This window comes from Notothenia rossii, assembly GCF_949606895.1.
Source record: "Notothenia rossii genome assembly, chromosome: 1".
NCBI lineage: Eukaryota > Metazoa > Chordata > Actinopteri > Perciformes > Nototheniidae > Notothenia > Notothenia rossii.
The window spans coordinates 17,367,554-17,495,243 of NC_136912.1; the positions used below are offsets into that span (position 1 = coordinate 17,367,554).

Here is a 127,690-nt window from a genome sequence, read left to right on the forward strand (position 1 = left end):
AAAGCTTGTGCAGCAGCTGTACAAACCTGAGCTTAAGTCCTGAGCTTCACTCTGGGAGGGGGGGGCAGGGGGAGGCAGGGGGAGGCTGGGTGTTGAGTGGTGGTGGTGGTGGTGGGGATGTTTAACTGATGGCCGTAGAGAGACGTAAGGGTCAGAGCAGAGGGTGGTCATCCGGCCCGGTCACTTAGTCGTGGCCCAGCGTGCCCCGAACAGCCGCCGCTGATTAACCCGCTGACAGGAGCTCGGACATCCAGGAGCCTCGCCCCACACAGAAAGGTCACGGGGTCAATCAGCCCTCTCTCCGGCCATCAAATCAAGATGGACCCACAAGCAGCGACTTATCCCCCAATCAAAGGGTCAGTGCTGCATTGTCACCACACACACAGGCACACACACGCACAGGCACACACACACACACACACACACACACACACACACACACACACACACACACAAATCAATACAGATTGATATATCAAAGGTGTTAAGGCTTTTTTTAGACTAATCTGCTTTTAGGGTTTTCAGATTATCTAACCGTGCTTTAAGACAAGACGGATGGAGACGTAACATTGGCTAAATGTTTATGACAATAATAAGGTGGTTTTCTATTTTGAATTATTTAAAGACAGAGGGTGAAAATGTGAAGCCCAGTATAATAGAAATGTATTACTAAAGTTTCCACTCACCTTTGAAAGTTAAAATATCTGAAAAACAAAATCACATGTCTCAGTTTAATCAGTATTTTATCAGTGGTGGGGAAATTATACAAACTGTAAATACTAAAAGTTCCTTACCTGATGTCGGAAACACAATCTGGGGCTGCAACTAAACATTAATTGTAGTAATTGGTCAATACTATTTTTGATTCTTCAAATATTACATATATAAAATTCCCTTTACATCTGCCTACTCCAAAAAACAGACATATTTGAATTGCAGTTTAAAACCCAATAACGATTAATAATAAATCATTTTAATAAGCTTTCCTGTTGTAATTTCAGAGAATGCACCTCACCGGGAAACACCACCAAAATCCTTAATATTATTATTAACATTTTTCAAAGAGACGAGGTGCTGCATTGAACAGCAAATGCAACACATATTTAATGAGAGCAGATCGAGTTCAAGCCGTCAGTCACTGCAGTTACCAGCAAGATACGTCAAAATCTGGGGGGCTACATGGGCTAATCTATCTCCCAGGGGAACCGTACCATTTTTGATAATTAACTAATTTAGTAACTGACCAATTGTTTCCAGATCTGCATTATATTGAATCATCCTAGAAGCAAATCATAAGATGGAGGGTTAATATAGTGACATATGTTTTTGCCTGCAACCAAGTGAAGTTTCATCACTAAAACAAGTTATTTTAAGAGTGCACATTTAATTTCCTTTATATCTATCTCATAATATAGCGTCAGGTTTTTCGTTTTTAGTTGAGTAGGTATGCACAAAAATCGTCTCCTGTGTCGCACCCACTTGCATACCATTATGTAGGAGTGAACACAAAACAACTCATTGTAAGCAAAAACAAAAAGGCTGTTTTAAATGTTACTGAAGATATATCCCTGTTTGTTGATTTATCAAATAGTCATTGATTCAAATGTTTAATTTCAAAGCTGTAGTAATTGTTAATTGTTTATATTATGTTGTAGCTACTAGCATCCAATTAGCAACAGTTTTTTCTCTCTGCCTATTTAAATTATATTCAAAGGATTTGTGAAGTACCATTACACCTAAAAGATAACCTACATGAATTATACTTTTGGATTAATAGATGTAAAAAAAAAAACTGCAACAGAGAATTAAGGATTTCTGAAGCCTTCCTGCGTAATTGGGTGAAGTCATCCTTTTTTTCATTTTGTTTGAAAGTTTTACTCTGAATACAAGATGAACATAAAAGATGTTCCCTCCACAAGAACAACCTCTCCAAAACATAATGTGCATGATAAAACCAATACATTTACATACCAGCACTTCTGCACAAGAGAGACACTGCAGGTTCAACTCTTGACAAACTGTGTGACAAAGACTTCCTCATTACACACTCTAATTCCAGATGAGATTATTTCACAGCCAAAATGACCCCTCTAATTTGGGACCAAGGGCCGTTGAGAGGGATTCGAAATCTGTTTTAAATGGACCTGAAATGTGAAGAGGTTGTTGTATTTCTGAGCAGAAGGAAGAATGAATGAATGGAGTTCACACCCTTACGTAAGAGGGACCATCATCTTGAGGGTGCTACAAATATATTACTCCTCTGAATTGATTAGCTTTTCTTGAGCACCCGCCTGTCCAAGTGGAATTCTTTTATTGTGATTGAGAGGTGAGTGCTGCTATTTAAAATGTTCTATACGTTTGTGTAAAGAAAACAAGGTAGAGGAAGGGGACTGAAACACTTCAGCAAAGAAACGAGAGGTTTTGTTCTGTCTTCACATTGGGTTCTGTGGGTTGTTACGAAATCCCAAGGCTGCATTGACATGTGTGCACCTGATGCTTATATTAAGTGTTGGAGCTATACATTGATTTATATAATATTTAATAGTTAAACATGAATGTTCTTGCATTTTTATTATAACTTAGTGTAATTATTTTAGTTTATTAAATTAATTATTTATGCTTCTTTTTTTAAGGCGGCTATGGGCACCAGGTTCTTTTGGTACCTGTTGATCATGTACAGTATATATTGGACACAGGTGATGTTGGGATTGGTGCACAAGAATGAGCAAATGTTTTTTTTAACAGGCAAAGCCACAGGTAGAAACCATTGCTCTTTATGTGTTGGATTAATGGAATTCAAAAAAATAAATGCAATTTTTTTTACATGATATTCTTGCCTGTACATTGAATACTTTCCTTTGTAAGGTCCGCTTACTGGTGTCCCTGCAGCATACTTTTCTGTTTTATTTCCTTATCATTTTTGAAGCTTCATTAAGAATACACAACATTTATTATCATGCAATTATTCTCAAATTATCAAGGCTTAAGGATTCTTAAAGCACTCTACAGTGCAGTGAACAATTTAAGCAAAGATCTTTTCTTCTCAACAGGCTGGATGAATCAAAACTTAAAAAAACAACGGGAAACAACTAACTACAAATATGTTTGCGAACGTTAAAATAACACCATCCATAAGTATTGGAGATTACATGTCTGAATGTATCTTATCACATAAACACACAAAGACTCCTATCCTCTATTTTGACTAATCCTAATCGTACTCATCCTTTAGACTTGTTAAACCCCGAAAATAGACTGTGAGCAAAGTTTACTTTGTCTAATTTATCCAATTTGGGGATGTTAATCTTTAAAGTGGCTGTGTGCACTGCTGCTTCTCAGTCCCAACAACACAGCTGAAGAATAAACAGTGTGAGCCTGGATAGTCCCAAAACTGGATAGTCCCAAAACCAAAAGCAACTGCAACACTTAGAATAGTGTATGTTATATTCAATTGTGTTGATACTGTACACAGTTAAAGTTAGATATTATACTCTGTTGACTCTGCAATTGATAAGTAAAGAATAAACACTTATAATAAGAAAAAACAGCTATAATAAGATGTATACGATACATTAAGACTATATATTTTCTGAGATGTTGGGTGTAGGTGCCTCAAACTGGCTGAAGCAGGAAGTGTCATGTGATCTGTACACAGTGAAGCAACAAGGCGGTAAAAATAGCCGTGCAACATGTTGGACTCTGTAAAAGAGGCCCTGCTTCCTACCGTATGTAGAAGGGCTCATATATTAAAGTGAAACACAAATTCTTAGTTTCACGTGATTTACGCAAAATACTACTATATGGAAGTCTTTGTTATAATATGCTGAACCTTGGCCCCACAATGACCAATGTTGTTGTTAAGAAATAAGTGCAATGATTTCAGAATCCAGTCATATTGGTGAATTACTGGTATGTGTAGGCCAGCAGATTGCACTGTGACAAGTCAACCACGGTTATTATAAGATGTAAAAATATACTTTTAGATGAGGAAAAATATTAAATTACAAGGAAAAGTGTTGGTTCACACGTGTAGTCGCCCCCGACAACCCTAGACCTATCACCTCTCCATCTCTCCTCCCCAGCATCAGAGCTGCTCTCATATTCTCCCAGTGCTCACTTTCACCCCACCCCTCTTTCTCATGAACCTCGCTCCCTCAGCCTCTGTTTCTCTCACCCTCCACCCCCACTCCCGCCATGTCCATCCCTTCGTCCCCCACTGACTGTGTGTCTCCAGGTCTTCCTGATTGGTCATGGGGATTTCCCATCATACTCCATTGCAGTGTGCTTATGTGCAAGTCTGTGTGTGTGACTGTTCACCTTGGCTGCGGGTGAGAAGTGTCAGCTGCATGACACTGTCTGTCTCTGTTTATTGTTTTTACACACAGACTGACACACATGTGCTTTTCACTCATGTTGTCAGTCTGAGCCGTGGAGAGCTCAGTCTCTAAGTCTGCTCAGAGACACTCAGTGTGCATCACAGCCGGTTGGATTTGAGGCAAAAGGATTGAATTAACATTTGACTTCAAACAGGAGAGTCTTGGGATCTAGCATTGTGGGGGAATAAACTGCCAACATGATCCTCTTTTAGGAGGGAACTAACTAAGCTTTTGTTGATGCAGAGCCTTGTTGTTATGTGCTGGATAATACTGCTCACATTATTGTTTATATCAGAAAAACACATTGCAATGTGTTGTTTGTAAAGTCTTGTTTATATGTATATGTTGCTACTAAAAGGCCACATTTATGTTGAGGTTGTTGTCTTTTGAAGGATAGTGCTTGCATTTTTTCAACAAATACAAGTAAAAGTATTGATAAATGTTATATGTGGAGTCTCTGCACCATAAAGATCAACTGTTGGCTAAAAACAATTCTAATTTCAAAAAACACCAATGACACATGTTGGATTGGGAGAGATGTTTTTTTCCAATATGATGGACATTGGCACTGTAGAAGTCCCACATGCAATACATAGTCCCCTTGTTTCCTAAAGACTACAGGGACCAAACGTTTTGGGAGATTAGTCAGACTTTATAAAAAAGTGTAACTATAAAGCTGTGAGCCATTTTTAAACATGAACCTCCTCAGTAGGGACAAACTAATTGTTGTTTTGGGTCTGTATGGTCTTTGTTGACAATTAAGACAAATATAGAATAAAATCAGCCTTATTTAATGAATAAAAAAAAAATCAACAACGAATAAAAAGTTTATATTAAAATAAAATGTAAATACATTACTATGCTCAGTATCCAAAGACAAATCCTAACACACAGGATATAATATTATGTTTTTGCATGGATCAAACTTATATTTTAAATGTATTACAAGATGCTGTGCTGCAAACTTACTATCAAATTGTAGTCTGGATCACATGCTTGAGTCAGAAGCAACCAGTGGTCCCATGCTGTTGAGTTTTTGACCCTAATATCTGTGGTTTTAACCCTTTCTGACACTCATAATCTCCATTATCTTTGAGGCTCTACTGGTCTCAGATCTGAGGTCTAGGACGGCAGGGGTCCAGTGAATAAAGTATGCTCGTCACAGTTGCCTCTTAGCAGATAAAATCAGTGACTGTATTGGTGTTGGAGCTGTGCGTAACGGCTTTGCATATGCGTGTGTGCATGTTTATGTGTGGGGTGTGGGGGGGGGGGTCTAACTGTCTGACACCTGCAGCTCTTCATACTCAAAATGCAAATCCAAGCCTGCACCCCCTCCACGACCCCTCCTTCAATCTCCGAGATCCAAGGTTACTGAGCAACGACTTTTCACAAATCTAGATCAGATTTAAATAAAAGCACACAAAGAGTTTCAACAGCACTAAACAAGGAGTTAAGTTGTTGTTTTTGTTTTAAGATATAATATTAGAGGTACATTTTCTGATGTGTAGACCAACTTACTGTTGATATTCACCTCAATGCATACAAATGACTATAAGATATTCTTTGATGATAGATAAGCAGCTGTTTTTGAGTTTACATTTTTTTGGGGAAAATAATACAAGAGGCACATTTGCTGATTCAAAACTTGTATGTAACTTGTAACTCCCTCAGTCTAATATTACAAACCTTAAGCAACTTTCTAGTTGGTCAAAGTTTGTTTTGTTTGTGGAAAGGAACTTAATAGTTGTTTAATTATATGTAGCCAACAAAAGAAAAGTTTAAATAATACATTTAAATTGAACTCATTTATGCCCGCGCCTGCACATTTAAAAATTGCTCAAAACAGCTAGAAAGTTATTTTTGTTATTCTTTAGTTTTGTTTGGCATATGGGACTTTTTTTTCTTTATATTTTGTTATATTCTCAAGTTTCCATTTGAGAAAGAGTAAATATTGTATGATAAAAAAACAAATGTATTGGAGAAACTACAAAGAGCACAGACAAGTATTTTATCAAATTAACTCATTTCAAGTTGAATACTTACATTAATTCACACATGTGCAGTATAAAGAGATATTTCATAAGGAAGACATTTTATAAAACAAGTCATCAGAAAATCCTGATAAATGTGTTATGTCTAATGTGACTTTAAAAAGTCAAAGATTTACTGTTAGATACTTGCCTACTGAAAGTATGTACAAGATTCTGAGAAAGCTTAGAATTAAAAAGAGATGTGATAATGATAAGTCCGTGTGCCTCGCAACTTCAAAACAAACTACAAGTTTTTGCTATCCAAAAGCAGGTGCAAGCCCCTGTGTCAGCAAGCATCTGCCTGACTGAAGTGCTGACGTGAACAAGATGCTAAATCCCTAACCAGCTCCAAGGGTGCAGCTGACTGTGACCTCTGACCTGGGTGGTGGGAGCTTAATAGGAATACTTCCCCGTGGGGAACAAGTAAAGTGGTGCATTATTTGTATTGTTGAGAATGGAGTGTGGAGTAAATGAGGAAAAGTGCCTGTTTCACTGGGTACCACATTTCGCTGTGGGGATGTGAGAGATGCTCTAGGGACCCAGCCCCCCCCCCCCCCCCCCCCCCCTCTGACTAAAAAGCACAACACAGCAGCACAGGGATGAGAGAGAAGAACTGCAGGGAAAGAAGGCGCCAGATAAGAAATCAGCCCAATTTTCTTTTAGTTTATCCAGTTTATGCTATTTTACATCCATGCAAAACATTAACATTAAATGTGTAAGAATCCGTGTCTACGTATCTTCTTCTCCAACATGTTAGCAACAGGGTCACCACCTAATTCCATCCCCCTCCCTTGGCAAAATAATAAAAAGTATAATCTTTGCGAAATAATTAATGAGATTATGCTTGTTAGTGACTGATACCAACACCAGGTGTCTACATCATTTAAATATATCGATAGATGTTTGTAACCTATCATTTTTTACAATTCAACATTATTTGTTTGATTATTTTCATTGTTATTAAGGTTTCATCTATCTTGCTACTAGTTCAATATTATGCTGTTAAGAAACATTTTGAAACTCAGTTTGCCTATGAATCAACACAGTCAGGCAGCGCCCCCAAGTGGTCATTAAGTGGCAGTTAGAGTATTATACTGTATTTTCATTTTAGTTTAATTTAATAAGTATTTGAGACTTTCTTGAGTTAAATATTTATTTTCCTTTTTGTCAGGTAGCCTACTATTCTAGCCCATGGCTCATTGAAAGCCATACGTTTTGTGATTAATGAAGAAGTTTTGGAGACGACCCCCTGTAGGAAGGTGTTATTTCGAATGTGTCTCCAGTCAACTTGGCTTCGTTTTGGATCCTATGACCTTGGATCATATTGCATTTTCGTGTCCGATGTGCGTGCACGGGGCGGGGCACTGATGAACTCCCTCATGTCAAGTCACTGAGAGTTAGATTTCCGCTACGATATTTCAAATCAAAACGGGCTAAAGGCTTGTGTTGCTTTTGGGGAGTACTGGTGGCAGTGGCATCTTATTTTGAAAGTAGTCTTTTCTGCTCTTGACTCCTGCTTTACATCATGCTGAGTTCACGCCTGTTTTCAATAGGTGCACAAAATGAATGTGCAGCAAAACTGTCGAGTCGAGTTGAGGGAAACATTTTTTTAATTTAAAATAAATGTCAGGGTGGAGATTTAATTGAATGCTTTCTTTCCTTATTTTTCTCTGGGGAACTACCCCATACATCCGAACTGTGAAACATAATCAAAAGCGTGTTTTTGAAGTTACATTCCCATTATTTTAATAAAATTGGAATTTATTTTTGCATTGTCTGTAGTAAACATTACGCATGTTTTGGTGTGGAAATAATTACAAAGGAAATCACTGTGCATATGTCTCTGTATTTGTCAGGGTTTATCCCACCTAAATGAATGGAATTAATGTCAAGAAATGGTCTGTATTTTGTAGGATGACTGTAAACAGTTCACCATATTTATTTCCATTCAAGAACACTATAAATATAGATCATTTCTTTATTTTTGACCCACAAGTAAACGATTGGATAGATTAAAAAGATGTTGCCAGCAGAAATTACATTATAATACTTTACTTTAATTAGCATTCGATTAGATAACTAATACATTTATGTTTTAAAAATAATCAAATTCCACATATTGTGTCCTTTAAACGTCCCCAGATTTTCCATCTCTTGATTTCGGCAACATGGCGCACGTCTTGAACTTTAACATCGGAAATGTATTCAGCCTCGTCCAACTATTTGACTTAATGCATATCCATCACTCAAAATTCTCGCGATAAATGGCCCCCATATATAAGGGAAGATGAGGAGGCCTCGTCCACTTTGAGGGGCGTTGGGTTTCCTTGAGGACCTCGAGGAAGTTTCAGTCTAATATCTGCCCAGTAAAGATCCAACCATGTCGGACGCTGTGATAAGTTTCATGAAGGACTTTTTGGCCGGTGGCGTGGCCGCTGCCATCTCCAAAACAGCCGTTGCTCCCATTGAGAGAGTCAAGTTGTTGCTGCAGGTAAAATCATTTAACCAACAGATGCCCAAAGCATGCCCGCATCCTCAATCTTGTGTGCGTAAAGTGTGCGTAAATATGACATTACTGATAAACCAAACGCGAAAAAATATACATTTAGAAAAGTTTGAATGGAAAAAAAGCACAACTATGCACTTTGTAATTTAATCTGGTCTGGTGCGTAAAGTTAAGGGGCACGTGAGAGCCTCTGGCTCAGTGTGAATACGCACAATACTTCGCAACGTTGCTGTGCCATGATTCCAATGACAACTTCTAAAATGTGTAAATAAAATGGCCATAATAGTAGTTAATGAGCTATTGGTGCGTTTATTAGGGTAATTATCACTTTAATGTAAAAGATGAGCTCAGTAATATTTATTTAAATTGTATTGCTAAATTTAACTTGAACTATGTAATGTAATACACAGCTGATTCTCAAATGACAGGGGCATGCATTCATGTAGGCTTCTACAACTACACACATTAAAGCCTGGCCGACTAAGATTATGTTAATACAATAAAGTATTTTAATTGGAATACAATACTATTTATTCTGTTGTTAAAGTGGAGTGCGACAACGTTCCTTTAGGCACATTTGAACAGGAGATATGAATCAGATTTTCAATGGGATTTTTTTTAATGTGCTTTCATTGTCTTTCCTTTAGGTCCAGCATGCCAGCAAACAGATTACCGCAGATATGCAGTACAAGGGGATCATGGACTGTATCAGAAGGATCCCACAGGAACAAGGTTTCATTTCCTTCTGGAGAGGCAACCTGGCCAACGTCATCCGTTACTTCCCCACCCAAGCCCTGAACTTCGCCTTCAAAGACAAGTACAAGAAGGTCTTCCTTGGTGGTGTGGATCAAAAAACACAGTTCTGGCGCTACTTCGCGGGGAATCTGGCATCTGGCGGTGCCGCCGGCGCGACTTCGCTCTGCTTCGTCTACCCTCTCGACTTCGCCAGAACAAGACTCGCAGCCGACATCGGCAAGGGCGCGGCTGGGAGAGAGTTCACCGGTCTTGGAAACTGCCTCACCAAGGTCTTCAAAAGCGATGGCTTCAAAGGACTTTACCTCGGATTCAACGTGTCAGTTCAGGGCATTATCATCTACAGAGCCGCATACTTCGGATGCTTTGACACAGCTAAAGGTGCGGAAGTCGTACATAAATAAGGTTTTTAACGAGTGTACATTCTGTATTTCGGGACAAGTTTGTAACTTTAATCTCCCCTCATACAGGTATGCTGCCAGATCCCAAGAACACGCACATCGTCGTCACCTGGGCGATCGCCCAGACCGTCACCGCTGTAGCTGGCATCATCTCATACCCCCTCGACACCGTCAGACGTCGTATGATGATGCAGTCTGGACGCAAAGGAGGTGAGGTGTCACTCGTGCATGTAGAACAATGTTCTCAGAGAGATGGATATGGTTAGTGTGGCGCAATTTACGCATGCACCCACATTATGTTTCACTACCATGTCTCCATTTCCACAGCTGACATCATGTACACGGGCACAATGGACTGCTGGAGGAAGATCCTGAAGGATGAGGGAGGCAAAGCCTTCTTCAAGGGAGCCTGGTCCAACGTGATCAGAGGCATGGGTGGTGCCTTTGTGTTGGTGCTGTACGATGAGATCAAGAAGTACACATAAGAGACTTCTCCCAGTCCCCAAGGAAACCCTTCACTTTGTTAAGGTTTTATTTCTTGTAATCGAGTGACAACATCTTGTGGTGAATTACAATGTATAGGCATGTACAGGTAAACAGTTGACCTGGGTTAACATGCCTCCTCAGAAATCTGTATATATCCCATCTACAAGGCACAGACGGCCTTTCAGTGTGACAGAAGCCAGTGTTTCAGTTGCTGAGGTCCATGTGTTGTTATGTTGTGACCCCTCTGACCCATGAATTCAACATCACCTAATATTTTATTAATAATAAAGATTTATTAGTCTAATATTCCAGTATTTGTGATGCTTGTTCCGTTTCTGCAGCAACCCACCATCAGTTAAATAGGAACCTTTCAGAGCAGGCCATTTGACATATAGCAGAACAAGTACAGCCTTAATTAATGACAATAACAATGGCCCTGTGACTCAATAAGCCATGACAGTATGCCATCATGTATAATAACAGATCCCTGAGAATAAAACAGCTAAATACAATTTAGCCATCATCAAAACAAAATCCACAAACATATGCTCATACATCACCAGAAGAAAACAATATTAACCACCTGAAAGGTTTGTACCACAGCATTATTTTTTTTATAACTTTTTTATAACATCAATAGTACCCCAGACATATTTGGAGTAGTTTCATCAACAACCAATCTATAAATCTATTGTTTGTTTCAATGTTGCCACATGGGATCAGTTTGTACAGGTAAGTTTTAGGAAACAAGAGAATATCATTGTTTTGGTCCATCATTCCCCAATTTAAAGTTGAAAACGAATTGCTCGATCAACCAGCTTAGATTTTGAAGGCACACAATATACATAACACCAAATGATATTTAAAATAAATATTTAATTATTCTTATGTGCATCATAAACTGTACAAATATGAACAAAAGGGGGAAAGGAAGAAATACAGATGAAATGGCATCATCACTCACTGGAAAACAAGTTTATTTTTCATCATGGCTGTGTTCTGGTTTGGCTGCACTCGTTCTCTTTGTCCGGGGTACGGGAGTATCACCAGGGTCAGGTGAGGGGGAAGCTGCACTGGAGCTGTGGGGGACCGAACTGCCCGGCCTGGGTCCAGCTGCTGTGAAATACAGAACAATATTTTCAGATTTTAGATTTACCGATTCATAACGAAATCAGAAGACATTAAGAGTCCACATTTCTGTAGAGAAAAACAGATATTTGATCATTTCATCCAAAAAGGGCCAAAACAATCGGTTGCAGTACAGGTAAACACGCACAAGCACAAACATGTTTATCAGAGTCTGTAAAGAAAGCAAGCTGATGATGATTTAAAGTTGGACACATGAACCCAACAAGGATTTAATGTTAACACAATTTGAAGAAACAGGAAAAAGTATTAGCAAATACTCAAATACGTTGTCTATGAAAATAGCATTATCAATTCATCTGTTATTAGATAATGTATAAATGGGTGATTCTTACCGGTGTCACTCATCGGCTGCTTTTTAATGTCTGAAATTCTTCTTCTGTTAATTAAATCTCTGCAGCTATCTGAAGGCAGCAGCACGGACATGCGCCATACATCTGCAGCTTTCATTCTAGGAGAAGCCTCGCAGCGCAGTGCCACATGCTGATCCTCTTTGTTTACCTTGATTAGATCATCACATGCAAACGCCAGCAGGCTGCTACAAAACCACTCCTGCTGGTGTCAAACTGCTCTTGTGGGATTAAAACACTCAGTGGCAGCAAAGGTGTGCTTATGGTGTGCAGCTTCCAGACGAGTGTGTCTGTCTTTAAGTGATAAAAACATCTCCTAGCCCTCGTGTTTTAGTCCTAGATACTGTGAGATGGATAGTCCTAATATGGCCAATAAGGCACATCCTTGTTATTTAAACTGTTTCATATCAGTTTGCGGACCTTGTATGAGCAGGTACTCAATCACCATGTTCTTATCCTGTTTAAGGTATCTAACATATCATTTTTAAAAGCAGTAAAAGGCAGATCTGGACCAACATTACCTACCTGAGGGCGTCTTGCTGGGAGACTTCTCTTTCTTGTGTGTGGACGTACACATTGGGTACGATGAAGCTCCCAAGTATGCGGCTTGTCGCTGGAAGTCCTGCAGTTGTTCCGAACGTTTCAGGCCAGGCGTCGGCTTGGCGGTCTGCAGCCTCTTCAGGAAAGCCTGAACCAAAACACAATGACATTAGTTACCTGGTGATTCATACATGCAGTACATTGTCATTATCTTGGCAAGCTGGTAAAACAATTAGGTTTAACGTGGGTACTTCAGGGTATCAGACAGGTTGACTTTGGAAAGATTTCAGCATGTGTAAATGTGGTTTCGTTTTTGTAAGGAATCAGAATCAGAAACGGGTTTATTGCCAGTTAGGGTCACACGTACGAGGAATTTGACTAGGTGTCGTGGTGCATTCATACAAATTAAAAAACTAAAATGTAAACAAATATACACAAATATAGTAAGATAGCAATAAAATAAAGCAGTAATTTATATTGAAATAGAATGCAACAAGTTATAGAATATAAAATATGTGCAGTAAGCAATATTGTCAACATTGTGTGAATGTATTAATTACTGTGAAGTGCTTTATTATACATAATTAAACACAATTACATTTTGTATAATTAAAAAAGGATGAAGAGACCCTCTAAGTATTTTGTTCGAACAAATGCATAAAACGCAGCAGGAGTTTTATGTGAATGATAAAACATTTTGTAGCATTTGATATATTTGCCCAAATGTACTCACATTTGTTTTGTCTTTTAACAAACAGGACTTCAAACACATTTATGAAGGGTTTATTTATTTTGCATATCCCAAGCATGATATGATCATAGAAAAAGATCAGGTACTTCACAGCAAACACAATCAAACAGCATGATGCAGAACAGTGTAGGCAAATGGCTGAATGTCATACGTGCAGTCACCCTCCCACGTGCATGCTGTGCAGAAATCTCTCAGTCAGCAAAAATTCCCCATGAAGCAACAAAGCTAACAAAGTTTACAAAGTCCACCTGAGGTGATACAAATGCAAAAGTGAAGACAGACTGGTCACTAAATCAATCACTTGTTTAAGGATATATTTTGAATTTGAACAAACTTGAACCACTTACTTCTCTTACTTGATGTGTGGGGTAGGGTGGATACACTTAATACAGTGCAGATTTAGTTACTTCGCTCTAAGAATAGAGAAGGCAAAAAGCACTTCTGACAACATTGAGACATAGACGCAAGGGAAAGAACAGTCTGTCCTGAAGATGACAGGAGCACATTCCCTGATAAAACATCACTCAGCAATATGGGAGATCTCAAACTAATAATAATAATAATAATAATAATAATAATAATAATAATAATAATAATAATAGCATGAGCCACAAGTGGAGAACATAATGCTAGTGTTCTGCCTACACTTGTCAGAGCAGACAATAACGCCGTGCTTGATGTCAATTATAATTCTCAGAATGATCTGAACACTGCAGCTGGTTTGCTTCTATCACAATGTGGTTAAGCAGGTCATTTATGGGGTGAGAGCGCACTGTGTAGTGAAAGGCCAAAGCTACAGAGGCTGAACCGTCTTTTAATGTCAGTGTGAGGCGCTGCCGGCCGGCCTGCCACCTGCTGCCATCTGTCCCAGTCCATCAGTGTCTTCTTTCAGGGGGGTGGCACTCTTACTCCGGCACTAACTCACCCTAACTAACTAGAATCTTTAAGATAATATAAACTTCAGGAGAAGAGTATGCATTAAAATAATGATGTAACAGTCATCCACTTAGGCTAAAGGTACAACAATATGGTACTCAATGTTATGCTTGTGAATAATGACTTGAACTTTAACCTGCAGATTCTAAAGGTTTTCCTTTCTGCTTTTCAATTAGTGCATCATGTACAGTACTGTCAAAGAATTCATTCAAAATAAAATGTACTGAGTTGAGTCTTACAAAATGTGTAAAGATGCTGTAATAGATTAATTGTGGGGTGTTATGGAAATTAACAATAGATCATTTAAGAAATGAACCGCAGTATGTTCTTATTGACAGCAATGAATGAACAGTTGAGAACAGAGCCAACAGCAGCTTTGCGCATTTCAGCCACTTTGGACGGACGGTATGTTTTAAATGAGAAATCTGGATTTTTGCCAATGTAACCTACCAACAGATACTAAAAGCATTTTACATTTTTATTTCAGAATTGTTTTAATTCACCACAATGATTTGTTTTCACTTTTTGTATTCACACTGCTCAAGGCAAAAGCAAGATTGTATACAGCGAATGAGGTTGTAATGAACTTTAAAACATTTCGTGCTACTTACCCGGAACAGGAGAATCTGATAAACCAAATGATGATGTATATCTCATTACATAGATGTTGTAACATTATGAGCATGAGGTAAACGTCAACAACACTGATCTACAGATAATAAAACCACCGACCTAAAGAGAACCTTCTTTCAAAACTTTACTTTAAAGAGCACTGAATAATTTATCTTGAAAAGCAAAAAAGAAGAAGCTTGCCTTGCCATTTAAATTAATGTTTAGGGTTTAGTGTTATTGTAAATACTGAAATGAGTATTGACCCCCAGAAGCAGAACTCACCAGGTTGTCCCTCTCGATGCGCTGCTGTTCCCGCTGCCTGTTCAGTGCGCTGTGAGAGAGTCGGATAAACGGCGACTTGCTGGCCGGATGGGCTTTCTTCCTCGCGCTGCTTCCTGGTCTTGGTGCTGGAGAATGGCGCGAGATCTCCCGAAGAAGACGATGGTTCTCCCGTTCTATGCGTTGAGCCTCATCATTGCTGAATGAGTAGTTCTTCCTGTTTCTCCGTCCAGGATGGTGGAAGACCAGTTCACCTTCAAGATGGCTCTCTGTCCTGAGGGAGCCTGATCAGTGAAAAGAACAACCGTTACAGTTTCTTAATCTGCATTTTAAAACGTTTTATTCAATGTTTTGCTTTATGTAATATTTTAATAGATGTTTATCAAAGGTGAACCAGGTGCGATGGGTTACAAATAAACTACACTGAAAAACGGAATCTACAAACTTAAAAAGAAAAGCCACATTTCTATAGCATAATTCAAAGGGTTGTATAATAATAATAATAATAATAATAATAATAATAATAATAATAATAATAATAATAATAATAATACATTTATTTTGGGGGGCGCCTTTCATAACACCCAAGGACACCTTACAGGGCATAGGGGCAATATAGGGAACAATTAAAACAGTGGATTTAGTGAAGTATCAGCCGGGGTAAGACAAGACAAACAACAGGAAATGGACTATAGAAGGACACAAAAGGACACAAAAGGACACAAAAGGACACAGGGTACAGATTATAAAGAAAATGCCAGTTTGAACACGTGGGTTTTGAGTTGGGTTTTGAATGTTGTTATGGAATCAGACTGTCGGATGTGTAGTGGTAGGGAGTTCCAGAGTCTGGGAGCCGAGCAGCTGAAAGCTCGAGCACCCATGGTTTTGAGGCGAGAGCTTGGGACGGTGAGAAGTCCTATGGACGAAGAGCGGAGGGTGCGGGAGGGGGTGTACTCCTGAAGGAGGTCGGTGATGTAGATGGGGGCAAGGTTATGGAGAGCTTTATAAGTGAGTAGAAGGTTTTTGTAGTCAATACGGTAGCGTACAGGAAGCCAGTGTAGCTGAGTGAGAATGGGGGTGATGTGGTCGGATGAGTTGGTGCGGGTGATGATCCGGGCAGCAGAGTTCTGGATTATTTGCAGTCCATTGAGGAGTTTGATAGGAAGGCCAGTCAGAAGTGCACTGCAGTAATCAATCCGGGATGTGACGAATGAGTGGACCAGGATTTCAGTGCTGGGTTGGGACAGAGATGAGCGGAGTCTGGAGATGTTCCGAAGATGAAAGAAGGCGGTACGGGTGATGTTTTTTATGTGTGGTGCGAATGAGAGGGAGCCAGAATGACACCGAGGCTTTTCACTTGGGCAGCGAATGGTATGGGGAAGCCGTCGATGATGATGTATACTTGTATAGACATTTTAAATAACTGAAACAACATTTCAAAATGTCTAATGATTAAAGTATTATAACGGGTAATACAGTATAATACTAAACATGCTTAGTGTAAATTATTCCAGATGTTAAGTGTGGGGAAATATAGTCTGTTGATGTTAAGTATAAAACTATTTCTGTTATGTTATAAATAAGAAGTAAAGTTACCAAATCTGAGAGTAGCAACAATGTTATACATAGTCTGACATAGTTCACCTCTTTGGTCTTTTACACTTATTTGAATCAAACTACTTGAGAAACATTATTCACTTATTTTATGATATTTTATCAAAATCCTGTCCACACTAAGGCGCTTACTAGCAATAAGGTGTCACTAGAAGTGTTATTTAAGTACTTTGTCATTTGTCACTTGTCATTAAAGTAATTTTAATAGCTTTTTTTCTTGCAAAAATGTCAGATAATGTGGTTTTAAGCCCCTCAAATGAACGCTTTCCTGAGTTTCTCTGTTTTAAAGCATATTAAACTGAGAATCTTTCGATCTTGCAATGCCAAACAAGATATTTAAAGATAACACATTGGACTCTTTGAAACTGGGATGAACATTTCTTTCTATTTTCTTAAATGTTATGGGCCAAACAACTAATTGTTAGTTTTTGCCCTTGAGGTAGGTAGATATTGCTTAATTTAAAAAAGGGAAATACAAACAAAAAAAGCCTGAGCAGTGTTAAAGAGCACAGCAAACATGTTTACTCACACTCGTCCACATCCTGGTCTGAGTCCTCCTCCTGATGCATGTCGCTCAGGCCACTGGAGGGCACCCTCTTCTCCTTCCGCCGCTCTTTAAGGCTTCCCTCTGTGTGATTCAGGTCCAGCGACTGGAGAGGGCTGGTGTCAGGAGAGGAGAGGCGGCTAACATTTGTCACTGTACCCTCTGACTCCTCTGTACGGCCAATAGGAACACGCCGAGATCCTGCTGAGCCCCCTCTGGTCTTACCTACTGCAGGTGTTTTGTTGGGCCTGGAAAGGGTGCGTGAATCAGGACTGCTTCTCCTACTGCTACTTCTAGAGGAGCTCTCTGAGTCTGCACCTGCACTGCTTTCACTGAAAGTAGGGGATGTACGCCTTTTTGAGGGCGTACTGCCATCATTGAGTACTTTATCCAATGGTATGCTGGGTTCCATGCTTTTATCTTCTCCCTTTAAATGAGAGCTGCCTTTTGTATTTTCAATTGGTTTTGGTTGTAGCCTCTCGTGTGCTGGTGGGCCCTCCTTTTCAGCCTTCCCGCCTTTCTCCAACTTTTCCCCTCCATCTTTGCTGGCACTAGTATCTTCACCATCACTGTCGAAAAACGAATGGTCCACTTCACCTTCTAGTTCACCGGGGCTCAACATGGCAGTCCTCCCCAACAAACTGAACCTGTAAGGTAGTGCATGATGTTAGTATTTAATGTATTGCATTGTATTTGTTGTCTACGTTTCAAGCTGCTAAGGGACTGGCAAGGAGCTAGTTGCTAAATCTGGTACAATGCATCTCCCCTCCTTATGCTGTTGTATGTAGCCCTTGACCAATAAATACAATAATAAATTAAACTAACATTAGAAAAAAGGCAATTCAGACTTGATGCTATTTGTTGTATTGGATTATACAATATATCTATCTATATAGCAGGTTTCAAAACATTTCATATTGACAAACCATAAATGCAAAACAATGGATGTAGGATTAATACATCTCTGAACAAACAACTCTAAAAGATGCATTAAAGATTCAGCAAACATTTAAAAAAGAATACTACTCACGACTAGTAGTTAAGGTTGTAGCTAAAACTAAAACATGTGCATGTTACTTGCATGGTGTAGCATTTTTGGAGAAAGACTGAGGTTAAGGTACTGTAACAAACTACACTTTACACCGTAAATCTATTATGCACCATGGAAACGCATGTTTTAAACCTGCAACACGTTCCAAGTGTGATGCTAATTTATGTAGCTATAGTCAAACTATGGATAGTATACGTGTTAGCTACCTTTAGCTGTATGACAAACCGCATCTTACCTGATAAAGTGTCGCCCGTTAAAAAGTGGTTCGTGTTACAGTTGCATTGACCTCGTTAGAGAGGGTGCACAAAGATTAGGAGACAAACGAATTAAACGCAAAACCGCATTAAAAACAAATCTTCGTTAGCGTGCTTCAGCTGGCTGCTGTCAGCGGGACATGGTGCCTAGTAACCAGGTAACGTCACTTCCTGGCAACGACTGCTCTCTCGTGCAGCGGTCTCCAGTAGGGTTTTAAAAAGGTTTCTTTCTTTCTTTTATGTAATTTGTATTACTTTATAGGTCTGTCCCTGGTTTGAATTGTTCGTATACAATATATATCATGTTCATATATCCTCTTGAATAAATAAAGGAGAAAAAAACAAAAAAAAGGTAGTCTATTTTAAAGAGATTTCTCACACAGAGAGATTTGAGTTCCTTTATTTTTTTTTAAATATAAAAAAGTATGATGGAATGAATCACGCTGGGCATAATTATTAAACTTGCTTCTGTATTTGGTTGGAATAATGTTTTTATTGGTATAAAGACTAGGAATCGCATTAAATGTATTTTGTACTCCTTTCACCACAGATGAGAAGACAACTCTTTTTTTGGGAGTTTACCTTTAAATACTTTTCTTTGTTTGTTTTTACTGGTGAAACGCCTGAAAATGTATGTTTCAAACTTGTTTTCTTTTTAGCAAATTCTATATACACTCTATATAAACCAGTACAGTTTTCTTTGTAATGATATCCAAACACTAATTTATATATACCTTTTCTTTCATATTTTTACTGTACAATGTTCTAGACTATATTTATGTTTCTTTAATTTAGCTGATTATTTTTTATTTACCAAACCACCAAGACAAAACATTTGTTTAAGTCTACTTGGCAATACAAAGTGTAAAGGTATAAATTCAAAAGTATCTGGTAAACTAAGCAACTCGAAAGCACAGTATACAGAGGACACTATATTAAGGAGTAACCACATTAAGAAAGAAAAAAACACAGCAGTGATTTCTCTGTCATCTAAAGGTTTAAACTATTTAAACATATCTAGAATCAGAACAAGTAGTGGAACAGACAAGAGGTCATCTAGTTTTTCCTTGGAAATCTATTATGCCAAAGTAACTGCTCCCCCTAGTGCATACCCATTAACAAGAAAGGGGATTATCTGAAGGCGCGTCCCCTGACATTATAATTTGTCACGGGTTTTCTCTTAATAACATTGTTAGAGCTATAAGTGACACACACTAATGAAATTCCAATATCCTAGCACAATAGGACTTGGGTGAATCTATCGTATAAACCTGTGTCTGGTCACTGTCATAGAATTTACATGCCTATGCAGGATGGGTAGAGATGGGAATTGAATGGGGGTTCATTCTGTGGCGTCCCGTACTACAATCAGCCAATGGAGAAGAGATCACAAAGAGTGACAATACGTCTCTGAAAAATGAACTGTCTGGTCTACGCTCAACAGATTTGAAAGAAAATTCAACATTTTATTATGTACTGTTGAGAAGAGGAAAGCATCCATTTGACTCTGACAACTGGCTGGTTATGAAAACTCAATTACAGGGACTGATTGTTTTCTAATAATGGGCTGTGTCAGACATGCTGCATTCAGGCACAGCTTCTTCTCTACTCAAGTTGTTCTTAGAATAAGACCAAGGGCGCCCGGGGGTCCCTTAATGTTTCCAGAAGGTCCCGGGCTAAATGAGGATTAGTGTAATTTCACTGCAATACAGGACTGTCTCAGAAAATTAGAATATTGTGATAAAGTTCTTTATTTTCTGTAATGCAATTAAAAAAACAAAAATGTCATACATTCTGGATTCATTACAAATCAACTGAAATATTGCAAGCCTTTTATTATTTTAATATTGCTGATTATGGCATACAGCTTAAGAAAACTCAAAAATCCTATCTCAAAAAATTAGAATAGTTCCTCAGACCAAGTAAAAAAAAAAGATTTATAACAGCAAAACACAATCAAACATTTGAAAATGTCCATTAATGCACTCAGTACTTGGTTGGGAATCCTTTTGCACGGATTACTGCATCAATGCGGCGTGGCATGGAGGCAATCAGCCTGTGGCATTGCTGAGGTGTTATGGATGCCCAGGATGCTTCAATAGCGGCCTTTAGCTCATTAGCATTGTTGGGTCTGGTGTCTTTCAGCTTCTTCTTCACAATACCCCACATATTCTCTATGGGGTTCAGGTCAGGGGAATTTGCAGGCCAATCGAGGACAGTAATGCCATGGTCAGTACACCAGTTACTGGTGGTTTTGGCACTGTGGGCAGGTGCCAGATCATGCTGGAAAATGAATTCCTCATCTCCATAGAGCTTTTCAGCAGACGGAAGCATGTAGTGCTCTAAAATCTCTTGGTACAGAGCTGCATTTACTCTGGGCTTGATGAAACACAGTGGACCAACACCAGCAGCTGACATGGCTCCCCAAACCATCGCTGACTGTGGGAACTTCACACTGGATTTCAAGCAACTTGGATTTTGCTCCTCTCCAGCCTTTCTCCAGACTCTGGCGCCTTGAATTCCAAATGAAATACAAAACTTGCTTTCGTCTGAAAAGAGGACTTTGGACCAATGTGCAACTGTCCAGTGCTTCTTTTCCTTAGCCCAAGTCAGACGCCTCTTCCGTTGTCTTGAGTTCAGAAGTGGCTTGACCATGGGAATACGGCTATTGTAGCCCATTTCCCGGACACGTCTGTGAACAGTGACTTTTGATACCTGGACTCCAGCTTCAGTCCACTGTCTTTGAAGCTCCCCCAAATTCTGGAAGCGACTCTTCTTCACAATGCTGTTAAGGCTGCGGTCATCTCTCTTGGTTGTGCAGCGTTTCCTGCCACATTTCCCCCTTCCAACAGACTTTTTGTGGATGTGCTTTGAAACTGCACTCTGTGAACAGCTTGCTCTTTGAGAAATTTCTTTTTGTGTCTTACCCTCCTGATGGAGGGTGTCAATGACGGTCCTCTGGACAGCAGTCAGATCAGCAGTCTTCCCCATACTTGTGATTTAGTTTACTGAACCAAGCTGAGTGTTTTTCAAGGCTCAGGAAACCCTTGCAGGTGTTTCGAGTTAATTAGACGATTCAAGTGATTCGTTGAACACCCTACTAGTATACTTTTTCATGATATTCTAATATTTAGAGATAGGATATTTGAGTTTTCTTAAGCTGTATGCCATAATCAGCAATATTAAAATAATAAAAGGCTTGCAATATTTCAGTTGATTTGTAATGAATCCAGAATGTATGACATTTTTGTTTTTTTTAAATTGCATTACAGAAAATAAAGAACTTTATCACAATATTCTAATTTTCTGAGACAGTCCTGTATATTCACTAGCAAAGATATTTTATTTATTTCACTAAATAATACAAAACAATAATCCTTCAATTTAGGTGTCAATAGAAAAATAGATATTTGTTTTAGGCATGCATTATTTGGTTGTCTGTAATAGGGCTGACAAATAACTATTATCTTATGTCTATACAATTCAAAAGTAAAATAGAGAATCTTCAAGGTATCAAATGTGAAGCTAGAATCATATTTTGATCATCTCTTGTTTTACTTAGAAACAAATAAATAAGGAATTAAGAACAACTGATGACAAAATGTTATGTACATTTAAATAATTTATAAAATCAGTCATTTCTCTACTGTTTTATGCACTGGTAAGAAATGATCAAACTTTGTTGATTTTGATGAATTGTATACCGGATTTAATGACCCTATCTGGTATTCATATTTGATTAGCCTTTTTCCTATAATGGCAAGTACAGAAAGTAGATTACATTAAATAAATCAATTTGTTGTTTCAATACGAAATTACATCCATCTTTAGTTCTTCCATTCGTGTTAAGACAATACTTTATGTAGGACTTGACCAAAGCTATTCAAATGAATTACATTACAATTTAACATCATTACAGAAGTGACTTGCAAAGCTGGAAACATTTCTGTAAAAGTAGCAGACAATAGTGTCACTCTAAAGTTTCACAGATGCTTTACCAATGTTAGATGATGCCCGTATGAAAGGCTATGACAGCTCAGATGACCTTTGGCCTCTGAGGCAGACACAGATTATAATAAGCAGTTTGGTCCCAAAAATCTGGTCCTTTCCAGCCACACCAGCCCTGAGAAAAATAAGATACCAAAAATCAATACAGCACATTATGTGAAAATGTGTACTTGAAAGAGGAATGCAGCCAGTGCAGATGCTTGTAACAGTTACCTTGTCTGTGATAACCTGTAAGTCCTCCGCTCCTGTGTAATGGGGATCAAGGATAAGATAGCGGATCTGTCCAGTGGTCTCACTCCATGCCACACCTAGAATAGTGTGAGCTAACACTCCCCCTCCTGCAAGACAGGAACAATAATGTGAAAAAATACATTGCAATGATCTCATGAACAACAAGATCAGACAATAAAATGTTGCTTAAATTTCCCATGTCATGGCCATTTCTACTGATCATAATTTCATTGTTGAGGTCAGGGCTCGAGCTTAAGGACGTCCCGTCGTCGAAAGAAATAGTGTCGGGGAGGATAAAAAAGAATTTTGGGACGAATTTGGGACGTAGCTACAGCTGTGCCGCTGGCTGTGCCCGCAAATTCCTGGCCCGCAAATTCGCGTGTCTAGCTACAGAATATACTGAGTATGTGTATTTCGCAGGTTGAGTGATGTACAATGACAATGGTATCCCGTGGAGGAATTCTGAAATGTTTTACCGTTACATCACAAAATCGACAGCAGAACCAGACCCTGGAGCGCCGGCCTCTTTATTTACTTACTCCTCTTTATCCCCTATGGGTAATAAGGCTGAGATGAGAACCCTCCATCGTATTTAGTCCTTAGCAATATGCTGCGCCTCTCCCTATGTAGGGATGGGTACCGAGCCCCGGTATTAAACGGGCTCCGCCCGGGCCGGAATTATTTAAGACAGTGGTAACGTTAAGCTCCGATGTTATCTGACTTTTTATCGGTACTGGACACATTTAAAAAATATATGTCATATGTAGTATTGCTACATAAACATTATATCGCAGTTTTAGTTTATCCAACTCCGTTTCTAATATGCAATAAGACTACAACATGCGTCTATGATGTATTTTCAAGCTTTCCAATCCAGACGAGATCTCTCTCTCCGGTCTGTGTGCGAGGGGGCGGGGCGGTTTGTAAAGGTCTCCTGACTGTGTTACAGACTGTCATCCTGGTTAGTGGTTACTCTGGGTTCTGTCTTCAGGACAGAGTGTTGTGTTGAGTAATTTTCTCGTTTGTGTGTTTGTTTAAATATATTTGGCCTTTGTTCATGTGATTGACTGATTTACTCAAGTAAAAATTGGATGAATTATCATCTAATGATTTGTATGATGTTTTATTTATGTTAAAGGTCACTTTGAATGATTTTAACTAATGATAATGTAGAAAAACTAATATTTTAAATTCGGGACGGTCCACATTAATTTCGGGACGGCTTAGATTGTATTTCGGGACGGTTCCGGGAGGATGGTGAAAAAAGTTAGTCGAGAGCCCTGGTTGAGGTCTACTAGAATATATTTATATTGTGCAATTTTCCAAACTCACATTGGTTTCTCATACAGCATCTCTGTATAGTATGTGTATTCACTCATAAGAATGCTGCGTGGGGTCAGGGTGCCGTGTTGGCGGGACGTTGCATGGCTCGCTGCTGCGAGGAGCGGACAGTTTGAGCTGGGTTCATTTCCTGCTTGCTGCGTGGGGTCTGCGAGACAGCGAGACATCACGAATGGATGCGGGAAGGAAGGGGGTGCTGAGGGGGCTGCAGCACCCCCATCTGCGAGGCTCCACTAGCACCCACAATTTTAGGGTCAATTATTACTTTTTTGACCAGCTATAAACTCTATGTTGCTAAAGAGTCAGTGTTAATATTGCTAAAGATGAAATTATCTGCCTGGATATGGAAATATATAGATATCCAGCTTACCGATCATGATGGGAGTCCCTTCAGTCAGGAAGTGGTTGGCCAGTTCTCTGCCCTTGGATGCCAACTCAGAGCCTTGACTAAAGAGTACAAACATTTATCATCAGATCAGTCCAAGTCGTGTTGAATAAGGTACATCCTCATAAAATGGGTTATCCATAGGATTCACACAACACACCTCACAAACATGATCTTTGAGGTGACCTCCAGCAGCTGGTTCAGAACAAGCTGAACCTCAATGGAGCCGATCCACTGCCGTGATCCAACGAAGGAGCCCTGTTTGTCTCCAACATCCACTAAAGTCTGGAAAGTTGAAAGCCAATCAAGAGCAGCCATTTCCGACATTTCTAATATTTTGTGTGATATGTAAAAGCCCCACTACTGTACCTGTTGGATTTCCCTGTGGGTGGGCACGGCTCGCTCTACGTAGCCTTGCTGCGTGAACCAGGAGCAGATAGTCTGCAGCGAGCGATAAGCGCAGCCCCAGCCGTTGTCATCCATATGATCCTGCATGTAGTGGTGATAGCTGTAGATCCCCTGCACCAAGTACACCTTGAGGAAACACACACACAAAATAAAAAGTATGTTTCAATATCTTCTAATGGGGAATTAGAATATAACAGATTTTAATTTGTAATGTGCCTCACCTTTCCGTTGTCCAGCGTGGGATGTGTGAGGACCATATGAGGATTTCGGAGGTAGCCATCTTTGTAGTGCTCATTGGAAAAGTGGAAGGCATTCACTCTCCTAAAATAAGGCCGGTCATCTGGTAGCTCAAACTGCCGATGCAGTTCCTATTATGACAGAGATAGTGTCCAATGAAAAACACTCTAAATTGCAGCCCTATGCTAGAGGGGTTAAGATTATAACAAGTCAGAGAAACAACATGTAGCCTGTTTGTTATGATTTGAGAGAATCTCAGTCTTACCTTACGATGTGTCTCTAGTTGGCTGTCAGGCACTCCTGCAGGGTAAACCACGGTCACCAGTCCTTTGGGTTCTGGAAGGAGGAAGTGGAGCGGCTCAGGTACCAGCAGTGTGGCCCCCTTCATGTGTTGCAGGGTCACTTTCTCCATCTCACACAGCTGATGAGTCAGCGCCTCCAACAGGCGCTCAAAGGCACTGCAACACAGAAAGAAACGTTCACAGTGGGCAAAACTATTCATGGGGTGTCAAGTGTCTGACTGTTTTAGAATGTTTTAACTGATATCAAATCAAATGCTTTTGAAATAATGCATACTCTTTGATTGTGTCGCTGCAGGTGGTACGGACCACACAGTCCATGGGAAGAGTTGTAGACAGGAAGTGGGATTTCTGCAGTGTTCTCCTGAGGATTGGTGCTGAAAGAGGGCCTGTCTTTGTCGCCTCCATCATCAAGCGAAGGTTAATGACACTCTGAATGATAAGGTTGAAGTTACATTCAAGCACACACAGACACCATACAAGTAAGGCATAGTTGAATTACCTACAAAAAATGTATCAGCAAATATCTTCATTATCAATTATTTGTATGCAAGTATTTCTGCAAACTGTGACAAGGCACTTTTCCAGGCATTTAACAAACCTTCCAATAGTCAAATTAATTGGGAGAAAAACAAAATATATTCATATCTACAAAATATTGCTAATATGGTGGTTAGCATGGGGAGAATAATCAAGAGGGAGTCACGGTTTCCCCCCCATTAGCAAAGTTTACAGCATGCTGCAAAATACAACTCCTAACTAGCTTCATAAACTAAACAGTTACAATACATACCGCTGCTGAACTTTTTTTGTTTTTGTTTTTAGAGGATCTCTTCCCAGCGCTCTCTTGTTCATCAGTCCTGAAATAAATAAAAACATTAAACCACAATTCAGCCAAATAAAAAAACATTTTCAGATAAGAACGAATTATTATTATTTTATTTTTTTAATTAACTTACTGAATCCATTGATGTATATCTTCACATAGTGTGTTCGGAGTTATTTCTTCAGGTGTGACATATACCCCTTTGTTTGGCCAAATAATAAGAGAACTGTCGCAGACTGTCAGGACACAGGATTCAGATTTCACCTGAGAGTGAAGCATCGCAAATGTTCTCGAGATGACTTTCTGAATGAGCAGTGCTGAAAGAAGAATTACACACAGAAAATATTAGCCTTTTCCAAATACTACACGGTTTATACATTCCACTTTGCTGGTAATTTTATATTCTTCTTGCCATATGTATTTTTATATATGGGTTATATCCTTTTGTTTATTTTAAAACAAATGTAAAGGTTTGTGTGAGATCACATTTTTTGAAAGTTTATTAATCTTTATCTTATAAGCACCATTAGAATCTTACCCTCAACATTTTTACTTGGTATAATATCAGTTCAAGTGAATTGCCTCCACCATATTACAAAAAATACAACCTGTATGTAACAGGGCCATAGAAACCACTGAGGACAGGAAAGTTTGTGGTTTTGTTTCAGGTATATTTAACATCTTCTACATTTACATATTTATTATTTAAAGGCATGGTTGTGGTCCTGCTTGTTGTGCTCTGAAAGTTACATATCGGGTTGTGGAGACTTGGAGACAAATGATACAGCAGTGGGGAAGGACACAGCAACAGCAAGTTGTGATTAAGACAGAGACTGAATGGATGCTATTCAAACTTTGCTTAGGATCACATTAACCCTTATGATATCCAAATTTGAGATCCACTACGTTCAAAAAAAGTGCAGTAAAATCTCCATGAACATACCATCTGTGCTGTCCAGCTGACATTTAAACTCCAGCGGCCCTCTGACACGAAGGATAGTGTCTGAGTCGGAGGAATCTGTAACAACCTGAGGTTAAACCAAGAGAAGTAAATAACCTGAGAGAACTAGCTGACACAGTTAACAACATGTTAGTGTTTGACTTCCAACCACGAAGCGAGGGGCCACTGCCAGCTGACAGTAATATATTACAGAATAAAAAAGCAGAAGAACAGATGAACAGAAGGGAATATGAACGATTAGTTGTCAGCTTAAATTTGTAAACTGACCATTTTGTTCGAGTTGAATCCAGCTCTGTAAAATCAAGAAGATATCTCTCTCTACGCTCTGGGGGCAGACATGTCTGTTTGTTGGAAGTGTTCAACGTGTCTCCTTCTTCTTCTTCTTCTTCTTCTTCTCTTGCTTTTGGCGGATTGCAAACAACTTAAAAGGTGCATACCGCCACCTACTGTACATGAGTATGCATCATCACATCATTCCAACTCATTAACCTATGTTCTAATCAAAATTAAATTAAAATAAATCAATAAATCAATAAAACCATTAAATAAACAAAACAAAACAAATCTATGTTCTTTCCTGACCTATACAACGTGTCTCTAACTGCTGCATTCTATTGGTCAACATTGACCCCGCCCACTTGTGGTGCATTCACGGCAACTCGTAATTGGAAGATTTTGCCGGATAACAGTGGTTCCAAACCTTTTATAAGTGATTTATTTCCTTCTCAGATTATTACAGAATAATGATTTGTAGTGTCTTGAAGAGGTGAAAGTATGTGAAAAATTACATTATATCTGAAATAAACAAAAAACATAACTAAACATAATTGTGTGTAATGGGCTGGAAACAATGAAGTATAAAAGTAAACTCATTATGAAGAAATAATAGGCTCTGTCTTTGTAACATAATAATACAAATAATAAAAATACAAATTAATAATAATAATAATAATAATAGTAATACATTCAATTTATGTAGCGCTTTTCTAGATACCCAAAGTTGCTTTATAGAGCAATAAACAAACAAATAGGAGATGTAGTGAATTGGAGACGTTACAATCTAAATTTTAATGTTGTAGCTGGCTGCAGTTGAGGTTATTACAGTCATTTTATAGTCAGCTGATGTAATTTACTGTCTAACAATGAAATACATATCACTGGTAACATTATTCATTTAAAGGAGTACAAATATTTCCTGAAATGTATATATCTTGTTGAATTTTAAATATTTCAAATTGAGAATTGGTTGAGTTTTCATTCTGGACAAATTCATAATAAACATATAACTTTAAAAAAAACTCCTACTGGCACTACAACTGTAATAATGCTCCAATGTATTGTACTGGTCACTGCTAATGAGTGCACTATAAAGCACTGATGCTGTTTTACATTAGTATATGCGTCTCTGATGCTGGTTCTGCTTTACTAGGCTTGAGTCAGGCATACTATATCTGATTATCCCAGCATCAGTGCCCATGTCACCCGTCTTATGCAACATTTAGAAAACATGCGTCACATTTTTTATATTTTTTTAGTCTTTGTTACGCTTTTTGCATAGTATTTAAAACTTCATTTTTTTGTTCAAGGATAAAGACTGCAATGAGGGTGCAAAGAGTCACAAGTAATACATTAAACCCTATTTGTATGTATATTGCTTGTTTGCCTCAGGATATTACATGGCAGCCATGCGTGCTAGGCCAGGCGGACACAGGGTCAGAGATGCTTTATGCATGTCAAAGTGGGAGCTTTTCTATTATGTATTGCAGCAAATATGACCCCAAACAAATCTTTAAACATAACAACAACAACACAAAATAAACTAACTCCTTTCTCCCAAAAGACCATTTTCTGAGTATATTAATTATTGGTAATCTATGTGAATATATGTAAACAAAAGGACCTGCAGACTCACATTATAGCGCCCTTACACTTAATGTGTCTATTAAGTGTTATTCATCAATATTACCGAGGCAAATAAAGCACATGCCTGGAAGCAGAGTTGAAAAAGGGGTTAGGTTTAGGTCAGTCGTGTTTTGTTCTAACATTGCCTCTGGATAAAATCATCAAGGGTTTGTTAGGAGTACTGGGAGCTGAAATGGCCCATCTCATACACACATTCAGACATCAAATGTCTAAATGCAGCAAATTGTAAGTAAAATGTGAATAAACACACTTAACAGGCCTAGTGCACAGGGCTGGTTTGCAGTGTTAGCACTTATGAGCATGCAGACAAAGTGGATGCTTTGTAGAGCACCTCTTTGAAAAGTAAAATGTAGGGAAACAACACTTATTTTTAAATTGTGGAAAAGAAAACACAATGTGTTCATGAGATTGATGGACCAGTCTTTGAGTGCTCAAAAATGTCAGCTGTTAAATCCACCACATAAATGCAACATTACAAAATATTAACTGCAAGTATCTTTTAAAGATCTTTATGTGCCTAGACAGTTGCATTGTGACTGAAACTAAGTTTATTCTTCTTGTTATACTGAGTACATCCAAAGTATATACATTGTAACCATCTGAAGTCATGACGGTTGAGTTCCTGTGGACTTACTGGGCTTGATTTGTGATAAGATTAGCTATCTCTCTCTGCATATCATAAACACTGTTAGGATCTGTGGACGAGTGTGTGCAGAGACTAAATATATGGCAGGCACTATGGAAACTCACATAACAAACGAAGATTCATCATATGGAAGTAAGCAACGTTTTTTGTATTCATTTGGTTATGTAATAGGAGTAATTATGTAATGGGAGGTGTGTGGCGCAGCGGACTAGTGCGTTGGTGTTCGGATCAGGGCAGCACAGGTTCAAAACTCACTGCAGTCAGCATGTCGTTGTGTCCCTGAGACACTTCACCCCAAATTACTCCTGTGGGGATTGCCCACAGTATTGAGTATGTAAGTTGCTTTGGATGAAAGTGTCTAACAAGTAGCATGTAATGTAAAATCCAAGATGGAAATGTTTGCTTTATAATAACAATGTGTTTTGTATTTCATACAGTTTACAGTTTGGGAATAATTATTTACATTTAAAATAAAAAAAAGTAAAGTTTTCTCGACAAACTGCAGGATAATTTACTGAAAAAAGAGGAACAGGCTTGATCAAAATGGAAATATCTTGATAAAACATACTGTACACTTCTTTTGCCTCTGGATATCGAATGACTTCAGCTCCACGTCATTGCTCTCCAACTGAGGCATGAGCTCTGGGTGGTGGTCCGCAGTCATCCCTCATCGCTAACCAATTCACCCCAGGCCAACATCTGAGAGAAAAATAAATGGAAAAATTAGAAAAGAAAATTGAAAAAAAAACAGTCCAACACTCGGCCCGATTCCTTTGGTCTAACTAAAATAAATACATGTTTTAAAATGACATAAACTAGCTGATATCAATATTTATGAATTCAGCTGAAAACACTTTTCTACCTTAAGACATTGATTTTGAATGCATTGCGTTTAGTTTTAATTTTAATTTTAGTATTGCATATTTTAATTACATACCTTAGATCTATACTTCTCTTATTTACTAATTATTTTTAAAATGGCTTCCAAGTATTGAAAGCCCGGTTAAAATGCCTCCTAATTCCCCACATATCAACGTTTAAATTGCAATATCACAGGCAAGCTAAACAAACATCAACATTTCAAGGAAACCGTGTGCATGACTTTAGCTCATGCCTCAGAATCAATTGTCTTCTCCTTTACCTCTCCTCTACACCTCTGAGAAAACACAACAATGAGACACATAGCAAAACAAAGCCAACATATTTTGTTTATTATTGTTTATTTGCCATGAAAACTTAATTCACTGTCCCATCTTGGTATAAAGCAGAAGGTCCATGTTGCAGATGATCATCACAAAGAGGTTTTATCATCCCAGTGCAGCTGGTGCCATCTCCTCTGGGTCCTGATGAGAGGCGGCAGCAGCAGCTGCACTCTGAGGAACAGATGTGTCGCTCAGACCTGAGGATTGCCTGCAAGATCTTCTTCAAGACGTCACTGAAGATTCATTTGCATTAGCCTCTAGAATGGAAAAGCACTGTCAGAGGAATCTCAAGTCCATACGTCACGCAGAATCATTTGTTTGACATGTTGTTATCATTATTTAATTTTCCAATTCATTTTTTTTAACTCAAACATACAATTGATCTTGTCATGACTAGGAACATAGAAACCAACCGCTGACTCATCTAATTTACTTTCGTCTCCATTATCTATTACTTTCAAAAGAATGTGACGTCTTTAATTTGGCTTAAGAAATAGGAGCATGTGATTATTTTTAACAACCTCAATACTGTCAGACCTTAAAGCTACAGCTCAGTCATGATGATTTCCCCCTAAATCCCTCCTTTAAAGTCTAATAAGAATGAACAGTACATGCATTTGTATTATATTATCATCATAAAATAAATGTTGACAGACTCTTTTGTCACGCCTCTCTTCAAGGGGCATTCATTATTACGAGATGGGACACAAGTCATATTTACATAATTGTGATTCATATGACCCTTTGCACTGATGTATAACAGACTTTTAAAAACTATGTTAAAGAAATAGAGTGTAAAACTTCATCAAGGTACCAAATATTTCTGTTTAATGGACAGATTTTGCTATTTGCTTACCAATAAACCAACCTTTTTCGGACTTCAATGTAATGACCACATATTATGCACCATAAAAGCTTTCCTGATAAAATAAGGTGCATATTTCAACATGGTCGTTTAATGAATTGCATTGAGGTCGGTCCCTCTGTAGCCGAATTAAAACATTCCCCCTTTAATCTCCAACCTATAAAACGTTTTTCATGTGGTAGAAACATCCCGGCCTTGTTGTTGAAAGAGTGCCAATATAAGCAGTATGCTTGTCCAGAGTTATCCTGTGAGAAATGAGAAGGCTCCTGAATGACAAAGTTGTTCATTATTTAAGCTCTAAAATTGATTTATTATGTTAGAAGAAAATGCTTTTTTTCCGACCAAACAAGGCCAAGAAGCGGTGCTGCAGCCTCATCGTGGCCAATGATATCTATTTTCGACATGTAATGTATTAATGATCATCAAACATGTATAATCAGCACTGGAAGATTCCTTAAAAAACAAATGGGATTCACTGTTGCACACACAGATAACACCACACTGACACTAACAGCTGTTGCTGTAGATTTGGATATGTTGTGTTAGTAGAAGCTGATGTAGCCTCCAGCCCAAAAATTTTTTAACGCTTCAACCCCAGACTTTTTTCCTCTTTCAAAATGTGTCTTCAGACTCAACCGAAGTGACTTCATTTAAGACAACTTATCAGACTTTGCACAGATCCCTCTGGAGCCACAAAGGCGTCATACTACTTTATCCACACATGCGGTAGTACTCCCCAAGTCCTTCAAACAGATGTGTCAATTGGTTAAATTTACCTAACTCAATTTAAAGGAAATGTACCCAAGCAATTGCTGATACTTATACTTCTTGAATGTGAAGATGTGTCGCTTTTCATGCATGCTCAATATGTCGTCTTCATAAGAATGGGAGCATTTATTGACCATTCTGCATATGAATAAAATAGGTTGTTAGTTCCAGACCTATACAATAACAACAACATTGGCATTGATGACCTGGTCCAGGGGATTAAACAAAGAGTTAGGGGCCTTTTTTATTGAGCTTTAATAAAAGCACAAATCGGCGGAGGAACCTTGCTATTTATAATCTGACACATCAGACAGGCGTTCATTCACAGGTATTTCACAGGGGAAATACAGCAGGGGAGTTCCAATACAGGGATCTGTGTGTATTGTGTGTATGTCTGTGTGCAGGAAACACATTCACAAATTAAGTATTTTGGTTAGAGTATTAAATAAAATGGTAGCAAATAGGTACAACTATTAGTATTCTGCAAGATTATTATAGTGGCAATATCACCATAAAGACCACCATTTGTGGATACCATAGAAATATGATTATTCGTTTATGCTATGTTACGATGGATGCCACTCTATAAACTGATCCAAATAAAAAAGTGCACTGCATGAGAGTAAGTCGCCTGGAAATAATGTCTCATTGCTGATAGGTTGTTCAGCTACAGTACACCAGCCCCACTTGCGCATGGATTGGCCTAGTGCTCTTTTTTCTCCAGTTTCTCATTGGCTTTTGGTAATGATAGTTCCCTGCCATCATTTGCTCGTGCAGTTCTCAATTAATATTGTATGTGGTCTCTGGCTTTGGTGCTGATCATTTGAATGAGTGCGTCGCGATGTGGAAGGTATCTTGGATGAGCACGCACACCAGATGATGGAATTTCTCTCAGAGACCGCAGCTGCTCGACCAGCACTGTCTCCCTCCGATATGAGATAAGAAGAGCAGAGACAGCAGACCATACAGCGGGAAAGATGTTCTGCACGAAGCTGAAAGAGCTGAAGATATCAGGAGAATGTCCGTTCTCCAGCAGCAGCAGCGGCGCCCAAAATAATGAGCTCGGAGACTTTGAGGAGCGCTCAACTGACGCCGCGGATTTAATGCCTATTTCTAAAGACGTGCACGGAAAGATAGGTGAGGACCTACCTAAACAGAAGACAAGCAGAGCCAAAGTTAACCTGCAAACACTTGGGCAGAGCATACGAAAATTGGCATGTCCCGAGGTGAGTTATCAAAAATAATGTATTCATATTCACATCATGCAACTTCTACTGTAGGCTATATGTTACATTTGTGAAGGAGAAAAAAAAGCATCTTGACTCCTGTTGTGTGTTTTCGCATTTCTGCCTTAACGCACAGACATCATGAATACTTAGTTAAAGATGTGTTTTTTATATGGCTTCAGAAAATACATTAATATATATTTTGTTGGCGTTCCTGCAATTAAAGCTGCTGTTTAGCCTTGCCAGACGATGACCTTTAACTCGCTTAACACTTTGTCATACAGTTTCAAAGGCTGCACACTGCCCTCCAACGAATGATGAGACTATCAGATCAAACCAGGGACTCTCAAAGGTAACACATGTGTTTTTAAATACAGCTGCCATCAATAACAACACACTGATCCTCCAACAATTAACACAACTAGTTCTGTAAATTACAGGCATTTACTAACAGATTAAAATGACAACCATGGTAAGGTTTCTCAGCGTTCAGCCCTCTCTTTACCAAACACAATCCATTACTAATATTCCTTGATGCTCTCACTAGTCTGATATTTATGATGATAACAACAATAAGGTGTGGTGCAGGCTGCTATGGATACCAGGAGGTAGATAGACATCCCTTACAAATCTGCTGAAAGACACATTATTATCCAAAATGGCAAGGAGATAATGACTCATTCTCCAAAAATGTCAAGCATTAGTTGGTTGCAGCTTTTCAAATGTGAGAATGTGCAGCTTGTTTGGGGGGCATACATGATAGTAAACAGAATATCTTTGTGTTCTGGTCTGTTAGTCAGACAAGCAAGATAAGACATTTAAAGCTTTAGGAAAATGTAACTGCCCTCTTTCACTTTTTTTTCTAGCCAAAGCAATGAGTGGATTAGTTAAAGAAATGTTAAGCACTGTATCTGATAATGAAAAACAATTGGTAGTTGTAACTCTATTATAGCGTATTGATTAAAAAATGAATGGTCAAGTGATTAGTTTGTGTACGTCTGAGTTTAATCATTTTCACCTCGCAGTCCCATAATTTGCTGCACAGACTATCAGAGCTGCAGTGATGAACCAGAGCACTTAGTGGAAATGATGAACATGTACTCAACCAAAACAGGTAATTAAAGATCAAACTCTCAGCCTGTAAAAAATATATAAATGAAATGTTTTAATTCTGTGTATTCAGGGCATCACAACTTCACCTATTTCCCTTCATCTGTCCTGACAGCAATCCAGATGGAAGCTTTAAAAGTTGCTCTTGGCGAGGAGCTCTTCAACATGTGTTATGAGGAGGACGGACACATTTTGGGGGTGGTGGGGGGGGCTCTCCACGACTTCCTCAACAGCTTCAATGTCTTGTTGAAACAGAGCAGCTCGACGCCCAACCCGGACAGAAAGGATTGTGTAAACGAACCTTCGGTGCTGTGCTTAGACAAGGATGCAGGTCTGCTTACTGTCTATTTCTTCAACCCCCGCCCAACTACTGAGCTCTTCTTCCCTGGAGTCATCAAAGCTGCTGCCCGCCTGCTGTATCACACCACTGTGGAAGTGTTGATGGACCCCCCCGGTGTTAAAGACAGCATATTGCAGTCAAGCCCGCAGCCTAGTCTTCTGTACACAGTTGTGGTTAAGGATGCTAAAGATCTGAGCCCCAGTCCGCTGCGGGCTACCTCAGCTGGGACCCTTCCTACCTCTCTGTTCTCCACCATCTTCCCTTTCCATCTGATCCTGGACCAAGACCTTGTTTTGATACAAATAGGACACGGGCTCAGGAAGAGACTGTTCAGGAAAGATTGTCCGAGACGGTCGTCTACCTTCCAAGAACACTTATCTATTGTCTCTCCCCAAATCAAATGTACCTTTCAAGGAATTCTGACCATGCTAAACACACAGTTCCTCATTCGGATCACACATGGATACTCCATCGCAGATAACACAGGGAAGGTATGTTGACATGTCTGGGAGATATAGCTTGAAAAGTTACGTCACTGACTAATGAGGCAAAAAAGGTCTTCGGGTCATTGTCTTCTTGGTAAGATAGGGAGAACAATCATGCTATTTATAAGCAGTCAGGCTTATTAGTGTTGTGTACTCTGGTGCGCCCGAGGTAGAGATCAACATTAGACCCCAACGGAGATCAGAAGCAAATGTCAAACCATTTTATCCATCAAAGGCACAGCCATGCTTGTGCTATTTATGTGAGGCATTGGTCGCCATGACAAGAATTTTATATCAGTGAGTAAACATAGCAGTGGTTTAAAGACATTCAGCCAGAGATGATTACTACAGTATAACTACTGTATAACACTACTCGTCTCATGGTCATTTTACTGTTAGTGGCTAGGTAAAAAATTGTTCTGTTACCAAAAAATATATATCTATCTATATATATATCTATATATAGATAGATATATATATATACCTATATTGATAGATATATTGTTGTGACAACATTCAAGAAGACATGTCTAAACTTAGAAAGAACAGTTGAGGTCCAGAGATATTGTTTGATCTTTGGTCATGATAAAGTAAATGTACACAGAGGCAAAAGTACTGTTGATGCTGCTATTAGTAATAAACCAAAGTTCTAGATACATTAAAACGTTGACCTCATGATGGCAGTAGATAAAGGGTCAGGAGATCAGTTCACAAAGATGTATTCTATATCGGTGAAAAGGGAAACACATCAAGATCAGATGACGAGGCCTGTAACTTTGATCCAAAAACGTCAACCTCATTGTGACTCCAGAGGAAAAGGCAGGGAATGATGAAAACAAGTTTTTTTCTCCTGGAACATAAACAAACCATTTGGAGTTGTTTACTGTTGTGGGTGAAGGACTGCAGCACCTTCGTGAATATCAGACAGACATGTTTGCTTTTATTTACTTCAAATGTTTAAATGTCTATATATGTTTACATAGGGGGTTTATGTATGTGTATATTGTATATTTTCAAGGGCACCGATGTCACATAGAGAAGCAACATTATTGTTCCTTGTTTGGCTGTGGGGATTGTGAACTCTAATAAGAAATACTTTTACTTATAATAAGAGTCTGTTGCTGCAGTATGTACTGTAGCCTTCACAGTTATCATTATCGATCTTTTTTCAAAATGAATTCATTCAGCTATACATAAACAGGTACAGTTATACATAGCAAATGTCACAAAAGTATTACCTTTCTGATCATCTGATTTTTCTTTCAGCCTATGGACCTCAAAGGTCAGATGATCTACGTTTCAGAGTCAAATGTCATCTTGTTCTTGGGCTCACCATGTGTGGACAAGCTGGAGGAGCTCACTGGCCGCGGCCTCTACCTGTCAGACATCCCAATACATAACGCACTGCGTGATGTGGTGCTGGTTGGTGAACAAGCCAAAGCTCAGGACGGTTTGAAGAAGCGTCTGGGGAAGGCCAAGGCCGCCCTGGAGCACGCTCACCAGGCTCTGGAGGAGGAGAAGAAGAAGACCGTGGACCTCCTCTTCTCCATCTTCCCTGGCACTGTGGCACAACAGCTGTGGCAGGGCCAGACGGTGCAGGCCAAGAAGTTTGACCGCGTGACGATGCTCTTCTCTGACATCGTGGGCTTCACGGCTGTTTGCTCACGCTGTACCCCGATGCAAGTGATAACCATGCTCAGCGAGCTGTACACCAGGTTTGACCACGAGTGTGGGGAGCTTGACATTTACAAGGTGGGTAAATGTAATATAAGCATGTACTGTTGAGCATTGTTTTGAGATGATGACAAGGCTAACACTTTAGACCACACCTGTTTCTGATCAATTAGAAACAGGTATCTGCAACGGCTCAGCCCCAAATATATGATTATTAAGAGAGAGCTCATCTAGATGTCTTTCCTGTAATGCTTAAAAGTTATTTTCTGTGCTTCTGAAACCCCATTAATGTTACAACTCTGCTTCCAAATGTCTACACTGCCAGACAAACTTTGTTTGCGTTACTCTATTGCAGTCAAATGCTATGACAGATTTTTTATATTTAGCTAACAAAATACTCCAAAATGCATTAATAAGGACATAGCACACAGATTGAAAAAGTCATGCACTTTTCTGTATCTAATAATAATAATGAAAATAATGAATAATAATACCACTACTATTACTACTACTACTACTACTACTACTACTACTACTACTACTACTACTACTACTACTACTACTACTACCAATAATAATGACAATAATCATAATAATACAAATAATAATAATGATAATAATTAGAATAATAGGTACTTAATACATCAGAAACTGGCATAGGGTTTATGAAGTTAAATATTTGCCTACGTTTCCTAGAAATTGTGTTTTCCATTAAACAAGATAACACACTATTCCTGAACAGGTTGAAAAGACAGACTGAGAGTATAGCTCAACAAACTACCCAGTGTCTGCCAAGGGCTGCTAATCTCCAGGGAGGTTGGATAATGTAATCAAAGTGTCATGAAAGCATAACACAGAGAGCAGCATGTTTGACAAATATCTCGTAAAACGCAAGGAAGTCAGAGGTTCCTTCAGGACCCTGTTTCCACTCCACATGTATGGGCCTAAAAATAGTTTCATTTTGTCTCTGCCACATAGCCGTTGAGTGCTCTCCAGTCCAGAATTACTCGTTCCAAGAAGGAGAAAAAAAAACCTTGTGGACTTGTTAATATGCTCAGGGATCAAGTACTATTAAAATGTAAGTTTTATTATGGCTGAGTCTTCTGCCCTTTGTCTTCTGCCGCAAGATGGAGAGCAAGTCAGATTGTGAAGAGACTTTTATGAATATCCACTTCACATTGTCATCTCGCTAAAGTTTTATAGTTTTCTCTGTGTCAGTTGCCGGGTTAGAAATTATTATAATGATCATCGGCTGTTTCCAGGTGGAGACCATTGGTGATGCGTACTGTGTAGCTGGTGGCTTACACAAAGAGAGCGAGACTCACAGCGTCCAAATTGCACTAATGGCCTTAAGGATGATGGGGCTCTCAGACGAAGTGATGACGCCAACTGGAGAAAAAATACAGGTGAGGGTCAAGTATTGATTGGTGTCATACTCATTAATCAACTTGATGATGTAACTTTAAACTATGCAAATGAGAACTCATACAAACACTCTATTGAATCTTTAATTAATTAATTTCATTTTTTTTTTTAAATCTTATATTTTGAAAAGAAGAGAAACACCTTCTATAACAAAAAGCTGCTGACATTAAAATGATGATTTTAATGTCTTATATTTGCCATAATAAAGCAGTGAGTAAATTAAGAAAGCAACTACCTACCTACATGATTTAGGGTGTGACTGTTATATTATAACTACAAAACATTTATTAGATGGGAAGTATTAAGATATGTTGACTATATAAAAGTAAAAAGTAAAAATCGCAAATTCTATTTCATCTAAATATCCAGCCGTACTAAGTATGGTGTCTTGGATTGAGTTGTTTGATTCAAATATTTCAAAGTCAAATAGATGATACGTGGCATTTTTCTGTCCAAAAACAGTCACATATTAAGATGTTTCTCCTTTTCATGTCAGTACGCCCCTAATTCACAGAAGTATTACACACTACAGTTGCTCCCGTAAATTGGTCTGTAGGGCCTTACAAATATTGCAATTTAATCTATTTCCTAATTAAACATTTGCAAAGCTTTTTTGTAAATGTGTGTGCATTGCTTGGAGTAGCTTATTGTTTGCCTTTGTTCACACATTGCTTAGCTTCTTTGCACCTGACAGCCATCTAATTGAAGATGATATAAGCTAAAGGCTATCCCACAAATAATACCACGACATACATAGTGCTGCTAGTCTTCCAAAAAAAGGAGTATGTTAGGGACCATTTTCAGCCTCAGAATTTGGCACTAGCGAGACAGCAGCAGGATGATGTGTATGTGGGATTGCTTGAAGAATCCATATTTTAACTTTTCAGACTATACTGTACCAGAAGAAATATAGGATCTGTATTCATTTTATGACCAAAACTACGAGTATGTATGGTTAAAAAGTGGAGCAAATTTGATGAACAAAAGCCTGAATCGTGTTGAATGTTGTATTTTCCTTCAGATGCGCATTGGTGTGCACACTGGTTCAGTACTGGCTGGGGTCGTTGGAGTGAGGATGCCACGCTACTGTCTTTTCGGGAACAATGTCACACTGGCTAACAAGTTTGAATCCGGTAGCCTGCCTAGCAAAATCAACATCAGCCCTACAACCCACAGGTGAGGTAACACAGGTTGCAAATCACTCTTGCATTTACCATTAGAATTACAATGCTTACTTATAACTCCCCTCTTAGATTACATTTGACTGAAAGTATTGTAAATTAAAGTACTGTTTGAAGTGGTTAGTTACCAGAACCGTTTTTTTCAGAGGGAAAAAAACATAGTGCTCTGAACAGGAAACTACATTTTAAAAGAGCACTGTGTTTCCTCTTGTGTCAAATAATTTGCCATATTGTCTTTAGATTCATGTTTTATTTGTGTTCTCTTTGTCTCAGATTGCTGAAGCACCGGCCAGAGTTTGTCTTTGTTCCCAGGAGCAGACAGGAGCTTCCTGCCGACTTCCCAGAAGACATCCCTGGTGTTTGTTACTTTCTGGAGCCGTCCTTCAAAACTTCATAACTGACTATGAAATAAAGTCAAGATGCTGCAGAGCCCAAAAATGTTAGATTTGACTAAATATAAATGTATCCAGTGAACACAGTGCGAACAACTTGTATGTTTTGTTTAGGTTTGTTTAGATATTGATGATGTTGTCTATCAGTCAAACTCTTGCAGCTGTTAATAACTGACATGTCAGTTTGCTGTCAAACATGAGTCTTGTCTCTGTAAAATGATCCATATGTAGAGTGTAGCGCAGAGAAAAACTCACTTCCTTCATTTTTCTTCCAGAAGGAGTAATGTCTGCAAATTTGACTTATAAACGTGGCTTTCTTTGACTGTTCTTCATTTCAGAATTTTGGCGTACAATTGTTTAAGTCAGTAGCTGCTTCTGGACTGCTGTATAGAACTAAACATATCGTCTTGCATAATATGATATTACATTTTGGATGTTTATTCTCAATGTGATGTTACTAAACATGTTTCTTTTTTAACGAGATGGTTTTTTGTAAATATCGGACCTACTACATTCAGATTTGTCCATTAGGCACCTGCAAAAAGTACATTGGCCTTTTGATATGGCAGAAAAAAATGTAATTGGTGTTGTGAGTTTAATGGGAGAATTTATTAACCAATAATTTGGAAAAAATGACGAAATTATAATGTTAGGGACCCCCTTGACTTTTTAAACTTAGATTCAGAGCAGATTCAGGTGCCTTATGGGAAATATACAGGCAGGATATTATATTTTTCATTTTATTTAAGCTGTTTTTCTTTATTTAGATATGGCTAAATATTTTTTCCAGAGGTTTATTATTTAAACTCAGATTATATTTGTTATAACATGTAACATAGACTTCCATTTATTACACACAAAGCATTCTAAGATTGTGTTTCCTGATATAATTAATGTAACATGTATTTTTTACTTTTTCCTCCATGCACACATGTTTATACTATATTTATTACGTTGGGTTCACAGTAGTCCTTTCCTTAACAGCGGGAATACAAGACAACACAAATACAATGAATGTTCTACTGTATCCCTCATAATTATGTGCTTTAATCATTCATGTAATGTAATGTTATCAAAGCGCAATAAATATTGACATTCAAATACGTGACTCTACAGTGTGTAAAACCTAGAATTCTTAGAAATGTGCGATGCTTAATGAGCATTACGATATGATATACAATGGTGTGAAGTAGCAAATTACATTTTCTAAAGTAATGAAGGCCTTTCTATATCTGTAATTACACGTTTCAGGTGGAACATTACTGTACTAATGAACTTCTATTTTACATTATACTTCTGCTTCACATACCCTGCAATTAAATGTAACATATTGTACAATAAATCCACTACAAATCATGATATTAGAGCTGTAGTTACTTGTTAATTTGGAGATTAAGATGTAATGAAAAACAGCTCAATATATTGACAATGTATTATAGTGACAGAACAATCCACAAAGCACATCAAGTTGTTAGATATAGCTTCCTTTTGACATTTTACAACATTGAATTGTTCTTTAGATGTTCAATCATCAACAATGGTGAATTAATAATGAAGTTTTCTAATATATATTAATGTTCCCCTCTGAAAGGAGTCATTTTAAAATGACATGCGTAAATACAGTAGCTATGTGTGGAATTTACTTTTGTTACTTCAGCTGTAATACATCTTTTTGCAACTAGTATTATTATTATCACTTAGAAGTACATTTTAGTGATGACCATACATATATGTTTGCATTTTTCACTACATTTTCAATAAAGGACTCTTTTATTGTAGAAAAACAAAAGGAGCAGCATTTGTTATATAAAGTAAAGTACTTTTTTCAAATGTTGATTTCATACATGTTTTTAAAGATATCTATCTATGTTTTTTTTTGCTACAGTTGGCAGATATGATTAGTTGTAAAGTTCATAGTGTAACACATGATGTTCAATATCAGAAACGATGTAGCTGCCTGCGGTGAATTCAGGTTCACTAGCATCAGTTGGACAACGCAGCTGCATTCTCATTGGTCAGGGGGTTTACGTAATCCCGGCTCTGATCTGCTATTGGAAAGATTCGCTGTCTGTTACCAGCTGAGGGAAAAAAGGGGGAATGGGCGCAGAGACACTCAGCATCTGTACCAAACGATGAATGTTGAGTCACATTCAACGGATTTTGCTTAAAAATAAGGGAGAAGAACAGCTACTGTCATCATGGTATGTTTACTAGGATTTTGTATTATGTATTATTGCTGGTAATATAATGTGTTCGTCGCTCGACGTGGTGTATTTGCGTTAGACATTTCCTGATAGAGACCGTAGCAGTCATAGCCTACAATAATTGTCTTGATATACTGAACTGTATTAGGATTATAATTGAACAGAATATGCATGCACATGTATTTTTGTTCAAGTATAGATTTAGGATGTAATATATTGTGTAAACACATGCATATATTTCTAGTAAAGTTACCATTAAATAATATCCACGTTGCTCGTAGATTTTCCATAATTGATTGTATTTATACATTTACAGTATGGTTTTGTGAATCACGCCTTGGAGCTCCTCGTTTTGAGGAATTACGGCCCGGAAGTATGGGAAGACATCAAGTGAGTCTCTGGAGTGTGTGTTTACTATTCGACCCTGTTGGTATCATAGGTTACACTGTGGCCAAGCAGACCAACAGGGACACACAGGGCTACTGTACAGCACTCTGACTCACTGTAATGATTAACATCCATCCTGCAGGCTCACAGACACTCAGATAAAGTTAGCAAACATCACATTTATATTCTGACCCATAAAAACTCAAATTTTAGTCAGGAGCTTCAAAAAAAAAGAAAACAGTATAGAAATGTAATTATGACTACAACCGAAATGTTTGATAGTGAATAAAAGTGTTACCAAAAAAATGCCTGGATTCTTACTTATGTAAAAAAATATGCAAAAATACGGACAAGTAGGCTATTCAATTGAAAGTACACACAATGCCTGCCATTATTCCTTGTGGGTGCTATATTATATTACAAGATATCATTTAAAAATATATTGATTTTTTTATACAATTTTATATGTCTAGCTGGTTGATGTTAAAACTCATCTTTTGGGCTTTATTTACTTATTTTTGCGTCGGTACACTGAAAAACAATGTATCATATTTAAAAAATGTGTGAAAAAACCCGCTAAATTGTAACTCAATCTGTCAAATAAATGCAGTGGAGTACCGTTTGAAGTACAAAGCAAAATAGAAGCACTCCAGTAAAGTACAAGTACCTCGTAGCAGGACCGTAGACAGGGTTTTATAAATATTGAGGTCATCAGAAACCTGCCATTCCCCCAAAAAAGGTAACCAGGGACCTCAAATAAAGTTCTCACAGTTTGTTTAAAGGTATAGTATTTCTTTATACATTTGAAAAGTTTTGATAAAATAACTTTTATTCCCCAAAATGACCCTCCAAAAAGATTAACTTTAAACTTTGAATAAAAACTTCACAGATTTTGAAGAGCTTTATCAACATGTTTAATAGGTTAAATCTTAAGTATATATGAACATTTTAAAACCACTATATTAGGAGACACAGGACAGGGATTGCCAGGAATACGATTCTGGTGGGAAAAAGATGGATCCTATATTTATTTATTTATTTGTCAGACAAGTATATAAACAATATCCCCAGATGCAGAATGTGAACTTTTGCAACTCCAAGTTGCAAAAAAAAAAAATTCCCAGAAGAAATAGGGTATGACCTCTGTTCCTACTTCAAAGGCTTCAGGTCAATATTTTACTGAATCTAACAATATACTGAACTTTCCAACATTCATAGGCTATTAACTGCATTCTGCAAACCTTGTGTATAATATAGGAAGCATATGGTACACCCCATTACAACATTTAGACGTACCGTAGGATGAATGTCTTCCACTCGAGTAACATGTCATTTTTCTGCTTGTTGAAATGTTTGGTTATAAGTGCCCCAGATGTGACCCTGCCTTAAAAAAAAGAAGAATTAGAAAAAACATTACAAAAAACAGCAGCAGCTGTCCTGTGTAAATGTTTTTAAAGTGGTCCTTCTTTAGCCATCCAAAAAACACTTGATCTGTGCTGCATCTTGTGTTATCTTTGCAAATGGTACTCATAGTTTTTTTACGCACAATTTATCATTGTTGGTCTGTTTTCAGACCTTTGATGAGCTGGATCATTTAAAAATAAAATCTTATTTTCTTTTGAAAAGCTTTCAAGGCTTGGTATGTGTGTTCAGCTGTTACACATCCTGATAACATGGTGGCGGCTGCTCAGGCCTGTAAATCACTTTTGTTTTTTCAGTTAAACAGTACTAATCAGAACATCATTAAGTGTTCGGACAATATTGTAGAAAGTGGGTTGTAAGATGTATAAATAGCAGATGCTCTCTGCGCTCTGATCAGCTTTATATCAAAACCTGAAAATCTGCACTTGTTTAAAAGTGTAGCTTTAGGACCACACAAACACTTCAAAGCTATATGGAAACTTTTTTTATTACTGTAATACAAATCAAGAATACTCCTACTGTCGGCCACACACAAGACTAATACGTCCCGTAAAAATACTGTAACAATTAAACCTCTTTTGAAAAGGCAAATGCATGAGTTCAAGGTTTGTTTCTGCTTAGATATTTGCTAATGACTGAATGCTTCATTTTGTTTTCAGGAGGGAGGCTCAGCTTGATATCGAGGGTCAGTTCCTCGTTAGAATCATTTACGAAGACGGCAAAACATACGATCTTGTTGCTGCTGCAAGTAAAGTTCTCAGTAAGTGACAGCACGGTTGTTTAGTATACTATATATGTGGGGTATTATAACACAATCAAAAATGTGTATTGTTTTCCGGGATACTGATGAGATCCTTTATGTATTTCAGAGATCGATGCAGGAGACATCTTGCAGATGTTTGGAAAGATGTTTTTCGAATTTTGCCAAGAGTCAGGATACGACACCATCCTGCGAGTGTTGGGATCCAATGTTCGTGAATTCCTGCAGGTAAGCTGTTTCTTCGCATGTAGAAAAAGTGGATACTACTAACATAATGGTTTGTAAATATGCAATCTTAAAAGGGCACTTCACTGATTTTAGACATGTTTACATACAGTATCTCTAAGAGTGCTGCTCAGCCAATGGAGAAAATAACCCATGACGATGTCCTTGGGGTCATCTAAGTTTAGCTGTGAGACTTTGATTTTCAAAATTAAAGATGCTGTTGTGGTGCATTGTGGGAATTTAAGGCTCTAGCTTTTTCACCATTACTCAGGACGAAAGTCACGATGTCTCAACCTCTCCCGCTTCATTTTGAACATTCATTTTCAAGTCCTATATTTCTTTAATATTTCATGTTTAATGTACCGCCTCATCATCTAACTTATTATATCCCAGCCAGGCTTTAATTAACTTTGATTGAATGTTGCATAATTCATCTATATTTTCAGAATTTGGACGCTCTACATGACCACCTGGGTACCATTTATCCTGGTATGAGGGCTCCCTCGTTCCGCTGCACCGACGCAGAGAAGGGGAACAATCTGATTCTTCACTACTACTCCGAGAGAGAAGGCCTGCAAGACATTGTGATTGGCATCATTAAAACTGTCGCTCAACAGATCCATGGGACAGAGATAGAGATGAAGGTGTGCATGGCTGTTTTTATTCTCTTTTGTTTGTGCAGCACTAATGAATCACTTTACTAATGTGACTGAGGACGGCTTGATGTGTTTCCTTTTTCCTCTGTTCATTTATGGTTCAACATTTATTGAAGCCTTTTAGTCCCTGTAATGCATTATGTGTCTCAGAGTGTAATTGAAGAGGTTATAATGTGAGGATTAAATAACAGAAACTTCCAAAACACCCAAACAGGAACGCTGCTGCGCTGTGGCAACTGCGCAGAGAGGTTTTGGCTAATGTCTGTGAGTCAGAGGATATTTTTAGATCTAAGTTATAGAGTCTTTCAGGGTGTTTCTTTCTTTCTCAGTTTTATTTGTACACTGTCAAACTGTGGATGAGTTTATATTGTCTATTTACTCCACGTTTATTAGACAATTCATCCTGGGCAGAGGTACATATTTCTGATCTCAGCTCATTTTCTCGACCATGTTAATCAGATTTTGTGAAACTCAATATCGTATTTTAATAAAAAAAATTATGTGGAGGTCACAAATCACAGCCTGTAATCTGTACCAATAACTGCAGCATGTTATCATCCTTAAACACCCTCTGAACTTTGACTGGAGATTTCTCCTTGTTTCATAAGTGAGTGACATTTTATCCCAAACCTAATCATATGGTTCAGGCAGGATCATATTTTTCAGCAATTGTGTGTGTAATGAAAGAACACAAAATGGCAGACGCTCCAAATGTGACACCCAATTTCTGGAAATATTAGCCACTGTTGCTGTGGCAACAGGGTGCAGAGAGAGCAGCTTGACGTCATCAAGCCTTATGCCCATAAACCCACTGAATAATGTCACTTTACAATGTCTTCATTCTATAATCATAGACTTAGGTCATGACATCATGAATGGTATAGTATAAGTGGCACTTATATTGCAGTGGTGAAATATTGAATTGAAAACATTTAATGTTTGTAACCATATGCAACAATCTAGGCATGTTTAATTTTTAGGCAATTTTAACTTGAATATGCCAGTTTTTGCAACAATAACATCCATATTCAATCTATATTTCAACTACATCTTATGCAGATGATCCAACCGAAAAGTGCAGAGTGTGACCACATCAAGTTTCTGATCGAGGAGAAGGACTCGGAGGAGGAGGCTTTATACGAGGACCTGGACGGCTTTGAGGAGAACGGCACACAGGAAACGCGGATCAGCCCGTACACGTTCTGCAAATCCTTCCCGTTCCACCTGATGTTTGACAGAGACCTGATGCTCACACAGTGTGGGAACGCCATCTATCGAGTCCTGCCTCAGGTGTGGATTCACATCCAATAAAGTCTGTTTCACTCGCAGCAAACACTGTGTCCTCAAGTCAGCTCCTGATTATGTTTTATATTAACATGAATTACTCTCTGTCTTAGGTCAGGATTCCCAGCCTGAAGCATTCATTTATTTTATGGATGAAGCAATAACTTCTAATCTCATGTAACTAATTATGCATATTTCATTTTATTCCCCAGCTCCAGCCCGGCACCTGTATCCTCCCTTCAGTTTTTTCTTTGGTCCGTCCTCACATCGACTTCAGCTTCCATGGCATCCTTTCCCACATCAACACCGTCTTCGTTCTGCGAAGCAAGGTGCATATACCACATCATTACGTTCTTTGTCACAGTGTTCTTTCGATCAATCACATCAATACATCTTATTATATTAGTTTACATTTGACTGAGAAACAAGCATTAAATCACATCCAAATAAAAATCTAATTACAGTCCAAACTGGGTAAATGACAGAAGGTGTTTATATTACACGACATAAAAATAAAACTGTGCAGCAACCAACAAATAACTCGTCTTTTACTCATTACTCAAGCCTGCAAGGTAGATATATTTTTGGTAACGTTGAGAAATGTGAAGCCAAATGTTTTGAGTAGCACAGAAAACGTGTAAGAAATCCTAATTGAAATAAGACAGTTGAAATGTTGGTATTCAAATAATAGTAGAAGATGTAGACTGTATTCATTGTGAAAGGACTGCCACTCCTTTAGCTATGATAAGGAGAATTGATAAGATCTGAACTAATTATGTCCAATGGAGGGAGATGCATGTGACACTTCGGGCAAAAAGCCCCATACAGATTTAGAAATAAAGAGTGAGCTGAACTGGTGCCCGGTTTTGAAGCAGATTTAGAGGAGAACACATAATGCAATATTCATAAGTGTGATGTAATCCTGACAGGAGGGCCTGCTGAATGTAGAGACTGTGGAGAACGAGGACGAGCTGACGGGGGTGGAGATCAGCTGTCTGAGATTGAAAGGACAGATGATTTACTTGCCAGAGGCGGAGAACATCCTTTTTCTTTGCTCACCCAGGTAAATCCATTCTGCCCTGAAAGGAGCACAGACTACACACACCACTGAATGGGAACACTACCATTTTTCGCAGAGATGACTGTCCTGGTATTTAATATTTCAATGCCATAAATGTATTTTAAAGAATACCATTACTGTTATACACACTATATAATATCGAACTATATAAACCAGAATTGTAAGTATTTTAGAAATGAGCTCAAGGGCTTAACATTATTTGTTCCTTTTTTTAGTACTTTTAATTCTCTTTTACTTTTTTCATAGTGTTCAGTAGGCCTTTTGGCAGAAGATTAAAATATAGAGAAGTGGGTCACAAAGAAATGATAATATGGGAATAAGAAATAGGGGTAAATAGTACATTTGTGAAGGTATATTTTGAGATACCGATTGATATGTGAGAAGAAGTATTTTGGGCAGCAGAGCATGTTAAGGATGTTTGTGTTTTCAAAATGGTATTTCATGGTATTTTATTGAGCTTAATTTGACTTCCAAGCTTTCATAAACCAGCCATGTTTAGGTGCATGGTCAGAAAAAATATATATCTGTGTGCTGGTTATTAAATGGGTTCCTCTGTTGTGACCTCCATTAGCCTCTGTGGCGCCTGTATAACCAATCAGACATTTCCAGTTATATATCGGACGCAGGAGAGCAGGGTTCAATATATCTTGCCCTCACAGATCGAAGATACTTTGCAGAGAAGGTTGCTCCTAGGTTAGGACGAAAAGGGGCCAAAACATAAGAGCGTTCCTCCTTACCTGACTAGATAAGTCTCATACAACACTGACCTTACCATTAACAACAGGGACATGTATCAGGAGGCAGGAGGCTCGGCCCTGAAAGAAGGATAGTTTGAGGCTCATCGTCTGTTTAATTGACCCTGATTGAGTAGGTGAACAAGACTCAGAAAAAGGTCTGCAGTTTTCCTTCTGCCCACAGATAGAAATAAGACCTTTTATTTCACCTTTTATTACTAGTGTCATGAACTTGGATGATCTGACCCGAAGGGGGCTTTACCTGAGCGACATCCCGCTGCATGACGCCACGCGTGACCTGGTGCTGCTAGGTGAGCAGTTTCGCGAGGAGTATAAGCTGACCCAGGAGCTGGAGATATTGACAGATCGTCTGCAGCACACCCTCCGGGCCCTGGAGGACGAGAAGAAAAAGACAGACAGGTCAGACTATCATTCTCAGGTGTAAACTACAGCTTTAGGTTTTGGTTAATGAGTTGCCAACTTTAGATTTCTCTCTTTAGAATAACAATAGAGGAACTTTTACACAGTTGTTTTATGTAAATGGTTTCCGTAATGATTTTCATCATATTTCAAGGTATACTGTTATACCTTATAAACTGGCATTTCCCTTTTCAGATGGATTTGATCAAGCAAATCGTATTTTCTATCTTCTGAAATAGTTTAATTGAAATCCTTTTAGAAGACCAAAGATGTAACAACTGCCCAGAATGTACCACGGAAAAAGTAAAGATAAGACAAATGTCATCAATATTTAATTCATCACTAATTTGTTCATTATGTGGATATCCCTTAAACTTATTTTCATAGCAAAGCAATGTCATTATATTTCAGTTATGAGTCAGCCTCAAAACACACTGGAACAATAGTGCCGTCATTCTTCACTTATCTTACTTTGTTGGAAAAGTAAGTGGCAAACATTGTTTATGATTCGTTTTTAGAGAGATAGAATAGTAGCCTCTGAACTATTCCCTTTTAAGGAAGATTTTTGAGACAAGAAACACAGAAGATACAGCAGGACACTAACAGATGTCACTCCCGTACAGCTATGTTGAGTTTACATGACAGTAAGATGACAGGGGTCAAAATCTATTGTTATACAGAAGTGGATATTTGCCTAAGCTACTTTGCAGGTCCTGTTATGGTGAAGAGAGTTGGTTTGGACTCTGGGTTTCAGACACAGGGCCTGTCATAGTCATTTGTGGGTGACAGCATTGCTCTTTCATCCCTATATTATTATTCTCGCCATTCTCCTGTCTCAAAATGCCTTGGGCCTCCAACATTGATTTAAATTCATGGCTCCTCTCTAAATATTAAAGAGAACAGCTGCTGCATTGGCTTTGCCTTTTATAAGCTTTAAAACACTGTTTTCCGATAATGAAAACATGCATTTATGCTTTATTTGCTTCTGTTCAGGCATGTACTTTAAGAAAAAAAAGTATGCCCTTGTATGTTACATGTAAGAGTGAAATAAAATGTTAAAGATGAATATGTATAGCTTGGTATATAATATACTCCTATTTCCATGTATACATTTGTGTGTGCTGACCGTTATTTGTTCTGCATGTGTCATGTGTCCACATATCATGATGCATCATGGAAGGTATTTTGCTTTTAACAGGCAGCCATGATCTAAGCAGTTACCATAGAAACACCACCCTCCCATCTGAGAGCAGCTTGTATAGCGAAATAGCCAAAAGGTGGTGGGTGAGCAAATAAAATGCTGATCCAAAGGATGAACTCGGTCCGGCAGTCCAAGCTTATTCTGCCGCTCTCGTACACCACATCTGCAATTTTGCTTAAAAGAATGATTTCCCTTCTTCCCTTTTAGATTGCTCTATTCTGTCCTTCCACCGTCTGTTGCCAATGAGCTGCGACACAAGCGGCCTGTCCCGGCAAAACGCTACGACAACCTGACCATCCTCTTCAGCGGCATTGTGGGATTCAATGCCTTCTGCAGCAAGCATGCCTCGGCCGAGGGAGCCATCAAGATAGTCAACCTGCTCAACGATGTTTACACACGTTTTGACATCTTGACAGACTCTCGGAACAACCCTTATGTATACAAGGTCGGAAGCAAGAATTTTACCATGACAGTATATCATGCATTTGTGTACATTTCTCTCAGTAAAGGCATACGAAGAGAAGGATCTATGCAGCACAGAGATAATAATCAAAGTGTACAAAAAGTCTAAAATGAAAAATGTGTGGGCTTTTAACTGTTCTGTGCTGCTTCTTCAACTTAAACGCACCGGTGAAGCACATCGACCACTTGTTGAATAATGTTAGGCAATTACGCACAAGAACACAGTAAGAGTATTTATATCAGTTGACATGGGTTTTTCACCATAGGAAGAGTAGCACTAACTTCTAAGCAAAGTATAGTTTTACAGAGACACTGCACCGTTTTATAGGCCTCATGCAGCAGATTTACACTCTAGGCTTTCAGACAAGAATGCACTTTAAGAAGTCAAACAGACCTCGGCACTTCCAGGGAATCGGCTTCAGGCACTGGGTCACCAAAAGAAGTAATATTTACTCTACAAGCAGAAAGGCTAGGTGGTCCTCTGGTTTTAGCGGGGCTTAAAGAGGCCCTGCATGTCTTAAAGCTGATGTAAGTGTTTAAGTGTTTATTTCAGGGTGTTTCAGTTTATTTGTAGCTGTGCTGTGCATTAAAAAAAGAAAACAATCTTTGTAGCACAGTGGGAAAATATGACTTGTCATGAACCAAAGCATAATTGGTTATGATCAAATTAACATAAGGAATGACCAGATGTTTGTCTTTATACAGGTGGAAACAGTGGGCGATAAATACATGACAGTGAGCGGCCTGCCAGAGCCGTGCATACACCACGCCAAGTCCATCTGCCACCTCGCGCTTGATATGTTGGAGATAGCTGGGCAAGTCAAAGTGGACGATCAACCAGTTCAGGTGAGATATGATTCTAATGTTTCAGACAGGTTTATGGCTAAATACTTATTGATTTTTGTATAAATAACTGTAAATGTCAATAACTACACATTGTTATGTGTATGTATTGTATGCATGCTAAGCTACACTGAGCGCATACCAAATAATTTTTATATGGAGTAAATAACGATATTATTCTTTATAAACTGTGATAATTTTGCTGCAATATTCTCACAATGATATTTGTTGATGGTTTGTGTGTGCAAATGGTTGCCAACTAACAATATTTCTAATTGTATTGTATTTATTGTCACAATTCTCAATTCTCTTCACACATTTAATGATTTAACCATTTGTTCTTAGCAAAGCATCTGTTGTTTTGGCACAAATACCTTGGGCATCTTTCGAGATTGTTTTACAAATACTGAGTATCAGACCTGACAAACTGCTCACTGGAATTCAAGCGAATTCGAGCAAAACAATTTTCCCTCAAGAATATATATTTTTTTTTAACAAAAACGTATATCTGCATGTTTTGACGCTGAAACAATGCTCCTTGAAAAGTTGGATAAAAAACAGCAGACTTTTGTTTAACTGACTGCTGGAGATTGTTATTGTATCAATGACTGTTGAGACTTAGCTTTGGAAAATCATGTCTGGTTAACAAAAGGCTGTTTATTTCGGGACATGGCACTGGCAGCAGAGGAGTGCGGTTTAGCAGCAGAAACAGACTCAAATCATCTCACGATCCTGTGTCTAAAAATACTTTCTCATTTGTCTCAGACGCTCAGCGTGTTCATGCTCTGAAGACAACAGGAACTGAAGTGCAGACAAGTTCAAGTGTAAATATTAGGCTGTGAATTGCCTGGGGCTACTTCTGAAATTGCTTGTTTATTGCAAACCTTAAAGAAAAAGATATATCTAATTTTGTGCATGGAAGGATTTCTGGCAAAGTTACCTTTATATCCACTCACCAAATATTGCACCTTTTCAGATGATAGCTTTAATAATTTGTTCCAACAAACTAAGAGAAGAATTAGGCTGAATATTTGCACAGCTTATATAGCTCCTTTATCCAACATTTCCTTTTTTCATTGTTATGAAATATGTTACACACATAATACACAAATTCTGCATTTTTGTTAATAAATCAGGTGTGTCATGTGCTGCCTTATGTAATGCCCGCAGATAACTTATGATCAAAGCTCTTATCATATAATAAACATTTAAGCCTGGTTTTGACAGTGTTTGACAGGAAATAATGATATCTTTGTCATAATGATTTACTTTGATTAAATTATAACTGACATTGTTATTGGACAGAATGAAGAGTCTCCTTTATCATGTTCTTTTCTGTCCAGATTACTATTGGGATCCACACAGGAGAGGTGGTGACCGGGGTGATCGGCCAGAGGATGCCCAGATTCTGCCTTTTTGGAAACACGGTCAACCTCACAAGTCGTACAGAAACTACTGGTGAAAAGGGAAAAATACATGTCTCAGAATATACCTACAGGTTAGTACAACTGCCTCCTCATTTCATATCAGGGGCCAATTGTCATCTGCTTTTTTATTTGTGTAAAGTCATGATAGGATTGTATCACTAGAGAAACGATGTGGTTCTGAAGGAGTTTTGCAACTTGGTATGTAAGTATTAAAAAAATGTAATCTGTTAAGAAAATATAATTATTAGACTTGGAAGGACAAGTTGGACCAATTACAACCGAAACCAGTCTGTTTTGGTCAGTCAATTTCATGTTTTTTGCTGACAACATGTTTCCATAGAGTGAAATCCCCCGGACCATAGAGCGCGAGTGATTTACGATGGTGTTGATGTTTTTCTCCAGGTGTTTGCAGTCTGCTGAGAACGCTGACCCTCAGTTTAATTTGGAGTATCGAGGCCCCATCACCATGAAAGGAAAGAAGGACCCGATGAAGGTGTGGTTTCTGTCCAGGAAGCCCACCGGCACAGAGTCCTCCGCAGATAGTTAGAGCTTAACAATCTAGATTCCACATCAAAACAACACAAGGTCATCTTACAGAAGCTTCAGTTTGGTTCTGTGAAGTCAAAAAGGTCTTAATAAATGGCACATGTTCAGGGCAGGAGTGAGATGGATCGAGTCAAACAGAAAACCTATCTATCCAAACAGATATTTTAAATATGATGAACCTGTACGGCTGCTTCCCCTGCTCGGTTCTGCTTGACCATGAGCTGTCATGTCCTCACTATATTTTTTTAGCATAGACAGACACAATAGTGAAGTGTTTCATGAATAGTAGCCGTTATTGATATTCAAGTTTGATACATTTTTAGATAAAATATTCTCACATTGTTATTGTATATAAAATCACTAAGGGATTTGATAATAAAAACATTTTTCATCTACCCTAAACATTAGGTTGATAATTTTGTCATATACTGTACTTGTTCTGTGTTAAGAATTGAAAGTATTAACTCTATCAGACCAGTTAGGCAATGAGAGTAAAACAATATATAGCTCGATATCATGTTTGTGCCAAAACATTACTGTCATTTTTTGAGCAGTCCTTTATTCATTGGCTGTGGGAGTTTTACACTGAATTATGTGACACTGGCATCAAAACCATAAAAAGAAAACATTATTGAGATATTATAGCTGTTGTATTTTATAGAGATATATAGATATCACCACTTTCACCAGTTCTTATGCACAAAAAGTGACCATGAGTCATATATTATAGAAATGTATACATCACTGATAATTAAAGCCAACAATACAATACATTATTTAATTGTATTGATTGCACCTCTTTACTCTATTTTTGTCTAATTCTATAATATTGAGTAATATGTTCAGTTCTACTAAATGTTGAGATATTCTAAATGATCCTCATATTTATTGTTAACATTGTGTTATGTATTTATTTGACTGTTTTCAAAAAGGATTAACTAGGTAAATGTTGTTATAGGTAAAACGACTATTTGTGCCTCTATAGGTTTAACTATGTGCTATACAGTATGTGTTGGATTCATTTCACAGGAGTAAATGTACCACATCTTTTTCAACCTATTTTTCCAAAGTCATTCTTATTATTCTTAAACTTTATGTAATGTCCTTGCAAGCAATCCTCTCCAACCATGTAGCTTCCTGTGTAATAAACAGATGCCTCTCGTACTGGATATTTCTGTGATTGTAAGACACAATTGTTTTAATTAAACAATGTTTCAATAAAAACAATACAATAATTGTTACTTGCAAACGTTTGTAACAAAAGCTTTGTTTTCAACCTGCTGATTGTGGCTCTTAAAGAATGAAATTAACAGATGGATAGAGAAAGTAATGTATGTTTTTTTTAAGTGTTTAAAACATTAGTGATAGTCTTTAATAACAGTGGATTATTTTGTAAAGAGCTCTCCCTGGTGGCCACGAAGAAGATTACCATCCTGAGGATAAAATATCTATAAGTTGGAAGCCTCCACCTTAACAGTGAATTTCTGAATCCTTGACCTGCAAGAGTCTAAAAACAGGTTTTTAATAGCTAGTTTATTCAACAATATGGTAAGCGAATGACTCTGAATACTGTTTTTAGTACATTCATGCTGCTGCAGCGCAAACATTTCCCAAATTGGGATCAATAAAGTACTATCTTATCTTATCTTATGTACCTTACCCTTTTCTTCCAGAGAACCAGTGTGTGTCAATAAGGCTAGTCTTAAAAGGCTTATATTTAAGCACAGTCCCCTTTTGTGGCAATATGGAACCATGAAACTGGTTGAGGTGTACTTTGTAGCTACAGCCGGTTGCAGCCTAACCAATAAAATCCATACAACTAATAATCAAAATCTGAAAAGTAACTTGTAAAGTAACTGAATCTTAACACTTGTGTTATGTTCACATTTCGCACCCTTTGGTAATATTTCAGGGTTTAAAAAAAATACAGAACTAAATTCAACATGCACAATTCCTTATATATATTGTCTTTAACTCATTCCCCAACAATATAAATGAAATATATGATTAGTTTTTGAAAATACTCTCTGCTAGATCAAATTTAACAATGGAAGTGTCCATCGTTTTTTATGATAAAAATGTAATTTATGTTAAAAAATAATACACTGTAATAAAAACTAGGTTTACATTTTGCTCATGCTTTTCTAGGACAAATGTAAATGAATTTTTTTTTCATTAATGTTTATTATTTTTAATCTGTCATATAATAATCAAAGCCCTGAAGGAAATAAAGCAATTTAGCAGCAATTGGAACACAAGAACCACACATCCAAAAGTATTTGGCTGTGAAATATAGAGAGAATGAAACATCCATATAAATGACATAGAACAGATATAAACACAAAGCAAATAAAAACAATTAGCAGTCACTATTCATAAAATACAGTATATCCGAAAAATATATTGATGAAGTGACGCTGCAGAACATCATGTGAGTCAATGGGCAAGTCCGTTTAGGAAACACATGATGTACAGAACTTCTTCGTGTGTATAGCACTTGTTGCAGTTGCTGCATGTAGTCTGTGTCTTGGAGTCCTTTGAGGGTCCACAGACCTCACAGCTGGCTGTGGGGGTCTTCCAGAAGCTGACTGTGGGGGTCTTCTTGCGGCTAGCTGTGGGGGTGTTCCAGCAGCTGGCTCTGACATTTCTTGACTGGCAGCAAAAACAACCAATCACAGCAGTGCTTCTCTGGCTGGCTCTGTCCAATCACAAACAAAAAGTGTTCTCCCTAAAGAAATACCCTTTCCGTCCAATGTGAAATGCTGTGGTGTTGTTTTCTGAAATGCTGCGGTGTTTTCTGAAATGCTGTTGTGTTTTCTGAAATGCTGCGGCGTTTTGTGCTATTAAAACAGTATGTAATGTGGTCTCAGAGGTTGGGAAACCTACAACAAGTTAAGAGCGAGTTGGACTTAGATGGGTAAGTCAAATTAATGTTTGCTTAAGTTTGCCAAGACAACATAACAGGCCTATTGGGCCTGTTGTTTCTCAACTTGTGTTTACTCCCCCCTAACTCCATCCATCCATCCATCTTCTCCCGCTTATCCATGGTCGGGTCGCGGGGGTAGCAGTTCCAGCAGAGAGCCCCAAACTTTCTTTTCCCTGGCCACATCAACCAGCTCTGACTGGGGGATCCCAAGGCGCTCCCAGGCCAGCGAAGAGACATAATCCCACCAACTGGTCCTAGGTCTAACCTTGGTCTCTTCCCAGCTGGACGTGCCTGGAACACCTCCCTAGGGAGGCGCCCAGGTGGCATCCTAACTAGGTGCCCGAACCACCTCAACTGGCTCCTTTTGACGCAAAGGAGGAGCGGTTCAACTCCGAGTCCCTCCCGGATGACCGAACTTCTCACCTTATCCCTAAGGGAGACACCAGCCACCCTGCGGAGAAAACCCATCTCGGCCGCTTGTATTTGCGATCTCGTTCTTTCGGTCATGACCCATCCTTCATGACCATAGGTAAGGGTAGGAACGAAAATGGCCCGGTAGACAGAGAGCTTTGCCTTCTTGCTCAGCTCCCTTTTCGTCACAACGGTGCGGTAAAGCGACTGCAGTACCGCTCCCGCAGCTCCGACTCTCCGGCCCATCTCACGCTCCATTGTTCCCTCACTCGAGAACAAGAACCCGAGATACTTGAACTCCTTCACTTGGGGTAAGGACTCATTCCCTACTTGGAGTGGACAGTCCATCGGTTTCCTGCTGAGAACCATGGCCTCAGATTTGGAGGTGCTGATCCTCATCACAGCCGCTTCACACTCCGTTGCGAACCGATCCAGTGAGTGCTGAAGGTCGCAGACCGATGAAGCCATTAGAACCACATCATCTGCAAAAAGCAGTGGTGCAATCCTTAGTCCACCGAACTGCAGACCCCCTCCCCAGGGGCGGACTGGCCATCTGGAGAATCTGGAAAACCACAGAACGGCCGGTCGTCAAGGGCCGTTGACGGCTGGCCGGCCCTTTAAAAAAAAAAAAATGTAACGTTATCATTTAAGTTGCGCTGACGACCGACAGAGGGCGACAGCGGCCGCTAATGCAGTTGTGTGGTTCTTATCTGTCAAATAAACACACACGAAGAAGAAAAAAGACCGGACACACAAAGAGAAGGGATTAAGACGCCGCGGCAGACAGGGAGAATGAAAAAAAATGGATACAAATCAAAGAAAACGAAAAGAAAAAGGTGGGGCCGAGAAGGCAAGAGAAAAAAAGGTGAAGTCATTCGCAGGTGAAGCATATACATTTCGCAAATTGACATACCTTGTTGGCAGCAGCGCTGCTACAAGCACTATCATCAGCAGCTTAGAACAAGTGCAAGATGATGAAGAGGATGATGAAGGCGCGAGTTCAGATATACAGCCAGCCGCCTGCTTTCATGATGAGGGACAGAGTTGAGCTGCTGGAAGAACCATCTCAACTGGCACGTATACAAGTGCAGGGCAAGAGCAAGAGGTGGGTGAGAATTATCCCTTGAACTCAGTGGCGTTTTTCTCCTGGAGGACAAGGGAAGCCAGGCTTCCCCTGTTTTTTTGGATTGTAGTTATTATAATTGTAATAAATAAATAAAAACACTTTGTTCGTTTAGTTTCGGTAATTTTTCTGTGTTGTGTGTTGCTGCTGGTCCATCTCTCCCCCATTCTCATTGAGTATTTTACAAAGAGTGAAACAGCGCCCCTTTAGATGTTATGGTGAAACAGTAGATTGCACTCTCTGTTGCGAGAGGAGGCTAGACGAAATTGGCTTCCCTTGGTGAAAAAAAATGGAGGGATTGACCAATCAGATGAGGCTCACGTCATGCCTCACAAATAATCCAATCAAATCGCATCAATTTTAGTTCGTACTGTAAGTCATCACCGCCCTTAGAAAGTAGCAAGTAACTGAAGCAAGTGCAATTATAGAGGGTGGAGATTTGGAGTATTTCATCAAAAACTATTTTACTAAACTGCAGCAATTAAAAATTAAATCTGATGACAGGCCAATGCCCAAGCTGGAGTTGTGTACAGAGAGGGAAAAATGAGCGAATCAGACGTAAAACTTTAAATAATAAACAGCAGATTTCTAACATTTGACATTTCATGTGGCCGGACTGGGTCAGTTTCCAGGGCTGAATTTTAGTCCCAGTCCGCCCCTGCCTCTCCCCCATGGCTACGCCTCGAAATCCGATCCATGTATATTACAAAAAGGATTGGTGACAAAGCGCAGCCCTGGCGGAGGCCAACCCTCACCGGAAATGGGTCCGACTTACTGCCGAGGACCCGGACACAGCTCTCGCTTTGGGAGTACAGAGATTGGATGGCCCTGAGTAGAGACCCCCTCACCCCATACTCCCGCAGCACGTACCACAGTAACTCCCAGGGAACCCGGTCATACGCCTTCTCCAAGTCTACAAAACACATGTAGACTGGATAAGCGTACTCCCAGGCCCCCTTCAGGATCCTTGCGAGAGTAAAAAGCTGATCCGTCGTTCCACGACCAGGACGGAATCCGCATTGTTCCTCCTCAATCTGAGGTTCGACAATCGGCCTGACCCTCCTTTCGAGTACCTTAGAGTAAACTTTCTGGGGGAGGCTGAGTAGTGTGATGCCTCTGTAATTGGTACACACCCTCTGATCCCCCTTTTTAAAAAGGGAAACCACCACCCCGGTCTGCCACTCCTTCAGTACTGTTTCCGAATTCCACACAACGTTGATGAGACGTGTCAACCATGACAGTCCCTCAACACCCAGAGCCTTCAGCATTTATGGGCGGATCTCATCCACCCCGAGGTTTGGCGACCTCAGTGACCTCCCCCCGGGAGATTGGTGTTGATCCCCCATCATACTCCAGCTCTGCCTCTAACATAGAGGGGGGAGTTGTCGGGTTCAGGAGTTCCTCAAAGCGTTCCTTCAAATGCCCTAACACTCCATCAGTTGAGGTCAACATCGTTCCATCCTTATGGTACGTCCACACAGCAGCTTTAAAAAAAATCTTGAAAATCTTGGAACTGGGCGTGTCTGAGAGCTTTGGGATTTTTAGCGAGCAACGCGACCAACAACCAATCACATGAATCTTCCGCCCCCGACATACAAAGCAAAAAACCCCGGAGATTATATATATATAATCGAACAATATATATATATATATATAAACTCCCCAAACAGGCGAAAACCTACCAGTTTCACCCACTGTCTCTGCCACCTCCCTCCATGCCTGGTTCCTCCGGTTTGTATCCCGGTAAATAGTTCTGGTCGTAAAGAACCGGGTGATTTGCTACCGTAATTTCTCGTTTGGAATATGAGGAAATGAACTGAGGTCTGGCTCTCCCAGCTTGCAAGCGGTTTGATTGGCTAGCGCTTGTACTGTCAGATTTGCATAAACGGAATTTGATTGGCTGACGCTTCCAGCTCAGCTTCAAAAGTTGAACATTGCTCAACTTTTGAATCCTGAAAATCCTGAAAATCCTGGAAATCTTCGCTTTGCTTCCCAACAATGCAGTTTGGCGAAAAGCGAGGCAAAGTGACGTCATCCCCATTCAAAGTCAATGGGCAGAGAAGCGTTTGAAGATTTTTTTAAGGCTGCTGTGTGGACATACCGTTATTGTACACAGCTTGGATGGTTCCCTGCTTCCCTCTCCTGAGGTGTCGGACAGTTTTCAAGAACAACTTGGAGCCGCCCGAAAGTCCTTTTCCATGTCTTCTCCGAACTTCTCCCACACCCGCTGCTTTGCCTCGGCCACGGCTAAGGCTGTTGCCCTTCTGGCCTGTCGGTACCTTACAACTGCCTCGGGAGTCCCCCGGGATAACAAATCCCCGAAGGCCTCCTTCTTCAGTCGGATGGCTTCCCTGACCACCGGTGTTCACCAGGAGGTTCCAGGGTTACCGCCCCTTGAGGCACCTAGGACCTTGAGACCACAGCTCCCCGCATCAGCAATAGAGGCTTTGAACACCGACCACTCTGGTTCAATGTCCCCAAGCTCCACAGGAATGCCCGAAAAGCTCTGCCGGAGGTGTGAGTTGAAGGCCTCCTGAACTTGGGCCTCCTCCAGACGTTCCCAGTTCGCCCGAACTACACGTTTGGGCTTACCAGGTCTATCCAGAGGCTTCCCCGCCACTCGACCCAACTCACCACCAGATGGTGATCAGTTGACAACTCCGCCCCTCTCTTTACCCGAGTGTCCAAAACATACGGCCTCAGGTCCGATGATACGATAACGAAATCGATCATGGACCTTCTGCCTAGGGTGCTTTGGTACCACGTACACTTATGAGCATACTTATGTTCGAGCATGGTGTTTGTCATGGCCAATCCATGACTAGCACAGAAGTCCAGTAACAAACCACCACTCCGGTTCAGCTCAGGGGGGCCGTTCCTCCCAATCACGCCCCTCCAAGTGTCTCCATCATTGCCCACATGTGCGTTGAAGTCTCCCAGCAAGATTAAAGAGTCCCCTCCAGGAGCCCCATACTGGACTCTTTCCAGGGTCTCCAAGAAGGCTTTATACTCTGAACTGCTGTTGGGTGCATAAGCACACACAACAGTCAGAGTTTTCCCCCCCATAACCCGCAGGCGTAGGGAGGCGACCCTCTCGTCCACTGGGGTAGACTCCAACAACGAAGCACCCAACCGGGGACTTGTAAATATCCTCACACCCGCCCGGCGCCTCACACCTTGAGCAACTCCGGAGAAGAATAGAGTCCAACCCCTATCCAGAAGTAAGGTTCCAGAGCCGACGCTGTGTGTAGAGGTGAGCCCAACCAGATCCAACTGGTAACGTCCACGTCCCCAAAGCCAGCTTCTGTCGCCCGGGTTTGGTCCGTCGAGACCCTCTGCTTTCACTGCCACCCTTCTGGCAGCGCACCCAACCCCATCGCTGTTTCCCGTAGGTTGTGGGCCCGCGGGACGGAGAAGTGGAGGTGTTGCCCACGTTGCCTTTTCGGGCCCTGCCCGGCCGTGCTCCGTGGCAAGCCCGGCCACCAGACGCTCGCTGACGAGTCCTCCTTCTGGGCCTGGCTCCAGAAGGGGACCCCGGGCTTCCTCCGGGCCGGGTATCCTCACTTCTTGTTTTTTCTTTCATGAGGTCTTTTGAACCAATCTTAGTCTGGCCCCTTGCCTGAGACCAATTTGCCATGGGAGACCCTACCAGGAACACAAGGTTCCAGACAACACAGCCCCCAGGTTCATCAGGGCACACAAACCTTTTTACCACAGTAAGGTGCTGGTTCTTCAGAGAGGAACTTGTGTTTACTCCCCCCTAACTCCCTGAAATACAATTCTGGTAAACAGTGTAATTCCAGAGGTGTTAACTAACCTGAATTATTTATTAACCATAAGAGTATTTTTCCTTCAAAATCCCTAAATGAATCCTTTAAATAGGTTACTTGTACTTAGTGTAGTGATGATGCTTAAATCAGAGTAATGTTCCCAGTTCAACAACAATCTGTTGACAATGACCACTCATGGTATTAACGATGAAACAAGCAGAGATCTTTCAGCTAGAAATTATAAATGTATGCTGCCATTACAAGCTTCCTTCTAACCATATTAAACAAAAAACCTTATTGTGTGGATCAGTGCTCCAAAGAAACATTCAACATTTGTCAAATGTTAGATCCAAATAATGCAGGAGCTTTCGTAGTCATACAGCGAATACCAAAACTGTTTTTACATGTTAGACGCTTTTATCCAAAGCAATTTACATACTCAGTACTGTGGACAAATCCCACAGAAGCAATTTGGGGTGAAGATTCTTGCCCAGGGACACAACGACATACTGACTGCAGTGGGGTTTGAACCTGTGTTCCCCTGATCCAGACACCAACGAACTAATCCACTGCGCCACGCCTTCCTATGGTTATGGTATATGTACTTTTACAAATCACACTACAACAAGGTTAAAACATTGTGGGAGATAATTCTGTTAAAGATTGGCTTTGACAGGGCTTTATAAAGTTGTTCTCAAATTTGTGTCAATTGCATCACTGCAGTCACAGTAAAGATCTTTAGTTTGATAAGAGGAAGATTCATTCAGTATTAAAGGTCAGGCAAATGTCTCTTGAGCGAAATATTAGGATGAGTGGAGACTGAGATAAGAAATATACTCCCCATGTTGCGCATGTTTTATTGACTTGACTACAGTGTTGAAGAAGTGCTTTTGAATTCTTCCTGTTTGTCCACTCTAACATTTGAAGAGAAGAAAAACTCATTCTGTTCATTCACATAATGTTTCTAAACTAAAAAAAAACACACCGTTAAATATTTGCATTTGCTTTATGTTCACCTAAAAGACTATAAATACATCATATTCAGTTTAGTGTATCTTAATGACACGCAATAGTTTCATTGTTTAATATTAACTTTGAATATCAAAGGTCTCGTTTATACAATATTGGCAGTCAAAGAAAGGTCAAAGATTTGAAATGTATTATCAGCCTTACCTCACTGATCACCGCTGTATTTGTACAAAGCAATTACATTTAGTGCAGTACTATCTTGGATGAGTGATAAGAGGTTTGTAAAGATTACTTCAGAGCACATTTAAAGTTGTGGAAATTGTCTTCCTATATGGTTCAATTTCATTGACTAGTATTTTTGATTTGTCTCAGCTTGGTGTACAGGGAAGCACAAAACAGACATGATTGTATTCAAGTGACATTTAAAAAATATATTTCAGTTCTAAGTGTTGCATGCTTAGTTTATGCAGTTCTGCACTGATGACCATCCCCCTTTGCAAACAGATATACAGGGGAAATATATATGACATATGGTTTGATTTAATGGTTCTGTTAAGGACAAAAGCATCTTCCAATCAGTGGGTACTGCCTTTAAAAAAATTGAGCTTTAAACAGCCACATCAGCATTGAGATTAGATGAGGAGATAAGCGAGCTCGGTTTAAAAGGAGTGACACACTTTGAGTACGACACTCCTTACTGCAGACTTGCCCAGCTCACCCTCACAGCCACCATGACTTTCAACGGCAACTGGAAGATTGATCGCAATGAAGACTATGAGAAATTCATGGAAAAAATGGGTGAGTTATATCAAACCAGGCTGATTACATGCTATATAATTTAAGCAAATAATTTTAAATATGTGAAATTTGATGCATTGGTTTAAAAAAAAAAAAACATCACAAAGTGTCATTTTGAATGCATGTAACAATGTAACATTAAGCTGTCTGTGGCTCTTTTTCTGCTGTAACAATATACATTTCCCCTCTGTGGGACTAATAAAGGTATTCTGATTCTGATGAACATGAACTCTCTGTGTTATGAGATATAATGTAAGCATTGTATAATAGTCAAGAAAGCATTGATGATGTTTTAATTTAATCAAGATCTTTGTGTTTCTGTGTGAAAATGTCAAACTATCAAACTGATAGCAATGCATGTGTTTTATTTAATCACTTTAAAAGTTATTTGTTAAAGTGTGTCCTTAACTGCTCAAATAGATGGCCAAATAATGGAGCTTAAGTCTCACTGAACATGTTTGCCTTTTGACTTACACTCTACAAATAATACACAATCAAAGGAACTACTTGTAAAGTAATTAAATCCTGTCAAACTTCCTCTGATTGTTCAGAGACCATTGAACATATTTTCTATGTGTTTGTTTATAGGAATTAACATGGTGAAGAGGAAGCTGGCTGCTCATGACAACCTCAAGGTAACCCTCGAACAGACTGGAGACAAGTTTCACGTCAAGGAGACCAGCGCCTTCCGCACCCTGGAAATAGACTTCACCCTGGGGGTCACCTTCGAGTACAGCCTGGCCGACGGAACAGAACTATCAGTAAGAAAAAGAGTGGATGCACCTTTAACATCATACGTAGCACTTTATAGTTAACATAGTAACTGACCGTGAGAGGAAAAGACTCAAATTCGCTCCTATTACCTACGTTTTAGTCATTAAGTGTAATCATCGGTTGAGTTCTTAATACTATAACATAAGGTTGGTATTTCGATCACTTGGAGTTCATTTGTTAGCTCAAGGCATGACTTATGACTTTCATTGTGGAACCCTTGTGCCCTGTTGACATAAAACTGTCAACCTTCTGTAAAGCTTTTCACACCTAGTATTCCTTTTAAATAAGCTTTACGTTTCACTCCACAGGGTTCATGGACCATGGAGGGAGACATGTTGAAGGGAGTCTTCAACAGGAAGGACAACGGAAAGCTACTGACAACAACCAGAATCGTCCAAGGAGATGAACTTGTACAGGTGTGGTGAATTTATATTATGCATGCAAACTACGACAACAATCCACATTATATAACACTTTGATCAGAAGGGATACCTGTCAGAATCTGATGTCTATCTGTCATATCTATTCCCTTATATGTTATGGATAAGGACTTAAAATGCAGAGATTCATTATTAATCAACCCCTTCATTACTCAGGCAGAGACTATAAAGTAAATATATTAACAGAATCTGACCTGATCTTTTCTCACCAGAGCTACAACTACGAGGGCGTGGACGCAAAGAGGATTTTCAAGAAGTATTAGACCAAACTGATCAACATACCTTGAAAATAAGATGTTTGACATCAGGATTACATACAGTATTGTGTTGAATTTCATTTTCTTATACCAACACATCCTTTAAAACATGCACTACTTGTGATGCCCAGAAAGTTTATGAAACATTTGAATGTCACATGATTTTGATACTTGCAGTAATAAAGCCATACTGTAACTACCTTTTTTCTGTGGGTTTTTTTCTTCAGTTTTATGTTGAAATTATATTTATTTGTGATAATATGTGGAAGTTTTTATGGAGTTAAAAAACATACACAGTGAACTGACTAATTTGAGAGTGATACAATCATTTAAACTTTATTCAACAATGAATACAAATAAATATATATTATCCACAAATATACAAAGCGCAGACAGATTTAATGTGTCTTTAAATTAATCTGTTAGTACACAAGTAATGAAGCCTTCACTGAAGCACAGACAACTCAATTCAAAAGTAAATTCAGGCCAAATCTGAACCACATACAGGGGTATGACATGAGGATTCAGTGATACCCGGGGGGCAAAAACCAAGTTTTTAGGGAAATCAGACATGGAATGTTTTAAAAGGTTGTCCACCAGAAATGATATCCAGGACCTTGAAGGATCACAACCTGGTTGGACAGCCCGGTCAAATAGCTGGGTCAATATCACTATAAAGTAACTTTGGTGTCCCCATCAGAATCATTCGGTTATCATGAAAATGTAACAGAATAATGAAACTCTGAGGTCTTATTATAAAAGGTCAAACATTTACACACATATCAGTACAATGATAAGTCTCTTGAAATGTGTTTCCTTAATTTTACACCTAATTTTTTCATCGGATGTACGTGATTTTGGCATGTCCCACACACTGCTCTGCTAACTACAGTGTGTGTAATAAGTGGTTAAATGATACTACATTTAAAAAAAAAAATGATATGGTTTTATTGTCCTCAACGAGTTATTTGATTAAAAAAAGTCATTTGTATCATGTATATTCTATTTTCATAATAATATTGAACATCTGTCATGTGTCCCTGACATTTGCTGTCCACCCTGTCATTAAGGGGTAACTGCCCCATAAAAAACATCTGATGTTTTCAGTGACATTACTACCACCATTTTGTCTTTCCTCAATGGAGGCTGAGACATTGGCTAGTTGCAAAGTACATTTTTTTACTTATATTTTGAAATTGTAATCATATTATGTGTGTAGTTGGATGTGGTCAAGCTTAACATGTCCACTCTGTCATAGGGAAATGTCAATTAATATGAAAACCTTTCAGAAATTTGAAATATATTTGTTAAACAGTACAGTACACAGTCACCTTGGTAACTGAATTATGTTGCTAACTGAAGGTCCACCATGTGCTCATTAAATTCTAATATTAGCCAAAAATGTCCACCCTGTCATTGTCCAAGCTGTCAGCAAGCCTTCCATAAATAAATGGGGAAGTCTCAAATGCACCGTATTGTGATATTGACTCTACTGGAAAGCTACAGTGAGGGTCCAAACAATGCAACCTCTATATGCTCCTGGGAACCGAGGAAAAAAAGTGTCTTCCAATTTTTTTGTATATCTTTTTTTTTTAGGGTTGAAAAAACATCTTGCAATTTAGACTTTTTAAAATTTAACTTAATTTTAAATGTTACAGTATGTCCACTTCAGAGGACGTCAATACCATATTATTGTGAAAAGTCCGCCATAATTAACAGATAAACTATGTAACACATTTTGCTTATAGAGTGATCTTAATACAAGAATGCATTCACCTTTATTTAAACAATAAATAAGTAATTAATCTGAACATTGCTGTATATTTGATCACTAAATAACGTTCTTGGTTTTTGGTGAATGCTGCCAAATCTGCAAAGACTTTGTAATCAATGTACTGGGAAAAGTACCTCATTGAACTCCAGTCGGCACGGGCTGTAGGGTCATCTTAACTAGATTTATGGATGTGTTCTCCAGTTGACCATGCTCATAGGGACACACTTGGCATTCCTCAGGCATTCTCATTTTTCATGGCTCCACTTAAAATAAAAACAACAATAAGACATATGTGCTACTCTTGACCCACATAGGGCCATGTATTTCCTGCTCGTCCCAATCTGTCTCTATGTCTGTATCTGTGCCCTCATGGAGCCTCCTGCATCTTTTTACCCCTTCTTCTTGACCCTCTTCTATTCAAGGTGTGAAAGCCTCATCTCTCTCATCATCTGAATCTCCCTTAACTATCTGGATCAGAAAAGGTCTGCTCCAGTTCTGTCTCCAGCAACAATATTGAGTCATTAGGTTCATGAAGATGGTCCTGATTTCCACTAAAATGGACATTTTTAAAAGAACTGTTATTTCCTCCACACTCACTACAGTGTCCAGAATGAGGGAGTTGACAGAGTTGTCATACATGCCAATGACACCAACATCATTACCACATGCCTGTACTATGCTGAAACGCACCTCAGTGATCTAACAGAGCTGTGGGTGAGAACAGGCCAGAATGCATACCTGCCTATACATGAAATGGTTGTGGCACTGGGACCTTCACAGTGTTGTGCCATGCCCTTCATCCACAGTCTGAGTGGTAGAGATACTGTACCACGAGTTATCCATATTTCACTGGCAAGAAGGCATGGTTCAAGAGCTGCACGAGTCACTCTGGACATACCTGCAGAGTGAAGAGTTTGGTGAGAACCCTGCCGATGCCATAACAGATGACCTCCTCAATCAGGCATTTATACATCCAAAGCTGATCACTTTGAGGGCGTTCTCATCTGGGCACACTGAGAGCAAACAAGGTCCTGAACAACACATTGACGCTCCTAAATCTTCATGCCACAAGTCATTTTCTGAGTCACAGCTGCTGTCACTGCTCTCGTGTGGCAGTGTGTATCCTTCTGCATGTGATTGCCAGTCCTTGGCAACAGCACCCTATATAGCATGGAACTGCCTTCTTTGCACAGGAACAGTTCTTCTGATAGCCTTTGAGACATCCACATGAGATTGTCTTGTTCATCGACAAAGGCCAAGCTGGCTTTGTAACCTACTTGCTGCAGGTCTCCCTTGAAAAAGAGATCAATGATCTCAATGGGACCTACCTGGTTAAATAAAAGTTTGAAATGAAATGCAATGAAAAGTACATCGTACCGGAACTACATGCCCATTGTCCAGAGACCATCCAAATTCTTTGCATGGCAGGATTTCTTGCTTGGCGATGTGTGCGTTCTTGCCAATGATCGTTGACAAGAACATGTTCAAAAGTTAATATGATGGTTTTTCCGAGACCTCACCATAACTGTGTATAATATCCAAAGCTGATCACTTTGAGGATTCTGATCTGGACAAACTGAGAGCCTACAAGTTCCTGAACAGAGAACGCATTTCTGCTGCACCTGAAAAGGTTTTCTATGTTATAGGACAAGGCAAACCGAGTTAAACGTATCTCTCTTATGGAAGTTGTTCCAGATAAGTTGTTAGCGTCAAATAAATACCCTTTTATTATTTGTGCAAATCAATGTCTTTGTTCTTCTGCAAAATTTCCTATTTTGATCATGAAATAAACAAAATTCCTTCTGGCACAACATTTATTTCACTTTTCACATATCTCTTCTTAGTTATTAACTGAAAATTGTCTTTGCCCATCAACAGATTCGACACAATTATCAGAAGTTGAACACAAAATAATCATTCACATGGCCCAGAACTAGAAAAAATTGAATTTCTTAAGAAAAAAAGGGAAAAAAGTAACTTACACTGCAGTACAAATGTTTTCAATGTACACATGGTGGTATATTCATGGTAGTGTCCCAGAAAGCTTTTTGCACACATACTGTAATAAAAGGGTATTGATTTGACATTAACAACTTGATGTCAACTTCCAGATAAGTTTAACTCGGTTTGCCTTGTCCTATAACATAGAAAACCTTCAATTAAACGGTTTTGCAAAGAAAGTGGTGGCCATATGGAATTTCGCTGCCTGTAGCTTTCCAGTAGTTCACTGGGTTGTCCACCCAGGTTGTGATCTTTGAAGGTCCTAGATATAATTTCTGGTGGAAAACCTTTTACAACATTCCATGTCTGTAAAATGACTTTGCCACCTGGTTCTAGTTCCAACACATCGGCCAGTAGCTTATCAGATAAAATCAGTGACATCCTGGGGAAAGTTCACCTTTGTTCTTGAGTGTTGATGCAATACAGCCTAATTAGGTTCTGTCCCAGTATTTTTAGTATAAGATAAAGTAAATACTTTGATGCGATGCCAACTGTGACGTTATGTGGCACAGGTCAAAAATACTCTTCGTCACACAGGCCCCTTAATTACGTAAAGCCTTACTTCGACTGACGACTTTGAATCATGGGTGCATGAGAAGAAACGATTATCAGCTTCCTTTTTCAAGTTCGCACGCAATCAGACACAGAGGCATGCAACACATTGAGGCTCGCTTATAATCACAGATTTTCCCATTTTCTGCAGCTGAAGTTTAAACATTTCAAACTTCTGCTTATTGCACCTGGTGGGAGAGTGAACAGTGAGTTTACAGTTGTTGCCCTTTTAGCTTCCAAGTCTAAAAAGGGCTTTTAGGAATACTGTAACTGGAACACATCCCTTCCTACCTTTTACACAATAACACAGAGGCACACACAGTACAATGGTGCACACAGAGGGGTGTCATCCGATATGTCACTCACTACCAGCATTGCATATTTAAAAAGTATAGCATGATATCCTTCGTCCCTTTCAATAATCACCTTCAGTCCCTATGGTTTCACTCACAAAACACTTGTCCCAATGAAAGATGTCAAGGCACTCTTGATACAACTGAACACAGATTGTTCAAAATGTAAAATAGAACTTGTGTGTCTTGATGAAGAAAAGAAATTATAACTAATATAATCAATAGTCACAAATGGATAGTAAAACGATTAGTGGAGTAATCAATTATTTGGTTTTCAAGGGCCAACCCATTTTTGTTTAAATGGTTTGAGCTTCTTAAATATTGATATTGTATCCTTTCTCTGTTTTATATCGTATTTAACTGATTACCTTCAGTGTTTGGACTGTCAAAACCAGACATTTAAAGATGCCACCTTGGACATTTAAAGACTAGGATTTGTATTTTCACTTATTTGTGATATTTTCGAAAATTATTCATTAAAAAAAATCTGCAAAAATAACTAATAATCAAATTTTTAAAAAAAACTTTGAATGTGAGATGACATTAAGATAATCTGGTTAGTATACTCTAATTGAAATTAATCTAAATCAATCGTGTAGTGGTTTATTTTCCCTTGAATATATTAGATATCAACAGTACAACACAATTTTGTGTAAAGGTATTCTTAAACTATGTTGTTTTATGTAAATTACAGATGAAGGTGTCCGAAAATATTTTAACACCGTCCTTTGGTGTCAGAAGGCACTAACACAACACACACAAACTGCAGATTTAGTGACAAAATGTGTGCTTTTAAAATCGTTGAAAAATATCTGGACAAAGTTTGTTAAAAAATAAGCATAAATGACAGGATGTTAAGGAGAAGACTTGGTGAAAGAAAACATTGATATTAATATTGATGCATAATCATAAGTATGTGTCGTTGCATGAGCAAGAGAGGAGAACCAACGTTTCCAAATCCACTGTAGTTACAAATAGTTATTTAATGAATAGATTTTATTACAATTAAATCAAATCCAATAGAATTGATGTTTGTTGGACTCAAAGTCCATTATTATCATGCTCATGCTTATGCTGTACACACAGCTAGTAAGACTTTGTAAAGGCCACATGCAGGTTTCAGAACATTAGTCTTACGAACAAGAATCATTGTTGTGTATTATGGTCAATATCAGATAGGCATATTAGTTATAATGGCATCATTATGAAAATACCTGCAAATACAGACCTGTTTAAATCTGTCTACTTTAAAAGGAAGACTGAAAAAATACAATTTGACATCACTGTGAATTACAAAAAAGGATTACAAGAATCAGCACAATTGAAGGTAGAACACACAAGGTGACATGGTGGTACAGTATACAATGACCTACTGAATAACACAGAGGCTGCCCCAACTTCAGTGCGTCATAGCCATCAAACTTTAGGATTTGTAGGCTGCAAGAAACTGAACACAGCCATGCCTAATCACATGTTGTGAAATATGTTTACATACATAAACCTTAAAAGTGACTGCAGTGGGGCAGCCTTCAGCCATTCATTAACACAAAAAACCTTGTAAAATAACTGATAAAGATAACAGTTACAACAAATCAGTAACTGAAGAAACACAAGTGTTGCAATGTCTGTTCCCTGGTGAGCTAAAGCCCTAATGTGCATATAACAGGTGATCTACCCAGATATTCCTCCTTACATCTTAAACCTGCTGCAGATGATACAAACCTGTAGGTATTATTTCATTGAATGACATCATATTCCGTTTTTTATTCCTTAACACTTTTCTCGTCAACATGCTGTAATCTGTCACCACACATCTTTCACCTTTGTATTATTACCGTACAGACCAAAGTATTATCAGTCTGTGGCTCACCATAATCTCTCAAGCCTTTCTTTAAATACATTGATATATCCGCAGCACAGAAATACTAGACAAATAAAAAAATAAACATTTTAAACTTGACATAAGATGACTTTAAAGAATAATAAACACTCAAGAAACCTTTGTGCAAACTCAAAACAGTCCAGATTTTGGTTAAAACCAAATCTTCTTGCAGCAATACTGCGGGGCAATGGAAGACAGTACTGTATATGTGATAGCTGATAATCCTTCAAACTACACGCAACAGCATTTACATTAGGTTTTACTTATGTGACAAGCTTGCATAAATAAATTCCACTCAATTTGGAGAAGACGCGCTGCAGGACATATCTTCATTCTGTAAACTCTTTGGCATCCAGTTAGTACTCTACTGACCACTCTCCATCCTTGTAAACAAACCTTACCAAGTAACACTCATAAAAAACCACGTTCATCCAGTCCTTTGGCTGTCACTGGGTTCCATTTTGCAGTGGGTTTATTGCTATTATGGCCTGTAAAGAAAAAAAAAGAATAATCTTGTTTAAAAAATGTTTTTGGATTCCCCCTCTGCGTACATTAACACCACAACAAAGAATACAACTGAATACCGTCAGGTGGGAATTATGTAGGTAAAACCATGTTATATGTTATTTCATATGGTTTTTAGATATATAGTGAAATTCTTGAAAATCAATTAAGAAATAGTGAAAGGATTAAAAATGACCAGACAGGAATCAAGGTACTTCCTTACATTTAGGGATGCACAATATCTTTTAGGCCAATAAATTATTAGCCAGTAACGGAAAATGATATTGTTATGTATTATTCCCATATTAAAAGAAAGCCACTGAATTATTGGCCTTTTAATCAAAGCCAAATTGCTTTCATTGAATTAACCAGAGCAGCGTCTACACACTCCGATACATCAGGTGGCGGTATGCACCCTTTAAAACGTTTTTGCGATCTGCCAATTAAACACAGAGAGGATCAACAAGCAGATAGAGCCAAACCAATATGGACGTTCTGCACAGTTTCAGAGGAGATAACAAAATTGAAATGTGGAATATGAATTTATCCATCCTCTGTCGATATTGTGCATCCCCAATTACATTGATGCAGAAATTCTAAAAAAATCTGATTTTGCCATACCATAGTCCTGATGATTGAATTGCAACATTGTCCTCAATGGCCTGAAATAACCACGTATTGTATTAAGGGAACAGCTTCTAAAGCTGCTAACTGTTGAATGTATATAGATATATATAATCTCACAGTATATACAGTGTATTATCATAAGGGTTAGCCATTCACGTTTCCATATTAGAGAGGCTTACTTGTTTCAGGTCTGGCTTTTGGCACATCTTGTGAGTATGTGTCAGTGGGGAGTGTGTGGCTGGTATCTCTGCGCTCAGTCACAACCACTGTCCGCGGCATGGTGGCTGAGAGGACAAGAGGCCTCTGGTTGTGGTACTTGAGACGGTATGTTTCCGTCATACAGTTATCCACAGTGAAGTATGTTGTCAGAGAAACCTCTTGAGCTGGCGTTGCTTGTTCCAATCTGCATACGGTCAGTCTTTCCTCACTTTCACATGACGACGGGGTACTCCTCTCTGGGTCAGAGCCCGACTTGGAGCTTGCATCTGAGAAGGTTCTGAGGCCTGAAATGTCTGGCCTCCTGTGAAGACTAACAAAAGACGTGGAGGAAAGACGAGGACTCGATGGAAAGGGTTCTTGATGAAGCATCCTCGGACGAAACACTGCGTGGCTAGTTTCCCCCTGGTGAGGAGGGATCCGCGGGGTGGTCCGAAGGTGAGGGGACCCCGTGGTGCCGAGCTGCCGCTGAGAGTTCAGTTGGAGAGGTTCTGCAGTCACATTGCTGGGAGGGTGGTAGGGCAGAGTCATGGGAGGACACTGGGATTCAGAGGCCTCGATGTTGCTGGAGCGGTATGAGTTTTCTCTGTCCTCGGGCTCAGAGAGAGCCAGATCATCGGAGCTGTTCCATTCGGAGCTGCTGGTTTTCGTAAAGTGCCTCTGGGCTGTACTTTCCACAGAGTGCCCTCGACAGTTTGTCAGATCCTGCTGCTCACTCTGCCTGTTATCTGAACCAGCGGAGTCCCTCTCTGAGGAAACTGCTTTTCTGGAGGTACTAGTGTTCTTTGATTTCCGTCTACGAGAGAGTGATGGAAATGATAGTTTAATAAAATGAAAATCCAATGTATGAGTCCTTGTATGTACACATTACCACACGTTATATATAATTCATATCAAAGGGCACTACCTCGAACTTGGACTGCACTTTAGATGTGAATGTGAAACTTGGTCATGGTTCTTTCCCTGAGGTTTGGGTTGATGTTTACCTATAAAATATAAAACAAAAGTGATAAAAAACATAGTGACAGAAAAAGGAAAATAAACAAAGGAAAGGTCTGCTTTTGTGGCAAAGTAAACTTTGAACATACTTAATTAAGGCAAAAGATAATGTATTTGTATCTTCTGATTTTTCCTACTCTTTTGAGTTACTTTTACCAAAATCAGATGTCAGAAGATACAAATATCAAACACATTCGCCAAAAAAAAATCTAAACCAGTAGTAGTAGTGAAACAGATTTGAGCGCTGAGATTAGTGACTTAATAAATGTAGACATTGAAAACAGAATCAAGAAAATGAAGTCTGAATTCTGCCAAAAAGCTGATTTTAGACTTTAATATCATCGTTAATATTTTTTTTTCTCAGAATGACAAGATTAATGTCAGAGCTCAAACTATTTTATTCAAATGTTCCTAACCTCCTTTCCTACTTTTGAACTATGCAGTTAGGCACACAAAAAAACAAAAAGTTAAATTAAAGTAGAGACCAAGCAGAGACAAAATCCTCTGACTATGAAAGCATCATCCTCTCAGGACTCAAGGTGGCAGCAGCAGAGCGTAAATCACACTCGTCGACTTTCTCCCAGCTGCAGCTGGATCAGCCTTCAGCGAGAGGCAGCGTGGTGCTGAATTCCTGCCCTTTAAAAATAGATGTGTCATTTTTTTCCTTTGCTGTTGCCCTGGAGAGGCCCATGCAAGGATAAAAGCTGTAGCTGTTTGTTGGAAACACTGGCTCTAGATGCACATAGCCTCGATAATGTATCAAGTGCAGCAAACTCAAAGTACGGCACGAAACAGAACGATATGTATGAGAATGCCAGCAGCCACGTCCAGCTGTGCTATCAGAGTGAGCTTTGAGGGATTATCATCAGATTAATGCCTGCGCAGGGCCGCTGGGTGAAGGGGTTAGAGAAGCCAGTCCATGCTCAGAAACCAATCTTCAATTACTCTCACATTATCAGCTCGTCTTAGCTTCATTCAGTATTACAATAGTTTTACTTTACAAATACACAGTTTGCCCTGACAGAAAACGTGTTTTTCTTACATTTACAAATGTGATTTACTGAAAGACTATTTGTTGTGGTTTATTTTTTCATGAAATGTTTTTCAGTTTAGATGTGAGATCTACCTGACCCTGATTTATATGCTCTCAACTAAAGTTACAATTTCCTAGAGTTTACTTGAGGTGAAGTATTTGCCAATTATGAATTTAACATTTTGCCAAACACACTGTTAGGCGACAACAGCGCATAAACCATACATGTATTAAATGTATTGGACTCAAAAAGGAGGTCCTTAAAACTTTGTGACATACCATTGTGTGAAGGGGAGGACGTTGAACTTGTTTTGGCATCGCCTCCTTTTTGGTGCAGCTGACTGAAAATGAAAGACTAAAATTATACTACAACCATTCTCAATCAACCCTGTTTTCATAATTAGACAATTAGTATGTTGAACAACAATAAACAAAGAAACCTTTGTGGTATTTTTAGGAAACAAATATTGCAAAGCATCTTAAGAAATTGACTCAATATCCTTTCCACAACATTCTTTAGGATATCTCATTGGGCTCATGATATCTCATTGGGCTCATGTTTGAAAATAACTTCACCGCCAGTGTATTTTCTCCAGTATTTCAGAAAAACAATTGAAACAAAAAGTGAATCTAGCTGTGCAAGCTGTGATGTTCACTGAGGAGGGATGAAACCATCTGGATCATGTGTTACATGTAAAAGTTTGCATAAAAAGGTCAGTTTTATATGTCTATTTGATGAACAAATATGTTTATAGAACAAGTTATTTATAAACTTTAGCAATTCAGTTCTAGTCTAGTTTCCAAGGAAAGTATTTCTGAGTGATGATGCTTAAATAAATAATATGAATCTCAGAATAACAACAAACCACTGAAACAAGTGAACTAAGAAAAGATGGAAAAGGACTTAGTCTGTCTACGTTTTTTTATTATGAATTACTTTAAAAATGTCATTATTTCCATCTAATGGAGCCAATAACTTGTATTTTTTATTTTATGGAAAAAAGTTGTTGAAGGATTGCTTCACAGCTTAAGCAAATATTTTCAAAGCAATAGTTAGGCGCCCATATTAACACTAAAACAGTTGTTCCTCCTTTAATCATGTTCCTTCATGTTCATACTGGGCATTTACATCAGATTATCATCACAATCCACAGTCTTTGTTCCCTGTGAAAATGTATTGTATGTGTAAAATTAAATTGATATACATTTGAAATAAGACTTCATGCGTCCAAATCTGTCAAATCAAGTTATGTTCCAAAGTTAAAGAGTTTTTCCTTCATAATCCTCACTTATTTGTTACTATCACAGATGCTCAGCTGAAACTTTTGACAGCCCAAGATGTATATTGTATTATATATCAATTCAAGATTAAATTATTACACGTAACATTTTGTTCCCAATCACTTCCATTGAACGTGAATAAGGAAGTAAACTTTAAATGGCAAGAGTGAACAGGATAAATTATTACAGCAAGCAAACCCTGTTATAAGGTTGATACAAAATATCCATTAAACACTGTTGTTTCCTACCTTTGCAACTGTGCCTCTGGTGTTGATCTCTGGTCTTTAACCACAAAGCCATCGACGCCAGGTGAGTCAGGATTGGTGGAGCCACTGCTGAGTCTATCGCTGCTCTCATAGCCAGATTCTATCCTCTGGATGATCCAGGTGTCGCTACGCAGCAGCGTCTTGGGCCCCCCCTTGAGTCTGCTGCCCCTCTGCTGGTTGGCTCTGCTCTCTGACTCCACAGAGCTGTGGCTCTCCGTCTCATGCCGCTGCTCGTCCTCATAAATAGTCATTAAGCACTTCTGCTTCCGATCTTCTCTGGTTCGTACGTATTCCCGCTCGTGGTCTCGACTTTGTTCCTTGTGCACTTTTTCCTGGGACGAAGGCTTGCTGTGTCGCGGGCTGTCGTGCTGCTGTTGACGCCGCTGCTCCAGGTCGTTCAGCACAGTGTCCACATTTAACACCTCCCGAATGGGTCTCCAGGTGGACTTGGACTTATTGCGGGTTCCTTCACCTCCACCTTTTTCCCATTGCTCCTGGCAGCCATCCTGATCATAGCGACTTGGGGAGGTGTTGTTCCTGCGGCCGTGCCCTCCACCCTGCGTACCGAAGGACGGACCACGCTGATCCTGAGGTCCTCTGCTCGAATGGTTCGATAACTTCTCAGCCCGTGGATAGCTTTTACATTTTTGGTCCACAGGCGGCCTGGGTCCACTCTCGGGAGGAGATAGAGATCTTGCATGTGCCATCTCTAGAGAGAGTGTATACATGGATTATTGATCAACATGCTTGACTTACAGAAGTTATCTACGCTAACTTCCTTGCGCTGCTTCCCTAATATCAGTGTTTCTTATAAAAGGCATTGCTTCCTATGCAGACACTCTACCTTTGTGTTGTGATGAGTCTGTTTTCCGATGCCCTCGATCCTTTTTGGAAGTTTCACTCGGCCTCTGCAAATGCTCCATGATGGGATCCTGGAGTTTGTTCGGACTGCCAAGGGGATGTTTCGCTGTGGGAAAAACATATTTAAATGGCATATGAGTGGTTGGTCTTGGGTGTTTTTTAACTTGCTGTTGTCAGTGATACAAATAATAAGTATGTTTTATTTGTTTTTAAAGCCCTAAAAGTAAACTGTGTTGTGCATTGGAGGTATTTAGCTTTGAGGCAGCAGGGTCCACTTCCTAACCAGGTCATTTTTTGGTTAATAATACATTTAAATGCTGCTAACATTTTTTATAATTTGGCCCTTTTTTGTCTTTCATCTGTTAGCCACGAGACAAAAAAGAAAAAACAGCAAAGAACAGATGCTAGTGCATCATTAGCAATGTTAAAATACTCTTCTGATTCCACATTTGCCAACCCTGTGGGGTATTTCTTTGTTCTGCAGCAAGCAGGTCACTGTAAGAAACAAGAGATGCTGTGAACTGTGAACATCTCCCTCCAAATCATCCCATTCGCCCAACAGCTGCACTGTCTTCCACATTTCTCCACCCCTCCTGTCTCAGTCTCCTTCTAATCTTTGTATTTTTTGTTTTTAGGAAAAGATGGTCAATATTTGTGTGAAGATTTAGTCTAAAACATAATATAACATTGCAGTATAAAAGTCTCTCTGAAACATGAAGTAGGAAAGCATAATGCTGTGTGCATGGCTGCTGGATATTACAACAGCAGTGAGTAACAGCAGTGAGTAAGCTGTAGAATTATAACTGTCAACATTTGTTCACATAACCATCATGCTGAGATTTAGGAAGTTACACTGAAAACAGATTTTAGGATTAAACTCTAACACCTTAAGTAATTAAACAGTCCACACTTCATCATGTTGCCGGAAGTTATACAGATACTCTTAGGCTTAGTAATGCATGTACAGTTAAACGCTGAAGTTGTCTATTTAGAGTGGAAACTATAAATATACATCAATATTGACTAATTCAACAAAAGACATATCAGTTAATAAGGCATACAAAGCATAACATAATGAAAAAACTGAGCCATATCTCACTCTCAAACAAAAACAGTCTGCTACTTACGCTTTTCATAAAAACAAGAATCCAGTCCCATGCCAGTCAAAGTCTCTAGGCACAACACTAAAGCAAAAACAATCTATCTAAACAAGCAAGGCACCACTGCCAAAATAAACAAGCAGATAAATGGATGGACGCAAACATCGGAAATGTCTAGGGGAGGAGTGAAAACCGTGGAGCAGGAGTGCGCAGTGCCACAGGAGCAGGGATTAGGGAGGGAGGCGTGGGTGGTAATCTGTGTGCAACAGAGGCATCATCCTCATGTCAAGTTCAGGCCAGCACACAGGGCAGGACAATCTTTCTGTTTAACAGCATTCTCTCAATCCCAATGCAAACCATAACTGTCATCTGCAGACAAAAATATCATAATGCCTATGGGCACTGACATGGTTTGATGATTAATTTTGCCTGCCGATAAAAAATTGTCTGATGCGCAAACATTTAGGGATTTATGGAAGTCAGTGGCTCAGTCAGTAGGGGCCTGGATTGTGAGCCGTAGGGTCGCCGGTTCAAGTCCCCCACCCGACCTAAAATATGGAGTATGGACTGCTACTTGGAGGGGTCCCAGTTCACCTCCTGCCCTGCCGTGGTGCCCTTGAGCAAGGCACCGGACAACCCCCCACTCCCATTGCTCCCCGGGCGCTGTACAATAGTTGCTCCTCGTACTAGACTCCTGGTACTAGAATGGGTTAAAAGCAGAGAACACATTTCACTGTGTGTGCTGTGTGCTCTGCATGTGTGACCATTAAAGAGGGTTTCATCCCTCCCAATTATATTCTATTAAATGATTGGTCAAATTGAAATTGATGATCATTATGATCCCTATAACAATCTGTCATCATGTTAAATGTACTGTATTTTATAAAGCTTTGTATTTATGACCCATTAAAGTCACCATTCCCCTAATCACACACATTCATATAGAGGCAGAGGCTGCCATACATGGTGTCCTCTGCTCAGGGAGCACACACACATTCACAGACAATTACTAACTCTCGGCCATGCCATCGGGAACAATTTGGGGTGAGGTATCTTGACCAAGGACTAAACGACCATCATCTACTCCGAGCCACAACAGCACCATTAGTATACATCAATACAAAATACACTATAAATACTGTACACAACTTTCTGGCAGCTACTAATTCTCTTCTGAGAAAAACAATCTCACTGTAAACAATGGAAGTACAGTTAGATAATCCAAATCACTTATCAAATCATGTTTTGAGAAACATAGTAAATAATGCATTTGTTTTATAAAGTAGGGCATATACTGTATGCTCCTTTTAAGAAAAAACATGTCTTGTTGCATTCAAATCCCATTTTATTGGGTACACAACCTGAATACTGACGGGGATATTAGCTGTGAAATGTTACTTCACCATCATGAGTTACAGTGAGACTAATTATTCTGCTTGCAGACACTAGTTTTATGGCCTTTTACAAAGTTTACCTGTGTGTATAATACTTAAGGTGATCATCTAGAGTAAAGGCTATTACTGTAACTCTGTTATGGTAGTGGTTTGCATGATACCATGGTCTATGTGAATGTGATTATTATGGTATCATTGCTAGGTCAAACTTAACTTTTATCGCCCTATACTCTGCTGAGGTAGAGGCTTTATCACTGTCCTGAATGAATAAGCTTGAAGGTTCCTCTTCAATTGTTTCTAAATGATAGGTTTTCTACTTTTTAGAGTATGAAGTCATATTTATTCATGACATGAACCTGACACAAAGATTTAATTATTATGGGGGTGTTCTCAGGTGGATTGTGCCTATCTTGGCTCAGCTCAATTTCGAAATCAATTAATGAATTCCTTGAAAAACATTCTTTGATTTCTGTTGTGCGTGTTGTCATGTCATGCATGCAGTCCAAAACTATTTGACAAACGACAGTGAGATCTTTTTTCCTTTTTTAGCAGCTGTCTGTGTGAAAACATCAACTTGGATAGTTGGCTTTTCAACAACAACGTTTCACCTCTTGTTTTCAATCTCAACCTACAGTCTATGATTGTAACAGAAAGATAGAAATATTAATAATTCACAAAAAATAATATCTTTGTTTGCTGGACTGAAATTGTATCAGCAAATGTTAATAATGACATCTGACAACTTAATGCCAAAAAAATATAAATTGGCGTTTTTTTACAGATAGATCTAAGAAGGAAGATCCATGGTTTAGGTTTAGTAACACTGATGCCTGACAAGATGTCCTGAGTTAAGAAAAGGATGCATGTGAAAAGAAGTGCAGATTTGGTATGCTGCTAACTATAGGATAGTCCTACCTGTCATGTCACCATTTATCTGAGCTTTGTACCGAGGACACATGGTGGTTTGTCTTGGGGCATCTTCATTAGAAACTGGAGATCCCTCAGGATTAGTGTAAAATAAGAGAAGAGGCTGGAAATGTCCCCTGATACATTTAGAGGCAACATCTTTCCATTTGGATCCAATCTGTGAAAAATGGAAAGTGTGATATCAGAGCATTTAACACACAGTAACAGGTAGCAGACTTTTGAACAGGGATAAAGCAGATAACAGCATAGTGTAGTTCCTAACCTCCTTTACAGTAGCATCATCGAAAAACATCCATTTTGAAGATTTGGTGTGATAGGCGAAGGCTGAGTAATGTTTACTCGAAAAACAGATCATCCCCACCAGATGAAGCTCGCTGCGCTTGGCGTTTTCATCAGTGACACGGTTGAAAAGCTGAAATGGAGCACGTTGAGACAAGTTTGATCTCCACATGTTGCTCTCTGGCAGATGCTAAATCCTACGTGTGTGTATTTGACACTCTGTTGGAGATTAAAGCAGACTGAGCCCATCATTACTATTTTCACGATAACAAATTGACAGTAACTCAAACAACAAACATCTCTATATAAGTAATGTATTTAAAAACATGATGCAAATATATATAAACAGTGGATCAGGAACCCTTTGCAGTTTATTAAGATAATATCTATCATTCATTGATCTAATGACAGTTTGATCTAATGACAGTTTTTTATAGTATAGAGCAACACATTTATCCCATACTATGTAAACCAGGTGTGAGTGTTTTTATCTTCTTCCACAACAAGTCAAAATGTGACTTTGTAATCGCAAATGTTCATAGTTTTGTCTATCTAGTCCTCCCTTTGTTATTTCTGTCTTTTGTTATTTCTTATGTTGAATCATATTTTATTTTATCCTTTTTTTAACGTTTTCAACAGTACAAAGGTAATCATTATAATACTTAAGCAGACATTACATTTATTCTGGTTAAGTTCCTTACCCCACACAGATTCAGTCGTGGGCCAAGTGACCGAATGACATCGTCCGTGAGATCAGACTGCTCAGCATCCCATACAAATCCAATGGTGACGATCTCTGGACAGTTCATGAGCACACGGCGGATCTTGATACTCTGACCGCAGTTACTCTGCAAAATATAAATAAAAACGTATTCAAAGTCTGTAATAATTATAAAGTACATACAATAAAAAATAAAAACACTGAACATAGAATTAATACAAAAGAAATTAAAGATTTCAATGTCCATTTTAATGTGGGTTCAAGTTTCAACCCCCCCAAAAATAAATGTTTGAAATCAAAGGGGCAAAAACCAGCAACACCAATCTTCAAAATTGCATCAGACAAAAAAATAATTAAAAGAATACAGAAGCAAAAATTACTTAATAAGTCAATTCGTCATAAGATACAAATAATAAATATTCAGCAAGTAAGAATAAAATGTATCTTTGTTTTTAAATCTCAGCAATGAATAAACGAGTAACTTTTCCCAAGAGTTGTAGGTTAGGGCTTTACTCTACTCACTCTACACTCAACCCTCCTGTTGTGTTCGGGTCAAATCCGACCAATTTACTGCTTTCATCAATCATAACTTTTTTGTTTTACATTCGATTGCATTAAGGCTTTATGATATCGTTCATTGTAGGCATTTGAACATGTAAAATTGCTAATCAACACTTTCATTGAATTTTTGATGATTTAGTCAATTTTGTAACACCCATGGTGTTCCCGGTCAAAAATGACCGAAATAAAGAAATGGAATTAGTAACCAACTAGATGTGTTTTCCCCCCCTTATGTGCCCATCCCCCCATGTGAATCACACCTGGCACTCAAATAAACACACACACACACACACACACACACACACACACACACACACACACACACACACACACACACACACACACACACACACACACACACACACACACACACACACACACACACACACACACACACACACACACACACACACACACACACACACACACACACACACACACACACACACACACACACTTTCAGTGTCTATTCTTTGTATATTTACTGCCGTTTTTCATGTATACCAGTAGTCTGATACAAAATGTACAGTTTGAAAGGGTGTTACATGAAATTTGGTGATGATTAATGGTTTTTGTGTTAATGTAACAGCAGTTAACACAGGACCGGTCAAATTTGACCGCAAACACCAAAGTAAAGGGGGGGGGAAACGAACACAAAAGGAAGGTAACTAAATCTGGTGACTTATCACTACAAAATGTTATAATAAGGATTATTTCAAAGATGGAAAAAGAGACAGACAGCTTGTATTATCTGCACATCCGTATCATCAAGTCATTTCTGGAGCTTTGATTTGTCTGGAAGAATAATGGGTCAAGGGAACAGAGCACTCAGGTTCACCCAACTGATGCACACTGAAGAGGGAGACAGCGGTAGCAAATACAGATGAGAGAAAACGTGGATATAAACCCTTACTTCTATTTATATCCTAACACTAGTCTGGCACTGTCTCCTTCCGGCCGCTTCAAGTGCAGAGTCACAGCAGAAAGCACAGAGTGTACTCTGCATAGCTGCAAGAAGCATCCTTGTGTCCATGTTACCGTAACTACATGATAACTGTTCAGCTGAACGGCTAGAGCTCTCTGTGACAAATCAGCATTTTTTTTTCATTATGGTTGAATTCAGATGCTTTCACAAAACAGCAGAGCGGGAAAAGTTATTAAGCCATGACTCCAAGATGTCAGATTTGTTGACATAACCATCACATTAAAAAGAAACATTGAAAGTAAGTCACATACCGGGCAGCTTCGGAGGTCACCTGTGTTGTTTGCTGCCTGCAGCAATTCTCCAAACATGTCTGACCTGAGCCGCTCGTTCTTCCCCAACATGCGCTCAACCTGTTGGCTGTGCATAAAAACATAGACAGTATGAATTGTAATTGATACCAAGTGTTATATTTTTCACTAAACAACTGAATATTCAATAACCCCAACTTTTGTGTATCTTTAACAGACAAAAAACATTGTTCTAGTAATTAACATTAAACAGTTAGAATTAGGATATACATGTATTAGGCACAACAGATTTGCAAGAAGTTTTACAATTAGGAAGATGACAATATTCAGTTTTTGTTGACGCTGTCGGAAAAGTGTTCATTCAACTGTGTGTTTATAATTGAGCTCGTAGTCATATACTGCCCCCATCCTCCCCATCTGTGAAAGCAACTCATATCACAAGGAAGTCAAGTTTAATACCACTGAAAACTTCCACTTCAATAAATGAAACAAATACTTCAATCAATACCCCTTCGACCGAGTCAATCAAAATAAACATTATTTTCTATGTGAATGTTGAATTTATGGCTGAGACATAAAGACTATTAATAATTAATTTATATATATAACAAACAATGTAATTAGTTTGAAAGCACAGCCCTTTAAAATAAATATCGAATACATTACAAATGAATAGGGTTGTTCCTGTTAACACTCTTATTGATAATGAGCTTTGATACACAAGTACTTTCTGCAAATTGTGGATTTCTTGAACATACATACAGAAAGTGAGATGAGGAGGAATTGTGCACTTGTTGCATGAAAAGAGAGAAGAACCTTTATATAACCATTATTAGTCCTAGTGGAAATTAAATGGTAGCCAGTGATAACATCCCCACTGGGTTTTTAGGCTCTGCTGCAGTACGCAAATTGATCTAATATGCTTAGAATTACTACCAAAAGTTGCTTTTATATTAACCCTATTTAATACTTTGATATTTAAATCGGGATTAGCACTCTGGACTGATTTTTGAGTAATAAATCAGGCCCGAGTAAATCACGTACTCACCATAACGCAGTCGTTGAAACATAATGTACGAATTCTGAGAACGGGTGCGGGTCTGACGATGCTCCACAGCAGCGACACACAAACTGCAAAAGAAACATGTTGCATTATTTAAAAGATACTATGTCATGTTTAACTTTTGGTCAATGACTTGTGCTGTCACCAATTATCTACTCTAACATTTAGTTATAGTAGACATTATTATTCTACTAACAGTAATTGTCCCCATGTACTTCACATGAATTAACATATTACATCTATTTTTTGGTTACCTGCTCATAAAGCATCATGGCGAACTTCTGATGGGTGATGCAGGATTTGGATGAGCATGCATCAGTCGACGTGTCAGAAACGATGTGTAAATGAATCCGCTCCAGGATGTTCTCCTAATATGTAAGACATAAAAGCAGAATACAAATATGTAACACATGCAAATACACATGATATATAGACAGCAACATTGCACAGTGCTTCCATACAACTGGTGAATTAATCAGTCAAACCCACTACAAAATGTATGTGAAACACTTAAAATATCTATACAAATAGATACATATCTATATGTATCTACTAGGTTAGGATTTTAAATGATTGTAGATTGTAAAATATGTTACCTTTTACCATTAATAGCTGAGGTCTATTTTCCCTATTATTATTATTAATATACACAACTATACATATAAGGGGATTTTAGAGGCATTACACACTAAATCCAATATTATATTCATTCCGAAAAGTGTTTGACTTAACTATGCAAAAAAGCAAGTGGCTAAAATATATAATTTACATACAGTAGATAGATTACAGAGCCAAGGCATTTTCTCAGTGGGCTCTGCTTCTTTTTACCGTCAGTGTCACACGGGAGGAAGTGCCATAATAATGTTTAATACACACAGTTACTGCGGAAAGGTCTTTTACTGGATGTTACTTTGATTAAAAGCCAAATGCAACGTACAAAGCACTCAGCAGCATCATCCATCAGGCCGAGCTGGAAGCGTTGCTCATCCTTAAAAGTTTCAGCTAGCGCGTTACGCAGGCTGTCGGAGGGGAGCACTCGCTCTCTGCTCTGCTGGAACTGGCTGAAGATGCTCTGAAACAGAAAAACAGTGGTCAGCTATTGTCATACAATTGTCGTTCCTCACCAAATTACACTTTTGAGACAGATATTATGACATCAAACAGAACCAGTTTCTTAATGTAATGAAAACAATGTTTACTACCAACAATGCCATGTGAAGCTCAAAGGGCAGAAACACACACCTTTAGGGCACAGAAGATGCAGCTATCACCGAGACAGAAGTGACCTGAGAGCTGCCTCAAACTCCTCCTGAAGATGTCAAGCTGCCAGAGCACCTGTGAAGGTTAAAACAGCAAAAACATAAACATATTGACTTGCAGATAAATCTATTACAAAGATTTTGAAGAGTTGAAACGAAACATCTCATAAAGAAAATGTTTGGTGTTTCCATTGAAAGAGTTGTTGTACTTCTAGACCCACTGAAACTTAACACTCAACTTAGCAGCTTCTCTCTGCTTTTAGTCATTTTCAGCTCATTATTTTGGTTTGCTGGTCCATGTGGCTGAGTCACGGCATCTCTCAGTTACCCACACGTTAGAAAAACATGCTCAGCTCACACACACATTATTGAGACATTGCCAGGGAAAATTGTTTAAAAAAAGAAAAGGAAATCTAGCAAAGAGACATATTTAATTCAGAAGTTGATATACCAAATTATTTATTAAAAAACAATTTAATGTTGGTGATTCCAACCACTTTGCTGTTTGTACTGACTAAGACCCCATTTACACGGGAACGTTTGCGTTTACGCACCGTGTGCGTTTTCAAAAAAGTCTCCCGTTCACACGCATTCCGCACAATTAACGTGTCCGTTCACACGAGACGGTTCGACCCGCTGAAAACGCTGTAGTACATATGTCGGGCCTGTAATTGGTGCTGCTGCCGCCACAAAACACACCAAAAGCGGCGAAGAAGACTGCTTTTGGTGTATTTTGAAAAAAAAATTGAAATGAAAAAAAAAAAAAAAAATCTCTGGTCAACATGTCCGTTAAAGTTTAAATCTTCCGACACCTAGAAAAGTGCCGGTCAGAGGTCTTCTTTGTTATTTATTGAGCTTTTAAAAAAATGATAACGACTCTATATAATAATATAAGAATAATAAACGGAGCCTCTCTTTTCCTCCCCCTCTTCTGACAGCCCAGCAGCTGATCTCTGAGCAGGAGACGTGGGGAGAGGGAGGCGGGGCTATTTCATCGTTATCAGAAAATGATCGTACTGTATAGAGGCGTACACACGGAGCCGTTTGACCCCCCCAGAGCGTTTCGTTTGCAAATCTATCCACCTTGGGAACCGTTATCGTTTGCGGGGTCCGTTTCTATCGTTATGTTATGACCTTGTGTAAACGAAAGGGCTATACGCAAGAGAAACTATGCAGATAAAACCCGTATTGTCCTCGTGTAAACGGGGTCTAAGAAATGTGGGAATAGCATTTCCTAAAATTGTTTCCCACAAGAATGGTATTGCAGAATATTTTGGAGTTTGTTTTTGGATCTGTTCTTGCTGTCAAGTGCTCACAAACCGCTTTCTGCTGTGGTGTTTTAAAACAGTTTACAAGACAAAAGTGAAGAAATTTTGGAAGAAGAATGTGTTGTTTTAAATTGTTTGAGCACTGAGACAGTGTTTCATTATTTCAGTGCAGTTAATTTAAGTTAATTGAAGTATTTTTTCAGTAATAAAAAGCCGGTAGAAAATTGTGCTTTACCTGAACAGCGCTGTTTAGGAAACAGCTGTTCTGCCCGGGTTCATTCAGCAGGCCTTTGGTGAGCGCGAGAGACAGCATGCTCCCAGGCTGGTAGGATTTCTTCAGGCCTCCTCCAGGTTTTTTGAACATCTTCGCCCATGCCATGGAGTTAGAGCCTGCAGCTGATTACAAAACGATTGGGCTTTGTAACTCTTTCTATGCCTTCAAGTCTCTTAAAGCAATTCACACCACATGTGTAACCTCAAAATATCATATCATTATAACGTTTGCCACTCAAAACATTTTAAACATGGTTATTTCCGTAGACATTAATTAATTTCCCATTAAAGTCTCCACTGGTATGTTTCAAAATGTGATTATTATTGCATGGCATTACGTAGGCATTTTAAGCAACCCTGGATGAAAATGTGGTTTATCTTGGACACAGTTTTCATTACATCACTAATCCAAATTACTGTTTTGGTTGGTTGCCAGATAAATCATGTCATCTACCTTCTCCAGAGTTGGGGGGAGACTTGCTGCGGCTGGACATGCTGAGGGGTGGGAGCTGGTGAGCTGGTCTGGCCATGGGCTCCATCCATTTCATCCCCACGCACCCCCGGAGCGGTTGGTTGAAAGCATCATCAGGATCAGCCGCAGGGCAGCCTCAGCCACGTGCTGCTGGACATTGAATAGCAACTGGACAGTATATGGGAATATGTGGAAAGGAAGAGGGAAACAATTAACGTTAACACAAGTTTACAGTGCAGCTACAGTAGAGCCAACTTATGATTAAAAAGAGATGGAATAGCCCTTTCCAGCAGCAAGTACATTTCTGAGGTATTTCTCAGATCTCCTCTTCTAAAAGAAGATGCTTAATATAGCAGATATAATTCATTCCCAAACAATAGATTTTAAATACTGTTGTATTTCTTTACTTGCTCCACAGTCTGCATAGTCACCACTATCACACCGGCTTATGAAAGAGTATTGCAACATTTGTTTTAATATTTTTAAACTCATAATCTAAGAAAGACAACCAAACTAGAATAGATGTTAGGTCTGTTATTATTTTATTTTAAACATGTATCTATCTATTAATCCATCTATTTTTACTTGACCGTCCTATTGTTTCATGAATCATGCAGAAAGAGCAATGAAAACATAGAGCTAGAATAATAATGCAAAGGATATAAACTATACATAACAAAACAATACATTAATCTCTCTTTAGAATATACAAAATTAAAATAAATCCTTCAATGATGCTGTTCTGCTTAACGTGACCTTTGTAAGGATAGTTTCCAGTGTGGCTTTACTCAGTAACCTTTTATTGTTCTTAGAAATCAGATAAAGGGTCATCATAAAAGGTGCATTAGCAAACTAACAATCCACATACACAGCAGATTGTCTCTTTAAAAAATCAATTACATGAAACTACAGTATAAGCCACAATCGCTGGTATTATATAAACAAGAGAATAAGCCCATCTCCAAAATATCTGCAGCCTGTTTTTATGTCAGCAGCAAGGTCCATGAGACAATAATAATTGTTAAGGTTTAATCCTGAACTGCAGCACTGGTTTGTTTACATATGCTATGTTTACCAATGGAGGGAAATGCATCTGTTTTTAAAATAACCATTATATAAAAAAGAGAGAGAACATGTATATATTTCAAAAAGGAAAGTGCAACTCTAACAGACACATCATGTTATGTTGTTATTGTCTTATTTTTAGAGGTAGCCTAATTGTAAATGTATGTTAAATAATACTGATAACGGATCTTTAAGTCGTTTTTGAGTCACATAATGACCCACTTTACTTATGTTATTATACTGTTTTCATAATGTTAATTCTTCTTAAAACGTGTATTGTCAGTCTCCACATGTGTGTGTGCAGCTCCTCTAACAACATGTGATGCCCGTATAGGCCTCTATACGGTCTGACATAAGCGCCCATCTTTGCAGCAGCGTTCATAAAGAGGACATAAATCCTCCACTGAACGGGATTTCATGGTTATCTAGAGCTTTTCTGCATTTAAAAAAACCTAAAGCTTCGACAAGCGCGCTCTTAGTGCAGGAGACATGCTGCCAGTGTTGCACCATGCAGCCTCCCGGGGAACTGTTACAGCGCCCGGTCAGACACAGCAGCACCAATATGCCGCAACTTGCATTCAGGCATTGACAAAACAAGTGCTGAGCAGACTCACCTTAAAGGGAAGCGGACACTTCAATGCCTCCAATGAAGGCGCAGGGCGGTCCAGCTGTCAACGCGCAAAATCGCCACACTTCTCCTCGATTCCTCCAAATAAAACTGGCTAGAAAACACGGCAGATATCTCCGGACGCATGTAACGCACTATCCGTCATAGTGCAGCATTCCCAATCCCTCCGACACGCACACAGCTCGAAACGCTGTTTGCTGACACACACACCCGGGCGGGACAGTGTTGTTTCGCTGAAAAATGCTCTCTTTCTCCGTACTAACGAGGCCAGTGATGGCCTGTGCCAGAATGTCCGACGCGGATTAGTGATGTTTTCAGACTTGAGAGGTCAAACTCCGCCCCTAGTGTAGCCTCAAGTGCACTGCTGCTGTATTGCAATCTTCAATCCCTGCATGGCAAACTGTGTACTGGCGGAAGGTCAGACTTCCAACTTGTCATGATGATGATGATGATGATTAGAGAAGCCATCACATGACTGCACTGGTTTCATAATCATGCAGCACTGTGGGGACGAAACCCTGCCTGTGTGTGTTTTTTTGTTAATGCTCTCACTTAAATGTCACACAGCAGAACAGAATTGCGTTTTTCTGATTTTATAATTGCAATTGTGTGAATATGCAACAATTGCGATTGCAAAAAAAAAGAGTTGTTGTGATTGTATCCGCTTACTTAACATGTGTTAATCTGGTGGAAATAACACATGCATTTTTTTTATTTTAAATAACAAACTAATAGTATAAATCTAAAATGTCTGTCTCTGCAAATCCAAAGGAATCAGGACATGGAATCACGTAAATCGGGGCAGATGGAGGATGTAGAGCCTGCAGAGCTGAGCAGGTTTTAAACGTAGACAGGTCAAGAGGACTGATGGAAACACGCTACGGTCAGCAGAAATCACACTCACTGATTGGATGATCAGATTTTTCAGTTTGAGTGGGTCTGTCCAAAATAAAGTTTGGGCGCAACAAGCTTTAAAAAAAAAAAAAGGTGAGAAATAAGGAATAACAGTACGATTTGTTTGTTATCAAAGATAATATGAATGATCTGAATACTTATGCATCCTTTTAAGCTACGTTTTCATCGCCTTTTACTTCTCTCTTTTCAGTGTGTGTGTGTGTGTGTGTGTGTGTGTGTGTGTGTGTGTGTGTGTGTGTGTGTGTGTGTGTGTGTGTGTGTGTGTGTGTGTGTGTGTGTGTGTGTGTGTGTGTGTGTGTGTGTGTGTGTGTGTGTGTGTGTGTGTGTGAAATAGAGTAATTCACTCTTGATGACTTACTATACAGAGTGTGATTTTGTCACCAATAATGACATATGTTTGAGAAAATATTAAACAGGCACATCTGCTATTTTGGTTTAACACTGTGACAAATACAGCTTTACTAATATTTTCCTACAGGTCCTGATATATTCAGCACTATTACTACATCGAGTATACGGTATAAGTGAGGACCGTGTGCACTGAACAGGATGGTACAGTCTTACTGTATTTAGATGTTCTCTGATCCTACCTCGGCTCCAGCAATAGCACTGAAACGTCCCTTGAGACACATGAAGTGTTTTTGGTATTTTTTATTTTAGGCTCCATATTTCACCCTCTAAATGTAGCACAGCTGAGCTCTGTTCAGATGAGCTGTCAAACTCTTCTGTTCTTTAGTTTATTTTTGGAGCCCATTTTTTTGTGTCTGTTTTGATCTTATTGTTTTGTCAATTTCAAGAGTTTAGTAGTTCAGCCACAAGTGACTAAAATAGATTCCCAGCAACTATAAATCAGTGGCAATAAGGGCAGCCAGAGATTTTAGTGTGATTTAGGTTCAGTTATTTCCATTGCTATCAGGTTTTTGGACTTTTATCACCCACAAATACTCTTAATTGACACCTTCCTTAAAAAACAGGATTTCAATTGTCTATGTCAGATTTATACTCAATACACGTCCAATATATTGAACCTGCATGTATAGCGTTGACCTATAATTCTGTTAAAACTCAACATTGTCCACCGCGCAGACTTTCTCATGGTCAAGTCTCAACACATTGAATAGGTCATTTTGGGATTCAGTGAGAATTGTATTCATTTGTATTCACAGCTAACGTGTTATTTCATTTCAAATGATACAAATCCTCATTTCTGATCAGGACAGTATTTGGAAATTATTCTATTTTCAATATTTGAGTTTATATAACCCAGATGTTTACAATTGTATTTTCAGTTTCATTCAAAAGCATTAAATGAAGTGCACTGAAGTTAGTTTTTATAATGTATAATATACATGAAAAAGCATTACACCTAAACTGTATAAATAAAATCATGCAGCTTGATTTCAGCCCAGTTATTCAGAAACACAGTGATCTAACTTCAATATATCACTCAACATTCAGTGTATTTTGCATACAGTATGGTCACATTATTGCCACTTTTACATTTTATATTAAGTGTTATCCCACTCCAAACAAGACCATAGCCATGTTTTACAGTTATCACTTGTATTTGTAAAGGAAACGTTTGGTTTTTTTAGTCCATGAATATGCTGTGTATTTTTTATCAATCAGTTCCTTGCCATCACAGTTCAAAGTCCAACAAAAAAGAAAATTGTCCAGGTTTCTCAGTCCTCCTCCCAGCTACCTCTGTTATTTCCTCAAGAATAGTTTACTATATTTCAGCAGTCAAAACTCAATCCGAGGTTCAAAACAGAGTTCCTGCTGCTCTCTCTAAATATTAATTGTTTTGCGTTACATTTTTAGATTCATTTAAGTGAGGTATTATAATACTTAAATACTTTGTATTTGTATAGTCGGTATTGGCATGCCCTAACATAAAGTGTAGCTCTTTATGTATCATGATAAATTAATAACAATTAAAATCATTTTTTGTGGTAAAATAATTATTTACAATATATTGAATTGATTGAAATAATAGTAATAATAACTTTATATAAATTACTGCACGTTCCAGTTGTGTACCATCAATAAATAAGGTACATTTTTTATTTACATTACATATTCATCAGGTCATCGTAACATTTATAACATTTACAGTTTTGCTTTCACTTTGAGTGGAAACCCTTCAACATCTTGAGTTGTGTATAGCCCGTTCATTTAGCTATTTACATGATTTTCTTTAAATACAGTTTAAGTGCACACCAAACACACAAGTCAACAAATACATGAAACATGGTGTCTATTGGGGGGGGGGGGGAAATCCAACACATTGATAGGGAATAGTGACTGTGCTACTAAAATAACATTTTGCTGTCATTACAGGCAGGGCCAAAATACTACAGCCACTTCCTGTTGCCAGGTTACCAACAGAAACACCACCTACAGGTCATCAGACTCTGGGATTGGGATTGGCTCCAGGGTGACAGTGGGGAGGATCAGATGGGTGCCCTCAGATATCCACCCACAGGCCGTCCGGTTGAATGTGGGTCTCTTTACCCCGGGCTCCTGCAGCTCGGGGTACTTGAGGGGGTTCAGGTCTATCTCCGGGAGCTTGAAAGTGATTCCTCTGGGAGCTTTGTCAAATCCCCCAAAAGGAGTGGCGACTCTGTAAACGACATCAAGTGTGAACTCGTTGCTGCGCTCTATACTAATTCAGTCAAATATGCTTGTAGTTTTCTCACCGGTTAAAGCTTTTGAACTCGGGAAGGTCTTGTTTTGGGTCTGGTGCTGAAGTTTCCAGTTTAAGAGTTTCGGCGAGGCTGGGGTCCATGAGGATGGCCTGGTCCCATGGGGAGTGGTAGGACTTATGCATAGCTGTGGTGCTTGAATTCTCTGCAGACATGTCTTAAAGGAGACAAAACCACAGAGGCCCCATGAGTTCATATTGGGGAAGATTGTCCCAGCATTGAAACAGTTGACATTTTGGGATGCAGTTTACGGGTTAATGCTGAGCGCTTTTGTTTCGCCTCAAATGGGAGGAGGCTAAAGATTTGGAGTGGGAAGGATTATGAATAGAGACTGTGCTTAGAGAACACTAAGACGGACTGAGTTGTCTGTCATTGAGATCTGAGGCCTTAAAATAGCACATAGTCGAAGTGTGCACTCATCATATAATATGTCGACATGGGATGAAACCCTACTGAAGCCTTTTAGAATAAGCATAGGACTGTTGGCTTGTCTAAATATAATACAATTAAAACAAAGCGTTTAAAACGTCCCAGAGTGTTTAATGAATCAAAGTTACATATTTGCAGTGAGTTGCTTTAGAGTTAGACCAGCGATATCAGTTTTCATTATTATGACAGCATTACAGAATCAGTCACTGTTATTTTACTGTGAAGTATTGGCAGTTTTTTGTATAGATTGACAGTAGAAGAAATAATACATATACATTACGATTATTTTGTAAACAGCATATTTACCTGAAACAGTGATTTCTGGTGTAGCAGCGTTGCCATCACTGGGTGGGTCCACTTTAATTTCCACAATGTGAGCATTCTGAGCTAAAATATCATTCTGCAAAACAGACAAATTAAAGTAAAGTACAGAATATGTAATAAGTTTCAGGTAACAATTAACACTTGGCACAACTGTAGCTGCTATCTTCAGAGCATTTAGATACACACAAAAACACGCACACACACACAATACCAAAAACACTTCATGTGTCTCAAGGGAAGTTTCAGTGCTATTGCTGGAGCCGAGGTAGGATCAGAGAACATCTAAAAACAGTAAGACTGTACCATCCTTCCTGCACACCATCCTGCTCACGGTCCTCACTTATACCGTATACGTAATAGTGCTGAATATATCAGGACCTGTAGGAAAATATTAGTAAAGCTGTATTTGTCACAGTGTTAAACCGAAATAGCAGATGTGCCTTTTTAATATTTTCTCAAACATATGTCATTATTGGTGTCAAAATTACACTCTGTATAGTAAGTCATCAAGAGTGAATTTAATTACTCTATTTTACACAGGCTGGCCCCCACACACACACACACACACACACACACACACACACACACACACACACACACACACACACACACACACACACACACACACACACACACACACACACACACACACACACACACACACACACACACACACACACACACACACACACGCAGAAACACATCAACAGACACTGATAAAGAGGGGAGCAGCTCCTCAGCAAAGTGCCTGTGCAGCCTCTCAGAAGATGTGTCTGGACGATGTAAAAGGCACACGTCTCTTTTTATCCATGTGACACTTTTTTCAAGAGCATATTTCCTAGTGCATTTACTTAATCAGTACAATAATAAACAGATAATGTTACACATGTCTGTGCGTGCAGACTAAACTCTAGATAAACACAAAAAAGTCAGATTGTAAGCATTCATTTAATCCAGTCATTATTAATTGACTTAATAACACATATAGGTTGACTTACATTCAGCAGTGTGTTTGCCTCATTTTGGATACTTTCAAATGTATATTTTTCAGATCTTCTCTGGCGCATTTTGAAAAGCCGGGACCCTCTGTTGGAAAGTAATGACAACTCCTCCAACATAATGTCTTTAGGGGTGCTGAGCTTCTTTCCCAGATCCATAACGTCACCTGTGGACCAACAATATATAAAGATGAAGAGGAAGATAACAATCTTTAAAACCCACATTTAGTAGACAATCCTTAATCAATTATTTTGCAATCACCATAATAGTGAGCAAACAGTTTTTTCAAAAACTAAAACGTGGACTTGTGCCAACACATATTATTAAATCAAGGGAAATTGTATACAAACAATAACCAAGCAAATTATTTGCCATTGATATTATTGGGCCATTTATGGGCAAAAGTGGCTCAGGGGAATTATTATTATTTGATTAATTGCACATTTGTTTGGCAAAAAATGTGTTTGGCATCATAAAAAGCATAATTGAGACTGAATTAGGGAATATATTTCACATTATCCTAAGGGTGTCTAGTAGTCAGATCCTGGGTCAGATAGATACCGTTTAGGGGTTAAAACTATATTAACATTGGGCATATGTTGAAATGAACTTCATATGACTTGATCATCACAAACTAACTTGAAAAAGGGGCGGGGGGATAATGGCAGGTTTTGGAATAGTGGGCAAATCCGACCTGGTTTTACACTTGGAAATTGCTTCAGACACTAGACAAATATAGGCACAGAAATATGCCCTGATATCATTTTGTAAGCTGAATAGGTTTGAGGAAGGGTCCATGGATGACAACAAATCTGTCAAAAAATTTAAATGTTCCATGATGTAAGCCCTGTCATGGAATATGTGTTATCATTGTACTTGAGAATTAGTTTTGGATGGACATAATGCTTCCTCCTCCACCACACCGACGGTATGTACCGCAGCTGTCACAAACCTTCACGTCATCCAAATGGCCACACACAGTTGGCCCTCACAACTTCCCTCCCCTCTCCACAAATAGACATTTGAAAAGGACATTGACAAAGGATTAGCCGGCATAGGTAGTAAATCATCTCATTAGCTTATTTATGGCAATTGCTGGAGTGTAGCTCTGACATTTGAACCCAGATCGTATTCTCATTCAGTCTGTGTTTGCCCGCTGAGCCTCAAGTCGAACATTGATCATACCATTGGTACCATGGACCTCTCGGCAAATAGCTGCTGCGCGCTTCTTCCTCTCTCCAGTTGGCATTGTACAGAATTGTGACATTTTGGCTTTGGCAAGGTTGGCAGAAGTGCTGGAAATACATACAGGACACAGGATGTAGTTGTTCTTCCCGAGTCATAAAGAAGGAGTTTTAACCCAAACACTACGATCCCCCAAAACATCGATGCAGCACTAGCCCTTACAAACAGCTAAACACAGAGATTACTGTTTATTTATTACGTTTAAAGTGATCTTTTATCAGATGTCATAGAAAGAAAACACAATCAGTAATGGTGACTTTTAAAACTCATATCACACAGAGTTATATCTCAGTTATTTCCTTTTACATAACTAGCATAATACACAGTCTTTTATAAAGTTCTCCCATTGGCTGTCAGCATTTATTGAAATGGAAAGAGTAATGGAAAGCACCCAGGTGATGAAACATATGCCATATCAGTGTCTCTCCTACGAATGTAAGAATAATCTCTCTGTAGCGGTAGCATTTATTAAATTACCATGGATTGCATAATCCTAGACCCTATTGTTCTGAGGACCACAAACGTCATTCCTAAATCTGGCCTCGTCAGTAGACAAGTATCTGTGTACGTTAACAAATGTTAGTGGTATCCCCCTCTATTGCTGTCACATAGATCACCTGTATAAAGGTCAAGGGTGATTAATATGCCCTGGGTTTATGTGTAACCGAACAAATGTCCAGCAAGAGACATCAAACACATAAAATCCAAAATAACTTTCCTGCATTACAGTGACTGGGTTCAATCATATTATTTTAGCTTTTCTCTGTTGGCAAATGCTGAACATGATGCTAAACACTAAATGTTTAATGTTTAATTTCTGAATTATGCCCATCTGCTGTCTTGGTGGCATTAAAACTAGTTTTATAGATGCGAAGTTAAGAAATAGCAAAGCAATTGAATGCTAAAGATAGATCACATTTCTATTAACATATTATGCTTCACCAAATGATAAGAAAGTGACTCCCATAATTCATTTAAAAACCAAGCCACATTTATTTTTACCCACAAACAATGACTTCTCAAATTGTCTTCAACCAAACTTCAAAATAATTTAAATATACCAAAAAATACCCCCTGACGAAGCGTTGTATCCGTACCTGTGCTGGGATCCCTAGTGTGCCACCTGTATCCTTGAAGGGGAGACACGGACTCAGGGGTCAACCTCCAGGAGGTAGTTTGATCTTCCCTGATCTTCACACTCCCGGACACTAAAGCCAAACTGTGAGTGTGTCCCTGTGTCTGTTGTGAATGGAATGCAGCTTACATCAATAGGCTAAATTTAACTTGCCAAACACTCAAAACCACTCTCTAACACCATGGGGCAAGGATAGCTACCAGAGGGAGAGAAAGAGAGAGAGGGGAGAGGATGGACAACACATGCCCACTGATGTACTCCGAGGCGAGGACTCCCCTCGAGAAACACATTTCCTTCCTCGTGTAAAATCTTCAAAGTTAATGTGTCTCCGTGGGTGAAAATAACCTCTGAGGGATTCTAACCTCCAAATCATGGAGGTCTTTATTGCTGGGCACAGCTGCTAGGTGTGGACGCCTCGCTTTAAACTGAGTTTTGTTACAGCTATTATGTGTGATCACTGACATTGGATAATGATATACAGACCAGTGAGGCGGGGATTAGAGGCGGAGTGGGGTCTCATCCCCGAAAGGGTGATCAGCCATTAAGATTTTTATGCAGCAGCATCAAGGACATTACCCTGGCAGCAAAACCTGTTGTACTCCTCCCTTTAAATAACCAGTGAAAATATAATGTTGATACATGAGAGAAGTTCCTGATCTAATCCTTGATAAGGAAGTTTACAAACCAGTATTACCCTAATGTTTGATTTATGTTTTTATATTTTGTATTTAAAAAAGGACAGAGTCAGAGATTTAATTAAATTCCCTCTTCACCAAAAATGATGCTTACTCCATGCCACAAATAACACTTCAAACATTGAAAGCATCTTCAAGTATTTTAATTTGTCAGTTTGTGTTTTAAAGGTTCAAAAACATAACATAACTTATAACACACGTGTAAAGCTCATTCCATAATTAGGATAAAACCATGGCATTTTGAAAACCCTGACACTCAATTAATTCATCTGCAGTTCTACATCTTAAACACCATGCAGTGTGTAATCAACACGTCATGAATGTATGCATGCAACATTAACTCCTCTTTCATTCTCTCACACTGAGGTCATCACTATGAATGAGCCCCATGTTAACTTATTGCAAGTTTTTGTAAATATGCAGTGTGGCTTCCTTGTAGCAGAGAGAGATATTGTATGTTATTACTCAAAGTGCTGCATATTAATAGAAATGTTCACTCTTTTAATATTATTGCAACTATTAAATCTGCAGTGTGAGAAAAGACAGAAAAACAAGATAAGCTGTGTGAAATATTGAGATGTGCTAAAGTGATCACAAAGCCACAGTGAGTTTTTAGGTTAAGATATGTAACTTAAAAAAAACACATTTTGATTTCTTAAAGTTCCTTATTTCTTACTAAATATTTGTAATATCAGTGAGCAACAAAACAAAAAAGCATCTACCAAACACTCCTTTCTTCACGTTCACTTCCGCTCTCTAAATACTTTTCTTGACTGCAACCATCCTAAATGAGTCTGAATTGAAACAAGATTCTAAATTGATCAATTAGACACAATAACGACATTTCCCATCAATGGTAATATCTCATCAGCATCACAACACAATATACAGTAAATAAGTTGTTGTGCTCTTCAAACCAAGTGACCACTCATAAAGATAGTAATGTTTATCACTTCCTTTAACAATTTAAAACCAACATTATAAATCCTCCAAAATATTCCTCTTACCTGTATAAGTTTGAACTAACACAGGCCAACAACAGCCTTTTTTTTCATCACATTCAACATATTTAATGTTTTTTTGGCCGAGCTAGGTATTTTGTCTTCCATGTTCACGATACCATCATGTAATTATGTGATGCATGTTTGACCTCATCTTAGTAACTTCTCTGGGCTGCACTTTTCAAATGGGAGTACTTCTCTGGACCTTATCCCATGTATCCGATACTGGCCCTGCTGCCGGGCCTCAGAGGCTGGGCCGGTCTGAAGGGAGGCCCATAGAAGGCTGGTTTCTCAGGTGCAAATGTCCTGCTTATGAACGGTGCCTGAAAAGCTGGGGCCGCATGATAATGACCCATTCCGACAGCTGCGGGATCAAGGGACACCCTGCGCTTCCACTCATCCGGAGGCTCTGGCAGAGATCTGCGGTGCCCTGCAGCTTTGACATTAGAGGCAACAGATGACGGGAGGCTCTGAAACACAAAGGCATCGTCCACTGAACAACTGGGGCTTCTGGAGGCTGCCTCCCACGGACTCAGTGGCTTGTAGACTTTTTCTTGAAAGGATGTTTGCCTCTGTGTCGGTAAATAAAACGCCTGGATTCCAGATGTGCTGGCAGGTGACAGAAGTCTGGGAGAAGGCATCGAATTCAGTCGCCTGGGTAGACTCAGGGAGCGGCTTCTTCCAAATCCCTGAAAGAAATGCAGATATTTGACTGGTGGGACAGCAGTTTTGCAGGCTCTGCTGCCACCCTCTGGCTTCATGTTAGCCTGGAAAACTAATAATGTGGTTTGTTTCTTCTTTAAACTTAGGGGTTGCGCACTGTTGAATGATAGTTTTGCTAAAATAACTTTACAGTTCCGTAGAAACATTTAAGAAAGAGGCTCTTAAGATGCAAAAGAATCAACTGATTTCAAGTGCAAAAAAGTCCACTTTTTGTCCCTTTCTTTACCCAATAAGTTGCACATGGAATACATTTATTTGCATCTTTAAAACCTCTTCATATTTCAGTTTTTGCAGTTTTTCTATGAAATGATTGATTTCAATTCAGCTAGCTCTCACATCTAAAACTTTCTTTTGAAAAGTGTTAAAGTCTTGAGCAACATTAGAGATATTAACAAATATTGACAATAAAGAAATACTTAAGAACTTACCTGCTGTTGGTTCATTAACAAAACAATTGAAAGACATTGACAAGATTATGAAAGTGTTTTGGAACTTAAAGGGGAAATCCACTTTAAAACACAATTAGCATGTGTCTACTCAGCCTAAGATCAGCTGTGTGGTTTGACCATGCCTGTGCAGGGCCTTTATCTACCTAGCAGGACCTGGACTGCAACCTAAACTTTCTCAAAAGCACTGCTGTTTGAATTATCAATATTCAGGGTTTCTTGACACCTAAATAAAGGCTTAGTTTTCTGCAGTTAGGTCTAGTTAGTTAGAACAATGACCACCTCATTATTAGCTGTGAGCACCTATGATCTTCTTCACTAACCACAGGAAATGTTGCAGCCCTGGCAAATCAGCTAAAGAATAAAAACCCAGGACTTGAGACTCTCTCCAAGCATAACCCCATCTCAACTGACAGCTAGCCACTTAGTAAATCATTTCTATTTTTGACCTTGTACTCCAAAACATGAATTGTGTAGCGTTAGCAAACAAGTATTGATAGCAAGATATCACAGTTTATATGGGCCTGTTTGACTGGTCCTTTTCTTATAAGAAACCATGTTGTGAGTGTTGGCTGTGTGGCGCCTTGGTATGTGGAGGGAGTGTTTTGTTTTTTGTCCTTAAGAACTACACAGAATCCGGCCTGTCTTTAAATGTCAAAAATACTTCATACTGTATATATATAATTCAATGCATGCAAAAATATTTTCGAATGTGTTATAAGGGTTAATTTTACTTCACTAGACCTAAAAACAGTGGGCAGAAAATCTTTTAAGAGGCAGGATTTTTCACAAACTTTAAAGGCTGATTAAAAATTATATGATTAAAAAGAAGAGCAAAGGTCCAGAAACATCATCTCAGTGATTCAGTGACAGTGTTAATCTGCAGCAATTTAACATTTTATATAAATATAAGCAATGAGTTATTACAAATAGCCAAACTTGTAGTGCATTTTAGAAAAGTTTGCTGAAGGTTTAGTAAATATGAGTAATTTCTGTGTGAAAGGGTGAGGCAGTAAGGAAGATAAAGGTAGAGGAAAAAGTGACTCTGTAGTTCAGGAAAAGTGAAAAGAAACTCATTACACAAACTTCACACGTAAAGGGAAAGACATTTAATTGTGCTGAGGACAAGAAGTGCAATAAACAATGATATTTTTGAAAGACAGAGACATAAACACATATAAGACAGTTTCATTTGGAGTTGCTACTGACAGTGTGACTAAATAGTCAAATATCTGTGATAACTCATGTTTGACTTCAAGGATGAGGAGAAAGGTAAATAACTGGCCACAACTGCAAGAAAAATACCCAAATAAAAACATTTAAAGTCATCAGGGTTAGTAATCACAACTCAAGTTAACGCTTGTAGCTGTTGTGATGCCGTTAAAGGAATGAGACTGAAGAAATTGCAAGTTGTATGCATCCCAAAAAAGAAGTGCATAGACAGTTTCTCTCCAGATAAACTAAATAATTAAGCATATTCTGTAACTATAATCAATAGTTACTGTTATCTCAGATGTTAGAATTAAGATAAGTATGATTGTAAGTTCAATTAAAAGAATAAAGGTATATTAACACATTATATTGTTGTGTATTTTTGGTGTCAGTGATGGCTGATAATGCAAGTCAGGCATGTCATTTATGAAGAAAAAACAACTCAACTAGAAACCTCGGTTGAACAAGGTTCTATTCACACAATATTGCACATATAATAGCACTTCCTGAGATTCACTCAACATAGCCTCACATTTTCTTTTTCAAGCAAATATGCACCTCCCTATTTGAGGAAGATAATATAATGTGCTATATTTTTCATTGATATATTAATCTACTTTATATTGCATAGATGTGCACTGTTTAGCTTTGCTGTCATTTAACATGTTTGCCTTTCATTTCCAGCTAAATATAACTGTACTGCATACTGTAAGTTATTTTGGATTTGACCAACACTTAGACTAGAGTCTCTACATTTTCACCTGTTAAATAAGACATTTTAGATGCTACCGACTTGCAGTTGTTATTATTGTCCTATCGTTTCAGTAAAGCATGACCGTATGAAAACTAATGAAGAGAAGGAACAGACTTCCATTGTTTGCCTGTATTGAAAGGCTTCTTAGCAGAAAACGTTGGGCGAGGTGCCATTTGACGAGCACCTCTAGCAATAAGGGATGCAGGAGAGAAAGCTGAAGCTAAGCTGTCACCCATAGATGAATGCTGAGAGGATGCGCTTGCAGGTCGGGCGCTTGGTGCTTGCTTGGTGGTTATGTGATGGGCTGCAGAAGTGACAGTGGGCTTTTTATTCAAGCGCTTGTCAGATGCAAGAGACTCAGTTGATCTTGTGATTTGGCAGGCAGAAGAATGTTGGGAACTTACCGATACAGGAGACTTTGCAGGGGCTTCGGCCTTGTTTTGAACAACAGAGGCATTATAAGGAGAATAAGAAGGGTCAGATCTTTGTTTAAGGTTTTTGGTAACCTCAAACTTTGAAATTTGAGTTGGTTTGGGGCTTTTGGTATTGACTATCTTTGATTCTTCAGTTGGTTTGGGGCTGGGACTTTTGGCCACAGGGACTGCATCGTACTTGAAAAGTGAAGAGTCCAACTGATAGGGCTGATGTTTCATAATCTCTAAGGGGTTAAGGTGCTTTGGGGCTGCTTTGGGTTTGGGTTTGGTCTTAGGCTGGATTTTGGGGCTTGTGGACGGGGGTTGCTTGGCTGCAGATTGAGGGTGGAAAGGAGAAAGAAGGGGGTTGTATGATGAAGTCGGTGGCGCACGAACAATGGAAGAATACCTCCAGGAGTTAGGGAGTGACGCGTTTGGGGAGGGGGATCTCGCTTTGTTAGCTTGCACCTTTTCACCATCGACAACAAACTTCTCCATACGGGACTGTCTTTTGGCAAACAGCTCCGCCCCTTTTCCCGCCCTGGTTGCACCATCCCCAGCCAAATTAATACCGACTTGACCCTTTGGAGAAGCCTGTGATCCTTTTAACGCAGGAACGTATGACTTTTCTGCTTCTGTTGGGTAAGAGGCCACTGAATTTGGTATACCGACTAAATTATTCCTTGATGGTGAAGGTGGGTGATGTGGGCTATAAGTAGGACTGTGGGCCTGCATACTCACAGAGGACTGTGACGGCTGTTGACTCCAGCTATTTGTGGTTGGCTGAAGATGAAGCTGGGAAGAGGAGTTGACGGGATCATTGGCAGGTGTTTGAAGTTTTGCCTTAGTTTGATCTGGTGCCCAATGGTTGGCCATGTGTTGAGGCTGAGCCCAATCTTGTTGCTGTAAGTAATGCTGACTGTGAGGCCCCATAGGATTGTGAGAAGGTTGTGAAACCGGACTTCTTGGGGGAATATGGGGCTCACCTAAGGGGCTCCTCATCATCCAAGGTGGGCAGGATGGGTTGATGGTAGGTTTGGGCGCAACTGGAGGGGGATTCTTGAGTTTAATTGTTCTGGGTTGCATAAAGTTACACGCTTCAGCACCTAGACTAAAGAAGTCTTCCTCACACTCAATATAAGACTTCCTGTCCCCTTTGTTTTGAAGGCGAGGATCTGATCCCTGCTGCATCGCGGATGACTGTTTATTATTGGCTTTCCTTCTAGACTCGGGTAGGATACCAACCTTTATTGCTGGCACAGATATTCGCTCATCTCTTGAGGCTATGATGTCTCCAGTTGGGGACCAAACCTGTGGGTTAGTGTTAATAGGCACACGTACTTTAAATCTCGGTTCATGCTTCCTTGGCAGTGGATTGATGCCACCAGGCATGGCAGGAGCAGACGTGCTGATGTGAAATCCAAGGAAAGGCTTCGCAGTTCTGTTTGGCACCAAGGGTTTAGGCACGTTGGATTGGTTGTTCATCTGGTTTTCTACATGTTGCTTGCCATCTGCATCCATGTAGTTGGCCTGATCACTATGCATGTACATCTCGTCATCGTCATAAATATTCTGGGCTTCTGTGCGCTCTGGTTCTGCTAATGTCTCCACAGGTAATCCTTTGTTCCTCAGTTCTTCCTCCTCCAACGCAAGTTCATCTATCCGTTTACGACGTCGCTCAAACATGGAAACACCCTTTCCTGTCGTTTCTGCTTCCATTTTTCGAGCACTTGCCCAATTCAGATTTAACTTATGCTTCTGGTGATAAACAGAATACTCCTCTTCAAACTCAGATTCACTTGTTGCCACAAAGTTATACCCTGCTGCTCCGACGTCTTCAGTTTCCTCCTCTATTTGGTCTTTACTGTCAAGCTTGATCTCTCCAGTCCCGTAACTCACTAGTGTATACTTTTTAACCCTCTGGCGACGTTTTTTAAACAGCAAGGCTCCCTTGTTTTGAGGGTTGGGCGCATCTGTTAGCAGCCGGGCAATTCGCTTACATTTGGACTTGGTCTCCTTGACGTTTCTTTCTGATTGGCTGTCGTGACTGAGCCCTGAGACAAAGAAAGAGAGAGGGACAGTGAGAGGAAAACAAAGGTTCATGAGATAAAAACACATTTTATATTGATATGTTTGTGTTATGAAGATGAAACCATTATTATTATTAACTTTTGGTTTGTGTGGTTTTTATAATTATGAATTTAATAAATGTTTCCCCTGCTTAAGCAAGCATACTAAAAAAAGCATCATATTTACTTACAGCCAACTTAGGGGTTCCATGAGGCAAAAAAAGTAAGGAGCTCATTTTCCATTGCCGTCAGTGATACGACTGAAAAGGAGTCAGGTAACAGGCCGGGGTGACACATGCTGGTGTCAGTCAAATGTGTTTCTGCCGGCCTCATCATATGGTCATATTTTATTATTATCCTGCTCTGACTATTAAAGCCATGGGAATTCTCCCTTTAAGTCCACTTCAAATAGACCCCACATTACAGCATGAAAATAAATAGCACCCACAGTGCTTTGCAGAAGTTATTTATCCATTAAATGTACTCATATAACACCAATAAAACCCACAAGCTTAAATGTAATTTAGGATTCTTATCAAAATACAATTCATGCTTTTTGTAAGCAAACACAAAATGATATATTATGTTTTAATAATTTACAAGCCATTCAAATAAAAGCAACACAAAAAACATTTGATATTTGCAGGGCAGTTGGCAACACTAGCTTCCTGTGTCTACTGAAACCTATGAGTGTTGAAGAAAGATACTTACGTGTGGACCTTGCCCTGTGCCTCTGCGGTCTGCACGGATCTGTGTCAGAGTCTGAGTTCCACTTCTCTGCATGCTCTGCAGCCTCAGCTGAAATTCCAAAGAAGACAGAAGCAGGAGGTGCTTCACTGCTCCCTCCTTCCTCTGAGGATTCAACCCTCCTGTTCCCAGTCCCTGGACGCTGCCTATTACTGGCTCCCAGGGGGCGCCCTGTGGTCAGGGTCAAGGCCGGGGTCACATCAGCTGCAACGCCAACAGAGGACAAAGATAAGCGGGAATGCGGCCGTGATATCTGGCCAGCGAAATGCTCGGAGTCAGAGCATTCTGGTTGCGGGGAAAGTGATGTTGGTGAATGTTGCATGTGAGGAGACTCTGTAATGGACTCTCTTGATTCACGGTAGCTGTCATCCTCTTCTTGGTATTGAACATCCTCTTTACTTCCACTATGTTCAGGCAGGGACTGTTGCTCCCCTGCAGATTCCCATTCCTGTGACTGAAGTTGTTCTGGGGACTCAGGATCAGACCTCTCGATGTGAGCAGGCAGAGGGTCTAAAGGGTAATCTGCATCACTCACATCATCTTCATTGTAAGACTCACAAGGTTCCTGGGAACCATCTGAACCGGACCATGGGACCAAGTTACCATGGCTGCCTCGGTCTTCAATTTCTGGGTCCATCTCTACAGCTGTTTCACAATGTCCTGGGTATCACCAATAACACCTTGAATAAGACAAAAAACAAACAGTCAAATGAGCCTTTTAATATCATTAGAATTTTTAGCACACTATTTGTACATGTTATGTACATAAAAGACCCCTAAAATAATCTCAACCTGGAGTAACTTGGGTGTTAACACTTGATTTAAGGATTCGCCAGAGTAACCACTTTAAAGGTTGCAGAAATAATCAAATTCCTACAAACATATCTATAAACTCCTTTTCCTATAAGTGTTTACAGTTCATATCAAGAGATGTCAACATCAGTCCACTGTTATATCTCGAACTACTATGCATTTGCCTGATTATTCCTATCCCCAATAGGAAGTGCAGCTTTTCTTTGGCAGTCGCATCAGGACTGCCATCGCTCTAAATGGAATGGTATGTAATGTCAAGGGGGAAGCGCATCCAAGAGGATAAGCAAAACTAATTTGGTGGCTGTTTTCCGAACTCCTGTTTATACAGGGAGGTTTCGTTCCCTCGGCTGTTCTCATCTATTATTGCAACAAACATCAGCACTGCAATCAGCATCTCCATTTAAGAACTGAATCTGAAAGACTATTTGTTTTATACATAGTAGAAATACTAGGCCGCCTCCTCCTCGCTGAGAGTCTCTGTTTGTTTTGGTCCTGAAGTTAAATTATATCACTGCTTCATCAAACAAAATAGATACTAAATTATCCCAAACTGTTTTCTAGTTATCAGTTATTTAATCACATTATTGAATATCAATATTTTTAAATGATCCAGTGCAAATTGACAATGTATTTTTCCATCTAAATCCAAACCTTTTTTGATTAGTATATGGATAGTAGGCTAATATAAAATGGTGCATTCACAACCCAACATGATACTATCAAATAAAATAATCACAACTTGTTAGTAAAATGTGTTAGTTCCTACATCATTTTAAGATTAGGGTTTATAACAAAAGGAAGTTTTAGCAGTTTGATGCTATTTGAATAACTGCAGGATATACAAAACATGTATTGTTGTTGCAATCCCAAGCCTTATATTTAAAACATAACATTTCCTGACATCCACCAGGAGGTAGCGCCATAACCCTGCAGCCTGTGACCTAAACTAATTCCAATTCTGATCACCAGTTAAAAAAAAAAAGCCATGTTAAGAGTAAGAAACTCCACAATCACAGACAAAACACATTCACCACTTTACAAGCTGTAATTATATTTGTGATTATTAAGTGTTTACAACAAAATCCTTAATATCAGCTGTGTAAAAAACAGAATGATGTGTGAGACGTTAATAATGGTTAACATCAGTGCTCAAGGAAGTAGATCCGTTACCTTTACAAATACTATGGTGATAAAATACTCTGCTACAATAATATTCCAGATTTAGAAAATGTTACTTAACCCTCCTATTGTCCCCCCCCCTCCCTACTTTGGTGTTTGCGGTCAAATTTGACCGGTCCTGTTTTAACACAAAAACCATTAATCATCACCACATTTCATTTAACACCCTTCGAAACTGTAAATATTGTATCAGACTACTGATATACTTGAACAACTGCAGTAAATATACAAAGAATAGAAACTGAACATATATTGCGTGTGCCAGGTGTGATCCATGTGGGGGGTGGCCATACAAGAGCAGGAAATGTGTCAAATTGTTCTCTGTGTGTGTGTGTGTGTGTGTGTGTGTGTGTGTGTGTGTGTGTGTGTGTGTGTGTGTGTGTGTGTGTGTCAGCCTGTGTAAAATAGAGTAATTCACTCTTGATGACTTACTATACAGAGTGTGATTTTGACACCAATAATGACATATGTTTGAGAAAATATTAAACTGGCACATCTGCTATTTTGGTTTAACACTATTTTTGACAGGGAACACCATGGGTGTTACAAGGTTGACTAAATCCTCCAAAATTCAATGAAAGTGGTGATCAGCCATTTTGTATGTTCAAATGTCTACTGTGAACGATATCATAAAGCCTTAATGCAATCGAATGTAAAACAAAAAAGTTATGATTGATGAAAGTAGTAAATCGGTCAGATTTTACCCGAAGACAACAGGAGGGTTAAAGGGGACCTATCATGCAAAATGCTCTTTTATACATAAATATGTGTCACCGGTGTGTCAGGGAACTCACGCAGCGTCAGAAAATAAAACCCTTTCTCTTTTCCTCCATACCCAAATCTTTTAAAAACGGGGGTACAACCATTGATACAACGAGCGGATAAAGATTTGCTGCCGACATGTCAAATCGGCGGCGGACCCACAGAAAGTTGCTATCAGAAACAATGTAATCTCGTCTTTGTTTACATTAGGAAGCCTCGCTAACACTGTTTCAGAAATAATCCTTGACGTGGTTTAGAACAGGGTGGCGTTTTATCACAGCAGAATTTAACTTTATCTCCGGTAAAATTCTGATCAGGCATTAGCTCCGCCTCCTCTTTTTATTTTTTTCAAGTTAAGGACCCAAAATTCGCGTTTCTCTAACAGGGCTGCAATAGAGGGGTTTGAGCAGTAAGAGGCATGGCTACAATGGGTGGTCTGTTTGGTATTTTAAGCAAAAAAACTTCACAGACATGTTTTGTATAGGTATGGCCCTACAATATATTTTTCCAATATAGCATAATAGGTCCACTTTAAGTGCAAGTAGTAAAGTATTAGATCAACATACACTTCAAGTAAAAGTGCTCATCATGCACAATTGCCTGTTATAAAAAAAAATTATATAAAGTACAGAAGTTGCATCAGTTAAATGAATTTCAGTATTCGTTATTTCAGTACTCTTCATGCAGAATTGATATTTTCCCAGTATTATATTATTATGGTTATTATATTATCCTGTTCTTGTTCATGTAAGAGCATTTTAGTATTGAAGTTGGTCAAGTGGACAATATTTGGATACTTTAAATACTGTGTAGATTAGTAGTACAGTACTGCCTTATACTATGTCATGTGTTTTTCTATACAAAGTACCGTGAGTGCTAAAATAAATGTAGTGGATTAAAAAGCTAAATATTTGCCCTCTGAAATGTAGAGGAGTAGAAGTACAAAGCAATAAATAGAAACACTCAAGTAAAATACAAATATGTCAACTTAAGTACAATACTTGAGTAAATACACTCAGTACATTTCCAACAGTGGTTATAATTTACATGTGCATTAGCTCTTTTTTTAGCAGCTGACCCATTTTGAGGGCAATAATGTGAAATAGTGTTACAAAACACTTTAAAACTTGTTTTCTACACGGTTCCAAACATATTATAGCCGTCGCTCAGAACAGACAATAATAACACAAAGCAATATTGGAGGATAAATAAATTAAGACAGGGATAGCATTGCACACATACAGTTCATGCACAAATATTTTGACTTGCAGAATGTGGCATGGTTGTGTGTGGAACAATTTCACTGGTTTAAAAGTTGTTGAAGCCTCAGATATATTACATTTGACCACTTTGCATTTTTACTATATAACTATAAAGAGGCTCAATGCAGCTCAAGGATTAATTAAGTTAAAGTCCCTTACACACTTATGGCCCACGCTTCCCTTCACAGTTGGTTCCACTTCATTTTAACAATCAACCATCATCAAGCCTAACTTTGGTGCTGCAGAGGTTTCCGTTTCCTAGTATGGCAGTATCTTCAGTATGATGACTCATTGCCATGGAAACAGGGAGTCAGTATGCCTGACAAACGAGTGACCTCTTGGTCTGTGGGATGACCCCTGCGAGGATTGAGCCCGAGCGGATTAGATGTTTTTCCACACAATTAGACTGCCTTGTTTCAACCACTAATGACTAACATGAATCATTTTTAAACAGCCTCCTTTAGTATGCATGTAGAGAGCCTTACGACTGTACATAATGAACTGAATATAAGTAGTGGTAGAATTACTCAGATCTTGTAGAAGTACCAGAGTGGAGGAATACTCTGTTACAAGTCAAAGTCCTGTATTCAAAAGCATACTTAAGTAGAAAGTAGAAAAGTATTAGCAACAAAATATACTTCAAGTACCAAAAGTAAATGATGCAGATTGGCACATTTCAGAATAATATATGCTATATGATTGATTGATTGATTGATTGATTGATTGATTGATTGATTGATTGATCATAATTAATGCATTTTTGTGTTTATCAAAGCTGGTAACGGTGCAGCTAGTCTTAAATACTTTGTTAACGTCCAGGGTAGCTTGTCAATGTTAGTCAAGGTGTAACAAAAGTATATTTTAAGTGTTGTTTATATTTTCGATCATTAATCCAAATCTGCAAAGAAATTAAAAAAGGTACTAAATAAATGTAGGAGTGAAAGTACACTATTAAAACCAATCCATGTTTAAAACAGTACGCACAGAAAAGTATTTTGATTAAATTATATTTAAACTCTTATTACAGCCAGTATTTAGCCTGCTACTTTATCACTATACATAGCTGTATCCATCAGAGCCTAAAGCAGACTTTGAGAAAATCTCAATAGTAAAAAGGTACAATGGTAGGATGGACGTAACTAACAGATATGGCTTATGGTAAAAGAAAGACACCATTAAAAGATCGAAGGATTTTCTAAAAAAGGAATAACTTGCCAAACATCATCCTTTACTTACAGTTTGAAGCACCTGCAAAATACAAATTGTTCATCCAAAAAAAGGCCTTGAGTGGATATCCAGCGCTGTAGACTTTACATCCTGATAGTGTCAGAGCTTGAACGCAGTGTAGACCCTCTGAGCACTTGTCGTGGACTGCAGAGGTTCGGGTTCAGTTCCTGACACCTTGCTCATCCATGTATGCCAAAGCATTTAAAGACAAAGAAGAAAAGGTATCCCTGCCCCCAACTCCGTTCTGTCAGTGTCAGGCAGCTGCAACAAGCTGACATAATGAACTTATAAAACAGTCAAGATATTTTTTATGTCAGATGAAATGGTATCAGTATAGGTGATTGGCATTTATATTTGTCGCGATTCTTGTGTTGTGTCACGTTTTTAGTTTTGTGTGTCTGGTAGTGGGTGTTTTTCTGTTCTCCTTGTCATGTTTTCCTCCCTGTGTATTGTCTGGTCTTTCTCCCCATGTTTTTCTGTCTGTCGTTAGTTTCCCTGGTGTGTCTAATTTCCTGATTGTTTTCACCTGTCATCCCTTCTGTGTCTCCTGTGCTAATCAGCGTCAGTCCCGCCCCTGATTGTTCCCACCTGTGTCTTATTGTCATGTGTTTAAATTCCCCTGTCTCCCAGTGTTCAGTGTCAGTTCGTTTTTGTCTCTTGTCATGTTCAGGTCTATGCGTTTTGTCTCTTGCCATGGTAAGATCTATGCTCTCTATGTGCTCTTAATAAGTTTTTGTTATCACTACGTGAGCGATTTCATTTTGTTCTTTTTTTGTCATCTCAACCTGAGATTCAATAGTGACTTCTTTGTTCATCTTGCCTGTTTTTGGAAAAATAAAGTATCTTACCAATACTTTACCTCTGTCTCCCGGGTTGTGCAATTGGGTCCTACATCCTAAGTGCCTGAGTTCTTAACAATATTAACTTTTCTTGAAACTACAGAAAGAAATACAGAGAAATTAACAAACTACCTTTTAAAAAAATCTACACACATCCACTTCACGATAGTTTTTAATGATTACAGTTTGCAATAATAAGCATTCATTGATTGCTGTCAAGATAGGTTATGAAACAGGGTTACTGGAATCCGGGGTAAAATGTCATTATAAAGCTGCTGTAGAGTAAATAGATGATGTAAGACATGCTGTTTGACAGGATGCCCGTACATGGAACTGAAGTCTGAATTTCAAAACTGATGTTCACAGAATTAAAACAGGAATGGATAAATAACTCCATCCATCACACACTCCAATAATCAGTCAATTTCTATTTCTAGTTGGATTTAAATTCAAAGTCCACTTATATATTCGGCACCCTGCTTATTGTGTGAAGATACATCAATGGTTTGTTTACCTGATTAATACTCCCAAGAAGATGTATGCATCCCACAATTTGAAAGTGTCACTCATTGTTTATTCAGGCTCAGGTCAACACTTTTGCAATCATGCTATTTGATGACATAGCATCTGCTCCCTGCAGTCACTTATCACGCGGAAGCAGTTGGATATGGTTCAGCAGCTTCCTTCCTGCCAGACTCATGGAACGAACGTCTGCCAAACACAAAGAAGAACCACGGTAAAGAGGAGAGAAACATATTGTCATTCAGGCTCCTGTAAACCATTATATATATCCTTTATTTAACCAGGTAAAAGACTCATTGAGATTAAAATCTCTTTTCCAAGAGTGACCTGGCCAAGAAGGGCAGCATGTACAAAGTTACAACAGATAAAACACAGACATGACAGGCAGACAAATACAGCTGTAAAACACAAATAAAATGGCACAATAGCCAGTCAATATGCGAAGTAAAACAAACTATTACAAATAATTCAAAACTGGCAACATTTAAAACGATTTTAGGATATACGAGCCCTCACATCTAAACTACTAAAGATCAATCCAGGCTAGATAACTCACCTGCTACAGCGTGCAGCCCATCCCGCCTGCTGCCTTTTGCCTGTTTTCAGTCTATCTGACCTATTTTTGTGATCATAGCAAAATGCCAAAAACGATCAACAAAAAATAACAATCCAGTAACCTCTGCAGGAGCAGGTGGGTTATGGGTAATTTTAGTACATGTAAAGTTTGTAACATAATCCTAAATAATTGACACGCTTAAATAATTTGCAGGTGTTGAAAAAAAGTGCTGTTCGAGTCCTTTCCTGAATTTAGTAGTCCATTCATGAAAAAATAACTAACTCAAGTATTGTCAATGTAGCAGGGAATAATCAACAAGCAACAACAAAGTGGCATTTTCCAGGTCTGAAAGGGAAGCCAATGTGGAGAGGCTTTAAATGAGCATTCTTTCAAATGGTCGTTTAGGGACGTTTAAACAGGTTGCATAACATTTTTTATAGAAGATGCGAGAATTACACTAATTCTCCCTTGATTTATTAACTCAGCACACATTTTTCCAATAGGATTATGGTCTCAATTGCTAGTTTCTTCAATACAAAATGTTGATATGTTGTAAATGATAAAGCTTTTTTAGGGAGTGTGGCTTACTTGACAGGTCATTAAGACAGTGTTGTTGCTAGGTGTTAATTAACCTTGTTGCTGTGTGGTTTCAATTTAATGAATGATGTTATTAATAGGTGATTTTAACCTGCACATTAATGATGCCACAAATTCTGTAGCCACTGCATTTCTTAATATTACTGAATCTTTTAATTTCAAGCAACATGTTTCTGGCGCCACTAACGTGGGTGGTCACACCTTAGACCTTTTTATTTCTCTGGGACTAGATGTTGATCACATCCGTTGTGAGGATCTACTGATCAGTGATCATAAATGTATTTTCTTTAATCTATCTGTAAAAACCGACCCCATGTGCCTCAAAACATCATTACGTCGTTCACGCATTATTACACAGAGTAGCCTACAGCTGATGAGTTCGCAGCTCACTTTTGCTGTGATAATAACACTAACATGATCGATGTCGAGCTTTTAATACAGTCTTTTAATCAGCATTGCTCCACATTGCTGGACATAGTGGCACCACTAAAGGATAGGACTAGAGCTATCTGCAATACTTCTCCATGGATAACGGACGCTGTCTGCTGCCTGAGGCGGAACTGCGCAGGACAGAACGACTATAAACCACTGGGCTGGAAGTGCATCGTCTTTATCTCAAAGATCTAAGATTGTCTTTTAATGCATTAGTAAAAGAAGCCCGGACTGCTTACTTTGCTAAGTTAATAACTACTTCAAAGAAAAATCCCAAGATCCTATTTGACACAATTAATAACATTGTTTCACCGCCACTAATTACATTGCCATGTCTTTCGAATAATGACTGTATAAGTTCCTTATCTCCTTTGTAGATAAGGTAGCATCTATTAGGTCCCGTATTACTCCTGGGATTTCACTGCCCAACTCTAGCCCCTCTCCATCCCATTCTATGCTTGGCTCCTTTGAACCTATCAACTCACAAGACCTGAAGGATTTAATTAGGAAAATGAAGCCATCTTCGTGCCCCCTGGATGTAATACCGACTTCCCTATTTTAAAAGTTTTACCAACAATTTGCCGTGCTGTATCAACTATTATTAATACTTCCTTGTCTACAGGCTGTGGCTCTTCCTATTTTAAGCATGCCACAATTCAGCCCATATTAAAGAAAACTAACTTAGATCCACCCTTGCCCGTTAACTACAGGCCTATATCTAAACTACCCTTTCTCTCAAAAGTTCTAGAGAAGGTTGTGGCCAACCAACTCACTGCTGCACTGGAGAGGCATAATATTTACGATAAGTTCCAGTCAGGTTTTCGGGAAAAGCACTTCACTGAAACGGCTCTCCTTGTCACAGTCCAAACTGTGTCCCTGTTTGTTCCCCTGTGTGTGTGGAGAGGGTGTGGTGTCCCTTGCAGGCAGCAGCCTGATTGCTCTCACCTGGCCGTCCGACTCAGCTGTCCCTCATCATCTAATCAGGACACAACATTCCCACTCCAGAGCGGTACGCAGGTGCCTTAGAGACATGTAACTCTTTCTTAATGCAGTGTTCTCTTGTGTTTGAGCAGCAGCCGTCTACTTATGCTAATGAAAGAGCTAAGATTTGTTATATGATAGGTTTACTTACAGGTAGCGCCCTAGCCTGGGCATCAGCTGTATGGGAGAGTCAGTCCAACATCTGTTATTCTTATCCAGAGTTTAAAGAAGAAATGAAGAAAGTTTTCCACCACCCCGTCAGCGGTAGGGACGCTACTAAACGCCTCCTCTCACTGCGACAGGGCTCCCGTAGTGTAGCCGAATACTCAGTGGAATTTAGGACCTTAGCGGCAGAGGCGGGGTGGAATGACACAGCGCTTCAAGGGGTTTTTCAAACCGGGCTAACTGATTCTGTTAAAGATGAGTTAGCAGTCAGGGACGAATCAGCTAACTTGGATGAGTTGGTCTCCCTAGCCATAAGACTGGATAACCGCCTTAGGGAGCGCCGTAGGGAAAGAGCCAGTCGATCTCCTGGGTCACTCCCCTCTCGCCCTGTCTCGTCTCCTCTCGCAAGATTCAGGTCGGAGACTTTCCCAAGTCCTAGTGCTCCATCTGAAGTCTTTTCTCCTCTCCTGTCTTCAGAGGAACCGATGCAGCTAGGCAGAGCCCGACTCACTCCCCAAGAACGACACATGCCCCCAGCGCCCAAAAGAGGGTGCTCGCCAGTAAAGGTGGGGATACTGGTGAGCAAGGCTGTTTCTTCCTCAACCCCCCAGACCCGCAAGCCTCTTGAAGCCACACTGCTGTTAAATCAACAGTCTCTCTCTCTGCCTGCCCTAGTGGACTCTGGGGCTGATGAGAGTTTTTTGGATGCCCAACTGGTTGCCTCAGCCGGCATCTCAACTCAACCTCTGACAGCTCCTCTCAATGCTCGAGGTCTGAATGGGAAGCTCCTGGCACGCGTTACCCATGTCACCGAACCCCTACATCTCGTCCTGTCCGGTAATCACCATGAAATGATTCAGTTCCACGTCATGTCCTCCCCTCACACACCCCTAGTTCTGGGCCAGCCATGGTTAAGACTGCACAACCCCCACATGGACTGGTCGGAGAATCAAGTAAGGAGTTGGAGTTCCTTTTGTCACTCTTCATGCCTGCGGTCTGCAATTCCCCCAGCAGAGGTCGGTATTCCTCCAGTTCAGCAGGAGCCACTCAACTTGTCCGCTGTCCCTCCGGTTTATCATCGCCTGGGAGAGGTTTTCAGTAAGCAGCGAGCTCTTTTTCTGCCCCCTCATCGCCCTTACGACTGTACAATAGATCTTCTTCCTGGGGCATCTCTCCCATCCAGTCGCCTGTTTAACTTGTCCCGAACTGAGCGTGAGGCCATGGAGACATACATCAAAGACTCACTGGCTGCTGGCATCATAAGACCCTCTTCTTCTCCCGTCGGAGCAGGCTTCTTCTTTGTATCCAAGAAGGACCGCTCCCTACGCCCCTGCATTGACTACCGGGGCCTTAACAACATCACCATCAAGAACAAGTATCCACTGCCCCTCATCAATTCAGCCTTCGAACCCCTACAGAAGGCCACCATTTTCTCGAAACTCGACCTCAGGCTTACCACCTGGTCCACATACGTCAAGGAGACGAGTGGAAGACGGCGTTCAACACCCCACTAGGACATTTCGAGTATCTAGTGATGCCCTTTGGACTCACCAATGCCCCAGCTGTCTTCCAGGCTCTTGTGAACGATGTCCTCCGTGACTTCCTGAACCGTTCAGTATTTGTGTATCTTGATGATATCTTGATATTCTCACAGACCATGGAGGAACACACCCAACATGTGCAGCAGGTTCTACAAAGGCTCCTCGAGAACAAGCTGTTTGTCAAAGTAGAGAAATGCAAATTTCACGTGGATTCAGTGGATTTCCTGGGCTACATCATTGAGCAAGGTCAGCTGAGAACAGACCCAGAGAAGGTACAAGCAGTGGCGCAATGGCCAAAGCCTTCCACCAGGAAGCAGCTCCAACGTTTCTTGGGCTTTGCAAATTTCTATCGCCGGTTCATCAGAGACTACAGTCGTGTTGCCGGTCCTCTCAACCAACTCACCTCCCCAGCAATCCCCTTCTCGTGGACTACTCAGGCTGAGGCTGCCTTCTCTGAGCTGAAGAGACGTATCACCTCGGCTCCTATTCTTATGAACCCTGACTCATCTCTTCAGTTTATTGTTGAGGTTGATGCATCCAACACCGGTGTGGGGGCGGTTCTATCACAACGCTCAGTCTCCGACCAAAAGCTTCACCCTTGTGCTTTTTTTTCCCGACGACTGACAACCCCTGAGCGCAACTATGATGTTGGCAACAGGGAGCTGCTTGCTGTTAAGCTTGCGCTGGAAGAATGGAGGCACTGGCTGGAAGGCTCTGAACATCCATTCATTGTGTGGACAGACCACAGGAACCTGGTCTACATACAAACTGCCAAACGACTAAACTCCCGTCAGGCACGCTGGGCATTGTTTTTTGGGAGGTTCAACTTCACCCTTACCTACCGACCTGGTTCTAGAAACCTTAAACCTGACGCATTGTCCCGGCAGTTTGCAGTGGATCAGGATCCCATAGCTCCTGACACCATAATCCCCGCTACCAGAGTGGTGGGCGCTGTAACATGGGAGATTGAGAACTCAGTGAGGAAGGCACAGAGAGACCATCCAGATCCAGGAAAGGGTCCAGCTAACCGTTTGTTTGTACCTGACTCTGTCCGCTCACAGGTTCTCCTATGGACCCATGCTTCCCGCTTTGCCTGCCACCCGGGTGTGAGTCGGACCCTATCCCTCCTGAGACGACACTTCTGGTGGCCTTCTATGGAAGCGGACTCTCGAGCCTTTGTGCTGGCCTGCACGATTTGCGCCCGTAGCAAGTCTTCAAACCAGGCTCCTATCGGTCTACTCCAGCCTCTCCCAGTCCCTAGTCGTCCCTGGAGTCACATCGGCCTAGATTTTGTTACCGACCTCCCGGTTTCACAGGGTAACTCAACCATTCTCACTATTGTTGATCGCTTTTCCAAAGCAGTTCATTTTGTGCCTCTTCCTAAACTCCCCACAGCCTCTGGAACTGCTGACCTCCTGGTCAATCATGTTGTCCGGCTCCATGGCATTCCAACAGACATTGTTTCCAACAGAGGGCCACAGTTCATATCTCAGGTATGTAAAGCATTCTGTCGAGCACTTGGAGCATCTGTCAGTCTCTCCTCAGGTTATCATCCTCAGACTAACGGGCAGGCCGAAAGAGCCAATCAGGACCTTGGAGCTGCACTTCGCTGTGTCACCTCCCGGAATCCCACCTCCTGGAGCTTACATCTGCCCTGGATTGAATACGCTCATAACTCACTGTCTAGTGCTGCTACCGGTATGTCCCCATTTGAATGTTCTCTTGGATATCAACCCCCTTTGTTCCCAGCCCAAGAGGATGAGATCGCAGTTCCCTCTGTCCAAGCCCATCTCCGTCGTTGTCGTAGGATTTGGAAGGATGCCCGCTCTGCCCTTCTCCGCTCCGATGAACGCAATCGGCATATTGCAAACCGCTACCGGACCGCAGCTCCCCAGTTCCAACCAGGTCAGAAAGTTTGGCTTTCTTCAAAGAATATTTCTTTACAAGCTGAGTCTAAGAAGTTGAAACCACGCTTCATTGGTCCCTATGTGATCGAGCGCATAATCAATCCATCTGCTGTTAGGCTCAAGCTGCCTCCCTCCATGAGAATTCACCCAACCTTTCATGTGTCCCAGTTGAAACCAGTGTTGTCCAGCCCTTTGTGCCCTCCAGCCATCTCCCCTCCACCCACCCTTGTTATTGATGACCACCCGGCCTACATGGTCCGACGGCTGTTGGACATTCGCCGCCGGGGCCGTGGGTACCAGTATCTGGTTGATTGGGAGGGTTATGGTCCTGAGGAGAGGAGCTGGGTGTCCCGCAAGCTCATTCTATGTCCCTCTCTCATTCGGGACTTTCGCAGGGACAACCCAGATAAGCCTGGTGGTTCGCCTGGAGGCTCCCGTTGAGGGGGGGGTACTGTCACAGTCCAAACTGTGTCCCTGTTTGTTCCCCTGTGTGTGTGGAGAGGGTGTGGTGTCCCTTGCAGGCAGCAGCCTGATTGCTCTCACCTGGCCGTCCGACTCAGCTGTCCCTCATCATCTAATCAGGACACAGCTTATCTACTCCAGTCTCCCAGCAACTCACCGCCAGATTGTTTTCTACACCAGTGGTATTACATCCTCCTGGCTGCCCATTCAGTTATCCTGTCTGCGTGTAAATCCGTACTCTTTGTAACTAGTTTCTCTTGTGTTTCCAGTGCAATCCCTCGGCCATCATCCACCAGAGCTTCCAGCCAACCTGCCAGCCTCTCACTGCCTACCTCCACTCCGGACCTCCATAATCACCAAACCTGCCTGAGTCTCCGAAACAATAAACCATTTAAACATCTTCAGTCATTGCCTGCACCTGGGTCCTGTTTAAAACATAATCCTAACACTCCTGAGGGTTTCTAACGACATCCTGATGGCTTCTGATGTGGGTAATTGCTCTGTGTTAGTACTTCTTGACCTAAGTTCGGCGTTTGACACTGTAGACCACCATATCCTGATCAAGAGGTCACGTGACTGGGTGGGCATATCTGGCTTAGCATTAGACTGGTTTGCATCATATCTTGCTGATAGAAGTTTCACCGTCTCGATTGGAGACTTTGTGTCAGACTCCTCTCCACTGTCCTGTGGTGTCCCGCAGGGCTCGGTCTTGGGGCCTCTGTTATTCTCCCTATATTTGCTACCCTTAGGACAGATCATAAATAGTTTTAACATTACATATCACTTATACACGGACGATATCCAGCTCCACATTTCATTCAAACCTAGTGAGGCTTTTAGGATATCAAGACTCTTAGAATGTCTTAGAGCCATTAATGACTGGACCAGGCCCGGTTCTACGGGTTCTATGTTGGACTTAAATGCATCAATCTGGTGCATTTTGAGGGGGAAATAAAGAGACTACACCCATATGAAACAAAAATGTATACATTTAAATAATCATATAATCATAAGTACATGGCCATAACCAATAACATACAATATCCAATATGAAAAAACATTGAAACTTGTTTATTTATTTGTTTTTGGTTCATTTATAGTTGTGAGTGTGTCTGGGCACCTGAATCGGCCTCTCCTGTCTCCCTCCTCTCCCCCCTGCTCCTCTTTGAGGCAACAGCAAAGACTAGTTTTAGCTCTCAACAAGTTTATCTTACCTTTTTTCACCTAGTTAACATTTTGTTTGTATTATTCATGCATATTTTACTAATCACTACCCCCTCAAATGGAAATATGTGTTTACATAAATGGTGACCGAACCGTTTGAGACCCACTGAGATAACTTAAACTAAGTTAACTATCTAAAGACTCAGAGAGTAATTTACCTCACCAGAGCTGTAGTTATCAGCCTCTCAGTCTGACAGCAAAGGACTCTCCCTCCACCTTGTTGTTGAAACAGCTCCTTATATCCGTTAGCGCAGCGAGCTAGCACCAGATGCTAACAACAATACCGGTGCGCGCGCTTTCTCGCTCGCTCGCTCGCGCCACACATACACCAACACACACCCTCCCGAGCTTGAATGACACACAGAGACCAATCGAGGGCATTAGTATGATCTGTATGAAAGTGGCAATGTCGGCAGGCCACGTCATGTAGACAGCCAGTCACCCTCTGTGAGGCAGAGTCAGACCCACATGTGCGCTGCGTTTACAATATATACGTATATTGCCGGCGGCTGAGTACCGGCATTTTACTGAGTACCGGCACCTTGCCGGTACTCAGAAGTGCCGGTACTGTGTACCGGTGAGTACCGGCCAGGGGCGGAGCTTCAGGGGGGGCTGTAGGGGCAGGGCTCCCCGGGCCCGGGACGGTCGGGACCCAATGGGGGCCAGTCGCCGAGTCAGCAGGCTCCGCCCCCGAGATATTAGCCGGCGGGCCCTGCTGCCTCGCGCCACTGAGTGCACTGACGTTCGTGGTCATATTAGGTATTAGCATTGTAGCCTATAATATGAGTTGAACTTGTGCTGCTATTTTCACACTCACATTTAACATTAAAACATGAAAAATTGCAAGTGAATCCCTTCTATTGTTTCCAAATGTATTTTGGGTAAAATCGTCATCAACAGCCGTCCATCAACATCATACGTAAATGAACGTCAACGTCATCATCAATCACTTGTCATTCAACAGAGCACTGCCTAAGCATGAGCAGTTATAAACACAAAAGTGGAGCTACAAAACGCAAAGAAAAAGATAAAAAGGACCAAGGAAAAGCCAAATTGTCCAAGCTAGATGGATATTTTTTTCGCCCTACTCCTCCTCCTGCGGGAGATGAACCTGAAGTTTTTGCCACTGCCAGCCGTGTTTCATCCCCGAGCCCCAGCCCGCCAACAACGTTAGTGAGGGTTAGCCAGATTTACAGGTAGGCTACAATCACGGACACACACTGTCAACAAGAAAATGTGAGTTTGTGGTAAATGTTGATATCATGGTTGTTGTTACTTCGTGTAGCTCGGCCGCCTAGCTTATTTCCTTTTCTGTCTTGTTGGAGATTTGGAGGATGTTTAAAACCAACCTCGTCTCCGCGTGTCGTTTGATAAGCTGGGTAAATTCGTAAAAAGGAAGGGATTAAGAAACACCAGAATGCAAGTGAAACAATAATCTTGTTTTAATGATACAAGGTAACAATACAAATACAAAGGAATCACGAAGCACTCTGCAGAGTACTCCGGGCTCAGGTTCTACCACGTGTGAGACAGGTCTCAGGAACGGCCGGTCAAAAACAAGAGCGCGAACCAAAGGAAAACACAGGCTTTCATACTAAAACACAGGAGGAGGTGTGTGCGTGCTTTCCCCCAGAGGTCATCTTATTGGGAGAGACCAACACATGGCCTGTCGCACCCAATCAGTGCGAAACAGCAGAAGAAACCCGGAAACAAAAAGTCTCTTTCAGTTTGACGAAGACCAGAGACCTTTTGGTGTCTGGTACGAACCTGCTCTAAACAACAAGTTTCCTTATCTTATTTCACATCTTGCAGCCAGCACACACACATCCCCTTTATGGCCCTTTGTCCCTGTGTCCATCTTCCCGCCTCAGGTTACCACACACAAGTTAAAAGTATGTTATAAGATATAGTTGTTAGAGTTGGCTAAATATACGTAATACATGTAAATCACTTTCATATCAATAATAACGAGGAACACATTACCTATGCGCTTAAGCAGTATTAGAGATGCTTTTCAAATAGTCAAACTTCACACAGGCCTAATATAGAGAACACACTCATTTGTCCTACAGCCCCTCCCGCCATTTGAGCTATTGTTCACATCTTTACTTCAAATAAAAGGTTTCACATTGCATATTTCCAGCTTCCTTTACACATACTGTTATTATTAATACAAAGTAATTAACCACACACATCTATTGAAAACAAGTAGATTTCCCTGATAATTGACATGCTGAAAATGCTCTCTCGTCCCTATCATAAAAGCTGCTTCCATTTCATATAGAGTAATAAAACATGTTTAAGCTAATTTCTCCACAATGTTTGTAGCCATTTAGTACCCACACATGAAAGAATAAAAACAGAGGTAGGCCTATAGTTGAACAGTAATCATGCAGCACATATATTTACTGCAATGAAAACACACACATTTGCCCTAAGCATGTGTAACGCACCCTCTTCTTTTATGAGGGAAACATTCCAGAGTTTTGGAGCTATCCCCAAATTAGGATGTCCCCTGCTTGCATCCCTCTCTAAACACAAAGACTTCACCTCAATATATTGGGGAGGGAAAATATACTTTGTCCCTTCAAATTTAACACACATGAATATATATATAAGGTGACATTAAAATGAATATACCAGATTTAACTTTCCTGCCATAACACGTTACTTTAATACTTCAAATAATTCAAATAATCCTTCAGTCTCTAGGCTGTAGTGATGATGATAATAATAATAATAATAATAATAATAATAATAATAATAATAATAATAATAATAATAATAATAATAATAATAATAATAATAATAGGGACGACTCAGCAGCTGCTAGCTGCTCGTCGAGAGGAGAGCCAGGCCTGACGCTTGACCAGCCGCACCCCTCCCCCTCCGGCTCCTTACCTGCTGCGCCGCAAGGTGAAGAAGTACCGGACACTGGGAATGAAAGCAGCAACAGGTCTCCTCCTCACGCTACTCCTACGGGTGAAACTCAGACCACGGATCATGATGTGTCCTGCAATTATCCTCTGGAGCGTTTTCCGACTGATCGGGCAAACTATTTTGAAAACATTGAGGAAGCCAATATCAAAAGATATATCCTTAAAATGGGCCCATGCAAACCCAAAGGTCCATTTCCCAAAGACAAGGGTAACCGTTGCTTTTCAGAAAGCTATTACACCTCCACCACTAAAGTTGGGATGAAATGTCCACGTAGCTGGATGTGCTATTCCCCAAAATTGGACTGCTGCTACTGTGAGCCTTGCTGGCTTTTTGCCAACCGAAAGGCACCGTTCTACAACAATGCATGGGTAAACGGAATAAAAGACTGGAAACATCTTTCTACTAAAATTGAGAGGCATGAATCCACTCAAATACACCTTGGTGCATGCGTAGTATATGAGCAGTGGAAAAACAACGGCACAATAGACGCTGACATGGAGAGGAATGTGCGTAATGCCGCCCAATTTTGGAGACAGGTCGTGGAGCGCATTGTTAATGCAACTCTCACTCTAGCTTCAAGCAACTTGGCATTCAGGGGCCATCGAGAGGTTCTAGGCCAGGGAAAAGCTGGCAACTTTTTGTCAATAATAGAATTATTGGCTCGCTACGACCCTGTTTTGAAAGAGCTAATCAACCGACCAGAAGGGTCAGTGAAATACCTCAGTCACCAGATTCAAGATGAGATTATTTACATATTATCTCAACGTGTGAAAGCTGACATCATTGATGAAATAAACGAAGCCCCATTTTATTCCGTCATCATGGACACAACGCAAGATGTGTCAAAGATAGACCAGTTGAGTCAGGTTTACCGCTACATAACTGTTGTTAAGAACGACATGGATATTGCAACAGATATACAGATCAATGAAGTCTTTTTGGGTTTTGAAGTGACTGAAGGTTCATCAGCTTCAGAGCTTGAAAACAAAATCCTTGGTTCTATAGAGAAAAACGGATTAGATCTGTCTAAATGTCGCGGACAGGGCTATGATGGGGCGGCTAATATGAGTGGTGTGTATTCAGGCATGCAAGCAAGAATAGCCGAGAAGGAGCCCCTTGCCCACTATGTTCATTGCGCTGCTCATAATCTCAACCTAGCACTCAACGACTCTGTTAAAAATGTCCCTGGAGTGAAGCAGTTCTATGACACTGTAGAGACGCTCTACAACTTTTTTGGTCACAGTATCAAACGATGGGCATTGCTCAGTGAGTTAATGACGCCAGAGAGCAGAACTATCACATTAAAACGCTTATGTCCCACTCGCTGGTCATCTCGCCATGATGCGCTTGTTGCGTTAATGCACAGATATGGAGACATTATAAAAGCCCTCGTCAAAATATCCCTTACCAGTGACAAAAAGGATGAGCGCAATGAAGCAAGTGCACTCAAGAATGCCATAAGCAAATTGAGCTTTCTATTTTTGGTCAACATGCAGACCAAGATTTTGGAAAGCATAAATTGTGCTTCAAATTTACTGCAAGCAAAAGACGCGGATATTCTCAAAGCATCTACTCTACTGCAAAATGCCATCAGTGTTTTGGTGGAGTATAGGGGACAATTTGATGAGGCGATGTCCGCCACTCTTGCCCTGGCTACTAAATGGGGAAGTCAAACACAGTTTGAAACAACCAGGGCCAGGAAAGTTAAGAGACACTTTGATGAACTTTCTGAAGACAGCCGCCTCACTGACGCAGAGAGCAACTTTCGGGTGACCATTTTTAATGCATGTCTCGATATAATCATCCAGCAACTGTCCCAAAGATTCACCAGCTTAAATGCAACTGTGAACATGTTTGAGGCAATTCACCCCAACACACTACTACAAGCAAAGGATGAGGATTTACACCAAGCTGCCCAGCGGCTTAGAGAGCACTACAGTCGGGACATCGCCGCCAGCTTCCCTGGCCAGCTGCTTTCTTTCAGAACCTGTTTCAGGGACCAAATACAAAAACTAAAATCTGTCGCGGATCTGGTAAAAATGCTCATTGTTTACAACCCAGCAGTAACATCTACATTCAGTGAGGTTTGCACAGCCTTCATCTTATTTTTGACTCTTCCTGTCACCGTGGCAACCGCCGAGCGCTCTTTCTCCAAATTAAAACTCATCAAAAACTATTTGAGGAGCACGATGGGACAGGAGAGACTGAGTGGACTGGCCTTGCTGTCCATCGAAAGTGACCGAGCCAAGAAATTGGACATACAGCGCATTGTTGACGAGTTCGCGGAGCGCAAGGCTCGCCGAGTGCCCTTCAAGTAGTGGTGAGTACACTTCAAATTTAATTTGTACAGTAGCCTACTTGTACGTGAATGTATGGGCCGCCGTGCCAATTTTACACTGCTCTGCTCTCATGGTGGCTGCTGGCTGTCCATGGTGAATTGTGTGTCAGAAATGTAGTCATTTTATTAGGCTATGTTTTCGTTGTCCTTGTGGTTTGTTGGACTTTATGTCATGTTATATCATTATTATCTCTGATATATATTTCGTTTCTATACCCTTTGCAGAAACGAAATCTTAAATATTACACCTTTTCTTTAGTTACTTTTCTTTCAAACATTGTTTTAAATTGTAATCCTACTGACTGAGCGACTTTTTACGCACGAGCGTCCCGGACTACCGATATTTTTGTCAAGCTTTATTGGGTTTAAAGGGCCCGGTCATGTGGCCCCGCCCCCCGGCCCGGGTCTGATATGTGCCGCCAGTGGTACCGGCCCAATTCAAGCACTGGGGGTAAGGCGCTCATTTTGCAGCTCATGGTTTCAAAACAGAGATTGGCTGGAATATTCATGTACAAAAGATGCCCTCTTCTGCTAAGCATGTAGACATTTCGGTTCAAGTACGTCAGATGCCTTCACCACAACTGGCTACAACCACTGGCGCCATGCTCTTAAAGGGAAACAAAAAGTAAATCTGTTTACAGTTATGTTTCATGGGTGTTGAGATGTATCCATAGATCTCTTCATTTTGCTCTCAAAGTGCACCAGATTGATGCTTTTAACTTCAATATTTAAAAAAAATATTTCCTGGGGGAGCATGCCCCCGGACCCCCCTAGAGGAGGTGAGGACCCCCCTAGAGGGTGTTGGGTCCACTCCCCACTTATAAAAATAGTACTATACCACTGCACCCTCTCTAATCTCAGATGCACTCTGAGTCATTTTGTTCTGGAACCGGGCCTGGACTGGACGGCAGATAACTTCTTACAACGCAATGCTGATAAGACGGAGGTTCTGGTTGTTGCACCAGAAATGATTACGCCCTTGATTCTGGAAAGTCTTGGATCTTATTCCTCTGCTGCCAACTCCAAACTACGCAATTTAGGGGTAATATTTGACCAATCCGCATCGTTTGATACCCATGTTAAGCAACTGACGAGATCATATTTCTTCCACCTACTAAATATTAACAAACTGAGATCTGTAGTTTCAACACCCGACCTAGAAATTATTATCCATGCATTTATTTAATCTCGCATTGATTAGCCTACTGCAACGCGTTGTTGTCCTCTCTCAGCTTGTCTGCCCTTGGTCGTTTGCAGTCAGTCCAGAATGCAGCTGCAAGACTTCTCTCCCGGTCAAACAAATGGTCCCACATTACCCCGATACTCAGATCCCTTCACTGGCTCCCTGTAGTTTATAGGATTAAGTTCAAAATCCTCACTCTCACCTACAGAGCTTTGCATGGTCAGACTCCTGCTTATGTGGCCGACTTAATTCACCCTTATACATAAGCCCGCCCACTCAGGTCTCACAGGCAAAATGTACTATCTGTCCCACGTACCCACCTTAAGACCCGCGGTGATCGAGCATTCGCAGCAGTGGCTTCTAAATTATGGAATGCTCCGCCTGCTCATCTACGGTCTGCGGAGTCTGTTGACTCTTTTAAAACTATTTTAAAGACGTTCCAGTTTGGTCAGGCGTCTGGGTAACCGGTGTGCCGGATTTTATTCCATTTAATACTATCTTTTTATTTTTGTTTGTTTTAAATTTCATTTGTAAGTTTTGTTTTATTGTGTTTTTATTGTGTCTTAGATTATGCTCTGGTTCTTTTATGACTTCTTAACATGTGGGTTCATCTCTTATTATTTTGTCATGCACTTTGTGACTTTGTCTGTGAAAAGCACTTTATAAATAAACTT

The 127,690-nt window shown here is 39.7% G+C and overlaps 10 protein-coding genes and 1 long non-coding RNA gene across 20 annotated transcripts; 6 read left to right on the top strand and 5 right to left on the bottom strand.

The window, feature by feature from the left end:
- Nucleotides 1-8,699: 8,699 nt before the first annotated feature.
- On the top strand, nt 8,700-10,856 carry slc25a4 (solute carrier family 25 member 4). The gene is made up of 4 exons (XM_079665659.1): nt 8,700-8,897; nt 9,560-10,046; nt 10,136-10,276; nt 10,394-10,856. The coding sequence occupies exons 1-4, from the start codon at nt 8,787-8,789 to the stop codon at nt 10,549-10,551; spliced, it is 897 nt and encodes a 298-aa protein (XP_079521785.1). The 5' UTR covers nt 8,700-8,786; the 3' UTR covers nt 10,552-10,856.
- Nucleotides 10,857-11,390: 534 nt separating this feature from the next.
- cfap97 (cilia and flagella associated protein 97) lies at nt 11,391-17,946 on the bottom strand (the record flags this gene model as incomplete). 3 transcript variants are annotated; one of them, XM_079665635.1, is made up of 4 exons in its annotated part: nt 11,391-11,665; nt 12,574-12,736; nt 15,170-15,450; nt 17,310-17,946. In XM_079665635.1, the coding sequence occupies 4 exons, from the start codon at nt 17,944-17,946 to the stop codon at nt 11,529-11,531; spliced, it is 1,218 nt and encodes a 405-aa protein (XP_079521761.1). In that variant the 3' UTR covers nt 11,391-11,528. The 3 variants fall into 3 exon arrangements, with proteins under 3 accessions (XP_079521761.1, XP_079521760.1, XP_079521762.1); XM_079665634.1 differs by having other exon boundaries at nt 11,391-11,668; XM_079665636.1 differs by having other exon boundaries at nt 11,391-11,668; nt 12,570-12,736.
- Nucleotides 17,833-31,757, top strand: LOC307029588. Of its 4 annotated transcripts, none has more exons than XR_013805403.1 (4): nt 17,833-17,973; nt 24,567-24,708; nt 25,837-25,958; nt 31,211-31,757. It is a non-coding gene; the product is annotated as an uncharacterized lncRNA (long non-coding RNA). The 4 variants fall into 4 exon arrangements; XR_013805405.1 differs by having other exon boundaries at nt 17,838-17,978; XR_013805406.1 differs by having other exon boundaries at nt 17,850-17,990.
- ufsp2 (ufm1-specific peptidase 2) lies at nt 22,469-27,906 on the bottom strand. Of its 2 annotated transcripts, none has more exons than XM_079665622.1 (12): nt 27,593-27,906; nt 27,308-27,392; nt 26,498-26,681; nt 26,332-26,398; nt 25,816-25,970; nt 25,505-25,697; nt 25,224-25,370; nt 24,964-25,128; nt 24,755-24,879; nt 24,580-24,656; nt 22,851-22,975; nt 22,469-22,752 (listed from the first exon to the last, which is right to left on the bottom strand). In XM_079665622.1, exons 1-12 carry the CDS (start codon nt 27,593-27,595, stop codon nt 22,666-22,668), a joined length of 1,413 nt encoding a protein of 470 aa, XP_079521748.1. In that variant the 5' UTR covers nt 27,596-27,906; the 3' UTR covers nt 22,469-22,665. The 2 variants fall into 2 exon arrangements, with proteins under 2 accessions (XP_079521748.1, XP_079521749.1); XM_079665623.1 differs by having other exon boundaries at nt 27,308-27,382; nt 27,593-27,903.
- Nucleotides 31,758-32,732: 975 nt separating the features above from the next.
- gucy1a1 (guanylate cyclase 1 soluble subunit alpha 1) lies at nt 32,733-41,663 on the top strand. The gene is made up of 8 exons (XM_079660573.1): nt 32,733-33,955; nt 34,240-34,307; nt 34,981-35,069; nt 35,181-35,896; nt 37,157-37,642; nt 38,827-38,970; nt 40,011-40,165; nt 40,444-41,663. The coding sequence occupies exons 1-8, from the start codon at nt 33,707-33,709 to the stop codon at nt 40,565-40,567; spliced, it is 2,031 nt and encodes a 676-aa protein (XP_079516699.1). The 5' UTR covers nt 32,733-33,706; the 3' UTR covers nt 40,568-41,663.
- A 974-nt stretch (nt 41,664-42,637) lies between these two features.
- gucy1b1 (guanylate cyclase 1 soluble subunit beta 1) lies at nt 42,638-55,463 on the top strand. Its single transcript, XM_079683137.1, has 13 exons — nt 42,638-42,763; nt 43,083-43,156; nt 45,235-45,335; nt 45,445-45,563; nt 46,007-46,204; nt 47,276-47,506; nt 47,713-47,829; nt 48,430-48,563; nt 49,538-49,735; nt 51,144-51,381; nt 52,104-52,244; nt 53,585-53,739; nt 54,071-55,463. Exons 1-13 carry the CDS (start codon nt 42,761-42,763, stop codon nt 54,213-54,215), a joined length of 1,854 nt encoding a protein of 617 aa, XP_079539263.1. The 5' UTR covers nt 42,638-42,760; the 3' UTR covers nt 54,216-55,463.
- An 8,590-nt stretch (nt 55,464-64,053) lies between these two features.
- fabp2 (fatty acid binding protein 2, intestinal) lies at nt 64,054-65,881 on the top strand. The gene is made up of 4 exons (XM_079647469.1): nt 64,054-64,211; nt 64,800-64,972; nt 65,294-65,401; nt 65,638-65,881. The coding sequence occupies exons 1-4, from the start codon at nt 64,145-64,147 to the stop codon at nt 65,686-65,688; spliced, it is 399 nt and encodes a 132-aa protein (XP_079503595.1). The 5' UTR covers nt 64,054-64,144; the 3' UTR covers nt 65,689-65,881.
- Nucleotides 65,882-71,132: 5,251 nt separating this feature from the next.
- On the bottom strand, nt 71,133-90,679 carry usp53b (ubiquitin specific peptidase 53b). The gene is made up of 17 exons (XM_079647205.1): nt 90,261-90,679; nt 88,564-88,749; nt 88,072-88,232; nt 86,552-86,644; nt 86,247-86,381; nt 85,564-85,677; nt 85,295-85,377; nt 84,250-84,355; nt 82,433-82,579; nt 81,715-81,864; nt 81,441-81,609; nt 78,015-78,137; nt 77,153-77,879; nt 75,903-75,964; nt 74,499-74,577; nt 73,555-74,387; nt 71,133-72,732 (listed from the first exon to the last, which is right to left on the bottom strand). Exons 2-17 carry the CDS (start codon nt 88,655-88,657, stop codon nt 72,656-72,658), a joined length of 3,153 nt encoding a protein of 1,050 aa, XP_079503331.1. The 5' UTR covers nt 88,658-88,749; nt 90,261-90,679; the 3' UTR covers nt 71,133-72,655.
- A 2,536-nt stretch (nt 90,680-93,215) lies between these two features.
- On the bottom strand, nt 93,216-98,145 carry myoz2b (myozenin 2b). 2 transcript variants are annotated; one of them, XM_079658827.1, is made up of 6 exons: nt 97,989-98,145; nt 96,832-96,941; nt 95,646-95,812; nt 94,630-94,723; nt 93,889-94,051; nt 93,216-93,812 (listed from the first exon to the last, which is right to left on the bottom strand). In XM_079658827.1, the coding sequence occupies exons 2-6, from the start codon at nt 96,911-96,913 to the stop codon at nt 93,587-93,589; spliced, it is 732 nt and encodes a 243-aa protein (XP_079514953.1). In that variant the 5' UTR covers nt 96,914-96,941; nt 97,989-98,145; the 3' UTR covers nt 93,216-93,586. The 2 variants fall into 2 exon arrangements, with proteins under 2 accessions (XP_079514953.1, XP_079514954.1); XM_079658828.1 differs by lacking the exon at nt 96,832-96,941 and having other exon boundaries at nt 97,989-98,138.
- A 697-nt stretch (nt 98,146-98,842) lies between these two features.
- On the bottom strand, nt 98,843-111,710 carry synpo2b (synaptopodin 2b). Of its 2 annotated transcripts, none has more exons than XM_079686305.1 (4): nt 111,339-111,710; nt 106,051-106,766; nt 103,262-105,324; nt 98,843-100,411 (listed from the first exon to the last, which is right to left on the bottom strand). In XM_079686305.1, the coding sequence occupies exons 2-4, from the start codon at nt 106,721-106,723 to the stop codon at nt 99,929-99,931; spliced, it is 3,219 nt and encodes a 1,072-aa protein (XP_079542431.1). In that variant the 5' UTR covers nt 106,724-106,766; nt 111,339-111,710; the 3' UTR covers nt 98,843-99,928. The 2 variants fall into 2 exon arrangements, with proteins under 2 accessions (XP_079542431.1, XP_079542432.1); XM_079686306.1 differs by lacking the exon at nt 98,843-100,411 and adding an exon at nt 103,010-103,161 and having other exon boundaries at nt 111,339-111,698.
- Nucleotides 111,711-118,272: 6,562 nt separating this feature from the next.
- Nucleotides 118,273-119,727, top strand: LOC307023005 (uncharacterized protein). Of its 2 annotated transcripts, XR_013803559.1 has the most exons (3): nt 118,273-118,867; nt 119,038-119,513; nt 119,601-119,727. XR_013803559.1 is itself a non-coding variant. In XM_079655985.1 (2 exons), exons 1-2 carry the CDS (start codon nt 118,388-118,390, stop codon nt 119,308-119,310), a joined length of 753 nt encoding a protein of 250 aa, XP_079512111.1. In that variant the 5' UTR covers nt 118,273-118,387; the 3' UTR covers nt 119,311-119,688. The 2 variants fall into 2 exon arrangements, 1 of the variants encoding a protein (XP_079512111.1); XM_079655985.1 differs by having other exon boundaries at nt 119,038-119,688.
- Nucleotides 119,728-127,690: the final 7,963 nt, after the last annotated feature.

Coding starts and splice junctions, on each gene's coding strand:
- ufsp2 (XM_079665622.1), bottom strand. Junction 25,971..26,331: donor ACAAAAAAAGTTCAGCAGCG/GTATGTATTGTA, acceptor CTTATCATTCAG/AGTGTCATTAACCTTCGCTT. Junction 25,129..25,223: donor CCACGCTGGACAACGGAAAG/GTGAGGCACATT, acceptor TGTTTCCTCAAG/GTGTACTTGGTGCAGGGGAT.
- gucy1a1 (XM_079660573.1), top strand. CDS start 33,707: ATGTTCTGCACGAAGCTGAAAGAGCTGAAGATATCAGGAGAATGTCCG. Junction 33,956..34,239: donor GAAAATTGGCATGTCCCGAG/GTGAGTTATCAA, acceptor TTTGTCATACAG/TTTCAAAGGCTGCACACTGC. Junction 38,971..40,010: donor CAACTGGAGAAAAAATACAG/GTGAGGGTCAAG, acceptor ATTTTCCTTCAG/ATGCGCATTGGTGTGCACAC.
- LOC307023005 (XM_079655985.1), top strand. CDS start 118,388: ATGTTGTCCGGCTCCATGGCATTCCAACAGACATTGTTTCCAACAGAG. Junction 118,868..119,037: donor AGCTCCCCAGTTCCAACCAG/GTCAGAAAGTTT, acceptor CATGTGTCCCAG/TTGAAACCAGTGTTGTCCAG.
- slc25a4 (XM_079665659.1), top strand. CDS start 8,787: ATGTCGGACGCTGTGATAAGTTTCATGAAGGACTTTTTGGCCGGTGGC. Junction 8,898..9,559: donor GAGTCAAGTTGTTGCTGCAG/GTAAAATCATTT, acceptor TCTTTCCTTTAG/GTCCAGCATGCCAGCAAACA. Junction 10,277..10,393: donor GCAGTCTGGACGCAAAGGAG/GTGAGGTGTCAC, acceptor CCATTTCCACAG/CTGACATCATGTACACGGGC.
- usp53b (XM_079647205.1), bottom strand. CDS start 88,657: ATGAAATGGATGGAGCCCATGGCCAGACCAGCTCACCAGCTCCCACCC. Junction 81,865..82,432: donor CACGACTGAATCTGTGTGGG/GTAAGGAACTTA, acceptor GCTCCATTTCAG/CTTTTCAACCGTGTCACTGA. Junction 74,578..75,902: donor GTCCTCCCCTTCACACAATG/GTATGTCACAAA, acceptor TATATTTTATAG/GTAAACATCAACCCAAACCT.
- fabp2 (XM_079647469.1), top strand. CDS start 64,145: ATGACTTTCAACGGCAACTGGAAGATTGATCGCAATGAAGACTATGAG. Junction 64,973..65,293: donor CCGACGGAACAGAACTATCA/GTAAGAAAAAGA, acceptor TTCACTCCACAG/GGTTCATGGACCATGGAGGG. Junction 65,402..65,637: donor AAGGAGATGAACTTGTACAG/GTGTGGTGAATT, acceptor TTTTCTCACCAG/AGCTACAACTACGAGGGCGT.
- myoz2b (XM_079658827.1), bottom strand. CDS start 96,913: ATGTCACAATTCTGTACAATGCCAACTGGAGAGAGGAAGAAGCGCGCA. Junction 94,052..94,629: donor ACCAGAAATCACTGTTTCAG/GTAAATATGCTG, acceptor GTCTCCTTTAAG/ACATGTCTGCAGAGAATTCA. Junction 93,813..93,888: donor GAGTTCAAAAGCTTTAACCG/GTGAGAAAACTA, acceptor TGTCGTTTACAG/AGTCGCCACTCCTTTTGGGG.
- synpo2b (XM_079686305.1), bottom strand. CDS start 106,723: ATGGACCCAGAAATTGAAGACCGAGGCAGCCATGGTAACTTGGTCCCA. Junction 105,325..106,050: donor GCACAGGGCAAGGTCCACAC/GTAAGTATCTTT, acceptor TCTTTGTCTCAG/GGCTCAGTCACGACAGCCAA. Junction 100,412..103,261: donor CTGCAAAGTCTCCTGTATCG/GTAAGTTCCCAA, acceptor CATTTCTTTCAG/GGATTTGGAAGAAGCCGCTC.
- gucy1b1 (XM_079683137.1), top strand. Junction 47,507..47,712: donor TCTATCGAGTCCTGCCTCAG/GTGTGGATTCAC, acceptor TTTATTCCCCAG/CTCCAGCCCGGCACCTGTAT. Junction 51,382..52,103: donor ACAACCCTTATGTATACAAG/GTCGGAAGCAAG, acceptor GTCTTTATACAG/GTGGAAACAGTGGGCGATAA.